General features: G+C 36.2%; 1 long non-coding RNA gene across 1 annotated transcript; it reads left to right on the forward strand.

Moving 5' to 3' along the window:
* Positions 1 to 26702: 26702 nt before the first annotated feature.
* On the forward strand, positions 26703 to 93689 carry LOC308355989. The gene is made up of 5 exons (XR_013968030.1): positions 26703 to 27113; positions 63769 to 63917; positions 90216 to 90263; positions 91175 to 91282; positions 92848 to 93689. It is a non-coding gene; the product is annotated as an uncharacterized lncRNA (long non-coding RNA).
* The last annotated feature ends 50490 nt before the right edge of the window (positions 93690 to 144179 follow it).

Raw genomic sequence — 144179 nt, forward strand, 5'->3', positions numbered from 1 at the left:
AGTGAACGGTCATATTCCTTTCTAAGTTTGGATCAACTTCCAACGTTTTATCTTTTGCATTTTCAGAGTCATGAAATACCTCCAAGAATCCCTTTAATGTGAAGTTTTCCGCTTCCTCTGGGACACGTTTCCCACCCCTGACCCCCTTCTGGAACATCTTTATTCTTTTTGTCATCCTTCTCGTCCTTTCCGTTTATGTTGATACATTCATCCTATTAAGCTCCTCTGACTACGTGTGTAGAGTCTCTTCCCATAATGAGGTATTTCTCATCTACTTCCGTCTACTCAGATTTCACAGCAAGCATTAATATTTTTCATTGTTTTAAGTGAAATTTTGTCTTCGTTGTCTAATTCCCTCCTTTGATTATTTGCCATGTAGGTTTATCATGACGAGGCAAGGAGGCAACACTACTGCACACTTTCCTGTCTGTGTGTGAACGGAATAACAAATGAGTGACAGACCCTGGAAGAGGCAACATGTTTGGCCACTGACCGTGATTTGCATCCATGATTTATGTAGTGATTTGTGAACTAAAGAGCCAGCAGCAAAGGGTGTACTTTATGCAATCATTCACAGTTAATATGCTGTGGTAACTGAAATTTGAACCATGTCATTTGGAGGTGCGTGTTACATAACTAAACCATGGTAACTGAGACCAGTGCATATTGGAACCTTGATGAATGACTGCCTAGATCAGTTTGGATTTTAGTGGAAGACTCTTTGTCATTATTTAACATTGTTTAAGCCCCTAATATCTACTGGACACAGCTTAGTACAAAAGTCACAATGATTCGTGATTTCAAAGAGAATTTGTTTTGGAATGAAAACTAATTAATATATTTTTCCTTCTTCAAACCACATATCTTGGCAGGCTACACAATAGCTATTCCAACAAATATTATCAATACCAGAGCAAAACCCTGGCCTCATTTCCTCCATCACTTGTTTTGGACATTAATATAAATTTTATGTGAAAACTAGATTTAAAAATTGCAAGTAGTTTGGGGTCTACTCTCCAAGCCTACTTTATGCTGCTCCATAACAATAAACTCAGACTAAAGTTGGAATTCTCAAGTCACTTGTGAGAATACAGAGAACAATGGCTTTCTGAATTCTGAATGGAGTAGAGAAATTTAGTAAGTTGTGAAATGAGAACCACATTCAGTCTAGAGTAAACAAATTAGTTATTCTTTATTGGTTGGACATAAATTGTGAAAAATAAAAGCAGATTTCTAAACCAATTAAAGTATAAATGTATTAATTATACTCCCAAACATAATTTAAAACCTAGAACAACACAAAAAAATAACTAAATCAAGTATCAAAAACATTAAAATCCAAGAACAGATGTTGTAATGACATTTTACTTATTGGAGTAGGACATTTACATTTTGTAGTTTCACACACTGCAGAGAGAAGCTGATTGCCTGAACCTTACTATTGTTGCTGGTGGCTTGTGTTCATGCACTAAAAAGCCAGATGTTAATGAGAACATTTCTTCCTTCATTTATTAATTCACTCACTTGCTCACTCATTCATTCATTTTGTTCATGTATTTATTCATTCCTTTATTAAATATTGCTAATGTTAATGTTCCATATGCTAAATACTGGGGATATAGTAATTTATTAAACATCCACAATTCTTGCCCTTAATGCAGTGACCAGTCTACAGAACAGGCAGACATCTAGCAAGCAAATACAGAGTAATAAATATATAATTTCGAGTTCGTGTGGGGAAAGAAAAGAATGGCATGAGCTGAGAGAATAGAAGAGGAGAATTCTTTTAAATAGGATATCTAGTAAGACCCCTCTGAGACACATGCTGAAACCTGAGGGTGAGATGGGACCTGCCTTAACAGTAGGGTGAGTGCATTCTGTGCAAGGAGAACTAAGTAAAATTACTGAGGTGAGACTTCAGCGCATCTAAGAGTAGGAAAGGCCAGTTGGCCAGAAGGTAATCAGTGAGGGTAGACTGCTGTAATAGGAGGAGGGAAAGTGGGTCAGGAATCTGAACATTAAGAACTCTTGGATTCACGGATTTAATTATATGATCAGAAGGAAGCCCTTGGAGGGGTCTCACGAGGAGAATTATATGAACTGATTTACATTTCAGTTACTAACTCGAGTGCTTTGTAGGGGTGATCAAGTATAACGAGCATGTCCACGGTGAGGAAAGAGGGGACAATGGGGCACAGGGGGACATGATGTTCACTTTGGCAAACGTTGAGCTTCCTGCCGGTGTGATTTTAGTAGGGAGAGCAGTAGTATTTATGATCATTGCATTCAAAACTGGTGACAGTGACCCTGTGCTGAGTTTCTGGGTACAGCTTACATTCTCGCTAGTAGGGAGGCTCCCTCAAGGTTTGGTTCCTCCTCTTCATCTCTAGATGTGCATGGACCATCAAATGTAACATTTTCTCACTGTGCTGTACTAATGACAAGCTATTACTGACTTCTGTTTGTAACATCCCTGACCCTGATTTGTTGGCCGGTTCTTGTTTGTGTGCATGGATGTGTGTGGCTCTTGGACTACACTTCTTGCTTCCTGCAGCTGTCATGACTCCCAGGGCTGAGTCCACTCCATGGACTATATTGCATTCCAGACTGGTCTTCTTAAGTCTGCAATCTGTCAGTCTTGCCAAGCTATGTCCTTAATATTAGAATTCACTTATTTTCCTGGATCCGTTCAGAAGTGTCTGGGTAGGGAGTTCAGCTCTTGCCATTGAATGCCTGGGCACATTTGATTAAATGCCTTTAGGAAAAACGAATATTAACCTTGTCTATCTACCTCTTCATAGGTCAACCTCCTTTTCTCTCTCTTTCTCTCTAAATCTCCTTGATGATCCTATACTTCTCTGTAGCTTTAAATAACATAAAAATACAGACTTTTCAATTTGTTATCTCCAGCTGAGATTATTCTTCTAAGTGCCAGACTCATGTATCTCACTTGACATACCATCATAAATGCCTCATAAGCATCGAAAACTTCACATGTTTATATTCGATCTTTCTCTCCCTCCAGTCTCCCACTCAAAAACCCAACTTGTTCCCTCCTGAATTTTCAGAAAATGACATCAACATAAGCTTAGATGTTCAGAAGTCAATTCTGACTCTTCCTCGCCTTCAGATCCATCAAAGAAAGATCTGAAAAGTCTTTTGATAGTATCATCAGAAATTATCTAGAATTGATCTATTTTCTCCTCTTCACACTGGTGTCCTCATAATCTTCCATGGCATCTTACTTTGTCACTACAATAACTTACTGATTGACTTACCCAGTTGCTTCCCTCCACTATATGCCAAAGAAGAGAGGGTACCTATGGTGCCTGATCTCCAGAGGTTCCAGCTATTAAACACAGCAGGATTTCTATTTACATGTAATGTTCTCTGGTAGTCAATTCAAAATGTATTCCATGCTACAATTAATTCAGAGAGAAGGAGCCACAAGGAGCCAAATCTGAAATTCCAACCATGTGGCCAGACATCCTGTGAGCCTATGAACATATAAACATTTTTACTTTTTTTTTTTTTTCTCTTGAGTCTATCCAATACTGGCTGAAAGAGCTTCAAGCCCAAGCATAAAAATATTCTTATAATTATTGCATTTCAATTCTCACATTTCTTACATTTTTGTGCGCTCTCAGAGAAGAAAGTGACAAAGTTGAGTATTTTTATTTCTTCTGTTCATAGTTTGAGTGAAGCAACGTGAATCTCTACATAAATAGCCAATGACCAAAAAAAAAAAAAAAAAAAAAAAGGAAAGAAAAAAGAGATATCTCTTTTTTGGAGGCATTATTTGTGAAGATGTAAAAATCCAGTTATTTATTCTTTACCTACTAAGTCACAATCTAAACTGAATAAACTTAAAACCTTGCCATCAAAGCCACATTACTATAAATAAGATTTTAAGGAACAAATTATAGTTGGTTAAAAAGTGGGATAGAAGTATTTTAAGAAGGTAGAAGAAACTGACATGAGTTCAAATTAGAATGACTAGATGTTATCTCCCTCATCCGGACACAATACAGGAAGTTGTTTTCTGTTTGTTTGTTTTTTTCTGGGGAAGAGGTTGTTTTATTATTTTAAAAGATAAGCAGTAATTCTCCAACTTCTGCTTAACTCCAAGTGACTGAGTAATCGTTACTCTCATAGCCCATTACATTTACATATAGCTCCAATTACTGGAAAATCTCTCATTCTTTTTCCCTCGCCAAAAGTTTGGCCAGTGATCCGCCCTCTGGAGCCGTGTTGCGATCTGAGTCCTCTTCCACAAGATCTCTTTGGGGGAAAGCTCTCACTCTGTGCCTTATTGGACAGCTTATCTATCTCAACTTAAATTTTTAAACTTCTTTTCGATCATTCCTTGTATGATCCTTCATCGCTCTGTTCAACTTTTGTTAGGTATTTACTTTTGGCTACTATCAGGAGTTCACATCAAATTTGCAAGTCTGTAGTTTCCAGAATCATTTCATTATTTAACCTTCAAAAAATCTGTAGAATAACGTTTCTTTATTTGTATGGAAACATTTCTACTTTCTCTAAATTCTTCTAAAGTCCATGTTTGAAAGTTATTTCAAAGCTTTTGTGTATAATTCTTTTTTTATTTATAATTCTTTTGATCATAACAATTTGAACTCATTTAAAGCAAGAAATTCCTTATTTTGTCTTAATGCAATGTGAGTTCCAATTCTCCTTTAATGATACTCATCAGCCCTTTCCAGATTAAAAATGAATTTAGATGGATGAAAATCTGCAAGTACACTAAAACAAAACACACACACACATACCCCAAACCTTTCAACAAGATCACTGTTCTTGTGCCTCTTGCCCAGCTGAAATTTAAAATATCAGGGCAATCATTTTTTTTCTATTTGTTTATAAGATGTTTTGCTCATTGGTCCCATATAAAAATTATACAAGAATGCTGGAGTATTCCAGATAAAGCCGATCCCATTATAACACATTGTTTTCTCTCCAGAAACAAGTGTATGATTTCAAAAAATGCATAACCAGATTTTCAAGTAGTTTAAATTAATCCATATTTGCATGGCCTCAACTGTATCCCATTAACAGAGGAAAAGGGGAAAGGCTATGAAATACATATTAATCTGTAATTTATGACCCTTTCCCTTCCTCCATATAATGAAAACCTGAGATTTATTTTCTTACATAGTTGCACAAGGTAAGGAAAGTGGCACCCCCCAAGTGCAGGCTCCTAGTGAATGTTTCATATCACTGGTTAGTAATGCTACATATTAAATTTAACCACCTCATCTTCTTGGTGCAGTTACTACGTGATAGTTTCAACAGTTTCTTTTTTCTTCCCTGGGCTCATTATGGAACAGATATTACAAGGGCTAAAAGGGGTCATACATTAACTGGATGAGATCCAATTATGGGAAAAACCAGAGCAGTACTCTTGGGCAAACTGAAAGCTGTACTAAAGTGATCACATGACCACACATTAAAAAGCATGAAAATGTTCACTTTTTTTTCAAGATAATTTAATATATGTATGTCAGTAAAATTATGATTAAAGAATCTACTCATTCAGCGATAGATACCAGGTGACTAAAATTCCTAGAAAAAGGAATTCTTGCAATTAAAAAAAAATAGCCCTTTTCATATTCAGTATTTGCTATAGAAATATACATTTGGGAAATATGTAATTATTTGAAAATAATTGAAGGATGGTTTTGGCTTTCCACCTATATTTAAAATATTTTAAAATTGAAGTTATTATTGCTGGCTTTATAGGAGAACCACATTCTCATACAAACTGTTAGCCTGAATTCATAGAATTTGATTTTAAAAAATCATATATTGTTCTGGACAATTACCAATAGCTGAATAGTGTAGGAGATGCCCAAAAGTGTATTGATGTAAAGATATATCCACCTTGGGTAGCAGAAAGCAAACATTGTTTATATTTTAGCTTGGAAGATAATATATGTAGAATATATTATTTCAAGTATATCATTTTTGAAGTAAAATATTATTTGAAAAAAATCCCAACAAGAGGTGAGTTATGCTTTACAAACACTGTTGGAATCCTTTATCTTTGACATTTCAGAATTTTTTTCCAGAGTTTTATATTGAAATAAATAAAACAAGTAGACATTTTCTGGCAGCTAAAAAATAACACCTTTATTTTCAGTACTGATTTTGTTATATATCAGAGTACTATACATAATACCAAAAAGTGTCATAAAATTTACCTCCAAATTATTTCATTATGCAAGGAAATGAGAAAGTATTAAGTTGCAACTCCCAAACTGTTGGAAATCCTGCCTGATGTGATAAGTGAACACCCACAGCCAGATGCACCAAAGCACTTAAAGAAAACATCTTCTCAGAAGATGGACCTGGAAAATAGCCAAATAACAAGTCGAATTCTCAGGCAACAATAAGGAAATGGACACTGAACTAAACATGGGAAACTAAACAAGTCTGGATAGACTTGGTAACCACAAATTCATCCAACGCTAGCCGGAGAAATAAAGATATTTGATTGCAAACAAAAATCAGGTTGGATAGATCAGTGTACTCAGCTCAGCTAGGTATTCTGGCAGAGCCACACGAGCTCGTTGGTAGCATCTCTATTCTTGGAGAAAGCAAAACCTGGTTCTGAGTCTGCTGGTTAACCTGAATCACTGCGCATGGAGAAGAGCTCTTCTGGGTCTGAAGGGTTTCTCACATTCTTCAGTGGGATGGACATGGGGTGGGGGAGGACACCTGCTTAGCCATTCAGTTTTAGTGAAATCACTTGTGACAACATACAGTGACATTTCCCCCACATCTGTCGTTTTAGCTAAAATGAAACATGAGTACCTGAAGAACATTGCAATATGCTTCAAATTAGAGCAATATCATGATTTCTAGATAAGAGTGGTCCCACTTGGGCAGTATCCTCACCTGGGTCATTGGCTTCCTCCCCAGGGGCCATTGTCATCACCTTTTAAAGTTTGGATTTAAGATCCAAAGATGGGGATGAGGTGATGAGGGCAGTAGATCCCGATTTTTCCCCTCTTCATTTCCTCTTGGTTTTTCCTAATGGGGATGTCTGTGGGTTTAAGGTTAATTTCAGCTTTCTGAACTCATGTTTTAAAAGCCAGATAATTCTAAACCCTTCCTCTTGTGCTTTGCTATATTCTCACCATTCTTTTTTGGTGATGAATGAGCTTGAGTCCCTGGGGTCTGCCCTGTGTTCCTCCTTCAGGTATCTTTGTTTTGTTACTGTGATAAATTAAATCCACCAAATCTTTTTAGATGTTATTCAGAGTTTTCAAGAACACCTTTACATGGGGGTTCTGTAATACAGGAACCCCAATGGTTTCTCATTTACACGAGTGCCTGTCACAACAAAGTGGAGCAAAGGGACTGTCGGGCCAACATATTTACCTCCTTTATAAATTCTGTGCCACTGAGCCCCTTGCCACTGCTGTGTGTGACCTTCTGGTTTCTGGTCCTGCATGTGAGGAGCTTGGGAGTCACTACTCTATCCAAGCAAAGAGCAAAAAGCCAAAGAGACCGAAAAATCAACTCTTCTTAGCCCCGTAAGAGCAGGGTGACCCTCTGCCTCAGAGTTTGAAAAGACAGGTGAATACAGGGAGTTGTAGCTCCTGGAAGCAGCCACTCACCCCCCCCCCCCCGGAAACCACCCGAAACTAGAGCCGGGGTAGGAAACCTCGAACTGTAATTGATGAATTGCTGGAGGCTCAGCGCATACGACTCTGAGAATCAAAAACTCCAGGGGGATCTGCTCATGGGCAGGGTCCTCATAATATTATGTGATTTAACTCCTGGAGTTCCACCAGGTTCCCATAGTGAATCTGGAACAAACATCCCCTTGGACTTCTGGCAGAGGGAAAGGGAGAGGGAACCATTTGAAATACACATCAGTATGCCCTGTTCTTAACAAGGGCTGCCTTAGGGGAGACTACTTAACTAGAGCGTAACCTGCTGGGGATTATAAGTGCCTAACCTACCTAGGAAGTGAAATAAGCAACTCTAGTCCACTCTAGCCATCCTGTTTTACCTAAGGTGTGTGTGTGGGGGGGTGGGAGCAGGGAACATGAGAAACTCTTGTGAAGCTCAGTCCAGAAGTTCAGGTTCACTAAAAGGCTGAGACCTAATCATAGGGCTACAGAAAGCTTTCTCTCCTCTCATACCTCACCACCACATTACTGTGGGCCTATTTACAGCAGTTCTTTTTGCCCTGTATATTATGGCTGGCTATTAAGAAAAAAGAAATTACAAGGCATACAAAAGGCAAAAAGCACTATTTGTTTTTTTTTGTCGTTGTTGTTTTTTCTTTAAGATTTTATTTATTTATTTGACAGACAGAGATTACAAGTAGACAGAGAAGGCAGAGAGAGGAAGGGAAGCAGGCTCCCTGCTGAGCAGAGAGCCTGATGTGGGGCTCGATCCCAGGACCCTGCGATCATGACCTGAGCCGAAGGCAGAGGCTTTAACCCACTGAGCCACCCAGGCGCCCCAAGAAGCACTATTTGAAGAAGACAGAGCAAGCATCAGAAAAAGGCATGGTGGGGATGTTAAAATCAGAGAAAACAACTATGATTAACATGCCAAGGGTTCTAATGGGTAAGGGTTCTAATGCATGCAAAAACAGATGGCTGATGTAGGCAGAGAGGTGGGAATCCTAAGAAAGAGCCAAAAAGAAATGCAAGAGACACAAACTCTGTCACACAAATGAAGAATGCTTCTGATGGGTTCAGTAGTAGATTGGACGCAGGTGAGGAAAGAATTGCTGTGTTTGAAGACGTATCAATAAAAAACACCAAAATTAAGAAACAAAGAGAACAATTGAAGAAAACAGAACAGAATGCTCGAGGACTGTGAGACAACGACCAAAGGTGTAACATATGCATAAGGGGGACACCAGGAGGTGGAGAAAGACGGAAAAGAACAGAAGAAATATTTGAAACAATAACAACTGAGAATTTCCTCAAATTAATGTCAGGCACCAAACCACAGATGTAGAAAGCACACGGAACATGAAGCCCGATTATTGCAAAAACCAAACCAAAACAAAACCAAACTCTACCTCAGCATATTATTTGAGAGTTACAGAATATTAAAGATGCAGAAAAAATAAAACCTGAAAGAAAGCAGAGGGGGGAAAAAAACCCACCTCACTTCTAGAGGAATAAAGCTGAGAATTACATCTAACGTCTACTCAAATCTTGCAGTCAAGAAAAGAGTACAGTGAAATATTTAAAGCTTTGAGGGAACAAACTCATCCAATTAGAATTCTGTATGCTGCAGAATTATCTTTCAAGGTGAAGGAAAAATAAAGACTTACTCAGACAAACAAAAATGGAGAATTTGTTGTCAGTAGATCTGCTGTATGAGAAACGGTAAAAGAAGTTCTTTGGACAAAGGAAAATAAAATGAGCCCAGAAACTTAGATCTACAAAAAGAAAAGAAGAAGGAACAAGTGAAAGTAAAATAAACCTTCATTTTTCTTATTTTTAAGTAATCTAGCCTTCATTTTTCTTATTTTTAAGTAATCTAGCATATAACAGTGTGTTCAGAATATTGCAACAATGTGTTCAATTGTGTATGCTTACGTATATATCTTCTACATCTGTATATGTCCATGCTTATGTATACTTACATATGAGCGGAATGGATGAAGGCAATGGTACAAGGGGAAAGGAGTAAAGCACTAGGATTGCTTTGTTGTTACAAGGTACTCACACTATCCGGTAAAGTAGTACAGTGTTATTTGGAAGTGGATTTGGATTAGTTGTAAATGCATATCGAAGGCACTAAGGTAACTACTAAAAAAAAGATTTAAAAAAAGTATTACAGATATGCTAAGAAAGGAGAAAAAAAAAAGGAAACATATAAAATGCCCAATTAAAGCCACAAAAGAGAAAGAGTTGAGAGAAGCGATGATGTTGGCGGTGTTTGGTTATTCCTCAGCCATCAGAAATACACAGATTTTGTGGGCTCAGGTGACTATCAAATGTATCTGGAAGTAATGAGTGTAAGGGGGAACCCAACTTACAAAACTCTCGTGGGTGTACCTCTTCTGTCTTTCCTGTCTACATCCTCCGTAGCCCAGTGGTGAGGGGTACTTCTGCTTGTTGGAAGTACTGTTCCTAAAACTGGCCCAACCCCTTTTCCTTAGTGAATCTGCAACTTCTGTCTCTACTGCAGGATGACCGGACTGTCTGTGTGGATGGACTTCTGCTTCACTGTGGAATGGACCCCTCCCACCTCCTCCCTTACGTGAGGAGGGTTGGGCCCCCTACCTGGATGGAAGAGGGACATGTGACTCCTTCCCCTTAGATACATGTGACTAGGACTTTACCTTAGAAAGAGGGAGTAGCTTCACAAGTAGCTTCATCCCTTTCTTGTTAGTATAGTTTTCTTTCCCAATTTTTCTTTCCCAATTTTTCCCTAGAATGGCTCACATATCTCTACTCAGGGACTTGGGCCTTCTTCCCATCATCTTTAGGACACTTGAGAGTGTCTCCAGTGCCTTTCTCACTCTGGTTCTATACCATCACCCTCTTCCTCAGGCAAAGAATTTCCTCTGCTACCTTCTCGATTGGAGTAAACAAAAGTCAGACTTCTACCATTCCCTCCCGTTCTCTATTCTCCTAATTCGCCGTTGATTCTCTTGATAATCCTGCTTTATTTCATGTATTCCCAAGTCTCCTACATCCCTGTAAACCCCAGAGCAGAAAGTAACAGTTCCTATCTTTGCTTTTTCCTTACCCAGCCACTTTAACCTGGACTTTTTGCCCTACCAGTTCAAAGGACAGTCTGTAATATCACATCCTCACACTCACACTCTGTATTGACTTAGCACAGAAAAGAGATGAATTCAACCAGTTGAGGCAATGTATTCATCACACAAAAGCAAAGTTTCACGTGGGTTCATGCAAGCATTGGGGGGGGGGGTGTCTACCAGCTTAGAAGATCTCCAGATTTCCTTAACATTTTTATTTTAAACCAGTTCCAGGGGCCATTTAGTCAACATTTAATATATGAAATGTATACCATGTCACAATACATAAAAACTCTCCAATTTAAGGCTTCTCATCAAAAATAGAGTTTTCCAAGGAGGAGAGACTAGTGCTTTTCAAACTAAGCCTCACAATGTCTATAATGCCTTCTCAAGAACTCAGCTTAATACAAGGCTTCTCCCTACCCCAGTTTAATCCCCACATTGCCACCAGAGCTAACTCCCTAAAAATAAATCAGTAAATTTTGTTTGACTGTCTCAAAGCTCCACACCCTTCATGCTCTTTATAAACCTTTTATAACTTGTTATCACTTTTTCTCTCTTCTTCTCTTGTAGTTTTTTTATTCTATAGACCTATCTCAAAGATGCCACTTACATGAAGCCTTCTTCATGTAAGCCTGCCTGGAAACTAGTCATTTCTCCCTCTGTGGTGTTTTTTCAGAAAAAAAAAATTTTTTTTTAAATAATACAAAGTTTAGTTATTGAGTTGTTTTGACATTTAACTCTCTCTGCAAAGCTATATTTGGTCATATGCATTGCTGGAAATTTTTATAGCACATAGATAATTACTCATAAAAACAGATAACTTGTATGAAAATAAACCCTGAATGTAAGCAACCACAGTAAGCAACTTTGCAGAAATCTGTTTTGAAAGTCTAGTGTAAAAGTGAAAAATATCTCGTGGTTGGAAATGAAATCCAGCTGCATAGGCTTGCAAGACCCAATTGTGCACATCTTTTCCCCACGTGTTCAGTGATGTCACATCAGCCACGTTAGGTGTATTTACATCGTGGAAATCAGCGAATTTTCCAAATCAGGACTTTCTCCTACTTCCTCTTCACCATCTCCTAAAGTCAAACATTCACCAGCACTCCACTGAAAACTTTTTTTTTTTTTTTTAAACCAACCTGCATCTGTGGTTTGTAATTAAACCTTCTCTACTATCCTTATTTTAAAGTTCTTAGTCTTATCATCAGATTTTGTTTTCAAAGCATGTTTTTGCTTAGGAATACCTTTCAAGACAGTATTAATTTATCTTTTGGGGTTACTTCCACAAACACTTGATGAGTTCAGCCCTATACTTGATTCAGTCTGATTGGCAAAATAATTCTGAACTTGAAAATCAATATTTTATATCTTTATGATGTGGGAATATTATGTAAAAAATTACAAATGATGTTGTCACCAAACCTGAAAATTATTTCTAAGAATGAATGAATGATTTAAGTAAACTAGGAAATATAATGTAATTCTTCTATTATTTTTGACTTGTTTTAATTTTTCCTTAATACGTGCATTCTGTTTCCTTGCCTTTTCCTGACTCTGGTATCTGCTGGCATTCCTTGGTTTGTGGCCACATCACTCCTTCTCTACCTTCATCTTTATCTTGCCTTCTTCTCTCTCTCTCTCTCTGAGTGTTTGTCTTCTCCTCTTCTGTCTGTGTTAAATCTCCCTGCACCTCTGTCTTACCAGGTGGCTCATTTATGTGATAATATTTCACCCTCCTGGATAATCTCAAGAGATTCACCATCTCCAAATATTTAATTACATTTTTACCAGTTAAGGTAATGTTTATAGGTTCCAGAGATTAGAACTCAATATCAGCCCACTATTTCACTGATCCTATTTTTAAAAGAACTACTAAATATTGGCAAAAACATATTCCAAGGGAGTCTAGGTGTTTCAACCATTTTTCAAACGCTTGAACAAAGTTGTCTAGTATTGCTAAGCGTTCACTGAACACTCAGGAGTGGCTAAAATAAAGATACAAACTATCTACCTTATTTATATATGGATTATTTGGATTGTTTTTGAACTTCATCTTCTGCATCTGTCATCTTAAAATTTGTTATATGTGAAATACCTTGTCCTTTTCCTTTCAGTGGTATAATATAACCCCATATTCATTTTTAAAGTTTGGTTATTTATTCATGAAGAAATATTTTTCAGTACTCATCTTGTATTAAGTACTTTTTTATTTCTTACCTGAAGATTCTATAACAGGTGTTACCAATTATGTATTTTTTCATAAGTTCCAGTATACATAAATCAAATTGATTTGCCAAAATTCCTTATAATCATGATTTGAATTATAACATTCTCACTGAAAATGTTTTCACTGAATGCCAAGTATGTCTTCACTGTTTTATCATCTTCTCAGAAAAATAAAGAACCACAAACTACTGTTAAGGAATTACAGAGTTTTAAGGAAACAGAGAGAAGTGATCACCTTCAGAAAGATTCAGAACCTCAGCCAGCACAGTGGGTTTAAAACCAGATATGAGCTTATTGGTTCATACTATTTTACTCCTCCAGTGTATTTCACGTTTACTACCTCATTTAATACATGGAATTTAACAATGGAGAAACTATTCGTGTGATATAGACAGCTTCGTAGGGTGAGGGGGAGTGCTTTTGGATCCAGACATAGGTTGATTTCTTAATTCTGGCTCATACGTAAGAGTGGGAAAATCATTACCTTGCTGTACTCATTTTCTAAATGACTAGACCTAGTGAACCTCACAGTATATGATAATGGCTATTAGAATACATAAGATATAAAATGACCTATATCAGGTGGTTAGTGTGCTTGTATGTTCAGGAATTTTTTTTTAAGTGACAATTATTTTTAAGGGAGTAAAAGAAGGCTTTAGGAAGGAGGGTTTCCAGCCTTTAAAGACTGAAGAAAGGGATGGGAGAAAAGACATTACACACACACACACACACACACACATGCACACACGCACATACACACAGAGGCACTCACCCACACACAAAGGAGGAAGAAGAGGATCAGGAGGAAGAAGATAAAGTTATGGGGGATGAAACTAGCATGATATGTTTACATGACACTGAGAAGCAGCCTGGGTGCATTAGAAAGAATGTGGGTAATACTAGAAAATAATGTTGCACGGTTAGAAGGCACAGATACTGTAGATCTTGAAAATCAGGAAAAAAATGATTACATGTGATGAGACAAGAGATAGAGAACTATTGAAGGTTTTTGAGCAGAAGAGTGACATAATGGAAATTGTTGATAATTTGCATATATAGTGAAAGAGTTTAAAGAATACTAATCAAATGAAATTGGGAACTGAGAAAAATATTTCTTCTGAAATAGACAATTTAATGGAAAATAGTGACAGTATCCAAGTAAATAACATAACAAGAAAAAGACTTTGCAGAATATTGATTTAATGCATCACTTAAGCAAGAGAATATCTCAAACGTGCATTATCTATGCTCTATTTCCTTGTACCTTGGACAGCTTATCTATTTACCTCCCTCCAAAAAACAGGCACATTTTTCTACATGAATTGTTTGCTTATGATGTATAGTATTTAACAGTATGATAAACTGCATCTCAAAGAGAATTCAGCACTTTTAGAAGTTATGTATCTGTTAATATGCCATGGGTTAGACTATCATAATAAAAATGACTAAAATTAAATTCAGACCAGCAGAGGATAACTGCCATCATCATCATCTGTTGAAAACATATCACTGCCAAAGAAATCACTTTCAACATGCACAAAAGTTTGTAAATTGCAATTTGACCCCATTGTATAAATTTCAATAGTCATCTGAAACATCAAAAGAACCCATTTAAAATAATTATGTTGATTCTAAATTGTACATTCAAATGATATGTTCAGTTCACAGATTGGGGATATGACAAGAACATATGCCATAAAACCAAGATGAAAAGTTGAAGTTAGTTATCAAGCCTATTGTTAATTTTTAGATGCAGGTATGGAAAAACCTACCTCTTTAAATTAAGAGGACTGACCTGGAGAAAAAACCAACAAACAGAAATTGTGTGCTTATGTCTATGTAGTTACCATATTAGAGATAAAATTAGCCTTTATTACAAGGAAAGCTCTGTGGAATTCTTTTAGGATAGGAAAATAAATGTCATTCCCCATTAAAATGAAGTGAATGCCTTATTTGGTCAAGGCAGCATGCATAATTTAATTAGGTGCCTTAATATTCTGGAAAATGGCATGAAAGGGCAGCTCAAATATATTTAGCAGTTATGAATTTTAGAGATATTATAGCTAAAAGATGTGTATCCTTACGAATACTTTATGATAGCATACTTCTGCTCATGACTACAAAGGGGTCTTAGCAAATTTCTATTTCCCTGAAACAGCAGAGCACAGTAAGAACAGGAATGAATGGATGTGAAAGTTGAGAGGCAGAGAGCTTCATGAATTTCATAACAAGGATCTGAAGAGATCAAGGTTTGCAGCAATCTGGAACTGGTAAGAGCTGCAAAGGATGTGGCTTTAGGGAGGAGAGGGTAGAGAGCAAAAGGCCCTTGTAATTGAAATTCTTTGGCGGGAGGCGGGAAGAGAAGTTTGATCTCACTTTTGTTTTCATGAATATAAGCAAATAAGAAAAGTGATATCTTATTATTTATAAAACCCTGAGTATTTTGACAAACCCCTAATTTGGGGTTGGAAGTCAAAATCAAATGAAATACACCAGTGTCATTTGAGTTTCCCTTCCCAGGGAGTTGATTTGACTCTAGTTCAAGGAGAGAATTAGTAAATGTGAAGTGATGGAGATGAACTCAAAACATTGATAAAAAGCTCCCGCAAAGAACTTAATGAAAATCATACCCTTTACAGGCATCAGAGAACATCAAAAACCAAAAGGAAACAGTTGTAAGAGAGATTTGCAGAGCAATGTTCTCGACAACTCGAGAACATCAGTGTTAGTGTTGACTGGACTTGTACATCCTCAATGTTGAGATTATTTTCTTTTCAATGGTTCTCATTTTTAGATTATATATAGCATACATTATATGTAATTCAATAGATCAAAAGAAGCCTAAAATTCAATGTCATCTTTATTATTTTCGATGCATTTCAATGATTCTATATCTTATTAGCTCTCCTTGTGAGGTAATGTTCCTCACTTTCATTTTCTCAACTGATGACAGTGCTGGAAAATAGTACATTCTCAGTAAATTTTTATTGGCCAACGGAGTCAACCTTACTATACATATTATAAATGAAGAAAACCTTTAGGCCTCACGGGGTTCTTGAGGCAGACTTAGGGACCAGTTTGCTGTTGCTCCATGAGGCTGGAAGTGACTCTAATATTGACACATTATCTGGTGGTTGTGCTCAGAAGTTGCACAAAACCTGTGTAGAATGGATATCTGTTTCTGTCACCTGCCTGTGTCTGATTCGAGTCAAAGGAACATAGGTCCTTGGGAATTGAAGGAAAGATGTCAGGAAACCCAAGGGCCAGAACATAACCAACGGTTAAGACTGAGACCAGACTCTGGCATTGTAGAAAATTCAAGAAGGGTACCATCCACATCTGTAGGCTCTTCTGCAACACTCCTGTTTCTTGCTCAGGACTTTCCTTACTTTCTAGTCTACAGTCTTGCTGAACATGGACTGTGAGTCCTTCTCAGTCTATTGACTGGAGCTAAAAGCTTTCAGTCACAAGTTCATATTCCTAAGAAAAAGGACTGAAATTAACTGGGCGTGGATGAAATCCCAAATCTGGGCCAACACACTGTGGACCAGGTAATAGGACCCGACCGCTCCAGCTGCGGTGTGTAGAGAGAACGCCGCAACGGGACTTCTTAGAATTCTGGGGAAACTATGCACTAGGCATCCATGCGATTCCCGTCTACCTGTAGCTGCTGGCAGGAGTTCTGAGCTCAACAAGAAATACTTTAAATGCTTTTCCTCCCAGCCACACCTGCATATCCTCTCAGGTGCACTTGGCTAGATTTAGCCAGTGGATTTTTATTGGATCTAGTAATTGTCAACCTAAGAACCCGTCTACCATCATCTCTGTATGCTCCATCCATTCCTGCTTTTTTTGCCCTACCCAGACCAGCCACTCGGATTCTAGCATACTTCACGGGTGATCACACCCACTAGTTGGTCCTTTTAGTCCCCACTGACTAAGAAGCATATTTTTGTCACTCGCTTTTCATTCCCTGAGCCCATCTCTAGTGCTAAAACGTAACCTGGAAATTTCCAATATGGCAATCATCTCTTAAGACAGCCCACTGATGTTACTATTCCCCTCACTCCCCAAACCCGTATGAGTGGAAAAAAAATCTGTTTTGGGGGAGGAAGCAGAATGATTTCATTTTCTTTTTAACCTTTCTTTGCTTTATTTTATTACTCCCATCATAGACAAGTCCATTAGAAGGATTTTTTCCCTATTTTTTAATGTCCTTTAAAACAATATTTAAAAGAGTATGTCCAACAACCCATTTTTCTAGCTGATATTTTCACTGCTTATTCTGAAACTTTAAAATTTTAAGCTTCACTGGTAAAACTTTCAACATAAATTATTAATCCAATTTAATTTAAATTTTCATAAGTTATTAAAGAAGATTGCATGTGAGTAACCAGTTTTCAGATTTGGTAAGTTCTAATTCAAGACAGCACTAATGTGCAGCCTTTGGGTATTAACTTTCCTTAAGTAAAGCATGAAATAATTTCTTTCATCCAAGACAAAATGTGGATGGCAGATGCTTTTCAAAGGGTTTAATTAATTATCTCAATTTCAGACCACCCAAGAGTTGGAAGTAGACTTGGAATTGAATATATAGATACAGCTCAAAAGTAATGTGATGTCTGGTAGGCCTAACAATTTTCATAATTGAAGATCTTAATAGATAATTTGGTGTGTCTGTGTCTGTGAAAGCCATGTACTTACCTCTGTTAAGACACTAGAGTTGTGGAGTGAATTCTTCTTTGTGCCTTCTTTTTTTTTTTATTATTTTCTAAGGTCAATAAGGTAATTTCTTGAAGTTATTTGCCTATAAGATACTTGTTTTCATTAAAGTACCAACTCAGTCATTATCATGGTGTGAGAATTATTTTTGAAGACAAGTAAGAAATAACAGAAAAGAAACCATAAAAGAGTCCTAAAAGAACATTCCACAGAAGTTTCCATAAATATTTACAACTCCCTAAATAGGAGTAAAAGTACTTCAACCTTGACATTTCACTGTGTTACAACCATATGGACACTCAATTTATACCAAGGAAGCTAGAACAGCTTAACTTAAGTTAATCATATGTGTGATAGTAGAAAAAACAAATGCCAAACTGAGAATACAGTAGATAACACATCAATTAATGGTGTTATTTGAGGATCATGAAATAATCTCACCTTTTACCAAAATGTTTCCTTTCCAAGTAATCATTGTCTAAAATATTCACCACTGGACACCCAAATGGATAAATGTCTTACCTAATTCTACTTATTCACATTCATGCTGTCTAGTGGAACAATGCCATTGCGGAATGCTCTTTAACAAAATCAGTCTCGCAAAATGCTGAGCAAAGATTTCAGAAAAACAGTAGATTATCTTCACATTTACTTTGTCATAAAAACAGCAAACACTAGGCAAAAATTAGTTATCCTATTTCTAAGCCAAAAAAAAAATCCAATTGCTAAGTGAAATCATACCAAAGTTCAAGTTGTGGATGAAAGATGAATGTAATGGCTTGAGTGGATAAACGAGGTAGCGGGACTTTGAGTAGGAGCTGTGGCATGGTTCAACAGACTTTTTTTTTTTTTTTAAAGATTTTATTTATTTATTAGACAGAGAGACATCACAAGTAGGCAGAGAGGCAGGCAGAGAGAGAGAGAGGGAAGCAGGCTCCCCACTGAGCAGAGAGCCCGATGCAGGACTCGATACCAGGACCCCGAGATCATGACCTGAGCCGAAGGCAGTGGCTCAACCCACTGAGCCACCCAGGTGCCCCTCAACAGACTTTTTATAAATTCTGTTTTGCTGGCATGTGGCTGAGGATCAGAGGATTGCTGTGCCCCTTTGTAAAGTTATCACGTGCAGTTCCGCAACTGCCCAAGACATCATATGCCAACAAGTGATAGCAAGGTTTGATGAAATGCAGAGAGTTAGGGAGAGAATGGACAATAGAGGGGGAAAAGGGGGAAAGGGAAATGAGAGAAACTCCCATTGGAGATAATCAGTAAGTCCTACTGAGCAGCTGGTCTCTAATGCTATGTTCTAATATAGTGCTGCTAAGTGGTTTCTACAGCCTTGCTACTAAAAATGTCCTCAGCCAACCAGCACCATCAACATCACAAGGGAGATTGTTAGAAGGACAAACTAAATCTAGAACCATGCCTCCCACCCAGAATCAGCTCTGTATTTGAACCAAGTCTCGGATAATTCATATTCCTACTAATGTTAGAAAAACATCGTTGTTTGGTAGGTCGATATAAAGACTCAAAAGAGGTACTGATAAGTGAAATCAAAACTCTAATGAAATCATTGTTCTTCTACGTAAATGTAATTGTGTTATTTTAATCTGAGACAAGTAATAATGATACCCTGTTTTGGTGAATTTCATTTTAAAAATTAGTCTCCGAGCACAGATTGTATGACGTCTATGTAGCTTGTTTCCCTGGGATTGGAAGAAACAGAAAATACACTGCTTTTTATCATCGAAAGCATTAGACATTGGGAGACTTAAGAAAACAGTAGGTCAGCCTACTTCTCCTACTTGTTCACATGATGCCCAAACAGCCACATGAAAAATGACAAACCGAAATAGTGGGGTTTTTACTTTGTTCCACATTAATCACGTGCATATTTGGGAAATCCTCGATGTCTGAGTGTTAGTTTTTACTTACTTGTAGGAAATGCAAACATCACACTCGAAAGAGGATAATAAACTGAGACAAATCAAAAGACTTTCAGTCACTTAAAGGTAAACATCTCAAGTTCATAAAAGGTTTGTCTTTTACAGAGTTCAAAAAAGGAAAAGAAAAAAAGTAAGAAGCAACCTCTTCAGCATGTTTGTTTGGCCCAACTCCCTAAGATCTAACCACACATCCAAATGTGTGCTCATTATAAATTCAGAACAGTTGAGAAACTTCCTACTCAGATATCATTTTCATCTGATCCCAATTTTCCCACCCAAGTCTCAGACCACCCATGACAAACAAAATTACGACCAAGAGCTAATTTTATAACAAAAACAGTTTGTATGTAAATGTGTGAAGAGCAGAAATTTCTATGTATCCATTCTTTTAGAATACGAGTTTGAGGCCAAGTTAAGTCTTAACATAATCCAATAATTCAGTACTTGCATGTCTGAGCTATAGAACTCTCAACATTTTTCCTGTCATCATAGCTGTAAGTGTTGGGAGTGGAAAGACGTGGTGCTTTTTCTATGTTATGTTGTTTCTACAAATCAAGTAATTTCCCATATCTCAGTTTCTCTCTCTGTAGTAAAGGAGATAACAATACTTTAGCACCTGCCTCATTGAGTTATGGTAAATATCAAATATAACAGTGGAACTTTGAGATACAAGATAGGAGATGTGTCAAGTATTGTATAAATATAAAAGAGTTACTGGTAAGTGTGTTTCTTAAAGACATTATAGGATTTATAATATGGTATGTGTTGTGAGCTTATTTAAAAATATGCAATTTAGGGGCGCCTGGGTGGCTCAGTGGGTTAAAGCCTCTGCCTTCGGGTCAGGTCATGATCTCAGGGTCCTGGGATCGAGCCCCACATCGGGCTCTCTGCTCAGCAGGGAGCCTGCTTCCCCTCTGTCTCTGCCTGCTGCTCTGCCTACTTGTGATCTCTCTCTCTGTGTCAAATAAATAAATAAAATCTTTAAAAAAATAAATAAATAAATAGAAATATGCAATTTTGAAGGTCTAATTCTGCCATCAATGACATTCATTGATGATGGTGTTATTCATTCTTCAATAGATTTTCCTTTAGAAAGTTGAAAGTAGAAATTGACCTTTCTGATACAGAAAGAATATGTCTATGTGATAAAAACTTTATTGACTGGACTTGAATAATTACATATACAAATTTGAAAGAAGGAGCAAAATATATAACAAAACTAATTTATTGGTGTTATTTTTGTTTTATTTTCATCACCACTGCATTTGAGCATTTTATTCAATTTCATTTTCTCAATCAATGCTTTAGAACTGAATATACTGAATTTATACTATGTTTATACTATATTTAGAATTTTTATACTATATACTATTTATACTATACTCTGAGTTTTTTAGTTCAAATTTTGAACAATAAGCACAACAAATTTCAGAAAATGAAGCTTGTTTTCAGGCAGGGAGAGACATATAACAGACAAGTACATTTGAAAAATGAGATATTTTCTGATAGTAATAAGTTCAGTGGGCAAAACCAAAAACCAGACAACAAATTAGATAGGATGATAGGTGGGTGTCTTCCTAGAAGAAAAGGTGATGGAAAGGAGTCAGAAGGTGAAGATCTAGGACAAGGGTATTCTCAGCAATGGGCACAATTAATCAAAGACTTTGAAGAAATTCTGAGCCAAGGCAAGTGTGATTGCAGGGCAGAGAAAGAGGGTGGATACAAGATGAGATCCGGGTGTTAAGTAGGGACCACAATAAGATGACGTTGGGTCTTATAGTCATAGTAATGGAGGAGGAGGCTATTTTGAGTGTAGTGGGAAGCAATTACAGAAGTCTAAGCAAGAAAGTGGCATGGTATATTTTATATTTTAAAAGCTAGCTGCTCTGTGGAAAGCATACTGTGGTGTGAGTCCATGTGTAGAGGCAGACGGACCAGATACAAGATGATTAGAATAATGCACGTGAGAGATAATAGTGGTTTGGATGCACATAGCAGCAGAAGGCATCGTGAGAGGTAATTGCATTTACAGTCTATTTCCAAGATAAGCCCCACAATATTCACTTATCTGTGGGCACATAAAAAAGAAAAAGGGGACTCAAGAATGGTAGCTAGGTTTCAGACTCAGCAGTTTTTTTGATAGATGTGCTGCTGGCTGATTTAGAGAAAGCTGGAGAAGGAGCAGCATGTGAAAAAAAAATAGGAGGCTTCAAGAAAATTACAAAGCATGTGACTTGCCCAACCTCATAATTGCTATTAGTTCTTTTATGTTTAGGAAGCCCTTGCTTTTACAGACCCCCAGAGGAGGAGAGAGGTGTGTGATAGTACTTAAGATTTACTAAAACTCTGCTGGAGTTTCAAGACAGATTGTAGGCCAGGGGAAGGGAAACCAAGTCCTTCTGAGTGTGTGAGTGGGTTTTGAATCTCCTCTAAAAGGAAAGGTATTGAATCCACTCTGTCTTTATAATTTAGGAGTGGAATGTTAGTTTCCCCCTGGGAATTCTCCAAATCACTAAATAAATGTGGTACTTTGCTGATTGTATCAATTTTACTTGAAGATTTCAAGGGCTTGGGAGGCCAAGTTTAAGAGGCTTAATTCCATGTAACATATAATACCATTTATAAATTATGAAATAGAATAAACATTTCCATGCATTTTTCTAGATAAGACATGAGATTATAACAGCAGGAACCTAAGCGCCTTTTAGGTTTTGCCTTATGGACAATAGAGGTCACCCAAGGGTTTCAAGCAGAGGAGTGAAAGAATCAGCTTCCCTTTAGAAGACCCGTTTGGCTGCAAGTTTGAGGGAGGATCATTGCAGTAGTGAAGGTGGTGGAGTAGGGGTCAGCAAGACTGGAGACAAAGGAGACCCCTAACTTGAACTATCGTGCACACTGAAGCATATACACCAGGAATGAGATGGAGTGGAATGGACAGATTCATGATCTCTATGGGCATGACAATTAATTGGGTATGAAAGCCCAATAAAGGGAAGGAAGATTTCAATATCAGGTCCAAGTGTTCTGTCTTTGGTCCCTGGTGTACTCTTCAGTGAGACAGGCAACAAGGAAAGATGCACAGATTAGAGGAAGAGATGATGACTTTAGTGTTGCATGTATTGGGTTGAGGTATCAGTGAGACATCCAATGGAAAAGGTACAGAGGGATCTATAGTTCTGGTGCTCAGGAAAAAGGCCAGGGTTTCAGAGAGAAATCATCTGTGTTAAGTTGTCATTGAACTCAAAAAAAGGTGACTTAAAATCTGTTGAGTGAGAAGAGAATAGGTTCTGAAAAGGAATCCAAAAAATACAAATACATTAGAAACAAGAAGAGAAAAACCAGTTTTTATAAAAGAGAATGAGAGGCATAAGAAAGAGAAAGAAAACCAGGAATAAATGAAGCCAAAAGGAAAGAACACTCCAAGAATGAGAAAGTGATCAAATGTCTAAATATTTTAGAGAACACAAGTATTAAAAGGACTGAAAATTGTTCATGAGATTAAACAACACAAAGGCATTTAGTGGTCTTGCTAAAAATAAATTTATTAATTAAAAAAAGATGGCAAGGACACAAGCCAGATTATAACAGGTAGAGAAATGAGAGAAAAGAAAGTAGAAATAGTGAATGTCAAGAAATTATCAAAGGCAGGAATTTTTAAATATTGAAGAAACTTGAGCTTCTTAAAATGCTAATAAAAAGACTTTGTAGGCAAGGAGCTGCTGACAATTTGAGAAAGATAGAAACATCTAAGAAGAAAATTCTGAAAAGGCAGAAGTTATCATCTCTGCACTCTGTAATTGATTTACCCTAGACAGGTTGAAAAACTTTTCCATTGTAATGGGAAGGAATTAGAAAAGGATGAATCTGCATTTTGGCAAGTTTGTTTGTTCGCCGCTGAGAATGGGAAGGCAATGCAATCTAGAGAGAACAATAGAGTAGAGAGGGAAAAAAAATGGATAATGTGAAAAATGAGAAAAAACTAAGTGGGCAAACAGTTTTATACACCATTGAGTAGCTAGTCAAATTTGGAGACTATGAGCTTATAGTAACATCTTTTATAGACAGATTCAATGTTTATCTAGCCACTCTTAGAAGCCCAGAATAGCCTAGAGGAGATTATCAGTTGGATGAATCCAAAATTGGGTTTTGCCTGGTGGGGCTGATGGGACATCAGAAAGAAAACAGGACAAAAAAGGTACATATCTTGACTAGAGGCTGTATGACATCCTGAAGTACGGGTTCTAATAGGGCAGGAAGTATGAAAGGAAAGAGAATGGAACATGAACGAGGAGACAATGGAGGAGCCAAAGAACTGAAGTATCAAAAAGGTTGAAAAAGAGGTGTAATAATAGAGGTGGAAGGGTTGAAAATGGTAGATGGAGAGTAGGTGACCTGACTTTACAATATTAACAGTGAACTTTTCCAATGTACATTTTGGGTACAAGTGATTGTGGTAGGACTGGAGGTGGCCACATCATCAGAATTGATACCAGTAAAGAGTGTTGAGTGGATTGCCCTTGTGAGCATTGAACTAAACCAGGGTGATGGCAGAACTAGAGATGAAGGGGAAATCTGAGACCCAGATGCCTGGTGTCCAGCGAATGAGAAGAACTGAGGAAAAAGTTGGTAGGTGACAACAGGGAGGAGTTACATAAATGTGTGCCAATCCTGTGACCATTATTTTGGTCAGTGTAAGTGTCCTATATGATTAATTTACACCAATATTGGGGAGAATCTGTGGTCTCGCAGTAATTTCCCCACTTGTCCTCCAGTGTCTGATTCATTTGTTTGGACTCTATTTTACAATATTCTTTCTAATATGTTGGCATTATCTACCAGATTTTTTGTGATTTGTTGGCTACTAGTGAATAGGTCTCTGCAAGATGGGGAAAAAAATTCAGCAAAAATTAATCTCATCTCTTCTTATGAAAGGCATTATGAGGGATTAAAAATAGTGAAATACAATTCAGCCCTTGAAATATTTACACTCCAGTACAGAAATTTAATGAAAATAGGATAACATAATACCATCACATGGGTATTGTATGAGAAGGCAGAACTGGAAAAATTCTGGACAGCATGGGGTGATAACAATTTAGGGGAAACTAAGCACCACTCAATGAAGGAGAAATATTCAGAAAATGAGAGGACTAAAAAGTATCTTCTAATTCTACTTTGGATCTGTTTAACCTGTCCTAGCTACAGCATACTCTAAGAGATAGCAGTGTGTACTTTAGATTGGATCGGTGATGAAGATGCATTCATATTTCCTTCAGAAATTATCTCTAGTCTACAAAAAGACCACACAGAGGTAGGAGGAGTGAATGGGAGTTCCCTTTAATTTGTATGATTTAGGCTGCAGGAGGGACACATCCAGGAAACTCCATGAGGGCTCTTGATATTTCCCTAACAGAAATGGAATTTTTGATGCCATTTTGGAAAGGATCCATGACTTGTCTGATCCATTATTCCATGGGCTTCAAGCTCTGAACCAGTCATAGGGCTTCTTAAGCCCCAGCCTAATGTTCTGGGAAAAGCGCATTCCTTCAACGAATATGGAGGCTTCTATTGTTTCAAGATTCTGTGCAAGGGCTCTTGTGGGGCCCAGAGAAAAATATGGCTCCATGCCTGTTACTCTAATGCCTGTTTATAGTCACATGTGGGTCACTTTTAATGCTATGGTCTGGGTTTGAACCAAACACACTGACATGACTGAAGTGGATATTCTCTATTTATGCTGAAATATTCAAATATATTGTACCAGAAAGAAAGAAAGAAAGACAGACAGACAAACCTTATTCAGCACCATGATGAGAATGTATGTGGTGTGTAAAATGAGTGAGAGTTGGTTTGAATCAAGTACCATCAACTACCAACTCCATGGCACTGGGTAGTATCAGCCCCATTTTCTCATCTACAATACAGGGATAAAAGAATAACTAATTTATTAGTAGTTGTAAAGATTAAACAAGATGATGTGAAGTGCACATTACTTGGCATACACCATAAGAAGTTACCTGTATTAGTGATAACCATTATTTTAGAAGGCAACATATCTGATTGAAAAAAATGGACATGCACTCAGTCATGTATGGGTTAAAACCACGGTAGTAAATTATCCGTTTTGCCCACGAGAAACGAAAGTAGTACAGTGGACTCTATGGGTTGTTACAATGATTACATTAAACAAGACTGACGAGGTGTTAGCAGGTACACAACAAGAAAAAGCAAACTCCTACTCACTTAGAAATCCCTTCATTTATTTTGCGTAACTCTGTGGATCGGTATAAATGAATAGACTTCTCACTTGCCAGAGTCCACCTTCCCCATCTTTAATGCTGGAAACATGGGATTTGATGATCTCTAAGATAACTTGTACATCTAAATCATACGTATTCACCAGGGATTTTTAGGAATCAAGCGAATGAAATCATCCTGAAATAGCTGAACGATAACTTCTGGCTGCCAGTTTTATGAAATTTTTGCATTTACCAGAAGAGGCAAATTTAAAAAAGGACTTTGAAAAAATTATACTTCCTCTTCATCCCTGCTTAGCTGAAGCCCTTTCTTTGATTTCCTTGACATTGTTGCCTTTTCATGTTTTCCAGCGATATCCCCCCCTTTTCTCCAAAACCGAATAGCTCCTCAAAAAAAGTTAATTCTATTTCAGTGTCACGATTGACTAATTTAGCCTGCTAGTTGAGAACTGCAATAAAGCTGCTTTTTCAAAATAAAATCTGTGAACTCATCACTGGGAAAAAAAAAATGATTTATGCTTCAAAACATGATTGAGTTCCACAAAGGAATGAGATGATAATTTACTTTCTGTCACCTCCAAAGTTAACCGGGAAAACAAACAAATAAACAAACACGTTCTTCTGACAGGCAAACCAGGCAAATCACAGACAAAACTGCAGGGCAGGGGGATCAAAAGGAAAAAAAAAAAAAAAAATCTTGAAAAAGCCGAGCTTCCAATCTCCTCCCACTGGTCTCCGTGAAGGATGACTTCAGTCCCTTTCTTAACTAATTCTGTCACTGTAAAATCCTACAGTCATTCTTCCACACATAAACGACAAATAAGCTCAAGAGGAGGCTCTCGATGCTTTCAGTTTTAACTATTCACCAATGGTGGAAAAGGCAGAATGCCTGAGCTCTGTCCTGGCGGCCAATCGGATGGCGGTGTATCTCCCACATGACTCGCTGCCCCTGTCTTTCACATGGGCTGTAATTTAGTTCAATTCAGAACTGCAGATAGTACAGCTTTCACAGGAGCAAGGGATGCCTGAGCACAAGTGGCTGAGTTCCGCGTGACTTTATGAAGCCCTTTCCCACCTCCCTCCTTCAGGAAAACGGGGGATTCTGCACCTGCGTCAGGGACAGTCTGGCAAAAGCCTCTGCTCTGCCTCCGGGGACGAGGAACTAGCACAAATAACCGTTTTGAAATTGTGAGTATACATTTCTTTCCGTCAAGTGTGCCGATGAAAATAGTTTTATGTCATAAGCATCAACGATTTGGAGATTTTTTATTTTTTATTTATTTATTTTTTTATTTTTAGGGCACTTCTTTTAAATGTGTACGAAAAGGTCTTCGGCAGGCAGGAGGATGGTTCGGGGACAATTGTTGCATGCTTTGTTATGTTAAAGAATTAAAAAATAAAAGTCAGGCATTCCAAACAGTAGCTGCAGGAGGGCTGCACCCCGGAACCTTGCTCCTGTAGGCTGCTTTGTTCATAAGAAAAAAATGAAGGCACACTCATATGTACTTAGTTCACTTCTTCTCGTTCTTTATGTCTAATCAGATCTGATCTGTCCCCAAGAAAAATAAAAGACAAACTTTGCTGACTCCACTGACAAGGGTACCATAGACTTTCCAGACATCTGACAGTTATTATAATTAGCTATGAAAGACTGCTAAGACACTTGGGGGCAAATAGCTCTTAAATTCTGAACAATGGCTTCAAGCCAGAGCTTTCTTGTTATTTATTTTTTAAACCGCCACTTTTCATTTCATCATAATGATAGAAACAGAGCTGGTTTCGGTGTTTTCGTCCACAAAATGTGAAATAAAGTCCCAGCAGAAGTGAAAGGTGACTGGGTATAAAGTGGTCAGTGTAAAGATAGAAGGAAAAGACAGCTTTCTGTATCAGGATCCAGCCTTCCATGTATAAAGATTTTTTTTTTTTTTTTAATTCCTAATAGGGTGGAGTGAGGATGTGGGGGTGGGGAGGAAGCATGCGGAAGCTTCTTTATAGAATGCTTGAAGAATAAAAGAATTTGGGATTTCTTCTTACTAGAAGGCAAAAGATACACTGAGCATCTAACTTACATGCTTGGTAAGGTTTTTTGATGGAGTTTCAAACAGAAGCGACATACAAGCCAGGTTTTTTTTTTTTTTTTAATTTATAAAATAATTGGAAACAAATGGGGGAAGAATGATCCCGTATTATTGCTTTCTTTTTACATTGAGCTAGGCTAACCTAGCAATGCATTCTGCCTTTACTTCTAGAATCATCCAAATTCTTAAAAAGTTATAGGCTAAGTCTCATAAGAAATTAAAAGGCAAATCAAATCGATGTGATTGTGACTGATGAAGATTTTGAACGACAAAGCCTCCAACAGAAAGAGAGTTTGTAAGAAAACATTGCCCTCCTTATTTTTAAAAGAGAGTATCAACTCCATCAATTATTGAAAGGAATTATTCAAAGGCTCCAGACATAACTAATTATGGCTTAAAGAGATCTACCAGAGCAGGGCTTGTGTTCTCATTATAAAAGTCCAAGACGGTAGGATTCATTTTTTAAAGAGGACTTGGACACAAATTTTCGCATAATCTTTTTAAAATACACCATTTTTTTTTCTTTGTCTGCTCTCATGTTATCTACACCTCCCCCACCGCCGCCCACTGTGTGCTGAGACACCTGAAGGCTAGACATAATGATCAACAGAGCTCCAGCCTGTCTGGACTCCAGCCAGGTTTTTTTCCCCCGCTCCAATCAAGGCGCTTGCACGCAATGCACGCCGAGCCTATTCCACTGCTATGTGCAGATCCGGGATGGAAGTCTTACACATACTGCGGAAAGATTAAAGACAACAATATCCCCTTTCTTTTACCCCAGACAGCCTCAATTTTTAACCCTTTCATTACCTTTCAAACCAAGACGTCTTCTCCGTTCAAAGGCAGGGCTCAAGGGACCCTGAAACTCCTGCATCGTATCATGCAGCTACACATGCCTCATTGGGTATAGAAATCTCATCTCGACAGACCCATGGTGGGGGGGGGGATATTTTAGGATGAACAGCGTGCTAACGAAACAAAACACAATTTGCTCGTGCGGGAAATGCATTTTTGAAGGAACTTAAGCTGTGTGAAATTTGGAAAAAGTCAAAGGTCTGTGGAAAGATTCTTGCAAAGCTTGCAGAAGGTTATAGCGTTTCTGATGATGCTGTTCTTTAACCGTCTCGCGCTCTCTCTCTCTCTCTCTTTCTCTCTCTCTCTCTCTCTCTCACACACACACACACACACTCAAGAGACACATTCAGCTGGGCAATTATATCATTATATCACAGAGAAACCCTGGTTTGGTGGTGATGTCATCACATATAAAATTTTGCCTTTGTGGGCAACATTTGCAATCACCTAATCTCCAACGTCTGTTGGGTGTGTGCCCATAGGAAGTTCACATGTTTGTGGGATTAACCAACACCCACAGGAAAGGACTATTTTATTTGTAGCTATCTCTCTCTTGAAGATGTGTTTATGGGGCAGTATGGACATGTTTATTAAGGTATCTGTACTCAGGCAGAGTTTCTGGTTCTAGGAAGCCTTACTAAGATGCTGGTTGAACATTTTAGAGGTGGCTGAATTTCTATGCTATGAATAGGATGTAGAAACGGTGAACATTTTGCAATCACGTGGATAAAAATGCTACAGTACTGAAAGGTGTTATGACTTGGTGATTCTTATTTGGCATTTACATTTTTGCAAACATTAAATCATTTCACTCTTAACTTACTAGTTAAAGAAAGAATATATACAAATGACTTAAAAGTAATGCTTCTTTCATGTGCTCTGGGTTAGAGGATAATTGGGTTAAAATTTTATGGGCTGGTGCAGTGTTTGTATTTATTTTCAAGTTTATTTTGTGGGTGTTACACTAAGCAGTTGTCCACCAAACAAGTTGTCTAGATTTTTAATAATGTGTGTATTTAAGTGTACTGTTTTATTTTACTTAACTCAAATAGAACAAAGTTTAATAATTTTATGGAAACAGATTGCCATATCTGAGACATAAATATAGAGCAACCGTGCATACATAATGTCTCTTAGTTACTAAGTTTTGATTTGCAATTTATTCTTCATTAATATAGAACGGCCAGGTATACTTACCAGTTCTTATATACCAAGTATTTGATACATTATTTTTTTTGAATTTTGCAATTTGCTCTAAATACTTCTTTCTTGCATACTTAGAAAAGGATTAATTCTGAAAGGATTTGCAACACATACGTATATGAACAGCACGATTTATACACCAACATACAAAATAATGAGATTAATTTTACTGAAGCATTTATTGTATGATTCTTTTAAAACGAGAAAAAGTGTTTGTTCTGTTTTGCTTTCGTGTTACTTTTGTTGAGAAAAGCATATAGCTCATAGAACAGACACATTTTGTACTTAGAAAAAACAAGCTACACAAGTTAGGTGACATTCTGTGGGGTAAGACTCCAGTGCGAACTAATAAATAACTTTTTTGAGAAATTTTTGGGCTTGACTCCATAATTTTTACATAAATAGTTCTTCCAGCATATACTGGAGTTTTTGCCTGAGGATGAATTATATAATTGTTTTGTCAAACATAAAAAAATGAACAAGTAGTTGTTGGATTTAAATTTCACCTACTTTCTAAAAACAAAACATGACATTGCCCACTGGGGATACAGGTTACTAAAAAGGCATCTTTCAAAGAATAGAAGATAATGGACTTGATTGAAATAGTTGAACTACGTAACGCCAATTCAAGAACAAATGGTTTTTCAGAGCATAAAGGAGAAAGAACAATTTACTATAGTACAGTTTATTCTTCTTACACAATAGTAATGATTTATTTGAAATGGCAGAACAAACAGTAAATATACAAAAACAACCAATGATATCTTATGTCAGAGATATGTCAAGATTCTTGTTTCATAGCTTAGAATATCCTCAATTCAATTATTTATCTGAAGACTTTAGTGAAAACCTATACTCTTGCTTGCTTAATTGATATAATAATCATGTGTTCTTGCACATGTGTATAGATTGGGTATATATAAAATATATTTGAATGTAGTTTTACGATGAAAAGTAAGTGTTGGTATTTTACTATAACCAAAGTTTTGTTTTTTTTTTTAATGATCTTGAGTTAGAATATTAACATATTTTAACACAATGTAATTTCAATGGGGAGGTCCACATAGCTATGTCTATGTTAGCAGGGGGACATACTCAGATAATGGCTAAATTGATGTATTGAGGATGTAATTATTGCAAATGCCTCATATCAAAACATATTTCAGTCATTTCAAAAGATATGACTCTAATGTGGCAAACAGGATAAAATGCTATTTTTTAGAAAAACTTTGTTTCTTGACATTAGGAAGATGACTTCTAAAAGTCGGCTGACACTCCTAATTTCTCCTCATGAAAGGACAGATTGGGTTTAAAAAAAAAAACTTGCCTTTACGCTTGAGACTTGAAATTATTTTTAGTTGATGCCCTAGCAGTGCACGGAGAATGCACAAGAACCTCAAGTCACAATGAGAAAAGAAGGAAAATTGGTTTGGTTGTTTGATGCCTCAGACTTTATTCTTTCAAGCCTACATGTAGACAGAACTCAAAATTAATTTGAGTGAAAACTATCCGAGTTATTTTCACAATTTTCAAAAGACCCACAGTCCTGTTGATATCCCATTAAGGAGTAGTGTTCTAAGAGTGATTGAATGTTCCCCTGCCTGAAACTCAGTCAAGCTCAGTGAGGCGCTGGGGTCAGATGGGCTCATGAATCACAGATAGGAAATGAACTGTGTATTGCATATTTGGAGGTTGAAAAAGAAACATTTGGGATATTTTACCGTAAACAGATTTTGGGTTGAGTTTTGGCACATCTTTTTAAACATCAAGCCTGCAGTTCAGCTGAAATAACTTTTTATATGTATAGCTAAGACCAGATGGCCACGTGCTCCTTTCTTATTTAGATGAGACTTTTCCTTTCAATAACATCTTTCTTCCTGACCTGCTTAAAAATTCCAGCGAATGAAATCAGCACAGGATTTTCAATTCTAATTGACCATGTGCAGAGGAAGGGCCAGTGGAGAAATCAGTGCAGGCATTGTAGGGCTTTACTGCCTCCGTTTTGTCTTTGTGTTTTTCCCTTACTAGCCAATCTAAACTAATTGCAAACATTTAATTTTTATTAAAATTAATATAGCTGCGAGATTAATCCTCTATACAAATTACGTGCGTTGGCTGTTTCTACCATTTCATCTTAAGTAATCCAAAGAAAGTTATCATGCACCTGCATAGTCTCTCGACTAACTGGTAAGCAAGTGATTGGTTTAAAAAAAAAAAAACAAAAAAACATATAAAATACTGGCATAATGATTGAGTTAAGACGAAAAAATGACGATATGAAGTGTATTTGGAATAAATCATCGTTATTGGAACATACATGTATTTTAAAATTTACCTTGAAAATATCCGCTGTATAAAGTTCTTGGTCCATTATGTGTGTAGTCATTATATAAAAAAGAAAAAAAAATAATCTGGAGATTTCATTTGGATTTAGGTTAGTAAAAGATAACAAACATTGAAGATGATCTGTGTAGTCAGTGGCTCACTTAGCAAATCATACACGCAGTGAAAGTGGGCATGTGAGTTTTCAGGTTCTGTTTCTTCTGGACGAGTTCATGACTCAAATAATTTTCTTCATAGTTGATTTATTACTTCGAAGAATCAAAGATGTTCTCTTTTTAAAAATGTAATTCTCAAATGGTAAAAGTGTTAGATGAAAACAAATTATCCCTCTGATCCTAACATTATTTTGGCCAAGCAAGATAGAAACATGCACCAGAGGTGCATATTTTTAAAATATATAATTGAGTTTAGAAAAACCCTAAATTAAACATCAGTGTCATTGAAAAATATGAGCCTCACAGTAACACTGTCTCTGATTTGGAATTCTTTGCTCATTCTTCTGCAGGTAACTTTTTACCTCCAGCAAATCTACTAGTTGTCAAAAGTGGGATGCCTCATCAAAAGCCACACTAGTGAAATTGTTTGAAAAATGCATCTTATGACTGATCAGATCAATTAGGATTTCTTTACATCAAAATTTCACAAAAACTGATATGCGATTGCCCATGGGATTCACACCTATGATGGCACGTTCTAAGCCACCAACATATAAAGTCAATTCTTTATGAACCTTGCAAACAGTCAATTTGTATGACCAAAATATTTAAACTCTCATTATATCATTAAGTATATGCATTAATTACAGTATCTCATATTTGATCATTTTCCTCCTGATTCATGTATTTAAAAAATGCATTATAAAAAATATGTATGGCAATGATTTAGCCCATTTTTGTTCTATTACCCCAAATGCATAAAATATAGTTAGAAAGTTGAGACATCAAAATATAAACAGAAAACCTAAGCTAAAACAAAGTCTAAAAAATTATACACATTTTAAGCTAAATTTTACTTTTAAAACAACAAATTCTAATTGACAGGGAATCTAGCCGTTTGTGTAGGAGATAATGGATAACAGGATCTTGGGAAAAATAATTCAAATTATATTGGTGCTGTAATTTCAGATGATTGAAGCTAAGATGTTCAAAACAGAGAGGTGTAAACAAGGTTTACAGCTCTGAGTTACTCCCACTTTCTTTTCTTCCATGTTATTGTGGAAAATAGATGGGTCTTGATTCTGTAGGATCACAGATAATCACAAGTACTAAGGGAATTTTAGTCTTTATATTTATATGGGGTCATGGTTGAGATTTGCTAGTCTGTTTTCCTGTATATCCTAATTCTTTAGATGAACAACACAGGAGAAATTGTGATCAGTTTGGGGAGCTTTGCAGCTATGTAAAATGTCTGCCTCTCACTCTATCCCCTTTCCTGTTCTGTAAGACTGGGATCATCAGTCAGAGACAGGGCTAGCTCCTCGAGAAACCCGGGCCCCCTTTAACCCTCCACGGAAACCATTCGTGTCTGTTTTCACGTTCCTTCTAAAGAACCTTTCCCCAGACTAGAGCACACTTGTGAACATTGGAGGCTTCTCCCCCAGTTTGCTTAAGTAAGACTTTGCCTCACCCAACTATGGTTCACACTCAGAGCTGTTTTTTTTCTGTTTTTGTTTTTGTTTTTTTAATTTTATATTTTATATTTTAGTGTGGAGGAAGTGGGGACAAACAGGGTATACGTGACATCAAAAGATGTTGCAGATGTCTTTGGCATTCTGAAAATCTGCAGGGTTGTAAACAGAATAACAGGGTGACACTGAATGTGATTGGACAGCTCTCACTTCCCGCACGTGGACTATACCCATGCTGGAGTGGAAGTTTTCTCTCCAGGAATGCCCTTGAGGTGGACTCTTCATTCCTGTAGTTCATACTTGATTTGGTATATTTCCTGCAGGGAAATTTGCTTTTTTAACTTAAAAGGCCTAACCTCTCCTTCAGCAGATGTGGACTAGAACAAAGGTATGAGAAGAGATTTATGTCCATAAGAATATGAGAATGGGAACGGTACCAGAGAAACCAAAATGAGGCAAATATGTCAAAAAGTTTATTCTAGTTGATTATATTTTTATCATCCATATGGATTGTCTAGAAATCTGTATGGAGATGTCACCTCTGTGTGATGGGAAACCAGAACTAAACCAAAATTCCTTGTACGGTTTTAAGTATCCTGTTTATTGCTTAGAAACATTCATGAAAGAGACATATTTCACGGAATCGTAGAGTCGTCTGATCCTTGTTGCCATTAGCCATCTCTGGGATATCCGTCAATGTTTAAGGGGAGAAAATGAAACACTCACCACTGCCCCGGTTGTTGTAAGCCCTTCACAGAGTGCCCCCCGCCCCAAGCCCTGAAAGGACGGAAAGATTTAAGCTGACAACAGTGACCAGGAAGAAATTCATTCTTTGGTTAGTCTGAGGACAGAAAAGGGTTAATTTTTCAGATCTCTGTGAAGGGGAAGGGGGGACCCCTGGAAGATAAAAACCAAACCAAAGCCTAAGCTGCTAGTGATTTGGTTGTATTTATGGATTATACTACATCTTGAAAAGAAGAAAATCAGAGCTGTAAGATGACGCTGCAGGGGTCGTCTGGACTTTTCGCTGAGTCTAAAGTCTGTTTAGTCAATGCTTATTAAGGCCTGGATTTGACCTTTGCTCTCCTTACTCCTCCCTGTTCCAGGTGCAACATTTTTGCAAGTGCTTTACCATTATTGGACACTATGTACAAGCTTCGAATTGTGAATGAATAGAGTGTCCTTATCATAAAAAGCAATCTAGTAGTTATGATGCCCGCATTAAAAGAGAGAGAGAGAGAAAGGTTACGAAAATCTGTAAACTTACGTACACTTTCCTTTATAATTAATACCCGGCAACTATAGGCGTTCTTCAAGATATAATTAAGGTGATTCCATTGCAGCTTACATTAAAACCAGTTTGGTACGATATGGTGAGTTTTTGTAAGAATATTTAAGGTAGTGATTTTTGTCTAAACAAATTATCCTTGAAGTTAACAGAGAAAATCATCTATAATGATTTTGTTTAAATTTTTACATATACACTCTTGGTGATACCTGAAGCTCTTATGTTCTAGGTTTTGTTTTTGTTTTCTAGAGGATTAATCTTCTAAAAATTGTATCCACTGAGAGAAGAAAACACAAAATTCCCTAGTATTTGCTCCTGGAATATAGTCACACTTGTTTACTTCAACAATTCTACAAAGTATGCTTCTTATTTACAGAGTGTTTGGTAACTCTAAGTGAAAGTCCATTTATACATATGCATTAATTGATATTTTGAACAAAATAGCCATGTTTATGCCTCTGAAATGTTAGATAATATGCATAAAGCATATATTATGACTTAAAAGTAATTATATATATGTAAAAGGGGATAATAAATCTATTATGTATAGAATACATTAAGAGCTTTAAAAATTCATCTTTCTGCTGAAAGTTTTGTTCAATTGACAGTTCTCTAAATTACATAAATTTACTCATTTTAAATATATAGCTTTGAACTTTGAAGAAAAGGAAATCTCTAACTTATAAAGAAAATGAAGGTTTTAGAATTCCACAAATGAAGTCATATATAAACATCTTTGTAAGATAGAATACAAAAAGTAGGGAAAAAATCATTTTTAATTTAGAAATATTTCAAACTACACAAAAGGTATAAGCAATGTCAATATATTTTCATGCTTCTACACCAAGATTGACGATTTTTAATATTTTTCTTCATTTACTCCAAGCCATTAAGAAATAAACTATATCTAGTTGAAGATCCCAACCCCCTTTCTATTTCCTGACGTCCCTTTGGCTTTAGGAGTAATCATTACCTTTTACTTGCTATATCACCCTTCATATCTTCATTTTTAATCACCTAGTTATGTATCATAAACAGTAAGAAATGAACAAAGTATCAAGTATGAAGTCTTATATTCGCTGCTTCTTAATTTACCTTAAAATTATTGGAAAGTTTTCAAGTGAACATATTCATTGGAAACTGTATTTATTCATTTCAAGTTAAAATACCATAATGATGATTTAATATAAAGATTGAGGTTAAAAGATCTCTTTGCCCTACCTCCACTAACTCCTTTGGTTGCAGAAATTGAGAAAATGTCTCCTGTCTCCCTTTTATTCAAATTTTTAGAATTGAGCCTTTTACATTTTACTGTTTTCATGTTACATAAGGGATTGGTGATATGATTAAAGCTTTATACTTTAACATGATCTCCATTGCCCTCATTTTATTGTTTTTATAAAGGAGCAAGTATTATAGGTAGCTTCATGGATATTAGTTTTCATATTTTTACACTCATGGTATCTCCTATGGACCCTTATTTTAAAATATTCTGAGGAGCCATAGAGTTATGTTTGGTTTGGTTTGATGAGAAAATGCCAACAATATCATAGTTCAAGAAACGAGCATTGACTTTAGGACTGTTTTTTGCCACTTCATGCGGAGTCAGATTTCCGTTTAAAGAGGACCGAATGCATTTCTGAAAAAATGTATTGAAACCAAGATCCTTATTTGAACACAGTATTGCCACGGATTTGCATAAGCTATGTGGTAATTCATTGCCATATAGACCTCTTAATGCTACGTATCCTCTGTGAATGCATCAGAGTAGAAATCTGCATCAGAACATTCACTGTGACAGGTTATCTTTAACATCTTCAGAGAGGAAATTTTAGAATTACCTGAAGGTGAGTCTGAATTTATTTTTCCCTATAAATCCCTTAAAAATTATTTGGGCAGCAATCTATCAGGAGATATCTGAAGTCAATTTAAAACGGAAGATCTTAATGCCTCAGAAAAGACGCTAACTAAAATACCTAGGTCAGATACTTGAGCTCGCCCTCCAGCAAAACTGTACTTTCAGGTTTCCTTTATGGACTACGTGTTATTTCCAGACTGGACAATAGTAACCACTAGTAAATATTTACTCCAGGCATTATGTGTGCTGACATAGTTTAAAGATGACAACTGACAAGTATGCAAGACTCCGTCTTTCTTTCAGGTTCAAACCAGGGTATGTTGTAGCCCTCAATAATGTGACCCCTGATCTTTTAGACTAGGTGAAAATAATAATAATAATAATAATAATAATAATAATACTACAATGATCTTGACTGTACCATTCTTTTTTTTTTAAAGATTTTATTTATTTATTTGACAGACAGATCACAAGTAGGTAGAGAAGCAGGCAGAGAGAGAGGGGGAAGCAGGCTCCCCGCTGAGCAGAGAGCCCGATGCGGGGCTCGATCCCAGGACCCTGGGATTATGACCTGAGCTGAAGGCAGAGGCTTTAACCCACTGAGCCACCCAGGCGCCCCTTGACTGTACCATTCTTAAAAGAATAAATTGCTATACAACATATTTAAAATTTATCTCATCTATAATTTTTGTATACCAAATCATTTATTCAAAGATATCACCTTTTTACTATAAAATGAGTTCAAGAGTATGGAAAACTGGTCTTTAAAGGCCCTTCTCTTATAACATGGCCCAAAGAACTGCAAACATATTTGCTAAATATTTATGGAACTTTTTCTTTCTTTTCTTTTTCTCAGCCACCTATCATCTTCCTTACCCTTTAACTACCAATATGCTTCCCCTTCAGATAATTTCATAGTCGGTGTCACTCATTGGGGGTTTTTAAATTCTCGTTTCTCCAAAACTCTGGTCAATTCACTAACATCTCTCAGTATTTTTATGTCTGTTTCTCATTATAGTCACACAGCAAATAAGAAGAACACTGGGTAAAGAATAAGAAGATATGTTACTAGGTAACTGGGTGACTCCTTTGGGACCTCAATCTCCCTGTCAGTAGTTTAGGGAATTAGGGCTACTGGATCTTCAAGGTCCCGGGACATAGCTTTGCATTATTAGCTGAAATTGAGACTATTAACAGATTAATGAATTCTGTGCTTTCAGAATAATCTCAATATGTTACACATGTGCCAAGTGGTCCAGCCTATTGGAAATCTAGTCATATTTATAATTTTTCTAAACAATTCCTTTTAAATGTCTAATTTTTACTGGTTAAATCCCTTTGTCCATAAACTTTGATTCCTAGGTGTGCCTTCTGAAGGATGTTCTTTATCTGAATCTGCTGATTTCCTGCATGAAATATCATATGTAAAACCATTAGTTTAAGGAGAAGTTAGATAACTCAGACAATTCATTTTACTGATGAACTAAGTCAAATCAGGAAACAACATGGTCACTTATTTGTAAAGATTGTGTGTGTGTGCGTGTGTGTGTGCACGCGCGTCTTTGTGTGTGTGTGTTGTGTGTGTGTGTGTGTGTGTATGTGTAGGATATTCTTTGCAAACCCCATAATAATCTGAAACCACTGGGTTGTGCAATAGAAGAAGGGTTTCACTAAATCTTAACTGTTATTATTGCAATGATATGATATGGCTGCGGGGCTTTCCCAGATGCTGATCTGGACATTAATACTAAGAGTTACAAAATAGACATCTTCAAGGTATTACCAAAGTTGTATTTCAAGTTAGCACTACCCTTATTTTTATTATTGGGAAGTTGATCATTGAAACACTGTTGAGGAACTCTGAGAACGTTTTTACCCGGAATTTTAGCAATGCAAATTTACTCAGATTTCTTGTTTATGAGCAACTTGGGAAAGTTATAAATTCTCTTGCTAATTCAGGCTATGCTTTAGGTTTAAATTAGTTTATAACTGCGGTATATGTAGATACAACTTCCACAGGGAAGAAATGCAAGGAGTTGAATTTTTCAGTTTCAGATGTCAGAAGCAGGGCTCATACTAAAAGTCCAAAACGGGAGTGCAGCATGAGTGATGGGAATCCATGGAGGAAACTATCATGTCAAGTGAGTTAAATAATAAATGTAAAATGAATTATAAAAATACACTTGAAATATGAAGAGTTAAAACTATACTGAGATTTTTTTTCTACTAAAGTCGATATAAGATACTTAATTTATCCTTTAAGAAAATTGTGATCAACAATTTAACAACTATTCCGATTATGTCATAAATCAGACAATTAAAGTGATTTCTTATGACTGTTTGTCCACCAAGATTATCTTTGCCTCCAAATTATGATAGAAACACAGAATAGATCCAAATTAAATTGCCTTTGTAGATATTCACAGCATACCAAAATCAAGTGTTATAAAATTATCTGTAATATGAAATTGTGGAAATGTCTATGATTTTCTTTATCCCTCTTTTGTAAAAAAGTCACTTTATTCAAATAATTATATAAACCTAATCTTTAGAAAGGGAGAATGAAGAAGAAAAATAAAATATCATATTTAGTCTAGAAAGTAGTTTCTTAACTGAAAATGTGAATTATTCAATGAAATCATGTAGCCTTTCAGAAATATTTACCTATATCAGATTTTAATTTTGTCTGTCATTCTGTAAAGCTGTGATACATTATACCATAAGCCACAGGGTAACAAACAATAGATTATTAATGGTCACATTTGAACTTGGTAGGGAAAACTTTAATTGCATAATTGCTGTCAATGCTAAGTTGAATTTTTGCATCTGAATTTCCATTATAACTTTTTTTTTTAATGGGATGCAAACCAGAGGAAGTCCTGAGCTAGAAAATATCAGTGCCTAAATAATATGCATAAAATGAAATGCAACATTTTTCGTGGTCACAATGTGGATTTCTTTTCTTTTAAGTTAGGAAACTTATTTCTTTGAGTCAAACTTCAGCATTCAAGAGTTTGATGATCTACTTTGTGAAATAATATTATTTTCACACAGAAAAGGGCCTTAGAGGTTACTTGTAGACAAAGAAACTGAGCCCTGAAAAGAGAAGTGAGCCATCCAAATTCATGGAGTAAATGATCTAGCATGATAAGAGAGAATTCTTTCCATTTCTAAGGTGTCTCTCTAAAAATGACTGGATAAAAGAAAACATAGAGATGAAAGCACAACATTTCCATTTGCTTAATAACATTCATTCTGATAAAAGCCCTGCTACAGATAAAGCTGAGTCCATTTGTTTTAATAAGAAGCATCAAACCTCCTACAGAAGCACTTAACCCCTTTGTTATGCAGCTTCTCATTTGTGAACCGTCTCACACAAACCCTGTATATCCCACGACACTAGGGATGTTTATTAAGTGCTTACTGCCAGTAAATCATAGCGCTATGTACAATGCATCTAATTCTCATTAAAACTTCTGTGATGTAATTCCCATTATTCCTTTTTTGGAAATGAAGAAATTTAGAAAGAGGGTGGCCAAGTGTTAAGTCCATGCTGCCACAATGCCTGTATGGTAGACCAGCACTTGGACCCAAAGACCAGACACTTCACCTGTGCATCTAACTGCTTTTCTTCATGGCTTTTCTTCTATTACTGTCCTAAAATATGGGATAATAGGTGGTGGTGGGGGCATCAGAGTAATAAAGCCCTTTATAAATGCAAGATGGTATTAATTCGAGAAAGGATGCCTGCCCAATCTCACATTATCATGGGTAATCAATTCTTAGATGTGCAGGTCAAATCTTTCTAATGAGTTCCATTACAAGGAAGATGGAGAGAGAACATACATGAGCACCACGGAAAAGCCCATTTATTTTACTTGTTTATTTAAAATTCCTATATACTGAGTTCTCTTGAAAATCACTATAATAAGGTTTGATCTATGTGGATAATACACCTTTTATTGTCACACCAATTATATTTGTTTTATGAAATCAATTTGTTCTCAGTCATATTTCCCCATGGCTCATCAGTTTCCTGTTTTTATCTCCTTTACTTCATCAACATATTATATTGTGCTATTCCATCTAAATAGCAGTAATGCTGCAAAAAAGTGTATATTAGTATTGGTTGCAAATTTAAAAAATTAATCCCATAGCATTTTAGTAAATGCACTGAACTCGGCTTTAAGATAATTTACAGTAACACTGAAGTCCACCTGTAATGGCCTCTATCCAAATGAATGCAGCCACCAGTAATCCTTATGAAAGAACAAAATTATAGCCACAGACGTGCTATCAAGTTGTTATAATGTGGCCATTTCATAATCAATCTATAATGTTTACTGAATGTTAGCTCTAGAGAAGATATTGGACATCAACGTAGTTAATGTTCTCATGGTTTTAAAAAGAAAATTTGTAAACAATCTCAATCTTGGACCAGGGTTAATGGAGTCTGTCAAGAAATAAAAATATGTACTAAGAAATTCTAAAACCTCACACCTCTCAATTTTTTTCTGGCATTTTCTAAAATTTATATAAACAACTAAAATCTGATTTGGTTGTTGGACTCACAAGACTTTCTCTCTCGTGATTTCTTAAGTGTTATTCAACTGGATGTTTCTAGATGTGAAACTCTGACTCAAATCAACTTCTCTTCTTGGAGAAGAAATGTCAGTCATTGCCCGAAAATTTTCTTTTTGCTTCTCAGCTTTCTAAAAAAAAAAAAAAAACAAAAAACACAGTTCTTGATTTCATGGCAGGTAGTGAAACTCATTACAGAAACTCATTCATTCCACAAACAACAGTAAAACATTTTTTAAATATACCTAAAAGAATTCTTGCACTATGTAGTTTTCATTCACTGAAAATATCTTTGATGGTATTCACTATTTTTTTTATTTCTTTTCAGTGTAACAGTATTTATTGTTTTTGCACCACACCCAGTGCTCCATGCAATACGTGCCCTCCCCAATACCCATCACCTGGTTCCCCCCAACCTCCCAACCCCCCCCCCCTTCAAAACCCTCAGGTTGTTTTTCAGTGTCCATAGTCTCTCATGGTTCTCCTCTCCTTCCAATTTCCCTCAACTCCCTCTCCTCTCCATCTCCCCATGTCCTCCATGTTATTTGTTATGCTCCACAAATAAGTGAAACCATATGATAATTGGCTCTCTTTGCTTGACTTATTTCACTCAGCATAATCTCTTCCAGTCCCGTCCATGTTGCTACAAAAGTTGGGTATTCATCCTTTCTGATGGAGGCATAATACTCCATAGTGTATATGGACCACATCTTCCTTATCCATTCGTCCGTTGAAGGGCATCCTGGTTCTTTCTACAGTTTGGCGACCGTGGCCATTGCTGCTATAAACATTGGGGTACAGATGGCCCTTCTTTTCACTACATCTGTATCTTTGGGGTAAATACCCAGTAATGCAGTTGCAGGGTCATAGGGAAGCTCTATTTTTAATTTCTTGAGGAATCTCCACACTGTTCTCCAAAGTGGCTGCACCAACTTGCATTCCCACCAACAGTGTAAGAGGGTTCCCCTTTCTCCACATCCTCTCCAGCACATGTTGTTTCCTGTCTTGCTAATTTTGGCCATTCTAACTGGTGTAAGGTGGTATCTCAATGTGGTTTTAATTTGAATCTCCCTAATGGCTAGTGATGATGAACATTTTTTCATGTGTCTGATAGCCATTTGTATGTCTTCATTGGAGAACTTTCTGTTCGTGTCTTCGGCCCAGTTTTTGATATGGTTATCAGTTTTGTGTGTGTTGAGTTTGAGAAGTTCTTTATCGATCCTGGATATCAACCAAAGGAAACAGTCAACAAAGCAAAGAGACAACCCACGGAATGGGTATTCACTATTTTAAAACATGTATCTAGTGTGCCTATGTACAATCTCAGCCTGCTGGAGTAAAACTTGTTAGAGGTCAAGCATAATAGCATGGGACTGGAAGCTAGTTTGGCAGTTTCCTATCTGCAGTGTTGCTCTTAATTCTGAGAAATTCTATAATAAACTTGAAACTGTCTTCTAAATCTATGTTGACCATTCTAAAGAAGTTCCATTATTTATCTCTGAAAAGTAACTGCTCTAACCAGTCTTTCAAATGTTATTGCAAAAGTCATTTTAAAAAACCCTTATTAGAAAGCTTTATATTTAAATACTTGTTCATAATTTGCATATAGTTTTCTCTTAAACCTTCATAAGTGATTTTGAAATCATTCAATAAGACATTCATGTATTATCATGAATTTGTTACCATATATATGAAGAGAAGTTAAACTAACATGGTATCCCTAAAGGGACAAAAGAGATGTTCACCAAATTATATAGATTCTGGTCACAGGGAAAAAAAGGTAGAGAATTAAAGTAGTGCTAATTTAATTCAATGCCTATTTATGGAGCTCTTGTTTATTCTAAATACTGGCCTATGCAGGTGGGAAGATATCAAAAACTTATTCTCCATCCTCAAAGTGTTCATAACCATGTTGATTCAAAATAAAATAAAAGCAATCAAAGTAATTAATTAACTGTTATTCAAAATACAGGGTGAACTTAAAAGGCAACCCTCTTTCTACCTGGTTGTAGAAGAATTTACAACAGAAATCTTAGATTTGAGGATAGCAACTCCTAAGTATGCAGAATCCAAAGTAAGCAGAAATGTCAAGGAATTATATTTTCAAAATTATCTTAATTTCAATAATTTTCAAATAATTGATCCTCATAATAAAGCCCAGCGGAAATATAAGCTCAGAATTATAAAAGTAAACATTGGATTATATACCATATAATTTTTGGATAGTCTGTTCTTTGATTCCTGTAATATCTTAAAATGGGAATTCATGGATTAGTCAAATGTATCAGTTCATTTTAAGAAAAAATAGATCTGTATTAATGTTTCTTGTTTCATGTAATTTGAAGGAGTATTTTTAATCAAATAATTACCACTTGTTTCAATACTGCATAAAAAAGTGCTATCAAGTCATTATTAGTTGACTATAATCACATTCTCCCCAATCTGAGGGCATGTACATGAAAGGAAACACTAAGCATGATACCTTCAGTGTGATCAAACAAGTAGCCACTGCTGTAGGACATTTGTTCCAATAAATCTACAGGCATTTGGAAGAACTCGGATACATTTCAGAAAACACCTGGGATCTTATATTCATTCCTGTCATTCTCTTAGTTCCAGGGTTCATATCCATCAAACCAACAATATCATTGAGAATGTAGATGGCACAGCATTAGCACAGTGAGCATAAGCATTGACCGCACGTTCTGGGTCAACTCAGTCCTACCAGTCACTGCCTCGAGAATCTTCAGAATTAAAGCTGCCCTATTCTTGGGTCTTCAATGTGTGATTCCAATATAATCTTTTCAGCAGACCTGGGAACCAAAAAAGTACTGGTCTCAAAATCATTTCAAAGCAGTAGAATTGAGGGGATACCCTCATGCTTGTGGAGTTAGATGGAAACAAAATACTCCAATTAAACTGCAGTTTCTGGAATAATTTGGAGTCTCATAGCAAGAGTAGCTCATGGGATCATTGATTTTACAGCCATAGGTCCAATTGACAGGTGAGTTCTTGCCACTTGTCACCTTGAAATTTGGGCCTATGTTTCTTAGATCCTTTATCTTACCAGTGAATTCTCATTTAATTCTGTCCCATTCATCAGTGTCACCATGATGATCTTTCTACTCCTTTCTTTGTGCAGGGCAAATGAAAAGAGGCTTATTTTGACTTTGACTCATTCACAATTAACCTTAAGGATATTTGAGCCAGATGACAGAAGCATACTTCCTAGAAATTGCTGTAATATCATCAGGGATTTCATTCGTTCTGGAGATGATCTGGAGGGATACGTGCCAAATGGAACTGCTAAAAAGAGTTTCAAAGTTATGATAATTTGCAAGACAACATAGAATAGTTTTATGAAGAAGACAAAATTTCAGGGGCATAATAAGGGGAACATACCGTGAAGACTAAAAAGGGGCCAAGGGACACCATGACCAGGGAATCAAGATGAACCTTGCGAGGCATTCAGAAACAATAGCCATGTTTCTAGTTTGGTCATAGAGACTCAGGTGTGCAGTGCTACCTCCAAAGAGACTTCAGGTGTCCTGAATGGTAGCCCCTGGCATTCTGTTCCTCTCATTTTTGTGGAAGCCACACCTCCTTGTAGGATTCCCAGCAGCTATGAAAACAGCTACCATGGTGCTCCCTCAGGAGTGCCCTTTCTTTCTGCTGACTCAGCTCATTATCTGAGTGAGCCTGTCGGGATGAACATTGTTCGTTATAAGCCACCCCTGAAGTGTTGACTGTGACACACATGTAGTCTCAGATTATGTCCTTTAGAATATTACTGTATCTCTTTGTCCCCAATACAGCCAGTTTCAAGAGTTTTGACTAATTTGTCATAGTTTTTGGTTAAACATTATGATGCTAGAGTAACATCCAACTGCTATTGAAACCCCTATGGTTCCAGTTGCTAAGAAAGTAACTGAAAAGAGAAATTTTTACTTAGCTCTTGGTTTTAATAGGTTTTCTCATCGGAGAGAAATGCCACCTCTAAATTAACAGGAACACCCAAGGAAAGAATAAAGAAATCATAATACAGTAGCAGGGCAGTCATCAACCTCTATGTTGGCTCCTTGTAATGTCTAAAAGGAATAAAGAATTAAAAGATTTGTAATGGCAGTGCATGTCAGTTCTACAAAATAGCGCAATCTATGGTAAAACATTAAAAAAAGAAAATTTATTAAAGCTATTGCTTTGTTTTGGGTCAAATTTATATACTCTAATAGAGTGAAGGGAGTTATAATACAGGTGTTTGCCATTAAAAGTCTTCATCTGTTTTCATTTCCTTTGACTTATCCTAATATAGGTACAAAATATCATTTCACCTTAGAGAAAATTAAGTGTCAGGACAACTAATTGAAGAAACTGAGTTAAGTTTTCGAAGAGAAAAATAAGAATATCAAATTAGGTTCTATTACCCACACACAATTCTGAGTCACAATTAAAAACACAAAGGAGTTAAAGTAACAGTATGAAATATAGGTAAATATTTGTTGGTGCTGCTTCATTTTCATGCAGAAGACAATGATTTGTTTGTTTCAAACAGTGTTTTCATCATTTGGACTCTTGAGGCACTCAATAAATAGCACCCATCTTCCTTGCTCAAGTTCTGAAATAAAAAATAAGACAGATGGAGACAGGATATCGCCTTTATTTCTGCTGCAGCTTATCGTTTTGAAATATATGGCTTACACTTTTGAGTGTGCAGGCTGAAAATCGTGGTATGGAGGTCATCCACGAGTATACCCATTCCGCAGGCGGGCCAGTTCTTCAGGGAGAGAATGAAAGAGAGACACACACACACACACACACACACACACACACACACAAATGGGTATATACTAGCTCACATGCACAGTTTTCCCTTCCAAACTTTCCAGTTAAATGCCTGTCTGGAGTAGAATGAAGAAGAGTGAAGAGTATTTTGCTAGTTTACTGGTGGAGTCACTTCACGTGAAAAGTCAGGAGCAAGAGAGGGAACTTTTCCCCGTAAAGATATGCATAAAAGAAATAAAAGGCAGTAGAATATACAGTAGAAAAAATAGCAAAATACAGCTTTAGAGTGAAAAAAAAATCCCATCTTTGATTCTTTATCTAAGTTAATATTCTTATTTATCTAAGTTAATATTCTTAAAGACCACTAACAAGTTATATATATATATATAAAATATATATATAAATATATATAATATATATATACTAAAAAGGAGAGTTCTCCACAAGGAACAGTCATGACCAAAGGTTGTAGTGATTGCCAGAAGTTTCCATTCAGAGCCTTGGGTAGAGAGCCCTTGGAGGTTTGTACCAGAGGCAAATTCCCTTTGTTCTCCCCAGGGCTGAGATACAGGTTCCAAATTGTAGAGAGCAAAGCAAAATGATCCTTCACCCAAGCCATCCCCCCCAAAATTGCTTCTCAACCTCTGCCCACCCTTCTACCAACCATTCAACTCTGGTTTCGCCAACAAATTGAACATGTCCTTTTAAATGAAGGACAGTGTTTCTAAATGTTTCTAAAATGACTCCTTCTAAAACCACCTCACTGCCTAATACTTAAAATAACAGGGCATGGCAAATATCTAGAAAAAAAAAACATTTCATCATATGAAAAGTTTTGTTATCTGAGATTCATATTTGACGAAATCCTTCCACGAATACTTAAAATTGTAATGGGGGAAGAAGACATCTCTAGACAAGTCATTTCACCATGTAGTATTAATTAATTTTTGCGGATATTGGAAACAATTTTGCCCAAAATGTTGATGGAGGTGTGGAATTCTCTCCTATTTCTCCCCCACTGTCTTCTATTCTCAGCCCTTCCACTGCTATCAACCCTTTGCCTCCCGGGGCAGCTAACAGCAGGATGTGGCATAGCAGAAAAAACCTTCAAAGTTGCTTCTTTTCATCACAGACATTCTAGAGATGTAATAGTGACTGCTGGGGTAGTCAGTCCTGCGTATGGGAATAATTCAAGTACAAAGGTGAAGCCAATGCATCCAACAGATCTCTACTGACCTAGTTCTAAAATAATTCTAAGAGGGAGTCTGTGACAGGATTTGACAAGGAATTACATGGCAAAACCTACCTGAAGAGGCTGGTTGGTATTCAGGTAGTCATCTTTAAGACACCCAACCTCCCTGTAGCCGTCGACGTTCTCCGTGAAAACAGAACCAATAGGTTGTGCCTGTGCACTTGCGTGCGTGTGTATGCGTGTGAGTGTGTGTGTAGACATTAAAAAAAAAGAGAGAGAGAGAGAGACAGAGAAAGATTGATTTTAAACAAGTTGCTCATGCAACTGAGGAGGCTGACAAGTCCGAACTCTAATACAGGCCAGGAGGCTGGAGACCCAGGGGAGAGCTGTCGTTTGGGTCTGAAGGCAGTCAGCTCTAGCATTCCCACAGAACACCTTGGGTTTACAGAAGCATTTACTCAATATACCGGTTGGGAGTACTCTATTCTGGGAATCCCATGTAGCTCATTCGTAAACACATGGTTCCTTCCCACAGCCATGAAGTGCTTGCTACGTATCAGGTAATCAGGGGTCATTTGGTCATTGGAGGGCTACAAACAGAAAGAATGGCAGGTTCACATTTGCATGTTAGAGGGATAACTCAGGTATCCGTTCAGATGAGGTAACATTGTATTTGCCAAAAAATTAAATCATGATCCAAGCATGAACTTGGGTTTTTTCCCAGACGGTTTACTCTCGAAACAAAACACTAAAACGTGGAGCCATTTATTTCCCCCTTTATTTCGTCCTCATTCACACATTTGGAGCACATGCTTAAGTCAGTGTAGGTAGTTTCAGGCTAAATATAATTTTATTCTTGAAAGTGTAAAAAGCGAATGCAGCCCCATAAAGAAGAACTCTAGGTGGTTAATCCTAAGAACGTGTGCCTGGACACTAAGGGGCTGATGGTGGCTTGGCTCTATCCACTTTGTATAGGAACAGTAACATTTTTCATTCGAAAATGATGCTATATAAAGTGTAAGATGCTTTCAGATGTGGAAAATGCACAATGCTGACATTCTAACTGAAAGTAATATTCCCTTCCTTTGCCACGTATTTGCTAGTAATGCAACAGATCTTGAAAGCTATAGTGAAATTATAAATTGCACATAGAAGATAAAACGTTCACTCTCACTAGAAGTACAAAAATGGAAGAACAGTATTACCCTAAGGTTTCTCAGGAGGTTTGCCATGTTTATATTCACTGCTTGCACAAAACATGAAAACCGTCTCAATGTGCCTATGTAGGCATGCATCGTGCCACATAAGCAAAGATCTGATCGTGTTAACACACTTACAATGTGACCTAACGTATATGGCACATTTCCCAATTACACTGCGTATAAAGAATGGTTTAAACATTTATGTAATTTTTTTTCAAGTGCTCAAAGCTGGATATGAGTACATTACCTGTGATAATATGGGATTATGACTTATGAATTTTCTAATCCATTGAGGTCATTGAAAATTTCTTTTTTGTTTCAAAATACAAAGCTAGGGAAAACAATGGAAATTTTTAGTTTTTTTAAATGCATATTTTCAAGTGTATACACAAGTGCATTTAAATGTAGGCCTTACTATGTTTTAGAGTTAGTATATTCTTAGACAGAGAACTTAAGTGTATAAACAGTCATAGCCCAAGGTTTCCCATTATTATGTGAACCTATTGTTTTGTTTTCCATATACCTCCCTAGTTTGCCTATGCTATTTCCTCCTATTGAAATGATTTTTCCCTACTCTCCTCCAAATGTCCAAATGTAGCCCAACTCACCACCTTCTCCAATACACCTCCCTATCTATCACTGCTGGGCTTAATCTCTTCTTTAAACCCTGACAGCCTTTCAGCTCTATCCATTTCAGGGTATGTAACACTTTGTTCCTTGTGTTATTGTCTTTGCATCCTTAGAAGACCAGTCCTTGAAGGCAGGATCCCAATCACTCAGCAGAGTGCCCTTAATGTAATACATGCAAAGTGAGTATTTGTTGAAATACTGAATGGATGGGTAAGGACTTAGAAAAACCCCTGCGAAAATCCAAGAATTGGCTGTAAGAATGCAATAGCTCTAGCAATTTTAAGAGTCCTAAATTTTCTCTGTCCAAATTGTAATAAGCAGATGGTCCCAATTTTCGTTATAAGTTGAATACAAAAACCTTGGGAATTGAGGGAGTCAGATAGGAGTTGTAGGATTTTATCATATAAATCGCATTTCCTTTAGTTCCCATGACTTTACGAATCTGTGACCAATAAATGGCCAGCACTGAAGACAATGGTTACTTTTACAGATTTTAATGAGACCGTAAGTATTAATCATTATAAATACAGATAAAGAGCTCATCAAAGAATAAACCTGGAGAAATAAATGAACCACATAGAGAGATATCTTTGTTAAGATTAGAAGAGGTGACTGGAATACAAGAAAAAGATGGAATCTTAAGAGATTTAATGGCTTAGATACCTCTAAGACTGATTGCTCTCCATTCATTCTGTTACTCAACACATATTTATTACCTATATTTTAAGGCTGACACTCTTCTAATTACTGAAAATACCAGAGTAAACACATTCTCAGCTTACAGTAAATACTTCTATAAAATCAGTAAGGTGACAGGCAGTAAGTGGGGTATGAAATTTTATATAAGGCTGTCAGGGAAGACCGCTATGATAAGGTAGTACTTGAGCTAACTTGTTGAATGAAAGGGTGGCGGGAGCAAAACGAATATTCAAAGAAAGCTTTGCAGACCCTGGCACCGCAAGAGCGAATGCCCTGGGGAAAGAATGTGATTAAGGTGCTTCAGGAAGGATAAGGAGACCATTAGAGTTAAGACAGAGTGAACAAGGAAACAGTTGCAGGAGAGATACTGTGTGGGTGTGGGATAGGGAGACCTCGAAGGGCTCTTGCAGGACCTGGTTACCATTTGGGATTTTACTCTGAGCGAAAAGGGAATTTATTGGAGAGTATGAGCTTAATCACTTAATGTGATTTGGCTCTAACCCTAAAAGGACCACTCTGTCTTCTGGGTGACGAGCATGTTAGGCTAGGTTGGTGGTAATGTCTAAGGGTGAAGCATGGAGACCAGTTGGGACATGATGGCCATAATCCAGGCAAGAGAGGCAGGCGCCTTGTATTAGGATGGTAGCAGTGGAGGTAATGAGGATTTTGGATGTATTTTAAGATAGAACCTATATCAAATTATTCGTTGAGATTTATACTGAGTAGGGTTCTACCACATGTCAATGAAAGAAAAGTCTCTATTCCAAGAGACCCCATGGTATCATGTTTATTGTGGCCATTATTTTCCCGCTTACTCTTTGGGGAGAGCTCATCTGTTAGACTTAATCCCAGTCCTCAAAGAAGCCTGGATGACATGCTTTGTGTCAGAAGTGAAGCCAGGGGCACCGGGGTGGCTCGGTGGATTAAGCCTCTGCCTTCGGCTCAGGTCATGATCTCAGCGTCCTGGGATTGAGTCCCGCATCGGGGTTTCTGCTTGGCAGGGAGCCTACTTCCTCCTCTTCTCTCTATCCACCTGCCTCTCTGCCTCCTTGTGATCTCTCTCTCTGACAAACAAATAAATAAATAAATTCTTAAAAAAAAAGAAAGAAAGAAAGAAAAGAAGTGAAGCCTGGTCCCAGCGCTCCAAAGCTATTGTTCCCTCCGACTGTATTTCTGATTTTCCCAGTTTTTTTCTGCATACTCAAGAAGAGTTTTGATCTAAAGGGCCATGTGTAAAGTATCTTTAGCAGTAGGAAATATTCTGAATATTGACTGCATGGTTCGCTTCATAAAAAAACAGTAGCATTTTCTTTTCAAGAGATTATTGTATTGGATTTTTTATCAGCGCTTTGCATTTCGTAGGCTCAAAACCATGATGCAATAATTCATATTTGAGTGATTTTTAACAGGCACTCAATGTGGAGGAATGCTTACATTTGATTAGTGATATTTTCTTTGTTGTCTTGTTTTCAAACACGTGTGTTTAAAATTTAAATGTTATTGAAAGCAGACCTAAAGATCTCACATAGCAAACTATTTTTTAAATAAAGGAGAAGTGTAAGTTTCTTTCTGGTCTTGACTATACGTAGCTTTTATTGTGTGATGTTAGCCAACCACCTATTTATTTTAATTCTGAGAAACTTCTCAATTATTTCTGCATTTACTTTAAAATATTAACTAATCAGATAACAGGTTTTATTGTAATGATAGTATTGTGCTAGACAATACTTTTTACTGGACCATTAGGGTTCTACTTCATTCTTTTTTTCCTGTTCTTGAATAGGAGTTGAAGTATTCTTAGAGAGTCTTAGCTGCTATTATATTTAGACTGCTAGAGCATGATGCAAATGTCCATATTTTAATCAGGAAATATGGACATTGACATTTTTAAAAAAGTCTTCCCCCTCACATTCTTGTGAGTCATTTTTCCTCCACAAGATTCTTCTCTGCATATTTCTACTAGACCCACACCTGACTCAAATAAACTCTCAGCCTCTTGAGTCAAGCATTCATTTCTCTCTTTTCTCCATCTTCCTCCTCTGAAAACTCAAATAGAATTTAATGCGTTGTGTATCTGTTGATGGTCCCTAAAACACTTGATATTCGGCCCAAAAGATGGGAAGAATAACAGAGAATTGGACACAGCCCTTGCTTTCTGAAGACTTGACTCCTAAATAATCATTTTAAATGATCTAAGGAAAATGTTGCTATTTGCCTTCAGAAGTTAGGTAATTGATATCTAGTGACTCCTAACAGTTGCTTATTCTTAAAGAAAAAGAAAAAAAAAAAAAGGAGCATTTTGTCCAGTGTCCAAAGAGAATTTTTAACATTCTTCTGTCCCATCAAAGAGAAGTTTCAACATCTCTTTTGAGATATTTTCCCTTTGGATCCCTCTTTTTATTTTATTCCCCAATGTTGTGCTAACCCTTGATCATAGGAGAATTTGCAGATGTAAGTAAGATAGCTGAAGAGCTTAAGAAACAGGAAACATCAACCATCTTCTACCAGGGTTACACATTCCATGCAGAGTTACTGGACTAAGGATATATTAAAATACAGAAAGAAACAGAGTTTGTTTAAGCATGGAGAGTCACCAGGGGCATTCAAGATGGCACTATATATTGGTTGCATTAGAGTATCTTGGTCAGATGGTGTCTAAAGCCCCTTCCAATGAAAATCTTTCACGTTCCCATACAGATCTTAAGGGGAACAAGTGATTTTTCCTGGCTTAGAAGATGCTATAATGGTTGCATGTGGATACACTATAAGTAGGATAGAATAATTTATCTTCTCAGAGTCACTGATGCTCAACCCTATCTTTCTAAAAATTAGATTGATTGAAAGCAAGGCATGCTTAAACCCTGATTGCATATTTTAGATATTTTCAAAAGATTATGTAAGAGTAGAAATTGGAGTGTATTATCCTCTGTGCCTTCTATTTAATGTTCTGTTCTGTTTTCAATGAGCATACTAAATATGATGAAAGAGTATAATGAAATAGCTATTTGGTAGTTTTGTTAGGTTCCAGGGCCCCAAATTTTCTAATCCCATTAACAAAAAAATACATTGCCCCTCAAAGCCACAAATATCTCAAATATTTAAGTTTATGAAACTAATAATTAGCATTAGAAATATTTTCTCATAGAGACTTACAACATAACAAGGTCATTTTTCTTGAAATTATGCATGGAAATTTAGTAACATAATATAAAAAATAAAGAAGTTCTCTTTTTATACTATGTTGACAATAAATTTCATAATCTACAGTGTTAACTTTGTAAGAGCTAATTATAAAAAATACTGTTGCATTATATATAACTAACAGTGTGTTTTGCTGAAAGAAAAATAAAAGATGAATGGTTTTGCTTAAAAAACATTGTTAAAGGAAGAATTTTTATTATCTGAAATTATAATTTAAAGTCATGTAGCAAGTTTGGCTTGATCGGTATATGCTGTCATAGAATTTACAAGAGAAAGTGCAAGACTTACCAAAAAGAAAAGAAAATCTGTGGTTTTCCTGTTCAATACATTTTTTCCCGAGACGTGTAAATGGCTTTGATTCTTTTCCCACCTTGTGAAATGGGGAAACCAATGAAAAAAATAGAGGCTGCCAAATAAAAGGGTGCACACCCTGTTTATATGAGCAATAAATACTTATTTAGGGAATGAAAAAAAACCAGAAACAAGCAGAGCTGATTTGTGTCCCATTCTCTATGTACAATTTGACATGCCTATTTATCACACTTCAATAAAAGTGACCTGAAAACTTAAGGGATATTGTATCCTATGCAGAATGGAAATGTAGACTTGAACAACATCGGTCCCTAAAAGTTGCGCACACATTGTTCTAGTTCCCTTTCATGGAGTATTTATGTACCATGTTTTAAAAGTTTCAATAAACCTTTTATCTGGAAACAAATAAAATTCAAAAAAATTCATGATGCATACTTAGGCTTTCTAAGTAACCTATAAGAAAATTCACAGGTTCTTAAAACATCAGGAATTCTCTTTAAGCAGTATCAGTCGAATTTTTTATTTAAATTTTTTTAAAATGCAAATTACACTTTAAAGTTATTTTTGTTCTTAAATATCCACAGATGTTGTAAAGCAGAACTAAATCAGTTTCTGAATGTATTATGGATGAAATATATTCTACCTGTTAAGCTACCAAGATAAACTTTATGCTTTTTTTTTAACTTTTTACCTTTTTTTTTTTTTACTCTAAATTAAAATTTATACACATAATTTCCTCTCTAGCAAAACAAATTTGGTTTTCCTTGAAGGAGTACTATGTGTAACTGGTAGAAAAAGAAAAAGAAAGAAGAGTAATATCAATTAAATGGCATAATAGTTCACCATCCGCTCTATCGTAAAGCAAAAAATTAAAAAGCTTGATTTTATATTTTAAGCATGTTCTATTGTTTATTACAGAAGAATCAGCATTCCTCATATTTATAGACCATGTACACGTCCAGTCCTGACCTGTATTTATACTACAAATAAAATTTTAATTGTTGCTTCAATGTAAGTGCCATCACAACCATCATTTTATTCATGCTCTGACTTTTAAAAACAGCTCTTCAATCTTAATAGTTTCTGCTGCTAGCACATTATTAACAAAATAACATGTTTCCCTTCCATAGGTTTGGCGTATATTGCAGGGTGCATGTTTAGAAAGACAACAGCAATAGGAAATATGTCGAGGTGTGCTCCCTCAAGCACACAAAAATGCAAGACAAAAAGAGATCCAGAAACCTGGCTGAAGCTTGGAAGAATTTTCTTGTTTGAGAAGTATAGAATAGTTTGAGAGTTTTGTTTGATGATAACAATGAGTCTGAAGAGGGAACAGCGAGGGGGGGGGGTGTTGAAACTGCTAAATCCTCTGTTAGAGAACTGTACCAACACCTCAACTGTTCCCTATCTCTTCAGCCAACAGTGTGAATAGAAATTGCCCAGCTCACACCTGACAGTCACAGCAGAAATTTCCTAGCTCCTATTGGAAACTTGCTGGGTACCAGGTGGACCACAGGAGATACTAAAGCTGTTAGAAGGCCAGAGTCACCAAGCAGTCAAGAAATATTTTTGACACCTTCCATCATATCCATGTCTTATCTCTTTGAAATACCTTTTAGAGAAAATTTACAAAGGACTACATATATAAATAAATACATACATAAGTAAAAAGAAAAAGGGGGAAAGACTGAAGTCAGGAGGTAGATTTTCAGTGTTTCCTGAGGCAGGTTCCTAAAAAGCAAATAAAGCTAGAAAACAGTGCAACAGAGAAGCCATCAAATGTACATTTATATGATGAACAATCAGAAGAGGGCAATTCACATACCATGCACAAGCCACTTGGACCAAAAGATGTTACTATTAGAACATTTACACAAGTCTATCTTTGCTTTATCTACTTTAGCTCTTTGATCAAAATATTGCTCCAAGCCCAGTATAATATTGAGGTTCATATCCATAATATTTTTTTTCCCTCTAAATCGCCATTTCCAGGAAATGAAATTTTAGTTAGTCCTTTCCTATATAAGCAAGATGATTTACTGACTGTGGCAATTATGTGCTGAGCTCATTCTTGTTCTCTTATTAAATACAAATTTTCCCCATCAGCTTCATCTAAAAACTAGGACATAGTACTCTGATGGAGTCAAAGAAAGGAAGGGAAAGTTATTCTTGTCAGGCACTGGTAATTCTATTCAACCTAACCAACCTGAGAAATAGGTGTAACCAAATCTTGGGTGGCTCTGGGATCATTTCTTTGAACAATGTGACTCATATCATCTATATGATCTTTAGGAAGAACCATTTCCAAGAACAACTTTAAATGTTGTGACATGAATGTGTACAATAATGAATTTGCCTGTGAACATGATTATTTTTATCTTCATTGTATCCATAAAAATTTATGGTTAATAATTAGAATTTTGTAGTTTATACTTAAAAGTCTTCCACGATGATCTTTAACTAAGAATTTTGGGAAAATATTTTATATTTTTCAAAGCATCAATTTGCAAATGGCATAACCTAGTACTAAACCTGCTTGGCTTTACTTTTCTTTCTCTAAGGATCCAACGAAAGAGAACAGCAGTGGCATGTCTTGTAATTTAGGATTTTTAAAATTTATGTTTTTGTTTTTGTTTTTTTTTTTTACAAAAAATATCCTAAATGACTGGCATACTTCTAATAATTAACGTGTTAGTCCGCCCTATACATAACAGAAATCCAAATAAATATGCTTTAAATTTAATCATTTTAAATTTGTGCCCACTTTTCTTGCTCCTCTACAAACTTATTACATTTTATAGCTTAGAAATATCTTACTTGCCCTTGCAATTGACAGTGCTTTGATAACTGTTTCAATTCACTTTTTCTTTAAATTCAAGATATTCATTTTGTGAGTTTCAAATTCCACAATGAATATAAAATTGTGGAGACAGAATGTGGTATACTTACTTTTCGTCATCCTTGTATTTATAAAATATGAAAATTCACATTTATTTTTAATTGACCCAATCAACTCTGAGTATAACACCTCTGCTTTAAATTTCTATTTACTGCAGATTTTGCTAAGAAAAAATTAATTTTAGTTCCTAGTCCAGTTACATGGGTGTGCATTACACATGGGGAAACACCTCTGATCCTGGTACTCAGGGCACTTTCCATTCTCATTTTTCTAGTGTTAAAATGTCACTCACTGGGTGCTTACCAGGAAAGCACATAACTCTGGCTATGTAACACAGTTTAGGTTTCTTTTTATTACACTAGAATAGTCAAGATACATCCTTTAATTTGTATTATAGTAATCATAAAAACACTTCCTTACTTTTGCCATCATTCTTTATTTTCCTATTTATCTTGCAAAATCAGATAATAAACATTTAATAAAGCTAAATTTTGCATTCAACAGCTCTTGGATGGATAATTCCCTTTAAAATGTGATAAAACATTGTCACTTAAAGGATCTCCATCTATACCTAAAAATTAACTGCAAACTAAGTGGCTAATGCTGTTAAAAAAAGAAAAAAAGAAACTCAAAGTGATTTCAATGTTTCTAAGAAGCAGGGAAACGACATATCACATCAGTTTGTTGCTCTCAAGGTCAGTACTAAGATCAGAGAGTCCCCACTGTATGATACAATTGGAAGATAAAGACACATTACTTCCCTGGGAAGCTTTGTCTGAAGCTTCAAGCACAAGTGGGTCAAGTTCCCAGTGATCCTTTGCGCCTGTCTAATTAACGACTGTTGCATTTGGTTTGCCTGGGACTTTATGATGATATCCTCCCTCCCACCCCAAATAAAACAACCTCGCACACACCAAAATTATCCTGTTAGGTGTTCTCATTTCCAGAAGTTTGCAGAGAGAAGAGCCTTTAAAAATCTCATAACAGTGTTTTGTTGTTTTTTTTTAATTATCTTTCTTCACATGTACTTGATCACCTAGAAAATCTGTGTTCCAAGAAATGATGTTTTTTCTGCCTAAATGGTAAACATACAAATAACATGAGATCACTTCAAATACTAATGAGTGGGAGAAAGGATTACACTCTACAAGCATGTGTTTTAAATGGTCAGAATTTGCCTTGAAATGTAAAATTAATGATCATTTACTCTGGAGTTTTATGTGAGTATTGCATAAGTATGTGGAAATGGAGCCACTCAACTGTACAATGCTGCATTGTTTCATTTCCCATGTTTCTGTGTATATGTTACTGTTTCAGTTTCATTTGTCAGCAAGTGTCTGTTTACCCTGCTTCCTGTTATTAATTATGGGAAACAGGTTTTCTTGAAATATATTAGAGACTCTTTTAACTCTTGTCCAGACACTTCAAGGCAAGATATTGATGATTCCTTTAATGTCTGTACAAAGCCGGAAACTGAGTTAAAATACATTGTTGTCTCACACAGCTTACAAGTTCTTATCTCTCACGGGGGGGGGGGGGGGGAAGAAGGAGGCAGAAATAATTAAAAAAAAAAATCACAGCAGCTTCTATTTCTATTACTAGACACCGAAATAATAGAGTTGGATACTTTCTTCATCGGCCACAGCAATTAACTAACATATCACAATGTAAATTCTGAACTCAAAAATGTTTCAAAGATCAACTCAAATAGTAAAGTGCTAGAAGACAATGAGATATATTCTAATGTAAGTGTATCCACAAAGAGTCAAAAATACCAACCTTATTACTGGTGCATTACAAAGCTTTTTATATAGAAACATATGGTCAGTGCATCCAGCTCTCTGTCTTTGAAATAGGAGGAAATATACTTGCATGCATTAAAATCATAAAGGAGCCAAAACATCTGGAAGTTTTAGAAGAAAAGCAAAATAGTTATGGGAGGAAAGTCCAGATTAAAAAATGCAGATGTTTAATTGGGCTGTCAGTTATGTTATGAGGAAATAAGGGCAGAAATAACCAGAAGCCACTGGTGGAAAATTAAAATAGTTTCGTGAACCCTTGCCAAGCTAAAAGCAATGAAATCGGTAACATAATATGGACAGGGGCATTCTCAACTGAGATCTGAAAATGTTACCATGTGCAATTTTATAAATTAGCCATTTCCAAAAAATCTTTTTCATTTAAAGCACAATAAAAAGTTTTTCAGCCTCTCCTCTCTCTTTTCGGTCATTAACATCGGGCAGTTATTCGGAGTTTGGCTTTCATCAATGACAAGCTCTCCCCCCACCCTCCTCACCCGGTTTCTAAGACCCTCTAATACTGCTGAGTGGCCAGAAATTACAGATGCAAGGAAAGCTGACAAATGCCTGCCAGGCCCCTCCCCCATTGCCTCGATAGTCAAAGCCCCCGCCAGAACATGCCTGAGAGCAGCGCACCGAGAGACAAAGGCACAAAGATTCCATTTTCTCAGGGAAAATAGATTTCATGTGTAAAACACTAGTGAGAAAAAATTGAAAGCTGACACATATGTGCAATTTTAGAGAGGCAGGGCTGAATATTTCAAGAAGATTGAAATTGCATTTGATTGCATCAAAGCCCAACAAATGTTGTTTAACCTAAAAGTCTTTTCAGTCTGTAAAAAGACATTCAGTGGCAAGATATTTTATTTTTTTTTTAAGCACATGGTTAAAAAGAAAAAATCTTGAGCTCAGTGGAGAGATGTTGATTACATACTACTGTTGCATAAAGAATTAACACTGGCTCACATCACAGGGTCTACAAAATAAAGGGGGAAAGTTAAAAAAAAAAAAAACACAACCCTATTGAATCAAAGAGTTCAGAAAGATAATATTAAATCCTTATGAGTATGTTTCCTATAAAAAGAATCCCCTCCCAGCAGCCCCAGGGTATCATTACTGGAGAGGCAGCGAGTGGTTTATTAGAGATTCAAACCTTGGCATCTGAGCCTTGCCAAGCATGCAAGTTTTAGCTTGTGAGCTCCCTTCTGGCATCTAACAGTGAGGGCCGTCTGGTTGGTCTCCACACGCCAGGCAGTGTGTGGGTGCAAAGTCTCAGGCTAGGAGACAAAGGAAGATCATCATTTGCTCTGGAAGGTCATGCTTCATGCTTTTCTTCCTACCTAAATTCATATATGCCAGCAAAACATTTAGGGACGATAGGAGAAATATGGGAAAAAAGAAGACATAACAAAATGAATCAGGGAATTAATCTATAACATATCTTCAAGTGATATAAATAAATATACAGAGAGAAAGGAGGTGAAAGAAAGAAGGAGAGAGGGAGAAAGAGGGAGAGAGAAGGGAGAGAGAAAGTTCGAAATTTTGACTTAAAATGATCTTTTCATTGAAGGGAAGGAAGAAGCTTTTCCCCCCTGCCTTCTTAGATTTTTAACTTTGGTGGGTGGTTTTTTGTTTTTTAATTTTTAATTTTAATTATTTATTTGACAGAGACAGACACAGCGAGAGAAGGAACACAAGCAGGGGGAGTGGGAGAGGGAGAAGCAGGCTTCCTGCTGAGCAAGGAGCATGATGCAGGGCTCGATCCCAGGACCCTGGGATCATGACCTGAGCCGAAGGCAGATGCTGCACAACTGAGCCACCCAGGCACCCCATTTGGTGGGTGTTTATGTTTCTTTAACTTCATATACCATGCAAAGCTAATTCAGTTGTATATGAAAAGAAACTTTTTTTTATTTATTTAAAATTTTTTTTTTATTTATTTAAAAAAATTATTTAAATATAATTAACATACAATACCCTATTAGTTTCAGGTGTATGTCATAGTGGTTTGATATTTTTATGCATTATGAAATGATCCCCACAATAAGTTTAGTTACCATCTGTCACCACAGAAGATCATTACAATATTATTGACTATGTTCCTTATGCTGTACATCACATCCCCATGACTTATTTATTTTATAACTGTAAATTTGTATCTCTTAATCCCAGTCACCTCCTTTGCGAACCTCCTAAACCCTCCTTACTCTGCTAACCAACAGCTTATTTCCTGTATTAATGAGTCTGTTTCTGTTTTACTTTGTTTTGTTTTTTTTTGAGATTCCACATGTAAGTGAAATTATACAGTATTTGCCTTTCTCTGTCTGACTTATTTCACGTAGCATGATATCCTGAAGGTCCGTCCATGTTGTCTCAGATGCAAGATTTGATTCGTTTTCATGGCCACGTAATATTTCTTTGTAGATATATAGCCCATCTTTACCTGTTCATCTGTGGATGGGCACAGACTGCTTCCATATCTTGACTATTGTAAATAATGCTGCGATGAACAAAGGGGTACATCTCTTCGAATTGGTGCTTTTATTTCCTTCAATACTTTCCCAGGAATGGACTTGCTGGATCATATGTAATTCTGTTTTCCGTTTTTTGAGGAATCTCCATACTGTGGCTACACCAGTCGACATTCTCACCGGTGTGGATTTCCTTTACTCCACTCCTCGCCAACACTTGTTATCTTTTTCTTCTTCATCATAGCCATTCTGACAGGTGTGAGATGATATCTCATTGTGGTTTTGATTTGCATTTCCCTGATTATTAGTGATGGTGAGCATTTTTTTTTTTTTTATGTGTCTGTTGTGCATCTGTATGTCTTCTTTGGAAAAAATGTCTATTCAGGTCCTCTGGCCTTTTTAAAATCAGGTTGTAGAGTTTTTTTTGTTTTGTTTTTTTTTAATATTAAGTTGTACACATTCTTGATAATTTTGATATTAACCTTTTATCAGATGTATGTTTTTCTCCCATTCGGTAGGCTGCCTTTTGTTTTGTTGATGTTTTCCTTAGATTTGCAAAAAAAAAAATTTTAGTTTGATGTAATCTCATTTGTTTATTTTAGCTTTTGTGGCCCTTTCCTGAGGAGACTGCCCCCTCTCAAATTATTTCTGTGACCAAAGAGCTCACTATGTTTTCTTCTTTCTCAAATTGAGCCTGCTTACATTCCCTCCCAATCCTTTCAATAGGATGCTGTTCTTAATAGTTGGGTTCAATATTTGCAGAATATTTGGAAGGGGCTTAATATATGTTGAAATGTGTTGGACCATTAACAGGTTAAACTGTAATTAACAGTAGCTGTCAGGGGTTAGACACCAAGAAAATGCACTGGGAATATTTTAATTTAAAAAAATGACAATAAAATTTTTAAAAATTGAGAACACATTCTGTACTGTGCCACTCCCTTTCAAGCTCCCGCAGTTTTTAAATTCCTTTAGTCAATAGGAATAGCAGAGAGAGAAAGAGAAGAAACTAACAAAGTACTTCATAACCTTATAAGAGATGACTGAGAAGAAAAATGAGAATCTTAGGTGAATCCTATGACCACTCAAATGTTTTACACAAACTCTATTTCCACAACGATATTCATGTCAGGAAACATTCTAGCTGTCCCTCCCAATCTAATCAAAATACTATCCAGCATTTTGAACAAGATAGTCGTACCTTTAATTAATAAAACTATTACTTCAATTAGGTTATTAAAAATAACCTAAATGTTCAAAGCCTTCATCTATTTGCTATCAAAAGGGAGTGTCCCACATATCTGAGAGTTGGGAGCATAATTACACATATTCAGCCGCCGTAAGTTAGTGAGTCTCAGAGCTTCAGTTTCCCTTCGTATAATACGAGGAATTTTGTCAATCATAGGAAATTTGGGGGGAGGGGATTAATCCACAAAGGCAGTGCTGGCTCCCAAAATGCTAACATACATGTGTGCACAGTGGGAAGAGAGCATAAAACTTCTGCTGTGTTTTCAAAGTTTAAAGTTTAGTATGAAGAGCAGCCCCATCTTATAAATGGAGAAAGGAAGTCTCTGATGAATTCAGTAAAATAAATCAAGCAAAAGCTACGTAATCACCACACCACGGACCGGTTCATTGATGTATTTGTACACATTTTAGAATGTTTCTGTAACTTTGATTCTGATGCTCTGCGATCTCAAATTTCTTCAAGTGTATGTGACATATTGACATTAACTGTCTCCCCCATTAGTCATGTGTCTGCTAAGCCAGTGTGTACAGGGTAGCGGAGTGAGCCCAAGTGAATCGGGGTCATGTCCCAAAGTCCACCCAGAAAATAAGTTCCCTTAGGCTCCACCCCTCACTGCCAAGTCCACTGCCTTGGCCTCGGAGGACTTGAGAACAGCCGTGGAGGATGTGTGAGGTTTTTCCGTACACTTCCTACCGTGCCAGCCAACAGGGTCGTTCATGCCTCTTCAGTCATACTGCCTCTGTAGCCCCTAGAGCATCACCTCAGGTGCTGAAGCACAGAGAAGAAAATTCTGAAATGAAAGCTTTTTGTTATGTGGACGATATTGAGGAAAATATTGATAATCTTTTAAAATATATGTATCCTTGAAGAGAGAACATGTATGTCTGACCTAAGAAGATCAACAAACTTACACAGTCTAAAAAGTGTTTCTTACAGTAATTTTTTAACCAAATACCAAGATTCCCTAATTTAAGGGTAAAAAGGAAAATAATACTGTGCTTGTCTTCATTTAACCTAATTGAAAGGGAGAAAGCCACCTCGATTAGTCACATTCAATATTTTCTTTTTTGAAAATTCAACTGCTGTCATAGAGTGGGATAATGATACAGAGATAACGTTGTGTTATTTGGATAAATGAGCCTCTATAGAGAAATTAGATGATGAAAAACAAAGCAAATATATTTAATATGTTTGGTAATAAAATCTATTTATCTATCAACTGTAGTAATGGTAGGTAGTATTTTAAAACCTTCTTAAACACGGGAAGTACGTCCAAAGGAAAATGAATCCTTATAACTAATTAACATTGCAAAGGTAGCCAAAGCTATCTGTTTTATCTTTTCAGGAGTTTCTGGTTGTTACTTGACAAGACATTTTATGGTGGGGAAACCCAGACAATGTTTTCTATGGCCAAATTTGTAGCCCTAGAAAAGGAAAAAATTAGGACACGAGATGTGGCAGATCTCTACAGAGTGTTGGATTGGAAAAAATCCCTGTAAGAGGACAAAAATCAGTTGTAGCTAATTTGCTTAGCATGGCCCGAGTTTCATTTAATATCTTTTTGTTTCGTACAGGGATCTTGGCAAAATTTGCAACGAATCCGTAAAGGAAACTGAAAGCAGTTTGATCTTCATCTTCAGTGACAGTCCCACAAAAGTTGAAGAAATATGTTATGTTTCCAAAGAAGAGTACAGTTGTGCCCTAAAATTAAAACATGATTAAGGTATGACATTTCTTTTAATTCAGTTGCAATGCTTTGTTCTTTCCATTACAGATAATTTCTTCTTTTTTTCCCCTCAGTCTCTCTCTTCCTTTTCTTCCTCTCATTAGCAGATTGTCTTTTGTAATTGATGTTGTTTACTGTCCTTTCATCAAATATATGCCACATCACTTAGGCGAGCCATCCGACAGGGCACCTAAATACACATTAGAAGGTACCGGGAGCCATGAGTCGCTTTGACCGCCTCATCAGGGAAGTTATAATAAGCATCTTGATGCCACTGAGTGCAATGCCGTATTCAAATAATAGCCTTCATCTGCACCCTCTTTAAATATAAAAGTAAACCTTGAAGTCTTTGAAGGACCCAACCAAACAACACACACATGAAAATAGACCAGTGAGCCTTTGGGGGAAAAATCCTTACGTAAAATCTGTAAAGAATCTTAGCAGTTTTTGAAGAAAGCCCTCTAGGTAAATGATGGCTGTGAAGGAGACACACGTCCATCTCAATTTTATGAGGATCCTTATTGTGGGCGCTCTGTGCCATTTTTGCTCCCAGCAGGATTTTTCTTTCCTCATCAAGTTTTCAGGGCTATCTACTGTTCTCTGTGTGTAGAGCATATTTAGGGGTCCCACAAAGCTGCACTAACTAAACAAAAAAAACAAAACACACCACACACACACACACACACACACACACACACCCCAACAACAACAACAATAAAAAACAACCAAAAAACTTTGTCAAGTGGTCAGACAGACTGGAACTAGAGGATTATAGGTAAGAGGGATAAAATGAAGGGTTGAAAGCTATAATTTCTATTTCTGTGGTGGCAACCGCATCAGCTGTTGGAGTCAGGCAGTTTCAAGAATATGGCTACTTAAGCATAGAGTCTGGGAAGAAGACACTTCAAAATATAACAGTAAGTCAGGCCTCTAGTCGTAAAGATACACTAAATGATGGGCATCCCTTGCTGGGTCCCTTTCCTGATTGTCCCAGCGTCCCTCTTTCTCACCCGGATGTTTTCCACTTCCATTTGATTCCATCGTTGTCTTTGACAAAGCCATCTATTACTATATATATATATATATATATATATATATATATATATATATATATAAATAGCCATCTATTACTATATATATATATATATATATATTTAAACCTTATATTTTAACCCTAGTTGCTTGGCCTCTGACTACCAGCACATGCTCTGTGCTCCTAGCAAACAGAAAACATGTTTTAAAAGGAGACACTGTGGGGCACCTATGTGGCTCAGTGGGTTAAAGCCTCTGCCTTCAGCTCAGGTCATGATCTCAGGGTCCTGGGATCCAGCGCCGCATCGGGTCCTCTGCTCAGCAGGGAGTCTGCTTCTCTTCTCTGTCTCTCTGCCTGCCTCTCTGCCTACTTGTGATCTCTGTCAAATACATAAATAAAACCTTTAAAAAAAAAATAAAAGGAGACACTGCATCTCAAAGGGTTTCGCATTTGGCAGAGAATAGTTTGTTCTTGAACAAGATCTGTCGATTTTCAGAAATAGCCCCTCCCTGGAAATGGTTTTAAAGAATGTGTATGTACATATGGGTGTCAGGCAATCAAATTTGTAGATGGAGTAATTTGAAGAATGAACTATTATAGTGACAGGATTGCTTATAAAATGATAAGAAATATAGATGTCTGTCTAGCCTATGTAATATTCACTACCATCTTGGGAATTTCATTCCATAATTTGGCCTTATATTTTTATTAGAATTAACAGAATCAGAGGGTTGGTAGAAAGCATAGAAATTTTATAATACAGTTCTCATATTGAAATGAAGAAAATGAAGCCCAGAAAATAATCTGTTCCAAGTCATTCTGCTTGTCTATAAATGCTGTTGGTTTAATTTTAGTTTTGCATATATTTAGGCAAAGAAAATATTTTCCCAGAAACTAGTTACAAATGTTTGAGAAGAGATATAATCATTAAAATATGCGTGTAGTAAAATATAACTATTATTCAATAGTGGATAATATATATTGAAGTTGCCTGGGGATTTTATTCATCAAGAAAACTTACTTTCATTGTTAATATATCCTCTGATCTTTATATATGTATAATATGTAAAACAGCTCAAATTATCTATATAAATGCACTTTATTTTTGTATACAAATACAACCCACATTTGACTTTTTTGTGTTATGATTATATATTACTCACAGTTCTGTAGTTTTAACCAGAACAAAAAGGATTGCCCAGAAGAAAAGAAGGTAAGTTATTTTATAAGTTGGGTTGGAAAGTCAGAAATTCTTTTTCCATTACCAACATTGTGTTCTTTAAAAAAATAAGACAAATTCTTATTTTTTCATTTATGAGTATTTCCATAAGAACTGACAGAAATGGGGGTGGGGAGGAAATCCACAGTAGATACACAGTTAGACCCTATTATTAGAGGCAATTGGGTGGCATCCTATGGGAAATATATTTTGCTCTTGAAGATGGAATAGGCTTAACGTTAAAAAAAAAAAAAAAAAAAAAAAAGATCGGGGCGCCTGGGTGGCTCAGTGGGTTAAAGCCTCTGCCTTCGGCTCAGGTCATGATCCCAGAGTCCTGGGATCAAGCCCCCGCATTGGGCTCTCTGCTCCACAAGCAAGGAGCCTGCTTCTCCATCTCTCTCTGCCTGCCTTTCTGCCTACTTGTGATCTCTGTCTGCCAAATAAATAAATAAAATCTTTAAAAAAAAAAAAAGATATTATACATACCAAAAAATATGTTTATAACACAAAGCTTTTAAATTTTTAATTATATCCCTAAGTTGGCTTTCTAGTTTTTCTAGGATATGAAGGCATTCAAAAAAAAAAAAAAAAAAAAGAAAGAAAGAATGAAAGAAAGAAGAAGAAAAAGAAAGAAATATTTACTCAGATTAGTGTTGGGAACATCACATAGAAATATTTGTGGTGATGTTACTGGAAATGAGTATTTTTGTAAAGTAAACAAGTAGAATGGCTGAGCTTTAAAAAGTCTGCCACACTGCCTTAAGGTTAAAAATGCAAGTCTAGATATATCTAAGAAATTGTAATTTGTTTAACTTTTTAGTTCTAAGCATTTTCTGATGCAAATATTTAAAAGATGGCTATGTCTTCAGTTAAAAATGAACATTATGATGAAGTAGTAATACTTAGGTTGTTTTCACTTTCCATAATTAAAAGCTACTTGCTACTTATTCAGGGCATACGTTTCAGTCCCAAATCATTGAGGACACATCTAAGTAATATAATATTGTTTTTCTTTAATTAAACAACAATTTTGTGGCAGTTTTCAGGTTTGATTTCAATTTGTGTTTTAGGGACTTCAAATTTAGTTAAATAGCATCAGGATGTTAATTGTCTCTATGATCGTTATAATTTAAATAACAACATGTAAAATACAGAACATGATAATACAATGAATGCAGACTTATGGAAAAATTGCATCCCTTAGTAAAAAAGTGGGGGAAATCAGGACAAATGAGGATGAACATGATTATTTTTCCTGGTACTTTTATAGACTGATCTATGAAAGTTGGGTTTGATATACCTTGTCTTAATGGTATATGAAGAAACCTATGGCTGACATCAGAGTTCCTAGGTGTATACCACACACCTACGAACTCTGATGTCAGCCATGGTATATTCTTTTCTTTTTTTTTAAGATTTTATTTATTTATTTGACAGACAGGGATCACAAGTAGGCAGAGAGGCAGGCAGAGAGAGAGGGGGAAGTAGGACCCTCGCTGAGCCTCGAGCCCGATGTGGGGCTTGATCCCAGGACCCTGGGATCATGACCTGAGCTGAAGGCAGAGGCTTTAACCCCCTGAACCACCCAGGTGCCCCTGGTATGTATATTCTTAATAAAGATATCTATGATCCAACATTGCAGAGATAATTAGGCTTCACATTGAACTACCTCTTCTAGAATCTTCAGGGACAAGGAAATGCAGCTATGTATCATCTGCCACTTCTACAGATAGTGCCAAAGGATCTAACTCAATGAAAATTCAAATCAAAATGCACAAAAATACAGTATTCCCAACCTGCTGTTGTATTGCCAGATAAATTATATATGCACAACAATATTTGCCCATTCTTAATCTTTATGTTGCACAATTATACTGAATTTTGAGTGGCATCTTTAACAAAAGAAGCCTAGAAACATCCTTTGGTAACAAAGGAAAAAGTCATCACGTATGCTTGAAAAAACATATTCAGAGTTATTGTGGGGATTGCTGAAAGACACATTGAAAGATGTTTATGGCTCAAGAATATATTTCATGTAGAAACTGGGCTGTGCTTTTGTATTTTATCAACTTCATAATCATAAAGGAAACTTAGAAGGAGAAGAAATGTAAGTGAAAATCTTGTTAGGAACAGTAATTATACAGTTAGCAAAGTGACTGCTTATTTTTTCAAGATGAAGTTTGATTTTAAGTAAATAACATTTTCGGGAAAAGAAGTTGATTAACAAAACTGAGCATTCACACAAGGCAGTGTGCCACATAACTCAAAACGCCAGGGCAAAAACGTCAACTGGTGGAAGGGGATTCAATGCTGGTCTATAATAATTAGCCATATTTTCTCCACTGAGAAGAAGAGCTCTCTTCAGATCTTGAGCGCTAGTGTGGATATGGACATTTTGAATATCAGAAAAGGGAATTTGATTCATGTTCCATAGTTATACACCCATGATGGAGGCTTTGATTTCTCCAGTGGGTATCATGGAAATCACAATAACTATGACCAACTTGTGTTGACTAAATAGGACTTAATTTTTCTCTGGGCCAGGTTTCCTCAACAGAGCTCCTATTGATATTTTGGACCAGATAATTCTTTGGCATAAGAGATTGTACATTGTAGCATTGTGCTTTGTAACACTTTTAGTCAGTATCCTTGGCCTCTACTCACCACATGTCAGTAGCATTCCTCTCTCACCACGTTGATATTATCAGACATTGCCTTTGGTTGAGAACCACATGTCTAGACATTTTTCATTTCTTCTCTTATCTCAATGGAAAATGAGTTATGTTGATTTTTTGCATTATCTTTAATAGACATTTTCTATAAAGTACTTATATGTACTAAGTGAAGAAGTGGTTTGTAATGTAAATGTCTCTGCAGGATACAAAAAATAGGAATCTTAATGGTATATTCATTACTTGAAACATTGAATATTGGATTAAAAATACACAGATTATAAGGGATACTGAATGTGAACTCACACCTTGTGCCATACCTGAAAACTTGCAGTGTAAGCCAGGTAAATTAGTGCATGTTTGCCTCTGATTGGACATGAAAAATTTCTTCTTGTGTATTATAGTTAAATATAGCAATACATTTTCAGAGGTAACTTTCTGTAGCAGAGAACAAATTAAGACCCTAGCAGATAATATTTCATGGAGTCCTGATTATAGCAAGAGAGTGGCCCTCATTGCACTTTCCATAAATGTTGGCTTTCTCCATCTACTAAAGCACAATTTCCCTGGAATGGCTCACAAAATACTGAAAACGAAAGCAAAAAATCTGCAGAGAACTTGGGAAATCATCATCAAAATGGGCTGATAGCCATGTGTTTAAAATGCAGATTATCAACTATTTTTTTAACTAACAACAATGAGATGGTAGAGAATTATTAACTTGATACATTTTTGGGACTTGAAGGGTTTTTGGTGGAAATCTATTGATAGGAAAGAAAAAAAAAAAGCTACGTAGAAATCTAAGAAGCAAGCCATCAAAAGAGAAATATGCAGGAAATAAGGAATCCCAAGTTTTTAGAGCATAGGGGAAGAAATGTGTTGATAGTATTGATCCACTGGTCTTCTAAAAACTGTGAAAGTCATTAAGCCAATATGTCTTAGCTTGGTTTAGCTTTAACAAAAAAAAAAGCTATATGAATGATTTCAATGTATTAAATGATGTTTTATTAACTTTTGTACACAATTATAAGTGTATGTGGCTTCCCCAGTGAGCACCTGGAAAACTGAGCCGATTTGCCTTTCCTTCTTGATGGCATTCTTGTACTTTCTCCAAGCTTTTTAAGATCACCTACTTAAAGACCCTCTACTAATGATATGGAGGCGTTAAAATTTAAATACAACTAATATTTATTTTTTATTATATTTTTCAGACTTGAGATTTAAAAAAAAATTCTCTGGATTCATGAAAGATAAAATAATAGGTTTGCCTTTTACAGACCTTGAGTCCTACACTAAGAATAGATACAGGCTGAGTTCCTTTCTAGCATGAATTGGATTATCACTGAACATATAGCCATGAATCTATAATGCCAAGAGTTAGACATAACACTTGGAAGGCTTATAACTCCAACTTGTAGTAATGAAATTGTAAGATAGAGTTATGCTTATAACTTTTTCTTTCTTTAAAAGAACTCAGAGTAACGGTACTTTTTTTTTTTTTTTTAATCTGCAGTGAAGTCTTTCCCTGGTAACACATAAACAGAAAAGTGGATATGAGGACTTATCATTGTTACTGAATTTTAAAAGTAATAAAGCATTTTTATAGAAAATACATAGGAAATTGAAAATATAATTTCCTTTACCAATGCATTATGTCACTATTTCTTGCAACTTAATTACTAAAGGATGATTTTAATATCACACATTTTCTAGGGCAAATTTTCCCAAGCTTTTGCATACCAGAATTACGTGGAAGACATATTAAAATACAGATTGCTGGGTTTCAAGGCCAGCAATATGCAAGGCCTGAGAACTGCATTTCTTGCAAGTGCTCAGGTAATCCAGGCCCCAAAAGGCCCATGGCTTTAGACACATACTTATTTCTGATCTAGCTTCTTACTGTGCTTATTAACTTTCTCTTTATTGAAAATGGGAAGGCCTACTTAAATGTAAATATGTTAAAGAAGTTGTATATATTTCAGTTTATTCATCAGTAGTAGACCAAATCAGCTTTGTCACTGAGAGGAATGACAGTGGATGTTTTTAATAAAAGATTCTCCACACAGCACTGAAAGACAGGAAACCTTAAAAGGAAAAAGAAAACTGATAAAACTACACCCAAACAGGGCTTTTAATTGGCTAAAAACTTTTTTTTTTAAAATCCTGCCTGCTTACAAAGTAAAAGTTCATTTTCTCACACTTAGCAAACACTTAGTTATCAATATTTTGTTCATATTTTTCCTTAGTCATCCTTTTTCCACTTGCCAGAAAAGAATTAATCATTCTCACCATTTAGTGTCCCCCCTCCCATAGTATACAATTGTTCTTGCCCTTATATATTATATAGCTTAAAAATGTACAGCGTGACCCTACTAATTCAGTACTTTTATTTAAACTTTGGCAAGGCCCCATTAAATTTAAGATGTTATTACACTACAGGACATTAATTATACTGAATAAATTATTCAGGATTCAAAACAATCTTTTCAAAGGTATGCAGGCCTGTTACCTACAGTTGTGCAGGCTGTGCACTGCACAACTTCTGGAGGCACCATTGAACTAGATGATGATGTGAATGGTACTCTCTGGAATTGTGCGATCAGGTGTTCTTAGTCAGAAATAATAAGCCATGTTTGATAAGACAGACATAAAGTTCTTGTTTTAACTCCAAAATTCTTGGAGAATTGCAGAAGAATTGCACATGTGATTGTGTCTGATTTAGTTGACTGCTGTTAGTTCAATATGGGTCAGTAAAAATCTACACCTTCCCACAAAAACCGTGAAAAGCTTAGTGTTTCAGTGAGTTGGGTTTCTGGTGTGAGGGGAATGAGAAGTCTCTTAGCTTCGTAGCTGGTAGAATGAATCCAGAGCTGACCACTTCTCAGATACTATTTTCAATCCTGCTTTGTTTGGAGGTAAACCAAAGTACCAACTGCAAATGTTCATTTACAAAGAGCACTAAACAGATGTTCCACACTCAGCATAATAACTGAGAACCTTAGAAAAGCAAGAAATTGTTGAATTTTTTTCAGTTAACCTCAATGACCTATGAACAAATACATACCGGTTTTGCCAGTGAGGTATGCCAAAATAGCACCTTGATTCTGGCTTTGGAATAAAAGTTTATGGAGTTTTTGATAACTTCTAGCCTTTGACAACACAGCAGGGGAAGCTGAGAAGGGAGTTATTTTTAGCTGAATACTGGAAAATCATCATCCAGTTTCCTCTGCTCAGTCACTAATAACCACAGACAGCCTTAAAAAGAGTTGTTGATTAATCTGTGTCCAAACATTTTATTTTTTTTCTTAATGCTGTCATTCAGAAACACTTAACAGTTAAACCTTGTCGTCTGGTTCTTCTTAGAAGACCAACTTCTGCTGATAATACCTATTAACACTTTATCGACGCTTTATAAAACCAGCAATATAAGGCTTTGAGAGTGCCCACTTTTTGTTTCCCACCCATTTTAATAATCCTGGCCCATCCTTTTCCGCAGAAGCAAATGTACAAATGTGGAGACACTTCTGCATGACGACCGAGTTCATAATGTGCACATCCAAAGCATTGACATTGATGCCGTATCCATGGTTTTCAAAGGGGAGGGTAATCTGTGATAACAAAATTGTATCCCTTCCTTCCTGCAATTACCTCACTATCCTCACAGCCTTGACATCTGGAAACCCACAGCTACAGTAGCAGCTGTGATTCCTGTTCTACAACAGGAAGTTGACTACACATTCCAAAGCGCCCTCATTGTTTTGATATTTTTCTGGCTGCTTAAGAAGCTTGGATATTGGAGAACACACTATTGTGTCCCAATCGCAGTTTGGAACCATACACCAAAGTGTATCTTGTCACAATCTGAACCACTTATACGTATGGAAGCTTGTCTTTTTCTTCATGACAGATGACTTGTTCATTGTGGTCATGGTCCGAAGTTAACCATGTTAGACATTGCACACTTTATTAGGGAATTAACTGATTTTGCTCATAATTGCACTCTTTTCCAGAGTTTATTTGGTGGTTTCACCTCCGCCATAATTTTCTCAAGTAATCAGCATGGAAGGAGGCTTCTCCAAAGACATGCTTCTATCTAAATACTTGGAAGGGAATTGATTATTTGAAGTTAGAAATTGATTCTCATAGTATTGTGAGAATCACTACGCCTTGCATTTGCTTACAGAGGGTCCCACTTCACAGAGATTTTCAGATCCTTGTCAGTCTGCTAGAAATCAAGAGATCTCCAAAAGGAGGGCAGAATTATTAGTAATGGGCAAACACAATTGTGTTTTATCTTCACTAAATGTCTGAAACTGTTTTGTGTTTTTGAGCCAGTAAAATTATAATGTTGTTTATTCAGAATTCTTTTATTCCTAAAAAGAATCAAACGAAATAAGTATTGTGTTGTTTTACTGTTAATTTATCTTTAAAGTGGCTACAGATAATAGCTATCTTCATTATAAGAGCATTTGTGCTTTTTTTACTCATCAAATTAAGAATGAAATGGATTTTAGTAACACCCTACAATTGCCATATTAATCAAAATTATTACCAGTGATCTCCTTGAAGCTGAACTGGTTTGCTGTGGAACAGGTTGAGGATTGCTGTGATTCAGAGCATAACTCTGCAAAAATATACTGACACACGATTTTTATTTAATTTACAAATTTTACTAAGGTTTTCCTCTTTCCTATATTTCCCCCCAAATGTAATAATATCCCCCATTGTATATTTTTATTTGCCTTAATCTCCAGTTTAATTTAATTTTTCTTTTTGCTTAATTACTTCTTCTGAAATTTTATACTCATAAGTGATGAAATCTCAGTCTCTCTCTCTTTCATAATTAAATAGTTGATTTAAAATAATTCTTTATGTCCTCTATTCTAGTGACTATAATCTCTGGTATTGCCTTCTGGTTAGAAATATTTTTACACTGGGTTTATAATAAATTTCCTGTAATACTGATTCCGTGTATGCTTAAGAATTTTGTCAGTTTTATCCAAATATTCCTGTGATAACCAGAAGTTATTGTGTCTTCTCCTAGTATTTTAATACTCCAGTGTATACTGAGTGTTTAAATAACCATAAAAGCAATATTTGTTTGCATAGTTATTGGCTTGTTTACCATCAGTGCTCCAGAAAATCTTGCTAGGCAATCTGCCTGGGGCTGATACGTATAACCATTAGCAATTACGGATTCCAGAAAGCTGTTGACATGATTTAAAAAAAAAAAAAAATCTCAAAATCAGATACAAAATACACAGTGTATTCCTAGGGTAGTTTTTTGTTGCTATTCATGCTCTGGCCTTTACTTGTTATCTTAACTGTAATTCACTTTTCCTCAAAGTGCACTGAGTAATAGGAAATTCTATATCAAACTTGGGTTCTTCCTAGACATTCGTAGACAGATGCATTATTTTCAAAATTAGCAAAGCAGAATTATTTTTATATGATGGTGCTTTTACACATCATTTATGTTTTGCAGGGGTTGGGTAATATGCCAGTGATGTGCTTTTCACTGTCGAGCAATCCATCTACTACACAAAAGAGGCACGGGTGCACCGTCCAGCAGGGGGCGACTTCTGTCATCTGCCATATGTATTGAGCTCTGGGGGAGATAAAGAAGAATGCACAGGACACTGCTCTCAGGGAGGTTGCACTCTAGAGTCTGTACTAGTAATATGCCACCAATGGGCAACAACAAAAGCTAGGCAAAGACTTTTTCACAGTAACCCCTCCATTCGTCCCCACACTGGGACAGGCAACAAAAGAAGCCTCCGTTGCTCCTGAATACAAACCACTCTCTGAAATAGTTAGAAGAACAGCATTAATGAAGAGTTCAGTTACAAGCTTTGGTTGTGATTTTGTTTGCTTGTGGATGGGTGTTTTGTAGAAAAGCCTGAGGCATTTAAATTGTCCTTTGAGCATGACCTGCACTAGAAATAGTGCTGAATAAGCTTTTTTCTTTTTCTCTCATTTTTAAAATGACTTAATTTTCTAAAAATAAACTGTCAGAAAGTTGACTTTTAGAATTTTGTTATGTCATTATAGAACAAAATTATCAAGGAAGAAAAAATAAATACTATTTGTGCATATGACATTTCACTTTTAAACTATTTCCAACCTGACTTTGGTAGTTTATTATCAAAATTTTAGCAGATAGTAGGATTTGACAGAATAAAAATATGATTTTTGGCCTTTAAATATACTACTTCAATCATCCCCAAAATTTCACCTTGAAAAGAAACTGGAAATAGTTCTTATGTGTGAGACCAGAGAAAAGAAACAAATGATGTTTACATAATATTAGAATCAATCTTGGCAAAAATATTCTTAACTTGGGATCTGTTTTTTAAAATTACCTCTCATTTTTTAAAATTAAAAGAATCAAAATGTGAATGCTTAAGACCTAAGGTTTAATGGATTCTGGAAACTATCACTGGCATCCTGTAGTCTAAAAACAATATTTGTTTTTGACACGAATTTACAGTGAGCTATCACGACAACGTGCAAATCACAATGAGTGATTCTTACTGTCGGATTTTCCAAAGAACAAGACATAATGGATCTATTATGAACATCTCCCAGATTATGTTCCCCTTAAAATGTAATATATATACGTAGAATTTAAAGCTAAAAAAGTGTTAACTATCACAGGTTTTCAATAATTAAGAGACTTGCTCAGGAGAGAATTCACTGTGAATTCACTGATTTTGCAAATGATTTTATTACATGAATTTTATTACAAATTACTAGCTCGTGAGGTTTCTCACAGAGGTCAAACATATGTTTATGTTCTGCTGAGTCTTAAAAGCAAAATATGTCCTTATTCTTTAAGAAACATGTATAAAAGAAGAGAAGAAAACGACAGTGTTCTTAATTCCTGAGATACAAATGCCAGCAAACACATCAAGACATTTGGAATTAGAGTCTAGTCACTTTAAATCCAGATGTGTGTATTTTGAGCACATTTTTTTGAGCACTACATAGTCATAAAGTAACCTAAAATAACAATGAAAGAAAACTAAGCTCTGCTGATAAAATACACTTTACTTTTTATGTGGCGTTAACAAAATGACTTAGATGGAAAATGAAATCTGTCTTAGCTTAAGACAGAAGCACAAAGACATTTCCCTTCTGGACAACAGACTTTGGCATTGAAAGATCAAAGGAACAATTTTATCTGCATTGTGACTACAGACCAAAAAATTTTACAGTATTCCTGTCTCCATGCTAGAGCTTATGTGTCTTTAATGGCATTTAAATTATAGCCCTTCTGCAGTCAAGTAGTCAAAACACCACGTCATCTGATGAGACACCATATTATAATCTGTCAGTATGTCTCATTTAAAAATTCTCCTATACTGTACTTGCCCTCATTTTTCTCTTTTGCTGGAAAAATGGAGCAAATTGTTTTTTAAACTGGGTTTATGAGTTGACCTAATCAAGCTAGACAAAAGACATACTTTGGTTTATACTATTTTAACTTAATTAATTTAAACCAATTTGTATATTTTTCCCCCCTTTTTATTGTGATAACCCCTTTCCACATTTTTTTGCTTGTTTGTTTTTAGGGTTTTAATCTTCCTTAGATATGAAATGATACATGGTTTATTATAGACAAATATTAAGTGAAATTCAAGACTGTGTGTCCATTAAAGAATAATAGCTAAAATATTTTGTTCTTGAAGCAAAGTATTTTATGTTAAGCTAATATATAATAGAGGGATTATTATATATAAATGGAAGGAGCTGTTCTCTGCATTTTTGTGTATCACACAATATAGATGGTGTTTCAAATGTCAATGGAGAAACAAGTTTTGAATGTGTTCCTTTAAAGCAATGTTTATTGTAGTGATTTACCAATCAAAACTTTCTGAAAATGAGTATTTCACTTAGAATGGCCTTGCAGATGGGAAAATAAGATGTTACATTTTTTACAGAAACAGTTTTTTTTCTCAAAAATATAAAAATTTTGGGATGCCTAGGTGGCTTAGTCAATTAAGCAGCTGCCTTCAGCTCAGGTCATGATCCCAGGGTTCTGGAATTGAGCACCACATTGGGCTCCCTGCTCAGCAGAGAGCCTACTTCTCCCTCTCCCTCTGCCTGCCACTCTGCCTACTTGTGTGCATGCTCTCTCTCTGTCTCTGTCAAATAAATAAATAAAATCTTTAAAATATATATATATGTATATATATATATTTTAAGAATTTTATTAAAAAGATATCAGCAAGAATATGTAATCAATTATCTTATACCTTAACACTATCCAGTATTACCTATATTTATAAATGGTTATAACAGATATTTTAAAAAGCAAAATTTATTTTGTCTAAAAGCATGTCAGATTAGTAACTGACGGATAACTTTGTTTCCATGTTTCAAAAATATATCATAGGAATTTCATGAACTTTCAACTAGACTTACCTAAGTTTTTAAAATAATATTTTTAGGGGCGCCTGGGTGGCTCAGTGGGTTAAAGCCTCTGCCTTCGGCTCAGGTCATGATCCCAGGGTCCTGGGGTCAAGCCCTGCATCGGGCTCTCTGCTCAGCAGGTAGCCTGCTTCCTCCTCTCTCTGCCTGCCTCTCTGACTACTTGTAATCTGTCTGTCAAATAAATAAATAACAATCTTTAAAAAAATTAAAATAAAATAAAATTTTTAAATCAAATTAAGTTTGAGAAACAAGATGCTTGTTGCAATAAGTGAGTGACTTTAACGTCACCATGGGAGGCTTTTTTTTTTTTTTTAAGATTTTATTTGCCAGAGAGAGAGAGAGAGTACACACAAGCAGGCAGAGAGGCAGGCAGAGGCAGCGAGAGAAGCAGGCTCCTTGCCGAGCAAGGAGCCCGATGCAGGACTCGATCCCAAGACCCTGGGATCGTGACCTGAGCCAAAGGCAGTGGCTTAACCAACTGAGCCACCCAGGCATCCCTTTTTTTAATCAAAGTGACACTCACTACCTTAGGTCAGCTTCAACCGAAAATATTTATATTAGATTATGTCCATCTGTTTTGGAAAGAGCCAACCATTACAAGTAAATTGATTCTTAATTTTCAAACAATTTTAAACAAATTTTATTCCTAATAATTTTGTGTAGAAAAATCATAGTAGAGCATGCTGTGCACTACATATTGTGTAGGAATGATGGGAATCACCAGACATACAGTAGGTTTGAGAAGTTAGATCTTTTTCCCAATCTAGATGTGCCAGGGATTGTTCAACATATTTTACTTATCTGAGGAACTGCAGAAGATATTTACTGAGCTTGGGACAATTTAATATATCACTTTTTCATGGAATCAGGATTGGATGTCTCTATACTTAGTTAATATTTGACAAGAAATCATGACAAATATTTAATTTTCAGAATTTGATGTAGCTAAGTGGGGCCTTATAGTGCAATATTTTGATTTAGGATATGTAATTTTTTCTTAGGTAACCAAAAAAAAAAAATAGTGATTTTTAGGGTTGAAAGAATAGAGTAGAATAAAAAAATTCTCCATGTATGAAAAATAGTTGACTTTATATCCCCACTCTCTTCCATCCTAAAACCCAAGATATATCCTAGAATTATTTCTGGGAGTCTATTATTTGTTAAATACAAAAAATTATATGCAATGCAATGAATACTTATAAATCTCCTATCCAGTTTAAGAATTAGAACAGTAGAATTAGAATTAAGAATTAGAACGTATAGAAAGTGTTGCTTCTCCCCTTTCTCCTTTTTTTGCCAGAATTTATAGTTACTCAGTCCATTACATATGAAGTTGTGCAAAGTGTGTACTTTACAAATGCACAAGATGTATACTTTCATATCCAGCTGGGCCTGATACGAATGATGTCCTTTGAAGCGTGCAGTGTAACTTACACAGATTTTCACAATGGCTCTGCCACTTTTGAGATTTATTTTGGGATGATCGTTTTATGTATGTATGATAGTTTTGCTTGTTCAGAGCTTTGAAAAAATGACAGCATTTTCTAATAGCCTTACTAGCACTAGCTTTTTTCACTAAATATGTTGCTAAGGGTCATGGACATTGTTGAGTATAATTATAAGTTTGCTTACTTCACCGCTATATAGTATTCAATTGTGCAAATACCCTCAATTTATTTTTCTATTCTCTTCTTTGACATTTGAGTTATTGTCTGCTTTACAGTTAAACATGCTGTTGCTATAAATATCCTTGCATATGTCCTTTGGTACACATGGAAGAGAAATGTTCTAATGGACTAGAATAGGAATTTTGGAGTCTAAAATCTTATGGATGGAATAAGGGTGTATGTGAAAAGTAAAATTTTAAAGATCTGATGAGGGTATATAAAAAATATTATGATACTCAGTTACATAAGACTTTCCTTAAAGGACCCAATTGTAAATACTTGCAGCATTTGTATGAGTACTATTTGTGTACAGACCTCAGTTCCATTTATAGGGAGCTATTTGGGTGGTTCTATAAAATGCCTGCCTTGCTAAATCAATCAATCATTCTAGTCCAAACCCATTAGCTAGAAGAAGAAGCAAACCCAAAAGCCATTTTGGTTATCGTAACATAGATTAAATGAATTTATTTTAAACTCAGAAAATGGGGATTAAAATGAGATGATTCAGCCGAAGCAAAAATGATCAATTTTACCCCCCTTTCCACATCCCGTTCAGATTATTTTTGGACATACTGAATACACACCAAACACAAGATCGTGATTACGATTCTAAGGAGGCAGGAAAATGTACTGACAATTATTAGATAGGAAGATTTTTTTTTTATGATGTAAAAGATATGTATAACCTAAAACGTAGACCATTTTTAGTGTACAGTTCAGTGGCATCAAATACATTAAAATCATTGTACAGTCATCACCACCATTCATCTCTGGAACATTTTTTCATCTTCCTAAACCGAAACTCTATGTCCATTTAGCAATAACTCTGCATTCCATCCTTCCCTGCTCTAGTCCTGGAAACCACCATTCTACCTTCTGTCTCTATGAACCTGACTACTCTAGGTACCCCAAGTGGAATCATATGGTGTTTGTCCTCTTGGGATTGGCTTATTTTACTTAGCATCTTCAAGGTTCATCAATGCTGTCACAAAAGTTCCTCATCTTTTATGGGTGAATAATATTCCCTTGTATGTATATACCACTTTTCGTTAATTCCTTTGTCTATTGATGGACAGTGGGTTGCTTCCACTCTTTAGTTATTATCAATAGTGTTGCAATGAACAAGGGTGTACAAGCGTCTGTTTGAGTCGCTGCTTTCTCTTTTGTTTAGGTATGAAGATTCTTTTTTTTAAAGATTTTATTTATTTATTTGACAGACAGAGACCACAAGTAGGCAGAGAGGCAGAGAGGGGGAAGCAGGATCCCTGCTGAGCAGAGAGCCCGATGCGGGGCTCGATCCCAGGACCCTGAGATCATGACCTGAGCCGAAGGCAGAGGCTTAACCCACTGAGCCACCCAGGCGCCCCTAGGTATGAAGATTTTTAAGAACTCCTATAAGTCAGTCTCCCAAGCAGCTACTCCCCTAGGTGTCAAAAGAAAACCTAAAAATACTTTCTAAAGATTGATAGAAGGAGGAAGAATAGAGACGATATACTTTTCATACTTTTTCTTTTACGACGTTCCTGTTTTATTTGAATGCACTCATTTCTTTCAGTAACTATAATTAGATTGATATACTATCCTATTTGTTATTCTCTAACTTAAATAATATGTAATTGCTTCAGAATTTTAACTTTAGATGTAAAGTTTTAATTTAAAGAACACATTTGAGAAGTACAATTTTTTTCTCACACTACTTCCATTAATAATAGGTTATGTTTACGTGGAATATTAATCAGAAAAATACTTTCTTCTGCTTTATTAATATTTGCCAGCACTCACAATGGGTTGATTACCAGACAGTTGATAGAGAGATGGATAACTAGTCAGTCTGGCTCAACTTTCTTATACCCCTATTACAGAAGGGGAAACTGAGATTTTGAAAGGTTAAGTATATAAGGCCCTTCAGTTAGAAAGCGGCAGAAGCCCAAATTCAAACTTGGTCTTCCTGGTACCAAAACCCATTTTAACCATTATAGATTCTTTCCTCCCTTAGCTATGGTAATCCGCACCACAGCAACATGAAGTTGACTGGGAAGTTGAGAGCTATTCATTTTGTCTTGAGGAATGGAGTTCTGAGAGATTAAATCATTTGTTTAAGATTTCATAGCTGATAAGTGGTACATCAAAAACTTGGGTCTTCTGTTCCATTCTTTATACTCCTCCTCCACCCCATAACCTACGCAGCCATGACTGCCATTGGTTTTTGTTGAAGTTAACATATTATATCCCCAAAGTTAGAGTCTGAACTCTTAAGCATTCCATGCTCATGGACTGGAAGTACCGTAAATATATGTATTTTTTAAAAAATAGGCAAAGTATGCCACTTGTCCTATGTCATACTTCTTTTATCAACAGAATAAGCATCACATTTTAGATTTGTTGAGTTTAAAAATAGTTCTCCATCATCTGAACCTTAATCTCATTACTCTTAGGAAGAATTACTGTGAGAAATTTTCCTGAATATCAACTTAGAGTGCATTTGTGCTTCTGTAGTATTAAAAATACTTTGAAGCTTTGATGCAAATCATACTAATCCCGAGCTGATGTGACAGGAATTGTGCAGGTACTCCAGAACTGTATCCTTCAAAGGGTTCCCACCTAAGCTTGTCTTGACAGCTAATTGTGGATCACTAGCACCATGCAGTATCTTCCAATATGCTAGTTTTTTAATCCATAGAAAAATTCAGCAATCACTGCTAGAACTATTTGTTACCTAGCTGTCTTTGAATTTTAGTAAATACAGATGATATTTGTGCATTAACTTTTGGGGAAGAGGGTATCTCCTAAAGGTACTCATTATTTTTTGGATTAATCCAGTTCCATGTCAAAGAACTGAACTATAGTTTCCACACAACTCGAATGCAAATGAGTAAGTATAAATATCATGAATTTACCTTTTTTTTAAAATATAGCCTAAGAAAATGCACCCTCAAGTCACTTCATCGAAATATCTTTGCCCCTTTTATTGTAATGTCTTTTCAAAAAGAAGAGGGAGAAATGCATTATAAATGTTAAAATACGGAACTATATGAATGAAGTGCTTTTTAAAAATACAGACGCAAACCCTCTTAGGTTTCTATTAAGAAAACAGATATTACATCCTCTTATTACAAGTGTGTTTGTTCTCACCTCTCCCACTGCTGGGCTTGATTTCCACCTAGAGACATCTGTATGCCAATCCCAGTAGTGATGCCTGTGCTCTGGTAAGTCACAGCTCACATGACCCCTCTGTCCTGGAGAATGAATTATCAGGTAATCTCTACTTTTATCCAATTGATTTTACTTCCTTCACATTTCAATTTCATTAGCATAAAACAGAACAGTGCTTAATGATTACTTAAAACTAAACTCAAGGAAAGGAAAACAAATTTGTTGGTAAAAGATGGTTGGTAATAATATTAGAATAGTTTCAGATGCAAGCAAATAGTCTTCAAATATTTTTCACTAAAGAAAACTAGAAACATACCCATGTTTATACTTTTATTATAGACACTACTTTAAAAATGCAAACATTCTGAAATATTTGTATAACACAATTTCATTTCCAAAGGAGAATGGTTATTTGTCCTCGTTTTTCCCCATTTAAGTGAATAAACTTTGTTTTTCTTATGATAGATTAGCTAACTGAAGAGACTTTTTCCCCACACAAAGTATAAACAATTGTTTCCCAGACATCAACTTTGGAAAAAGCCTGCCATTGACAGCTGAAGTAGTCATGGATGTTTGGAAGAGTTGTGTTCTGATTCTCAGAAGATACCTTACCAGAGTCCATTTGTTTTCAAGTTTGTGAAGTGGCCCTTCTGCAGTGATACTTTCTCTGTCACTTCCAAATATTCCTGTACTAAGGTACACAAAGTGAGACCCAGAATGTTTTTTAAGACTCTGAATTGTTTGAAGGCAAGACATATTCTAAAATAATACATGGGGATCGATGAGTAAAAGAAGGTATTAACTAAAATAAAATAAAATAAAATATGGATGTATTCAATAAGGCAAAGAAAGAGAAATAATATGGAGAAATATAGGGGGGGTCTGTGGTTGTCTCTGCTTCAGAAATATGGGGGCTCTATTGGGAAGGGGAAAATAAAGTTTGAGATTGTCTATTAATTTACTTCTAAAAAACTCACTACTTAAAGCAAGGATATTATTTTTTAAAATATATATACATGTATGTTACTAAAATATAGATATATACATGATACACACACACATCAAAACCATCAGCGCAATAATTCCTTTGTTTCTTAGAAACAACCACTACGATACACATGAATTTTATTTTTTGAATGCAGTGTACTGGTAAACACTGTAGCAATTTCTAGAATTTGGTCACTCTTCTTTATGGTGGTAATTGGATTTGAATGTGTTAACTTGAATATTTAGACTTTAAAGGGGCTGGAATTTTCTAATATGATCAAAATCCAGAGTATCTACACTTTTTTTTTGCGTATGTGTTTTATATACATATATATATTTTTTTCCTTTTGACTTTTCTGTTCAAAAATGGATTTCTACTAAATTTTCTTAGGTGCATTTGACAAGCTATTGCTGAAAAATACTTATGACTTTTTTATTGGCCTATACTGTAGATGTACTAATGTGCTACTGGCCATGTGAATTATATACAACTCTAGGAGACAAACACAATCTCCAGTTACAAATGAAGGGCACACATGGGTTATCCAACATGTGAGTCATCAAGAAATGCAATACTGTGCAAAGACTGGTGACTCACACAGTCTGTAAAGCCAGCTTTTTGAGCTTTTCACACAAATGACTGTTGCAAAGCATAACAAGGAAGGAGGAAGAGGAGGTGGTAGGGAAAAGGAAGGGAGGGAAAAATAAGTGGTGGTTGGGGGGCTCTCTATAATCTGTTTTTATTATCCCTTACTTTCTTGACCAGTGAATCAACAACAGAAGGGAAACTTGCAACTCTTTTCTACAATGACCATTCTCACGTACCTAGTGCCAATTGAAAAATTCTAAAATTGATTATAATCGATTTAGAATTGTCCTTTAAGTCTTACACCCTATGCTCTGTGAAGTGACTTGAGGAGTAAGTTTCTATGTTGTTTATTTAATAATGTTGTCTTCCACTCTGTGGGAGCTACATGGGAGCACGGAGCACAGGCCTCACAGTTGACGACGACCTGGTGCAAGAAAGAAAGAAGGGAGAAAGGAAGGTCTTCCAATGTTATTTTAACATCTGTGAAATGTATTCACTTTTTAAAGCTCTGTCTCTTCCCTGTCCTCTTCATCTTGAAACAATTCATGTCAAAGAAAGCATCTTAGCACAAAAAACATTAATTCTTGCTCTAGCCTGTAATGTAGATGTACCGCTACCTATATGAAAAGTCAACAACAACCCTGGTGATTCTGTGTGGGAGCTGTTCATACACTCAATGACCCATCGAATAGTATCCAGACTCCTCACCACAGTGCTGAAAACTCTTCATAGTCTCACCTCAGAAACTAAGCCTCTTCCAACATCCTCTTTGCCTCTTTTCTCACCCTGTGTTCCAGCCATATCGGTCTAATAGTTGTATATTATTTCTCTGACACATGAATTGTTATGCCCCATTGCCTTCTCTTTAAAGCTCTTTCTTTACAGAGGATTGCCTCTGTATGTCCATTTTTCCTCACAGAAGATTTCTACTCATCTCGTAGTAGACAAGAATTGCTCAAAACTTTCCAGAGTATTTTCATGGACTTTGTATTTAGAGGAAAGAGAACATTAAAACAGAAAAGGATTTAGGGATTGTCTAGCCCAAACTTTCCATTTTGCATCTGAGGAAACTGAGGCACAGAGCGAGAATACTGCCCAAAGTCACACATGAATCAACGATGAGGCCAAGGCTAACTACCCATCCCTTGCTTTCTCTTCAGTGGTGATCACGTCTGCCTTCAATTCAGACAGTTCTGGAGTTAACCTTGGGAAATGTGTTAACATTTCTGAGTCTAAACCTAAAACTGGACATAAAAATAAGTAATCTAGAATAGTCTCTTTCCTTCCTTCTTCTCATAGTCTTTTGTGATTCCCAGTTCAGCCATTTAATCTACATACCATGTAGACTTCCTTACTTTCAGAAAGAACTGGGATATAGTAGCAGAAGGTAAGAGTTAGCACATAGACTACGGGGTTAGAATTTTTTGGTTCAAATCTTAATCTACCTGCGTGCTTTGGACAGGGCACTTAACTGCTTTGCCTCAGTTTTATTATTGGTAAACTGAGGATAATTAACTTATTAAATTCATTCACACATGCTTAGTCAGAACTTCCTGTTCTAGGCTTTGAGGATTTGGCAGTGAACCACACAGACAGAAGCTGTAATGGAAGTTCCATTCCAGAGGAGAGATAATCAACTGATAAACTATACCTCCCCTCCCCTTCCTCCAACCCCACAGGAAGTGCTCTTTCTTTTGCCCAGAAGTTTCCTTCCTGCAGCTGTCTAAAAGGCTAGCTTCCTCCCAGCATTCAGGTTCTTATAATCACCTTCACTGGGCACCTACTTTAAATTTCAGTCCCACCCTTGTCACAGTTCAATTCCCTTTTCTGCTCTATTTCTAAAAATAGTGATTGCTTATTGCTATCTAACACGCCATATGTTTTTATTAATTTGTCTAGTTTGTGTCGCATCTTCCTTACTCAAATGTAAACCCCATGAAGGCAGGGATGTTTGTCTGTTTTGTTTTCTGCTGTATCCAAAGAATCTAGGCCCACTTTATAGGCCTGGTATCTATCAGGTACTCATTTTCTATTTACTAAGTGACTGCATTAATATCTAGTGTAATGTCCTACGGTGATATTTGCAATTAAGCAAAATAAAATTAAACAAAATAAAATTAAACAAAATAAAACAGAATTAAGTGTGTAGAGAGAAAGATCTGACACTATTAGATTAAAGTGGTGAGGGAAGGCCTTACTAAGAAGGTGACCTTTGACTCGAAACGTGAATGCAGAGAGAAAAATAAGCCATGGGGATAACTGATGGTTGAATGTTCTAGATAGCGGGGACTGCCTGTGCAAAGGTCCTGGGGCTAATTCATATTTTACATGCTCTATTAATGGCAAGGAGACACAAGTGACTAGAGCAGAGTGTGTGAGAAGAGAGGTAAGAGAAAAAGTGAGAGAAACCATTCAGACCATTAGTATAAACCATGGTGAGGACTGTGGATTTGATAATAAGAGAGCCAATCAAATTGAGGTATACAGAGATGTCTAGAGAGTTGAAGTCAGATATCTGACATGTACACATATTCAATACAAGTTAGTTGCTGTATACCAGGGATTGAATCACAGTTACAAGTTACAAATGAAAGCAATGAAAAGAACAAATAAATGAACACTGACTTTCCTTCCCAATCTCTACCCTTTACGACAACAACAACAAAATGCACAGAAGGCAACTTAGGATAGAAAAGGACATGTGGAAAGTTTTACTGAAAAAAAATACATATACAAAGACTGGATATATATATAGTCTTATTTTTTAAAAGGCATATCACATGTAACAGTGACCCTCAGAACCTGAAGCATTTTAGTCGTAGTCTGTGTTATGGATTTTTCTGCACTTATTTTTACTCTTATCATATACAGCTGTATTTTATCAAATAATCAGTTAACGAAATGACAGTAGTTTCCTGTCACAGATTTGTTTATTCCAAACTACTGTTTGATCTCACAAACACACCAAAACATTACCAGCCAGACCATTTAGCCTCTTTAAAATGTCCCCCCTTGGAGGGAATGAGTTTTATTCTTGATAATGTCAGTCCAAATTCTGTATATGTTTATATTCATCCTAAAGCAAGAAAATATATGGTAACATTAAAGATTGTGCTTTACTCTATACCTTATTGATCAAGATTTTTTATTATTTTCTACCTTCAGCACAGTTTCTGGAATTTTCAATAAATATGACAACGTTTCTGAAGAGAAAAATTTCAAGTCACCTAGTAATTAATTCATTGTCAAAGTGGCAATAGATTCAGTGTAACACCGAAGCATGTTCTTTCAACCTTATCAGAGAAAAGAGAGAACTGCTTTCTTAAAAGACACAAAATAGGAGTCTTTGAGGGTTTTTAAAATTAAGGGCCATGTTTCTACTTTATTATTTAGTCCAATTCTTGTGTAATAGTGAGCATCTAATCCATTTAGCAGATTTTATTTGTCAAGCTAAAAAAGCATATGCTATATTTAGTTCCAGCAAAGGTTGTAGAAATCAGTTGAAAAAATTCACATAGAGTTGGTAGAACATGTAGGCTTTTAATTATTTTACTTGTCCAAAGGGCACACCAATTGGGCAGACTGCCTACTATACATTATAAATTAATTCCATTTGTCCTGAAAACTTGTTCATTATTTCAGTACTTTGAATTTTGGCTGCCCTAATTAATCTCTGTTTTACAATTCAGGCGCTTGAACCCCTGCAAAGGCTGCATTTTTCCAGCCTGTAATCACACTCTCAACAGACAGCCGAGCGCGGGGGACAATGGCTCCTTCACCCTCTCAGCTATACCTCGGCTTCCGTGGAGACAGACCTTCTGTCTCTGATTTATGTGCTGAGTCCTCCTTGAGGAGAAAGGCCTGAGTGGGGAAATGCACAGCCCTGAGGCAGATTACTTGCCTCAGTCTTTGGTCCCGTCACCCGAAGGCTGTCCCTTGAGCACTGATAGAGAGCCAAGAGGCACCTCGGAATAGTCCCTGGGAGATACGAAGCCACCCCACCATCAGCCTTTGCAGGTTACATCTGCTTTCTTTTCAATCCATGCACTGTGAAGGCTGCTGTACTCAGGGGTCTTGATGCTGCCCTTTCTCACCATGGCACGGGGGCCTGGAGCCAAGGGACACTGGTAGGCGCCCCCTGCCAACTCAGGCCTGGGCAGCGTAAAGGGTCACCATCTTGCCCTTCACTCTCAGAGTTCTGTTGCTACATGACTGCTCTTTTTGAATGAATGGAAAACTATTTTTAACTTCAGTTATTGTTCATTGAGAATGAAAAAAATATGTTTCATCTGACCTTTTCTGAGTATTTTCCATTTACTTCATATAATGATGCAGAGAAAGTCCTTACAATGAATTCTGTGTTCAGACAAACAAACAGACAAACAAACCCCGATTTACTTGTCACCTAGTTCTTCATTTATTTCTGGAAAATCTACTCCCTAAATCTTATCGAGGAATCATAGAGGAAAGCTAGCACATTGTTTTGCTTATTGATTCTTCTGGTAATTGTAGAGGTAAGAATGGGGCCGTGACTCTGTCACAGATAAGGACAGGGGTCCAGGATAGCTCCTGATGCCTGACGTTACAGAAGATTGCAGACCTCTGAAACGAGCTTTGTTCCTGCTCAGACAAGGCTTCAGATTTGTTTTTCTTATTTGTGTGGACTTCCCACTTCCTACTTCCTATTTTTCTAGATCTTTAGTATTAGTTTTATACTTTAAGAATTCAATTATCTATATTTTGGTATGTTTAGATTGGGTTGGGGGTAAAAGGCAAGAGACAAAGTCATAAATAGCAAAATTCAAACTAGTGTAGTAATTAATGCATAACCTAAACAACTGTATTAATAATACAGGTTGGTAAATGTCTCTTACAATGTATTTTTAAATTTAAACTATTTCTCATGTAGATTAGGTAAAAGTTGAGCTTTCTAATATTATTTTTGGAAAATCAATTCAGTCAATTCAATAATGAGAACGTATATTGAGAAAATTCTATTTTAAGGTCCGATGTATACTTCTGTAGGCAGTGCATTCTTTTGCTTGCAAGTTATGCTTTACCTTTCTTCATTTCAAATATTGAAAAATAAGGTGGCTATTTTTTTTTTAAAGATTTTATTTATTTATTTGACAGAGAGAAATCACAAGTAGGCAGAGAGGCAGGCAAAGAGACAGGGAGAAGCAGGCTGCCCGCTGAATAGAGAGCCCGATGCGGGGCTCCATCCCAGGACCCTGAGATCATGATCTAAGCCGAAGGCAGAGGCTTAACCTACTGAGCCACCCAGGCGCCCCAAGGTGGCTAATTTTGAAGAAGGAAGAGGAGGAGGTGGAGGAGGGGGGAGGCCGGGGGAGGGGGAGGGCGAAGACGAGGGAGAGGGGGAGAGGGAGGAGGAGGAAGGGAAGAAAAAGACAAAATATCCAGGGCTTTAAGAATTAGATAAAAAGTTTTTATTTATTGCAAAACAGAAAACATTCAACTTCTTGTCTCAAAGAAAAATAACAAAGCAAAAAATCTATTAAACGTCTTTGCTCTTCAAAAACAAAATGAATGGAAGTTTGCTTTATGACATTTTGAGATCAAACGTATTTCCTAGTGGCGTTTGGGGAGATGGGAGGGAAGGGTTGAGTGGAGAGATTGGCTGTCCATGTGGCACCAGTGTGAGGACACTAATGTGAAGAAACTGTGAAATTCTAGATTCTTACATGCATTTAAAAAAAAAAAAAAGGCAGAGAGGCACCCGGTGGCTCATTGGGTTAAAGCCTCTGCCTTCGACTCAGGTCATGATCTCAGGGTTCTGGGATCGAACCCCTCATCGGGCTCTCCACTCAGCAGGGAGCCTGCTTCCCCATCCCTCTCTCTCAGCCTGACTCCCTGCCTACTTGTGATCTCTGTCAAACAAATAAATAAAAAATCTTAAAAAAAAAAGTTTTTTTCCGTTTTCTTAAGATAAAGTTGTTGTTCAAGCATGCCAGTTAAAAAACTTCCCTTTTCTTCCCTCCTGCCTTCCTTCCTCTCCTTCTCTTTTTGCTTTTTGTGGTGCACTTACTAAGAAAAAAATGATGGTAGCTTTAGATGGAGAAATATTTTATTTATTTATATTTGAGGCTTTGACGCACGATTATTAAGTCAGCAATAGAAGTGGAGTGTTTGATTTTCATCTTTGTTTCTAGACATAAGAAAAAAATGGATTGTTCCTATTTGAAAGTTTGAAATTTAGGTTCCTGCAGGCTTTCCTTATGTTTGCAAGGTTTTGTGACAACTACCTGAACACAATCTACTGAGAATTCTGAAACAAACTTTATAAAGTCATAAAGTAAGAAAACTGGTGCAGCCTCCAAATTCAGCCTTATTCCTGTGGAAGGATATTTGAAAACAGCTCTGGCATACATTTTTGTGCACCAATCTCTGAAATTGTTAAAAATATAAAAAGAAAAGGAATGAGTACTGAGCAAATGTTTCATAGGGCGATGTACAAAAGCATGAAGATAAGTCAGCTTAGAGCAGATCACCAATCTTAATTCTTTCAAATATTCCTCCAGATGGAAATGTCCTGTTTCGCGTGGAATAATTGTAAAGACTCAACCTCAGTAAGTATAGAATTTTGAATAAAATATATTTTTCCTTTCTCACCCCCACCATCCAATAGACACACAAATTGTCCTAAAGAAGAAATGTCATGTTTTGGAAAATTATACTGTTTGTAAGTATGTAAATAAGTATGTAAATATGTAAATATACTGAATTTCAGGAGACATCTGTTACGAATTTCTCGGTGTGCTACATATATATATTTATTCCATTATTTTTTCTAAAGTATTCCAACTTTGTGATAATGGATGTACATCTAATTTTAAATTTTACTATCCACTCCAGTAAGATATCTTTAGAAACTATAGAAGCTTATGAAAATTGTACTTTCAATGTAATATTGGTTTTAACTGAAGTAAAAAGTTATATTTAAAGGCAATAGGAAAATTGAAGCCCTTGCCATTATTTCTGCCTTGTGCCTCAGGCTATGTCCCATAATAGAAGGGAAAGCTTATTTGTTGATATCTTTTGTCTCCAATAGATATTTTTATCTTTTTGATACTAATTTTGTATCCCCCCAAAAAAGATATTTCTCTGGAGTGCCTTCAAATGTTTCCCATATAGGATGGGAAAACTGTGGTAACTTAAAAGTGCTCTTTGAGAGATATTTCATGAAGCTAACGTTGCTTATTAGAGTTATAGTCTTGTAGTTTGTGTCCATAGAACTGTGAGTTTTTATGGTGGTTCTTAAATCAGTATAAATTAACAAAATTTTATATCATTCAGGTGACCGTAACAAAACTGAGCAGAGTGTAGAATTGAGAATGTGAAAGAAACTATTTTGAAATGAGCATTTAGGTCAAAAACTCTGTTTCATAAAAATATTTTTGTTACCCTAAAACAACAAAAAGAATTGAGGGGACTCTTTGAAAAGTCGTTGCCAAAATTATTTTTTTCCTTTTTTTGCCAGAAAATAAAAGCCGAAAATAGACTGAAGCATAATATATTTTTATAGCTCTCTCTCCAGAATGACAGAATTTTCTGTAAATCTCATTATGTAAAATATGCCTTCCCTGTGGTAAGTATGAGGTATGGGGAGAAACTAATTGGATTGCTCAGATTAGTCAATATGTCTGAAACTATTTTGGGGATGCTTAGCCTTTTGGGTAACTATATGGTATAATTTGTTGCTTTCTTGTGAGAGTTCTTCTTTTGAGCAACAAGCAGAAATCCAGCATAACATTAAGAAATGCAATTTTAGGCACAATACAAGGGCCACAGATGACCACAATGTGTATAGTCATCTCAAAGAGAATGAGGTACTGAAAAATTAAGAGTGATAGCATGACAGTGGAATGACTGCCAACTTTTTGGACATTGATGTAAGCTGAATTTAATAAAAGCAAAAGAGATGTTAGAGAAAGAAGACTCTAGAATAACTTATTTTGTGATTTTGTTAGGGTTTTTCTAATGGTATCTTCTGGGGAAAATACCTTCTAGCTGAAATGATTGTAATTAAAAAAATAAAATTGCAAAAGGCCAGAACATTTTTCCTTAAGAATATTATACTTGACAGTATCTTAACTATTAGTAAATATGTCCTTGTGTTTCTTTAAATCCGCTGTGGACTAAATATTCCACTTGCTGAGATTGTTTTATAAATATCAGTATTTATGTTGATTTGACTCTTTTTTTTTTTTTTTTTTGGATAAACATAGCCCAGTATACACATCTGAACTCCATTGGCTTCTTGGCGTTAATTGCCTCGGGAGGTGGCACCACAGGCCAGGGTATCTGCCATTGATCACATTTTGGGAATTGTCTTTAAATCCAACTCCATTTATTTTTAAATTCCATTTTAAATTCAATTAGCCAACCTGTAGTACATCATTATACTGAAAGAAGACAAATCTCTAGATCCTTTGAGGGTGGTTCAGTTTTCAAGAGTCGCTGGAAAACCCATGTTACAAAATTTGGTGCATAAAATTGTTGATTATTGATTCACGAGGACTGGAATAAAACAACAAATCTAATTTTCATTTGTGCTGAATGGAATACCTGAGAAGTTCATTTTGGATATTTGTTCTGAACACCCACCTAGAGGCAATACTAAAAAAGGAATGAGATGGGAAAATCATTTTTACTGGACCTCAAGGAGGGAACAGTATGTGGTTCATAAATTTGGATAGAGGGCATGAAACTCACTCCTAAAGATATGTTTGGGTAAGAACAGAAGTAGGTAAGGAAGAACTTTCATCTAACCAGCGCACATCACCGCCTCTCTATTCTCTTTTATATAGCTTTTTACCAAACAAAACTTGGGGACAGTTGAAGAATATAGTTTTGAATGGGTCCCCAAATTATTAGTTCCCACATGTCTTGTTCAATTGAGATAATATAGAAATGTTCTCAAAAATGAAAATGTCATAAGAAATATAAAATCTCTCAAGAGGTATTTTGGCGCCAGACACCTATTTATGATTGCAAGGGTTAAAAACATGATTATCTTTGTTCATGTCTTCTGAAAGAAAATACATGGTCCATTGCACAACAGAGTAAAATTCATAATCTAATAAGATGCTTTATTAAAGAAAAAAAGAATTATTTGTCTGTAATTTAACCCCGTGCATTGCTTTATGTCAGTCATTCGAATTGTGGCCAAGACCTCCGATGAGCATTGACGTGTTTGCACTTCCACACCAGAACCTCTGAAGATGATTAGCTTCTGTGATTTAGACTTAAGATTCCAGGCCATCCAGGTGTGTGGGACCCCAAAATGGAAGTTAGCTCTTTTTACACTGTTTTATATAAAGTCAGGAAAATGGGGGATAGATGGGACATTGACTGTGTCTGTTGAGCAGTTAGATGTAGACGTGTGCCAGAGAATTAAGGAGGAGACAACAAGAACACACTGAACACCTACCATGTTCAAGGAAATACATCAGTCCTCAGATGACGAAGAAACAATTCCTGACCTCAAGGATCTCACTGTCTAGTGGGGAGAATGGACAAGGAAAGAGAAGTATACAAAAAAGTACTTTCATGAAATTATTTGTGTATCTATTTTTCATTTTTAGAGTCCACAGAGAAACTATATATAATATTGACACTAGAATTCTATGTCTTCTTGGAGTACATGTTATTAATCTACTATATTTCCCTCTTCTCCCCTCATTTTAAAGTTCAACAGGCAACATTAAATGGCCTTTAAAAGTCTCAGAGTGTATACGGAACATTATGTTGTCTTCTTACACAATTAAAGATAATTCTTAGCTAATAATTATGCAACAAAAAAGTGTTAAAAATAGATGCTGAGTAATTACACAGAGAGAATTTGATAATGAGGTGAGGTGGGCAGTAACCATAAAATTCTGTCACTCTCTGATAGTTTGTCTCAAATTATCCAGCACTTTTAAGTCTCTGTGTCAATCGAGTATATAATTTAGTATTTTTTAGGAAATAAATATTTGTCTTTATTCTATGGCTATACGATATGTCTATTTGCACAATAATCATCATCACTTCCATAAGTTATTTAAGGCACTTGTGGGCATGTCTATCGTCTTATGCCTCAAATTCTTTGACATCTAAATATTTCCCCCCCAAATGTATGCTTTTGAGAACCTCTTGCTGAAGAAATGTAACAGTATTTGCATTTGTGTAATTTACTCATCGCTAGCATCATGGTTGGAATGTTGCAACTTCTTAACAGCTTTGAGGAAACACTAAAAACTAGTTTTAAGACAGGAAACTGGGAAGAGTAGTGTATTTAATTGGCATTTCAGAGGGGATATTTAAAAAAGCACCAAAATTGACTTTGATCCAAAATTATCTGATTCATGCCTTCACTGATTAAAAATTATAAGCTATAAAGCCACTTCATTATTTTTTTGTTGTTGTTAAAGATTTTATTTATTTATTTGACAGACAGAGATCACAAGTAGGCAGAGAGGCAGGCAGAGAGAGAGGAGGAAGCAGGCTCCCTGCTGAGCAGAGAGCCCGATGCAATGCGGGGCTCAATCCCAAGACTCTGGGATCATGACCTGAGCCGAAGGCAGAGGCTTTAACCCAATGAACCACCCAGGCACCCCTCTGTTATTAATAGTAAATAGTAACTAATTGTTAAAAAAAAGTTCCACAGATGTGTCATTATGTTAGTTTCCCTCAGTATTAGTCTCTAATAACCATTTATGATTAATACAGGAGAGAGGTTGCTCGTAAATTAAGTCCAAAAGGAATAATTTCAAAAAATCTAGTACAAATAATATCTATTTGCTGGGACTAAGAGTTTGCTAGCTGGATTAGTGGTGGGAGGGTGGTCTTTGCTGGGTTGCAAATATTAAATTCATAAAGATAGCTTAAATCAAATTACAGTTTCCCACTTTAACCTAAGAACATTAAAGATGGCGTACCTCCATGTCTGATAGACTTTCATATATTTCGTGGTACTTGTTGCAAATTTAAGCCATCCAATTTTCTGCAAATCTGTAAATATGAAAGGAAAGCAGCCAAACATGAAGATTTGAAGATTTGGATGGGAAGGAAACTTTCTTACTATGAAGTCATTTTCTTATTTCTGTCTCTCTCCCGATCTCAAAACATTTTAACATACAATAATTTCCATGTAACTTTTTTGGGGAGAATAAACAGTTATAAAGAATATAATTAGTCATATAAAATTGTTAGCATATCTGGATTATTGCTACACATTTAATAAGGAACATTCTTACATTGGTACAAACATAAAGTAACCTCTGAATGAGGTCTTTTGTCTTTCCTCTTTCCAATTATGATTTCAGTGATTGAGTTGCCACATGGTCTTATTGTTCAAGAAACAAACTGATCTATTAATATTTCTTAGAAGAGAAAAACACTGTGACATTTTTCACTAAATATTGGGTTTTGCCTGTTTTTTTTTTTTTTTTAAATGCAGAGTGGAGGAAATCTTAATAAAATCCTATAGGAATTATTCTCTTTGACTAAGAAAGATAAAAAATAGAATAAAAACTACACAAATCACAGAATCTTCAGTCTAGACAAGGCCATTTTTCAAATCAATGGATAAGTCCTTTAGACAATTAATCCAAATATGTCATATGGCATGTATTTGATGGATAACTTGTGCTACAGCATTTCGTTTTCATAAGGTTTATTGAGCAATATGATATTTAACTGTAATGGATTCTTGACTTGTGGCTGGAACCCTTTCTCAGCCTTGAAGTCACCTGTGGAGAGAACATAGCAGCCTGCTGGTTATCTTAGTAAAGTCCTTGCATGTCCAAGTTTGCTTAAGATTATTCATTCTTAAAGAGTGAATTCTTATACAGATGATTTTGATGGAGTAAAACAAAATCCATGTAATGCATATCTGAACTTAACATCAAAAATTTTTATAAACTTCCATATTTTCCAAATATAGTATTTTATATAATATTAGAACCATTAAAAAAAAACACCCTTTAATAGAGGAGCAGCTTTGTAGTTAAAATTGTCAAGTTCTGCTAATCTCATTAATTTTAAATTTCTATGTAGAATAGAAACCTAGAAAGGTATCATAGCTACTTTTATACCATAAATTCTCCTTTTTATTCTCTATTTTTAGTCTATTTATTTTAGTCTATTTATTATATTTTCTTTTTTAAATTTTTGTAGACCGTACTTTGTAATACATTTTTTGTTTATTCTTTTTCTTCCCCTTTCCACCACCCTAATCATTCAGACATTTTTTTACTACCAAGTCAGTGCTTACTAAAAGCTCATGGGAAATAAAATAGTATTATATACATTGTTTCACACAGATTGATGTAAAAAACATTTGGTATCCTGTTGATTGAAAGAACAGATGCCCGTATAATTTATGAAGCCAGAAATACCTTCACAATATCTTCCAAAAATAGTAAGGTATTTTAATAACATAGTTGTGGGGAATGAAGTCAAAAGCTTGGAAGAATTTAAATTGTAGACTGACTTTTGAATGGAACATAAACAATTTGAAAGATGTTATCAATATTCAAAAAATATTATTGTAATCATTCATGTGTAATGTAACATAATAAATCACAACTTAATATTTGATTGTTTCACATGAAAATTTTTTTTAAAAAGCATAGCTTTTTAAAAAAATTATGCATCTCTTATCTCCTCCACAGACAAATTTTAAGCAATCTATGTAAGCAAGGTCTGACTTTATTAAAAAACTGGTATGTTTTTTCTAGAAAAAAATACTTATTTTCTTTAATACATGTGTTACTCTTAATTTTTCACAATTAATTTACTTGTTTAAGAATATCAGCATAATAAGACAAGTTGTGTAACTGACATGATATGTTTACTGGGGCTTAATTCTCAAATTATTTTAAGTATCAGTCAACATGACTATTCTTTCCAAACTGAGGGATTAATCAACCATTCCTGCAAAGTCTCAGATCAAGGGCACTGTGTTTCCTTGCTAAAAATAAGCACAGCCAACTAGAGTTTGTGGAAGTCACAATGATTATACTATTGGCATGATGAATCTTCATTATGAAAAAAATAGTTTTTAGCTTCAGTTGTGACTTGAATTTTTCATTTTATTCAGCTCATTCCAAACTTCACACTAGCATTATGACTTATATATAAAAGGAGGTTTTATTCTAGTAAAAAAAATAATAATAATATTTTTTTGGTAAATTGGTTATTTACATGATTAATTATTCATAAAGGGATAGTTTATAAAAGCCCAATATAATTCAATTACAAAATATGCTTGTGGGTTTTGGAAAAATGTAACAAAGCATATATTTTCTTTTCTTTCTTTCTTTCTTTTTTTTTCTTTGCTTCAGGAAGAAGGTTAAATTTCAGAGCAAAGAAACACTGAAATATTTTCCAGTAGACAAACCTTTAAACATTAAAAACCATGAAGATTTGATGAATGTTTAAAAATACAATGATACTTAAACACTAATCTAATTCTATGCATAGTCAATTACGTACTTATTTGATTTAAAATAATTTGCGAATAACCTCAAAAACAAGAAACTATTTTAAAAGACGGAAAATTGTCCTAAATCCACTCTAGTCCCCACACTGTATTAATGGGGATTAAGACAGGGAGGCATTAGGTTAATCAAGGGCTCCTAACTTCGGAAGAGTTTAAGATTAATCGTAACTTTTAAAGTAGACATCAATCCTCTTTAAAACTGTCTGTCTTGGAAGAGCTCTCCCTGCCTGTCAGTCAGTACCACCTACCAGGTAAGGAAGAAACACAGCAGAGTGCTGATCTTACTGGGAACGTCACTGTCCTGTTTTTTGTTTCTGTTTTTTTCTATTTTTTTTTTCTTTTTTTAAGTGATATATCTCGAGGTTATTTAGAAAAGAAATCTAACATTTCTCTCTCTCTTCTTTTCTCATCATAGAATTGGGAAAGCAGCACTTTTTTTAAAGGGAAGAAACATTGTAATCCTGGAAGATCTAGATAAAAACCTCTATCCTTTAAAAAATAAGGAATATTATGCTCGCCTTTGCAGAATATCTATTCTAAAGGATTATTTGGAAATAAATTGAACTAGTGTAGTGAGGATGATTTTATTATCCAGATTTTATCTAGGAAATTAAAGCTCAGAGAAGTTATGTAACCAGGCAGTGCGCGGCAGATCCCAGTCCACTGACCCAGTTTTCCTGCTCGTTAGTTATCTTCCTGTGCCATCCAATAAAGAATACCTTTCAAATTGCCACAATACACACACTTGGAAAGCCTTTATGCATATAAACATGGTTTGTATACATTCTCTACCAAAAAAGAGTTTTAATCCAGTCAGTGATCATAAATGATTAATAGAAGGAAAGTAAGAAAAGCAAAAAAATATGACTAATTCTAGGCTTTTATTAAAAGTGACATTCATGTTGGAGTTATGGAGGTTCTTTTCTTTAACCTTCTCTATTAGATTAAACTTTGATTTGAGATAGTATATAGTTTTTAAACAAACACACCAATATTTATGTCTCTGAACATTTCCAAGAGCAAACAGCGCAAAGATGGCTAGTCTGTGGATTTCACAATCTTTCCAGAAAATGAAGTTTTCCTTTTAAAATTATAAGGGCTCAATAGGTGTCCGTTGGACTGATTTGTCTGTGAAAAGTATTTTAAAAGCATTCACAGTTTGTTTGGGAACATACACGCTATATGGGTTACTTATATATAAATCCAGTTAATATGTATATTAAAAGGTAATCATTTTTTTTTTTTTTACTCAATTGTTGGTAACATTGCCAAAGAGCACAAAGGTTGTGCTGGAAATGTGTCTCTTCTCCAAAGCAAATTCATAAGACATTTTACAAAGTGAATAGTGTGGAATTGTTTCTACAGTTTGGGGAGGGAAGGAAAACCAGAAATGTTCAGGCCCACTGCTGTCACCAGGGGTTAAGGGCTATCAGGAATTACAAAGCTGTCAGAAAACAAAATTATAGGCCCCTCTGGGGTGTCAGTATTTCAGTAGTAAAAGATGTCTAGTCTGTGCCAAGCTCTGGCATGACTCTCCCTGATTTTTCTGCTTTCTCGGTGAAGAACCAGGTCCAAGTATTCAACTTGGCTCTCTTTGAATCGAGTCCGTTTCTGACCTCTTTGATGCTTTCACTCTTTCTACTAAAGTAGCCAGAAGTCCCAATAATTGCAATGATAATTACCAAGAATGAGCATTTCTGTAATAGGCACTTTAACTGTATAATCGGCAAGGTGAAATGTTACTGCTGAAACATTTTAAGAGATTTCATGTCCTGAATAGAGGAAGAAATCTTCCAAGAAAATGGGTATGAACCTGAGAAAGGAATCTAGGGGCCCCCAAATACCACTTAAACTGGCATCTCATTTGTCCTGGGTTTCAGAGATTGTGTCACTTTCTTACAGGGGAACGGGGTGGGAAATGCAATGGCTATTTTTCTAACACAACATTGAATACTTTTAATGTTTTGAAACGAAGATTCATTTTCATAAACAGAAAATGAAACTGATTAAAATACAAATCTGTTCATGGATGTGTGCTGTCCCTAAAATATTCAAACCAACTAAAATTAATAAAACTCACGTGGTTGCAAAATCTCATTCTCTTTCGTTTGTCCAGATCAATGCCCACATGCTCAATTTAGGTCAAGGCATCAGGCAGAGGAAAGGACTGGAGACTGACATTGAGATGCTCTATTTCACACACTTGCCCTCTGGAAGGACTGGCAGAGGCAGTCACTTAAATTAAATACAGGTCATCAGACAAGATATATAATCTATTCTTAAAAGAGACAACTTCAGCATCCCAAATCCCTATGGCCTTTTACTGAGGCACATCACACTACTTCTTCATGTTCCTCTGTCAATTCATGTTAGAGTGTGCTGTGTTGAAAAGTGGTATTTCATGTGTTCTGTGACCCTCTTGCTCAAAGCAAAGAAATTGCTTTGGTTTATTTATGACCTACTAACCTTAAGCAAAACGAAATATTTAATGTTCTCGCAAGCCTAGAAATGAGAAATAAAGGCTAAAATAAATCTGGCCTTTTGCAAGTTGGTCTTACTCTGTCCACACAACCCTCCAAAGTTATGAGGAAGTGGAGAGAAAGATATTGATCCATAAATGACCCACTGCTGTGGGTCCTGTATGAGGCACTGCTAAGTCTCCTTTCATTCAAGGAAAAACACGCAAGTGTGCAGATTGCTACCATCAACTTAGAATTCTGGAATTAGGAACAATGTGTTTAAAAAAAAAAAAAGATACTGCAAATTTTGGTACTGGTGAATCTCAGTGTTTCCAAGATCAATGTTTTAGTTTCCAAGATCAATGTTTTATAGCCAAGGATTAAGTCATGAAAAAAATGGAAGAGAGAGATTTAGAAGATAGGAGATAATAATAATTGAAAGCACACATGAATTAGCAAAAAATTAAGCTGACCAGCAAGTGGAACACTTTTTCCATACGGAATAAAAATAATCTAAAGTTTATTCCCTTGTCTGACACAAGGGAACCTGCAAGTAAGAACACAGATATTTTATTTCCAGTTTGGGGACATTTACACTGCTCAGAGTTGAGATTTTTACCTTCAACAAACTATAACTATATGAAGCATGCACCTAGTTTATTCCAAGGAAAGAAGAAATTAATCACTGTATTTATCATTTGCTATTTTTATGTGTGTATGGCAAGATATCTAATGTAATTTCTTATTGTTGTAAGTGAATCATTTTTTATAGTTAGGAATTTTAAGTTAATTATATTCTATAAAGGACTTGTAGGAAAACATTTTGAAACACAAATAAGAACACGGTTATGCATTGCGATTAATTGTAACTGCCCTAGAGTTTTGCTTATTAATGAGCCCAAAGCATATTTTGTGTTAATGCAAAATATACCAGTTAGAGTCTTTTATCACAGCATCCCTATTATATAAATATTAACACATGTAGCAAGAGAAGAAGAGCCATGACTGAAAATGGTTGTGTATTGACCTGCCACTAATATCATGACATTCAGGCAACAGAGCATGAGTGACGTGCCTTGAGTTGTAATTGATAACACAAACAAAGGAACCCACAGTCCCTTGATAATACGCTTTCCAGCAGCAACCCAGAAATACCTACAGATAAAGCATTCTCCTAAAAAGTTTTATTTTGTAGGAAAAATTTGGTTATTTCTAAAGAATTAAACACTGCAAAATTCAGATTAATCATTATCTTGTAGTCTAAGATCGTCACCTCAGTATATACTCCCCATAGATTTCTAAAAAAAAAGTTTCCGCCTAAACATTTTATCTAGAAGGCATTAAACAAGCAGTGCCTTTAAAATATTCTGTGTGAGTGAAATATTAGATTATATTAGAATATATAACCATTTAGAGTATATATTTCACTATATTTCAAGGACAGTTGTCTTGGTTGAACAGATCATGGTCACCTTCAAAACACTATTCTGTGTTGTGGGTCGTCTCCCCGACAGATAATTGTAACCACACTGGGATCCACTTAAGTGTATGAAATAGTGACTTTCTATCCTGGTTTTGATACATACAAAGTGACTTTTTTTTTAAACTGGTGATTAAAAATTATCGAAAGTGGTTTTAAAAATATATTCAACAGAGTGCAGTAATTTAAAAAATAAGCATAAGTCACAAAGCACTCTTGGATAAAAGGAATATGAAAAGAACTCCCTAAAAGTGTTAGGGTTTTCATATTCAAAATAGAAATGAATGGTGTTGTAGCATACCTGGATTGTTTTTGCTTTTTTCCATTTTAATGAAATCTTGGTTTCATAAGCTAAGAAAAAATGTGTTGAGCTGGTTTCTTCACTTATTTGTTCAGTAGTTTCTAAATAAGAATTTTTTTTTAAATGTACTAATTTTTATAGCCTTTAAAAACTTTATTTTTCTATAACCTTATTTTAGAAAAAAAAACTAAATACAAAAGCATATAACATTAATATGATTTTAGGAAGTTTACAAAAATTCTGTTTAATTTGTATGATCTAAATACTTCATGTTTACCTACTATAAGCATAGCAATATTTAAATTATAAGATATTGTTTTGATTTGATACTTCAAGCTCATTTGAATAACAAATTCTCCCTGTCATTAAGAGTGAGATAATTTCATTTCTGGAACTAAGCCAAAATTGGCTTTTTTTTTTTTTTTTTTTTTTTAGATCAATGAAACAGATCCTTTCCTTTCACACAATGTGATGTGGAGTTTCACCAAACTCTTGGTTGGAAGAATCACATTCTTCTTTCATATTCTTTTGAAATGGCTTAAAATGCATAAATGTATGACTAAAGTTACTCTGTTGTTTCTGTTTCCTGCCCCCTTCCAATATTTACAGATACTATAAAGTCAGCAGAATTCTCAGTTTAGAGGTTGCTTCAGTGAACATTCAACGCTGTCGGTGAGTTTGGAATTAAAATCAAAACCATCGACCGTTGATTGTACCCTATGGCTAACCATCATCTACCATCATCTACTACTCCACGGCTTTCAGAATTTGCAGAAGATGGAAAACCAAACCAGGACACCCCAGGATGTTCTCTTCCTCACGCAGAGATTATTTTATAAAAGGTCACAATCAACATTCATTGCTGTCGGTGGGTTGAACTGTGTGGACAAGCTCACTGAACAATGAATGCAACTGTGGCCCCACTTTTTGCAGACACAATCAAGAGATATCCCATCTTTGAAAGATGTATTTGAATGTAGTAATACTGATCTTTAACGTTCCAATTGGCAGCATCTTCTGGTTTACTTAATTTTTATCATAATGACCAGATTTAGATGAAAAAGGCATTAGCTTAAGCAAGAGTAATACTTCTTTACATTTCTGAATGGTACAGAGCACTTAAAAAAAAGTAATCTGTTTTATTCATAGAATCTATAAGATAATCATTTAAGTTAGCTCACCTTCCTACTGTCTTGGCGTGGGTGGACGAGAAGACAGAAGGAAACACATCAGCACCCATGCCATCTGGCACCCATGCCCTTAATAACAACAGCACTTAAAAATCTCATTCTATCTTTTATTAGATTTCTTGGTCCAATTAAGACAGAAACATGCGGTAATTTTATATTTCTGTTGCTCTGGGTGGCGACTGACTCAAGTAATTCTTCCTCTTGCTATGGTATTTGCTAAGGAGAAAAAAATGTATAAATAACTACATAACTATCAGGACAGTTGTGAGAGTCGTATGGCAGATTGATTTCTCTAATTAAATCCAACTTTAAGATAAAACTTTTCCCACTTTCTTCGTGCTTTGCCTTCCAAGATGCCACTCTGTGTTATCAGACTTATAACCGTGGTCTATTAATTGCCTCATATTACTCATCTGACTTCTTCACAGAAAGGCTATGTATGTCATGGTTTTTCAGAACTAGTTTGGCTCTCTGTTTTTATATTGAACTATTGTCACTGCATTCTACTGTAGCAGTTTTAAGCTTATCACTTGAAATAATAATTATTGTATTGTTTTGTATAATAGTAATTATAATCACATAAATCCTTCAAGAATGTTTATGTTTGGAATATTTGGAAGACTTGGATATTCATATTTTAAAATCTGTCAAATACATTATTCTTTCCATTCTTTGACCTTTTCAATTTTATTTTCCTTCAAGTCCCATTGCAGAAACCCATTCCTGGGACCCGGCTCCAGATCTCTTCATGACCATTAGATATTTCACCACATCCAAGATCTAAACTGTGGTATCTCACTTTCTGCCTATCATTTCCTACCATTCTGGTTTCTCACTCTCTTATTCACAAGGTGACTGTCCTTTTAGTTTAGTTTTGCTGGGGAAAAAAAAAAAATTCACACAATCGTAAGGATGCATGTTAGTACATATCCGATATGGGCTTCCAAGTTCCTCATTTCCTCAACTCTGACCTAGCATTCTCCTACCCACTCCCCCATGGTTAGCCCAAATGTTTTCCTCCTGTCTCAGCTGCTTCATCATTCCATTTCCAATGGCTGAACTAAACTATGGTTTTCACTGAGTAGCTTTAGTCCATCAAATTGCTCCCTCAATATCCTCAGCTATACTGTACTTACAAGCTCCTGCCCCATAGTTACCTTCCTCTTGCTTTGCTCAGGGCATATATCCCTCTACTCATTCACTGTACTGATTCTTTCCATTTAACATAAGACAAGGTTGGAGTATCTAGGTGGCTCAGTTGGTTAAGCATTCGCCTCTTGATTTTGGCTCAGGTCATGATCTCAGGGTCATGAGATTGAGCCCCACATTGGGCTCCATGTTCAGTGGGGAGTCTGCTTCTTTCTCTGTCTTCCTCTTCCTCTGCCCCTCCCACTGCTCATTCATTCTCTCTCTAGCTCTCAAATAAATAAATCTTTAAAAAGAAACTTACAGCGTTTAGTTTTCTCTATTCTCAAGCAAAAAAAGGAAATTTAAGAAAAATCTCCTCTGTACTTGCTTCATCCCACTTGTTTCTCCTCTTTAAAGCTGAGACTTTGAAAATAGTATATAGCATTGTCTAAATTTAGTGGTTTCCTATTTTCACAACTACCTGTAATTTGTCTTCTTCTTCCATTCCTCTCTCCACCCCTGTATGCTATTGTTCTACTGAAACTGCTCTTGACCAATCACCAGCTCTCTATTGACAAATACAAATCATACTTTCCTGCTTGGACTCCCCTTGATGTCTGTCACTACTGACACTTCTTCCTTCTTTAAAGTCTATTCTCCATTGACTTTTGTTACCTTAATCTCATTTGAATTTTTCTGTCTTTATAGCAATGATGTCCTTTTTCTTTTTTTAGAAGCCTATCTGAATCTGTTTAATCTACCATTATGTTTTCTTGTGAGACACATTGTCGACTGAAATTTCAGAGTATCTTCTCTTCTCATGCTTCACAATCTTCACAATATCCTCACATGTATGATACTTATATCTACTTAGATTCTGCTGATATCTTTGTCTCCAGTCTAGATATCCCGAATCTGCATATCTAATTGTTTTCTGCTCTTCCCATAGACCCAAGTTCATCCATGACCACAGCAAACTCATCATCTTTTCCCCAAGGAATAACACTTTTCATCTACTTGACAGTCAAAGCCAGAAACCTTCATATCATTGCATCTCCTGTCTCTTGCTTTCTGTTCTCTTCTGCACATATAATCATATCCTAAAGATGTGTCCTTCTTGGAACACCTGCCTGGCTCAGTTGAAAGAGCATGTGACTCTTGATCTCAGGACCGGGAGTTCAAGCCCCATTTGGGCATAGAGATTACCTGAACAAATAAAACTTAAAAAAAAAAAAAAAAAAGATGCTCACTTCTTGTGAACTAAAATTCTAATTGTTCTGTGTACTTCTATTACCTAGTTTAGAAACTCATACTTCTTACTTGGACCATTCCAACAGTCTCCTAATTTATTCCTACCTACAATCAACCATCTGTTCAATTTTTTCTCAACAATATATATTTTTTTAATTAGAAACTTGATTATGTTGTAGAACTCTTTAATGCCCTCTGAATAAATCTTTCTATTATGTTTAACAGATGGATTGTTCTGGTGGGAAAAAATGTGAAATTAGCTAAGTAGGAAAAAAATGAAATTTTACCTGGAATTTCACATAATCCCTCCAAATTTACTTATAAGGAATTAATTGAAATTATAAAAAAATCTTCTGAAGTTAATGTAGTTGAAGATTTATTAATCTTGAAATAGTGAAGAACTTTTTCAATATTAACACAAAGCAAAAAAAAAATCATGGGAAGATCTTAATCTTCAATCTGTAGCATGTCAAAAAAATACAATAAAAAGACAAATGTCAAAATGGAAATGAATATGATCAATAAGAAAGACAAATGAAAAATTTAAAAATGTTCTTAATAGAGAAAAAGCAATGAGGGAAAAATTAACACCTCAAAAGATAAATGAACAACGGAACCAAACAGCAAAGTCACAGAAAAAATGCAAATGAGTGATACAAATTTTACATATTTTATGTAAAATTTTACTTCACTAATGAAAATTCAAACTTAAAACACTGAGAAGTAATTTATCTTTAGTAAAGCTAATTAATGAAGAAAATGACACATAAGCTATTAATGCTGAAATGAATGTTCTTATATACTAGGTATTATTATCTTTGGTTTCTCCTGATACTTACTTCCAAAATTGATCTTACTGCCTTTTTCAAACATGTGATCTCCCCAGCAGTGCCTGATTGGACCAGGTGTACACATACACCTGTCCCAAGGGGAACCAATTTATAGATTTGGTAGAACTTTTATATTTTTTTCTTAGGAATTTGAACTAAAATATACTAAATCAGTCAGGAGGTAGTAGGTGTGTACAAGATCTATAATGTCATAAAGATTAGGGGTGGATCGACATTTTACCCTGCTTATGTATCAGTAAGTCAGAAGTACAAGGTGGTCAATGAAGAGCGACAATAAGAAGCAGGTGTGAGATATTGTACAGTTCCCTGAGAGATGGCTGGGGCAACTTCAGTCTACAAAGTTCCAGGTCTGGAACTCATTTTCCCAGCTGTCTTTGCTGTTTTTTAGTGGCTTTTTGATGTCTAGAAAATGACTGAAGCCTTTAAATAATCCTTAGTTTATTTGTTAGCTAAGGCTGGTGTCTATCCTTTTGCCTTCAGAACCATATAATCATGAGTGTTTGAACTGATGCCAAATTTATGGTAACAATTTGGCATTATATCAAGAATTGTAAAATGTTCATAAACTTTGAATCAATAAGTATATTTCCAGGATTCTCTTTAATGTATGTACATATGAATATATTCAAAACAATATTATTTTTAGAAATTTAATAATGGAAGCAAGCTACATATTCAACAGTGGATAATAGGGCAATGAATTATGACAGGGATATGATAGAAAATAATTATAACCCCAAAATGTTTTAATGAATGGAGAACCTGCTTATAATTAAGAAAACTCAGGCTGAGGATTAAATCTCAAAGTCATGAAGAAATTAGTTAGCCTTCCGAAGCCTCAATTTTATCAGCTGTGTAGTTGGTATATTTCTTATCTGATAGTGTTGTTTTGAGGATAAATAAAATAATTCATGTAATGACTTGAGAATAATTTCTGATAATTAATAAATATTGAGTAGTTGCAATGAACTCTATCTTTCGTATGACATTTATTATTTTTATGTAATTCTTAGTGCTGAAATTTTGGTGATTTTTTCTTTTCAAATGCATTATATCTTTTCTTCTCTTTTTCCTGCTTTGTTATATTTTTGTTTTGTTTTGTTTCAAGCTAATAACACATATTTCTTTACTGTCCTAAAAGACAGCAGGTCTTGGGGCACCTGGGTGGCTCAGTTGGTTAAACATCTTGCTCTTGATTTGGCTCAGGGTAGTGAGATCAAGCCCCATTTTGGGTTCATGCTGAGCATGGACCCTGCTTAAGATTCTCTCTCTGCCTCTGCCGCAACCCCACCCCCACCCCTGCCACTCAAACGGACACACTCTCTCTCTTTCTAAAACAAAAACAAAAACATTTAAAAAAAAAAAAAAAAGTAGGTCTTGGTCAATTGCAAAACGAAATAAAGTTAAATAGAATTATCATTTACTTTATTGAATTTACACAATGATCTATGTGTCCTACTATCTTCACAAGAACCATTTGAGAAAGAAAATACTATTTTGAATACGGGGACAAGACAATAAGTAGTATACTGCTGTCACAGCACCAGCAGAGGGATGGCTCTAAACTATACCACCCACTTTAGGGACGCCTGGGTGGCTCAGTTGGTTAAGCCGCTGCCTTCAGCTCAGGTCATGATCCCAGCGTCTTGGGATCGAGTCCCGCATAGGGCTCCTTACTCAGCGGGGAGCCTGCTTCTCTCACTGCTTCTGTGTACTCTCTCTTTCTCTCTGGCAAATAAATAAAATCTTAAAAAAAAATAAAATAAAAAATAAACTATACCACCCACTTTAAATAGAAATTCTGAGAATCTAGCCTTCAGTGAATAACTGTTTCTGAGAAAAGATAGTGTATTCCTTTCAAAACAATAGCTAGGCAAAAATTAACTTTTGTTGGGATTTATGTAAAGCATAAAGGTATGATCTGAGGATAAGTTTTATACTCTCAGACTCCATATTTGGAAGAATGGTACTATAATTTAAGTGATTTAAGACTTGTTTTTTTCTTGTTCAACAGAGAAAATAATCTCCAAACGTCAGAGCCTTTACCCACTTTTTTTGTTGCTCCAACCTGGCATTAAGAGCAATGTCAAACACATGATAAGAGCTCATTAGTTATTAGTTGAATTAATGAATCATGAACACGGATACTCAGCAAGCAGTACTTCCAATGATTGACTCATATGATATAATACTTCAGACTGGCTGCTATGAATCAAAGTTGAGTCTCTTTGAAAAGTAGTTTTTTCTGAAAATTATATACAGAAGTGGAGTCCTAACATTTACTTATGTATTTACCACATATGAATTTAACTAGTATATTTCTTCCAATCTAATAGACAATTAATGACAAGACAAACCATTATTGTCTAAAGTAATGAGAAAAGGAAGAAAGAAAGAAAAAGAAAAGAGAAGAAAAAATCAAAGAAAAAAATACAGAAAGAAAAGAAAAGAGAAAAGATCTTCTAGAATGTCCTGAGCTGTTTTATAATATGAGGAAACAGTAAGAAGGTGCTGAGTTGAACCGGGGAGAGGGCTGTCATCAGAATGCAACCCTGCTGATGGCTTGATCTTAGACTTCCCAGCCTCCAGAATTATGAGAAAAAAATTTCTGTTGTTTATAAGCAACCCAGTATTTGCATTTTCTTACAGCAACCTAAATGAAGACAGATGATTCAAACTAGATTAATGAAGTAATGGGAGAGAGCCCAGTTATCAGGACATAAAATAGTAGGACCTAAAATTAAACTGGTTTATCAAAACTATTCCCTGATTCACATGAAAATTCAGAACACTGAGGATATAGAGAACATTCAGAAGTCTGCAAGAGAGAAAAATCAGCTGACCTCTAGGGATCTGGAATTTAAATGACACCACACTTCTTAACAACAATACTAAAAGTCAGAAAACGATGGAAAATTGTTTTCAAAATCTTGAAGGAAATGATCCATGGCCTAGAGGGTCCTGATGGTCCAGAGTGGAGCAAGAGGACAGAAGATTCTAGGAGAGAGAAGTCTGAGAAGGAAACAAAACTAATAGAATATCTGCTATATTTACTCAGCCAATAAGATTTAAGTGCCTTCTCTATACTAGAAACCATTCTAGACATTGGAGATACAACAGAAAACAAGTGTTTGTTCTCGGAAACCTGCATTTTGGTGGAGGGTAAGACATAACAAAGGAATAAATTAATAAATGTATAACTATATTTAAAAAAAGAAAGAAGGAAGGAACAAACCCTGATCAGTATAATCTTTAAAATGCCTTCAATTTTAAGACACATCTCAATTTCAGATATGTTAAAATGTAAAAAAAAAAAAAAAAAATTCATGTTAGAGTCAATGAAATACAGTAATTATCCTCAGACCCCCACAACTGATGGGTTGCATTCCTTATATTAAACAACAAATACAAATAAATCTGAAAAGATAATTCAAGTAAGAAAAAAAATGGTGAAGTTTTGGGAATGACGTCAATTTTTTCCCACCATTGACCACAAAGGAAACACGTTTTGAACTTCATGTGTGTTTTAAGGATTTTCAAGGGTTGCTTTAGTTATACATGATTTTTATTATAGATACTACGCTAATTTTAAAATCTAACATTCCCCTTGACCTTAAGGTAAAAATAAATCTTGGGTATATGAACAGTTTTTTTCTTAATTTCTAATGCTATAAATTATAGGCTTATAAGAAGAGACTGCATTTACTTAGCAGCCAAATTTATATTGCACAAATCCTTTCTTTTACTTTAGACAATGCCATCACAATTCAGTATAATTTTAACAGGTCTTAATCAATGTTTTCTAAGTCACTCCCCATCCTCTTTAGACAAATTCACTTATTGTTCTTGCTCCCTCTAAGAAAGCAATTGTGAGTTCCTTCAGACTCCTTTAAACCACCCCTCCCTATGCCAATTTTCCTGAAAAATCAACACCAAGTAATAAGAATAAAAGATTCCACTATATTCACTGCCTGAATTTCTCTCAACCCTGGACAGACAGATTGGACCCATGCACGCAATGCCTTAGCTAGTGGCGCCAAATCACACAAAGCCATTTTTAAGATGCTTGGTCTATGCTATCAATCCTCTTACCTTAGGCAACCCCCTCCTGCTGGTTAAGTGCTAACACATGCTTTACAACTGCAGGAAAGGATATGGTTTACAGATTAAAATTAGATGCAGAATTAAATTGCTTGAACACAGCAAAAACGAAAGAGGTAGTGTAAGGGTGGAGAAGACAATTTGGGCATGCCAATACTCACACACACTTAATTCCAAGACTTGTATTTCCATGAATTTCCATTAGAATTCTTGGGTTCAGGTTCTACTTTCATTACGGAGAGTAACTTTCAGAGCAATAATACATGGGATCTGTCAAAGAATATGCAGCCCCATGAAAGTGAATGTTCAAAATGTGGAATTTACAGTCATAAGAGATCTCTGAGTCAAATACCAGAGCTCCTTTTAGAAAGCCAAGTAGAGTAATTTAATGACTACTAATGGCATTTGTAACTTCTCAGGCTACTATAATAAGAGTAATCAGATCTCAGGCTTCAGGGTGTAACATGATCACCTGTGCTTTTCAGAAAGGAATTTCTGCACACACGGACAGTGCTGCACAGCTGGTCAAGCGCATTATTGGTAATGTCAGAAGGAAGGAGAAGAGAGAGCACCTCCTCCAAATCATTACATGCCTTTTACAACTGGTAAACACAAACTAACTAGCCGTTAAAATAGTCTTTTAATTTTTTTTTTTAAATGCCACTCATTGCCTGAAAACCTCAGACCTAACCACCACCACCAACAACAACAACCAAAAAAAAAAAAAAAAAAAAAAGGAAGAAGAAGAAAAGAAAAGAAACAAAGTTCACTATGTACTTTCTTGGTTTAGCATATAAGGCCATAAAATGAAAGCTATTTCCTCATCCACTAAATAAATATGTGTTGGGAGCCTATTTATTTACTGGCATTTTGCTAAGTGCTGGTGGATACCATGGTAAGAACAGTTATTACTTCCTGGGAACCTACAGTCTAGTGGCAGAGAAAGATATTCATCACATAGGTGCATAACTGAGAGCTCTGAAGTAAAGGACTAGAGAATAAAAGGAAGACCACCAGAACTTAAGAAAGAAAGAAAGAAAGAAAGAAAGAAAGAAAGACCAAAGTTGCATCTTACTTGACTTATGATGCAAGAGAAGATATACCAGTGAAGAAACTCACTGGGTCATTCACCAACATGGAAAAGTTATATATTTTTAAGTGCTACATAGGAGTATCCTTAATGATGTGCTAAGTAAGTCCTGAAAACTAGCTCTCTGGATAATAAGATGTCTTGTCTATACATGGTTGGGGAAAAAAAAAAATCTTGTAGTTTGTTGGTCAGTAATGGGTTTTCAGTTAGGTCAAGTAAGGGTTTGGTGTACCAAGATCATTCAAAGTTTCATCATTTTTATAAGTTTCAGCTGGTTTGAGCTAGTTATGATGAAATTTAATTTTTGTGTCATTCAGGCAAGTGCTGCTCTGGTAGAAAAATTTCCATTTACAGATGTAAAAGATAATCAGTAAAGGAGTTGGAGTAGGAGAGGTCAGGGAAGGAAGACAGAGCATCCTAGCAGACATGTGAGAATGACATGTGCAGACATCAATCATGGGATAAGAAAGACAGTTCAAGGAAAGGTTAGAGGCCCGTACTGTGTGGATGGAACAGAGCCTATAGGGAGACTACTGTCACTTGAGGTTGAAGAAGTGGGCTAGGGAAAGGCCATACAAAATATATAAGCCATGTTAGAAATTCTGGTGTACTGTCCTAAAAACAATAAGAGTCTACCGAAGAGTCTTTAAAACAAAGGAAGCTGGAGGGTAGTGGATGATCTGATTTGTGTTTCAAAAAAATCCCTAGTTACAGTGTGAAAGATGAACTGAAGGTTTCGCTAGTTGAGCTGCTTCTATAGCACATAGGAAGCAATCAACATTGTCTACAACAGAGAGGAAAGAATTTAAAACAGAGAGGGTTCTGGTAAATATGGATGATTTCAACGATGAAGGAGAGGGATAGTGTGAGGTGAAATGATAATCAGGACACCCAAGTTTCAAACTGTCCTATCATTCATCAACATAATACCTAATTCCTGATCCAACCATTTCCCTGTCTTAGAGACTGTGCTTGGCAGCTTCTCAAAATGGGCCCCAAAGATCCTCATCAACTGATTTATCCATTCTGATGTACAAACATACGCCTCTTCTTGAGTCAGGGTTGGACCTAGTGACTTAATTCTAACAAACTGAATGTGGGGAGGTGACAGCGTCACTTTCAAGATCAGGTTACCAAAAATCAATGTAGTTTCTGTCTTGGTTTCTCTCTTTTGCTTTCTCCTGGATCACACTGCGGGAAAAACCACTTGCCATATCATAAAACAGTCTGATGGAGAGGCTCCTGTGGCAGGGGACTGAGGCCTGCCAGTAGCCACTTGAGAGAGCTTGTCAGGGGGTCCTCCTGTAGTCAGATCTCCGGATGACTGAAGCAGTATGGACATCTTGATCACAGCCTTACAAAAGACCTCTAGCCAAGAGGAACCCAGCCAAACCGTGCCAGATTCCTGATTCCAGAAACTGTGAGATAATGTCTTTATTCTTTTAAGTTGTGAAGATTGGGGTGCTTTGTTATACAGCAATAGGTGACTAGCATTAAGCAAGGAATTTACCCTTTTTAAGTCACTTTCATTAAAAAAAAATAAAGCTCCTGGTGCACTACTTCACATTCCTTCACTATATTATTTCTTATTTCTTATCTTACTGAATCTTCTTAAAATGTTATTTTTACTGAAATCAGTGTGCAGACATGATAGAAAATTTAAATAATTTAAGTTTGAATGATTTCAAATATGAAAAAAGAGAAAAGAATGAGAATGTGATATATTTATAAACTCACCTCTATTATAAGGTTAGGAGGTATCCTGCCTCAGTAAATTTGGCACTCTCAAAGAATAGATAAACTGGAAGAACTCAAACTACATTTATCTTCTCTGTTTTAGTGAATTTTAGTTATGTTTAGTAAAACTCCAGTTGTACTAATTAAGCAAAAGTAACTGCCTTCCATTTTCTGCTGTAATTATATAATGATAGGAGAAAGACCTTTTCTGTATCTTGTTCATAATATTGGCTACTACAAAATAAGAATGAACTGGGCATTTAGGAAATATGAAATTAAGTTATTTCCATGAAAATTTTGCTCTCCGGATACTGCAGGGCTTTAGTCTTCAGCAGTTCCTTCCCCATCTCTAGCCCTACCTCAAAAGATTTCATGGAGGTTCTGGGAGATTTCACAAACCCAATCAAATCTTATGTTGTACTACCCACCTTCTTCCACTTCTCCTTTCTGTTGAATTATAACCATTCGTATTTAGCACCACTGTTCTTTTGGCTGCATGTAGTCACACCCAGCAGACACTGCTTTCTCCTGCTGACAGAGCAATCTCATTGGGTAACAACAACATGGCTGCCAAGTTCTGCCATTTCTGGGTACCACCTCTCCCCTGCAGTGCTGACTCAAGCTGCCAAAGCTTCACAATATGGAGAGCTAGAGAATTTCTTTCATTTTTCAGTGTCACACTCCAGTAAAATGCTACCAAAGAACTGCATTTTTTCCAGTTCCACACGAAGTTGTAATGGAGTAGCTCCTTCTGTTTATTCAGAGACTCAAGCATAATTCCATAAGGTGAAGCCAACAGACTCATTGACATACACAACAAGCACTTTGCTAAATTCAGAACTGTCTTTTGTGTTAAGGCTAAGACAGAGGCTAAGGATTTATGATTGGCCAACCCTAAAAATCCTTTCTTTTTTTTTTTTTTTTCTCTTCTTAGAATGAAGCTGTCTGTGAGGAAGTTCCTCAGCTCTTCATAAAATAGATTCCTGGGAAGGCATAGCGAGAATCACCTAAATCACAGCAAAGGCAACTACTTAGCCTCAAACTGGTCTGCAAAGGTGACTACCTGAACTCAGAGTGGTTCCATAAAACACCAGTTAAGTAATCCTTTACTCTTTAATTGTTCCTGTTAACAACAACAGCTACAATGATGATAGAAATAGTAAATACCTCACGTTTTCCCGGTATGAACACTGAATTAAGAAATTGGGAGAATTGCTTTAGCCCAATTCATGAACTACTTCTTTGATGTAAATAAGACTGACTATTCTTCCAGAATCTTCCATGCCAAATGATTTCCTCATCTTTAAATAATATTTCTGGAATAGTAGATATCAAAAGTCCCTTGCAACTCTAAATCTATAAGATTGAATTGAAAGAAAAAGAAAAATTTTAAAAAGTTATTTAGCCAAACAATTATATGTATCTCAGAAACTTTGTTTTACGTTTACCTTTACTGATATTAGAATTTTTTTACTTTCATCAATTTTAAACCATTTATTTATTTATTTATTTACTTACTTACTTATTTCCTTTGAGAGAGAAAGAGAGAGAGAGAGAATCGCCAACAATTCTTGGGGCTCTATCCCATGACCCGGAGATCATGGCCTGAGCCAAACTCAAGAGTTGGGTGCTTAACTTACTGAACAACCCAGGCACCCCTTATGTCATTTATTCAACAGAGACACAAAGAGAGGAGAAAGTATTTGTTGGTTTGCATCAATAATCAGACTGATCACTTTAAAATAAATAGAGATTTTTTTAAAATTATTTAATTTTTTATTTGACAGAGAGAGAAATCACAAGTAGGCAGAGAGGCAGGCAGATAGGAAGGGAGAAGCAGGCTCCCTGCTGAGCAGAGAGCCCGATGTGGGGCTCGATCCCAGAACCCTGGGATCATGACCTGAGCCGAAGGCAGAGGCTTAACCCACTGAGCCACCCAGGTGCCCCAATAAATAGAGATTTTTTTAAAGAGCAAAACTTCAAAGAAAATCAAATGAAAAATTTATATTAAAGCAGGACAAGTATAAGGAGGTATTAAAAACAATGACAGTAAGAGCAAAAGGAACAAAGATAATCCCCAAATTTCCATTTTGGGTTTCATTTCATTTCCACACTTTGAGGAAGTCAACAGCAGGTTACAGTTTTTGCTGTTTTCTTCACACTTCTAATTCCCAATGTGGTTGAAATCTCATTCCAAGCTAATTGAAATAGGAGGAATGATTCAGACTCCTGATTTCAAGCCTAAGCATCAAATGATTCACAATGCTTTTATTACTAACTAACCTGTATTCTACCAAGGCACCCCCAATGTAAGTAAAACATGCCAAATAATTTAACCTGTGAGTTATCATGAAGCACAATTTCATTGTTAAATATTTACTTGTTCTTTTATAGTATTTGCATGGGTATACAAACTCTGTTCTACTTGACTCAGTGCCATCAGAAGGAAATGTCAAGCACCAGGGGAAAATGTGGCACTTCGATTCCACAAGAGTAACTTGCTCCTCTTGCAAATCTTTGCTGAAATGTCCAAAAGGAACTAAGAGTGAAGCACAATTGAAAAAATAGGAAAAGGTGTTATTCATACTCCAAAGTTTTTTGAAAAATTCCTTCATTAAATTAGGAATATAGGCCAATGAGCTTAGACTAAGGGAAAGACTGGCACCCTCAAATATTGCAGATGCGAATGCAAAATAGTACAGCCCCAATGAAAAAGAATTGGGCAATATCTAGTAGAATGATATATACATTAAATATAATTAAAATACTAAAGAAACAGTTCACAAAATTAAAAATGAACTGAAATGGATCAAGCTAATTGCATATCCAGTTGGTAGAAAAAATAATTATTTCCTAGCGACTTGACATAATACATGATATTGTGACAGTACCACCTTTACGGAATATATTTCACAGAGAGACACAGAGCTATAAATTTCACTCAGTAGTTTAATTCTATAGTAATTTGGTATTAGAAAACTATTTTATATAAATTATAGAATAATATAAATAATTACATTAATACATTACATTAATATTATTAGAATGAAGATTTTCAGTATAGAAGTAAAGAAGTACAAATATAAAATCAAAGAATTTAATTAAAAATTAAGTAATGCTGTCTTTTAATTGGCGCTATTAGTATAAACACGTCTTAAAAGCCAAACAAACGTTCCCCTAAATTTTGTCCACAGCGAAGCCTAAAAATAACAACAATCTTGGTAAATTGCATTATTTGTTCAAACCATTATCTGCCTCTTTCTACTAGATCCAATCCTGCAGAACCTCTCTCAGACACCCCTTCCTATGGAAGAATCAAACTTTCCAGTAAGAACACAACCACAGCTTGGAGAAATGCCTACATAATGTTCAAGGTATTCAGCTCAAAAAGAGGAGGCAATGTCAGCAGACTGCCCCGGCAATTCAGGGACCCAATTTAAATGTGAAGGGACAGTTTGAGGTTCAAATATATAAAGGGGGAAAGACGAACTGGGAATTTTTAAAAATTTTTTAAATTTTATTTAAAAATTTTTTTTTTTAAATTTTAAATATTTTTAAATTTTTCCAGGAAAACACTGTTTTTTGTTTTGTATTATTTTTTCCAATTACAGTTTCTGAGCAGAGAGTGTATATATAGGATGGATTTACTCTCAAGTTGTGGGAATGATGGGAGTCATCATTCATCCCTTGATGGGAGAGTTTTCTTAGCTGAGCTTTATGATCATAACCGGTAAACTCTGATCAAAAGACATTGATTTTCTCTTTTCTGATTTTTCTCTCCTTTCCCATTTCTTTATATATAACACTAATTCTGTCCTGGGACTATGACTGAATTCAAGTTGTACTAAATGATGTACTGATATTATGTATAGCAGAGCAAAGCATGTTCACTTGAGCTCTGGGCATAGCATGTTTACTGGATAAATATTACTTAGGGAATTGGTAGTTAAATTTTCAATAGATGCCATGGGATCTTTGTCATGAGGATCTGACTGTGGTTTCAAAATGTTGGGCAAATAGGAAAGGTTCTGTGGATCTTTCTGTGGCTCTGGAATACAAGGGGTATCTGAGAGCTGAAAAGATGCTGAAGGAACAATGCCTGTCCCAGTGGAAAGTAATTGTGGACGTCTCTGCTGAATAAGAAACCAGAAATCACTTGGGAACCTCAGAGAAGATCCTTTTAATGAGGATAGAGCAGAGGAAGAATAAATTAATGAGAGAAGATGATTTTTCACATATTGTTGAATTTTTACATCTTGGCTATAAAAATCGGGATAAATTGATTTTTTTAGATATTTAGACTTTGTTAAAACAAGAGATATATCTCAAATAGAAGTTATTCTGAACCCCTGTTTGTTGGCAAAACAACCCTCAAGATGTATTTGAACTACCTTAAATATATAAAAAAAAATAAGTGACTAAAAAGAATCTATTAAAACATGTAATTTATTTTTGAAAATTACATATACTATGTTCTCAAGAAACACTTATTAACATTCTAAGATACAGATTTTCTGTAGACAAATTTGGGAAATGTCTCTCTAGAGGAATGTCTTTTGTCTGGGTAGACTATGTTCCAGTGAACTGTTAAGTGCCCATGAGATACACTGGCCTGGCCCCTTCACATGTATTTTTTTTTTTTTTTAAGATTTTATTTATTTATTTGACAGACAGAGATCACAAATAGGCAGAGAGGCAGGCAGAAAGAGAGGAGGAAGCAGGTTCTCGGCTGAGCAGGGAGCCCGATGTGGGGCTCGATCCCAGGACCTGGGATCATGACCTGAGCCAAAGGCAGAGGCTTTAATTCACTGAGCCACCCAGGCGCCCCCACATGTCTTTATTATTAAACTCCACAATTTACAAAATATAAAAGGATCATGGGGAAGCCTTGAAAGGAGACACAGCCTGCTTGGTAATTGTTTTTCACCATCTTAAAACATTTAATATTTTAAAGTAGGGTAGGATTTCAATATGGTAGAGTGAGCACAGATCCTAAATGGTATTAGGACAACTAGATTCACATGCAAAATAATGAATCCAGACACAGAACCTGCATCCCTCACAAAAATTAACTTAAAATGCATCACAGGCCTAAATGTAAAATAAAAAACTATTAAACTCCTAGAAGATAACATAGGAGAGAATCTAGATGAACTTGGGCTTGGTAATGACATTCTAGATATAACACCAGAGGTTTGATCCATGAAAGAAAGAATCGATAAGCTGGGCTTCATGAAAATCGAAAATTTCATGAAAATTAAAAATTTCTGCCCTGAAAATTTTGCTGTCACGTGAATGAAAAGATAAGCCACAGACTGGGATTAAATATTTGCCAAAAACATATCTAGTAAGAACTGTGATCCAAAATAAAGAAGAATTTAAAAATCAACTATAAGAAAAAAGACAAACATTAAACAATAGACCTCACAGAGGAGATTGATGGATGACAAATAGACAGATGAAAAGATGCTCCACAACATGTCATCAGAGAAATACAAATAAAACAGCAATGACATATCACATCATACACATCAGAGTGGCCAAATTCCAGAACACCAACAGCACCAAATGCTGGCAAGGATATGGAGGAACAGGAACTCCAATTCTTTGTTAGTATGAAACATGGTACAGCTGCTTTGGAAGACAGTTTGGCAGTTTCTTACAAAACTAAGCATAATTTCCCCCCTACAATCCAAAAATCAGTTTCCTTGGTCACTCAAAGAAATTAAAACTTTATACCAGACAAAAACCCTGCACATGGATTATAGCAGCTTTATTTATAATGGTCAATCAACCTCAAGTAAGCAAGTGAATATGAATAAACTGTGGCACATCCAAACAATGGAATATTATTCAGCACTGAAAATGAATGCGCTATCAAGCCATGAAAAGACACAGAGGAGCCTAAAATCCATATTAGTGAAAGAAGCCTATCTGGATGAATAGGTAGAGCACAGCAGATTTTTAGGGCAGTGAAAATACTCTGCATTATAATTATGGACACATACCATTACACACTTGTCCAAAGCCGTAGAATGTGTAACACCAAGAGTGAAATGTAATGTAAACTAGGGACTTTGATTGATAATGACGTTATCAATGTAACTTCATCAATTTAACAAATGCACTACTCCGGTGGGGGTTGTGGGTCATGAAGCAGGCTATGCATCTGTAGGGGCAGGGAGTATATGGGATAGCTCTGTATCTTCCTCTTGTTTTTGCTTTGAACCTAAAACTGATCCCCCCCGCAAAAAAAAGTCTTAAAAAGCATGAGAATTAATCTAGCACTCAATTCTTATCAACACAAGATACCAGAAAAGAATGGAAACAATACCTTCACGACATGAGAGGATAAATACATTTTTCAGTCTTAATTTCCAAACCCAGACAAATTTATCGACAATAAATTAAGTATGAAACTACATAAAAGACATTTTCAGGAGCTGAGGACCAGACATTTACCTCCCACATACTTTCTAAAATGATCTACAGGAATCATTGAACCCAAAACGGAACAACTATTCTAGATGGAGAAAGCAGATAGAGACTATAAGGAGAAGGAGGACCTGAATAACAACAACAAAAAAAGATGCAGGAGAGAATTCTGAGTATTCTAATTTTTAAATTGAATTCTGGGGGGGAAATCTGAGTTTGTAAAGACACAGAATAAAGTAAAGAAAGTTATTATAAAGGAGACACTCAAGTGTTTTTGTAATGCTCTAAATGTAATATAACCAGCTCCGAATGGAACAAGCATTCAAAAGTCTTCAGAACAAGATTTTACAAGAACATTCCATCAAGTGGGTAAAATTGACAAGATACTGGAAAATAATATGGATGTGGTAAAATGTGCATGTTCTCACACACACACATACACACACACATACACACAGAGTCTTCCAGCCTAAGAATAAATAAGAATAAAGACAAAAAAGGAAGGTGATCAGATTTTGTAGGAATAACAGAACCTGTAAAATAAAGACCTGTTGAAAAATTAAACATCTGTCTTGATTTGGAGCAATTAGTAGATGACAAGAATGGAGAATCCATATGGTTGTTTTCCTTAGAGAACACATTAGAGCAATAGAAGAGGCTCACTATAGACTATTATCCTGCTGGATTCCAACACAAATAATACTAATAGATTCATAGTAATGTAAATGTTATTTTCAGCTTTGGGGCAATGCATGTAAGAGTCAGCTGGGTTTCCAGAACTTTTAAAATATGTGTTTTACCATCCTTGATAATTTGAAAGTAGTAGTAAACCTGCTAGAATGTGGGAGGTATAAGAAAAGTTAGAGAATAGCAGTTTGGGAGGCATTTAGATCTTCATTTGAAGAAGTAGGGGGTTATGATATACTGTCAATAATGATGAAAAAAGAAACAGCAGTTTCAGTATATTTCTTAAAGTCACAAGATTACCAACAGAAGAGCCATACGCTAAAAGGGTGAGAAAGAAGGAGTTAGGGAGAATGATAGCAAGCCATCAATAAATTAGGCTAATGGTGGATACATCAATAAGTAACTGCATAAAGATACCACTTACAAATACAGGGGAGACAACAAAAATTTTTAAAAATAATTATTTCTGAGAAGTGAAACTTGGGGAGGTTAATACTATTTTATTTAAAAACCCTTCTATATAATTTAACCTTTTTAAAACCAGGATTTATGTCATTTTATGAGAAAATTTTTAAAAAAATATAAAATGAAATTGCACTAGCTTAATCTCTTTTTGACTCGTTCTAGATGGAGCTAACGTGTCACGTTTGTTTTAATAACTCATGCTCGCATGACTGTTCACGTTCACTAAAGGAGCTCTTACACCACCGAGGTCTTATTACTCCCCAGCCCGAAACTTCACAAAATTATTTCTGGGAGTCTCTGAGATATTTCACAGGATTCCAGTAACAGTTACGTTCTCATTCTCTCTGAGCCCTGCTGTCAGTTTCAACTATGAAGGTTGTGGTGTCCTTTCCAAGGGCGCTCTTGCCAAAGCCACTAATGACTTGACTGTGACTTAACAAATTGGTGCTAAACAGATGCTATATGGTTCTCAGGAGTAACTGGGGTGGCTGGCCCTCATTCTGGCCACTCATAACTGAAGGTTTCAGAATTTTCCCCATAAGAAGAAAATTCTTTCAGCTTCTGGCGACAGTTTCCCTCCACAGAAAACTCAGGGAGAGATGGATGTAGGGGGTCTAGCAGGGGAATCTCCTGGGCATGTATCACTCTGGCTGCCTTCTATCCTGCCTCTAACGTGTAGGATGACAAGGGTGTGGCTGGCTTCAGTCCCTTGAAAGATGCCAGAATCAACCAGTTCCCTCTTTGCAGATTCTCTTTTCAGACTGACTTTATTTTTTCAGACACAAGTTCTCTACACAGTAGGTGTTATGACCTCCTAGCTACCAAAACATATCTCTCCCAGTTCTGCAAACAGAATGAGACTAAGAGTGACTCATAATGTACTCAAATTCGAAAACCTTAGGGTAGGACTCTTGCTGAATCAGGCAATCTAGGCCACTCAACGATCATGATCTAAGGGGCTAAGGTCGCAGTCATGTAAGTCCACAACCGTTCCAACAGCAAGCCTCTAATGAACAGTGTGGGGAAGATCATTTTCCAGAAGGATGGGAGGGAGAGGGCAGTGTGAGTCCTCTGCAGACAAGAAGATACACTGAGGTACAGGAAACATCCCAGTTACAACGTCCTACAATGACCTATTAGGGAATACAAGTTGAGTGGTTTATAAAGTGAGTGCTTTTAGGATATGCCGTTCCTCATAGATAGCAGAAATATGTGTTCAGATGGTGTGATTTGGGATCAGCAAAATCAGAACTATATTCACTCTCGATCCTATCCTGGAGTCTAAATTTTCCACAGCTATTTCATGTTTGGTTTAGGTAAGGCTCTTTCCAACTGTAATAAAGGGTAGGTGCAAAGTAGGGGGATTGTACATTATCCCATTATAAATATTAATAACGTCCCTCATTGGTTTCTTAGATTAGCCATCTAGTCAAGGAAAGGCTTGGATGGAATGAGTTATATAGTGAGAGTTTTAATGCCTATTTTTGTGATGTGATGCTTAGGGAAAATATCAAAGCATGAAGTCCTATAAAAAATAAAACTATTATCCTTAGAAAGAAGTAACTCATAAAACATGAAGCATGTGGTAGGGCTCAGGAGGAACAGGACTGTTCCCACATGCACATACTGGTTAAATGTCAGTCTTTCGAATTAGAATATCAGATTTGAATTCCAGTGATGAGAGCTTGAGCAAGTTCCTTCACACTCTGCTTTGGTTTCCACACTTCCAAGCTACAAGTGCTTTTAAAACTAACCTCATGAGGCTGTGGTGAATTTAAAGAAAGAATATATAGAAAACACAGAGTGTGCCTCGCATATAATAAAACCTGAAAAGTATTAACTATTGCTATTAGCAGGAGTCAGGTGCTCTGAAGCAGCAATGGAAAAACTAAAAGGGAGGCAAAGAATTCAAGAATTGGAGAGGCACCAATGGTGACGTTTTCCTACAGTGTTCCATTACCATGAAAAGCCCTATAGTAACTATAGAATTGGCTTGGGTGTTATGGTGCCCAAAGCTTCCCACACAGGTTTTGAGATGGACTTCTGAGATTTTTGCCATGCAGTATCTTATTAAACAGCATAATGCAGAAGTCATAGTTTCATGTAAATTGGATGCTTTCCTGAGTTTACTCAATAGCTGCTTTTAACTAAAATCTAAACATGGATGTTACTTGGCTGGTCAGTGAGAATTTTGTGTGCCTCTTTTAAAGAAAAGAAAGGGTAGGGTTTCCCTACTCCCCCATCAAGTTGATAAGAAAGTAGACACACTCACACACACGTGCACGCGCACACACACACATACACTCACACCTGGATTTGGAATCCCAAGATTCAACTGGGCTTCAGCCCAACTATTAATAGCCGTGATATTGCATGAGTCACAGACTTTTTGGGTCCTCAATTTTTTTTTTTTAATTTATTGGTAAGTTGTTTTTGAGGCTCTTTAGGAAAAAGAAATCTTACCAGGCAGCCTGGTGTATAAAATAGATATCAGTGATGCTTCTTTGGTTAAAATGGAAAAGAACTCATGAAGATTCAGATCTCCTCAAGCCTTTTCTGTTTCTAGTCAAGTATTTCAACTAGATTGTCCACTTTTCTGAACTTGAGTACACTTAGTGTACCATAGAAGTTCCTCACCACCTTTCACCTTTTCTGTTCTCTACTATATATTCTGTCTCTTCTCCGCTTTACATCTTCTTAAAATATACTTTTAAATGTGTCTTAGTTAATTTTAAATAGAATAATCAGTAAGCCATGTAAGAAACTATTTTAAAGGATGAAAAAATTACACAAAGTGTTCATATTAAGTAATCATCAATGGGTCAGTCTCAATAATCAGTGAATTGCTCTCAGTTTTCTGGCCTAAATTTGGTTTGAGTTTCTTGGTGCAGACAAGAAAACACTTCTGTCTTGTAACTCATGTTTGTAGCTTTCTAAAATGGGTATAACAAATACAGCTTATACTCTAGATTTCTAGTGTTTGGAGAAAACCACCTGGATTTGAAGTCAAAGAGCTGGTTTTAAACCCCATTTCTACTTCCTACTAGTTCTATAAAATTTAATATAATTGTTAAACTTTTGTGCCACATGCATGATAAATAGGTTCTTCGTTCTTCGTTGCATTCAGGTTACTTTGAGAATATCATATACTTCCCTAGTCATCTTCATGGCTTAACCTCCTACCTCCTTCCAGCCCCCTTTGATGATCCCTCTCTTTTTCTCACCTCTTATCCATGTAGTCCCCCAGGGACAGATCTTGAACATAGGCTTTATTTGTGGGGTTCACTCAATGATCTCAACCAGACTGAAGACTTTGAATAATATCTATATCCGAGTGGTTCCCAGAATCCTTCTCTAGCCCAGCCCTCTTCCTCACTCCAGACTTGTACACCCAACTGCATCCATGGAATTTCCTATGTAATTTTCAGTACTTTTGACGTGTCCAAAACCAAAGTCCTTGATTTTCACCTCTAAACCTGTTCCTTGTACAAGTTTTCCCATCTCAATTCAAACAACTATGTCATGATAGTCGTTTATGTCAAAACTTTAGAGTCAGCCTTGATGCCACTTTTCACCCTTGAAATCAAGTCAGGCATGGAATTCCATTGGCTGTTATTCCCTACAAAGGCTACCATGCTGGTCAGGGCCACCCTCACTTCTGCATGAATCATTGTGATCGCTTCTAACCTCATCTCTCTGGCTCCCTGTTTCCTTTAGCTACTTGTCTATAGTCTTCTCTTTACAAGGTAATGAGAGGAATCTTTTTTTGAAATGTAAATCTGATTATGTCCACTCCTGTGCTTGAAAGCCAGCAATGGTGCCCCATTTTACCCAGAAAGTTCCTCTAATGACTGACAAGACCCTACATGGCATTCTGACTTCATCTCCCACCGCTCTTCACCTTGTTTACTTCCCTCCAGCCATACTCGGCATTGTGCTATTATGTGTACAGGTCAGTTATACTTTTGACTTAACATCTATTGTGAGCTATGGCCAGTGCCTATAGAACCTTCCCACAGGTAATCTTATAGCTGACTTCCTTGTCTTTTTCAAGATAATGTCTACTCTGATCATGCTATTTTATTAGGCAAACTATTTCCTACTCTATCTTCCAAATGCCCCTTATATTTTGCTTTGCTCCATACATTTGGCCTTTCTTAATATATTACATAATTTATGTGTATATTACATATACTTATTGAATATTTTTCCTCCTTCACGACTAGAACGTAAGCTCCTTGAGTGCAGAGATATGTGCTTTCTTCACATTCTACACACTAACTTGAGTACTGCTTGGTGCGTAGCAGGAAATAGATAAAATCTTGGTTGACTGGACAAATGAATGGATAAATACATAAATGCATATCTTGCTGTGATTTTGTGAGGCTCACATAAAATAATGTATCTCACAGCAACTATCACAGTCCCTGGCACAGAGAAAACACTAATAAATATTTTTGTTCTTAAGCAATTTGCTCAGAATAAATTCTGGGGTCATTGCAGCATTGAAACTACTATTTTTGGGTGCCTGGGTGGCTCAGATGGTTAAGTGACTGTCTTCGGCTCAGATCATGATCCTGGAGTTCCAGAATTGAGTCCCGCATTGGGATTCTCAATTCTCCCTTTGACTCGCCCCATGCTTATGCTCTCTCTCTCAAAAATAAATAAATAAAAATCTTTTAAAAAGAGAAGAAACTACTATTTTTGTCATGTAGAATAAATATTAACTATAACATATATGAACTGTATATATTTATGTGTATATAAATATATATAAAAACTAAATAATTATAAAACTATATGAATTTTTATATGAATCCTAAAAATGATTAGGTTTTAATGAAGAAATATAATTTGAGGATTTTTGTTTGTCAGATCTCATGCTTTTTTACACGATGATAAAATTTTTGTTGTAGAAAGATTTTTCATGAACATTTTCTCAAAGCAAGCCTGGTTGTACTATAATTTTTCTGCCTGGGGGTGAGTAGCACATCCTTTCAGTTGTCTTATAGGCTGTCTTTATCTGATATCAAAAACTAATGATGTATTGTATGGTGACTAACATAACAAAATAAAAAAAAAAGAAGAAAGGAAAAGAAAGGCAGAAAAAAGAGAGAGAGAAAAAGAGAGAGAGAGAGAGAGAGAGAATGTCTTTTAAAAAAATTACCATACTTTATTTTGAAGATTTTGAAGAATTAACTGTCACATTTCTTACATGTATCTCATTAGGAGACTAACAAAAGAGAGAATTTCACATGTTGCTGATTTGAAAAAAGAAAAGATTTTCTTCATGTCAAGCCAACTATTCAATTCCTCAGTGTTTGTGACAGGTGAGGCTTGTCAGAGCATAAGAATCATAACCAGCCCTTCTAGAATTTGCAGGTCTTTGGTTTCCCACTTGGGATAAAGGGGATAAAGAACAATTTGAAAATTCCTCTGAGTAGGTGATCCGGGAACAGGGATGGTCTGTGTCATTTGCAGCATCTCGGGAATGTCTGTAAGTGCTTGACAGGCTGCCACGTGCCCCTCTCCCAGGAGCTGGTTTACTAGAGGGACTGGGGAACCCTCATGGGTAGAAAAATATGGTCAGGGAAAGGCCACTCAACCAGAGCTTCTGCTGCAAGGACAGGATCCAATCTCATGTCTGTCAGTTTCTTTCTTCTCTCTGGCCAATGCAAGACTTCTCAGAAAGAATCCCATACCCATGTTTACTTTAGGTGTTAACATATTATGGACAGGGCAGAGGAAAGATGTAAATCTTTGCGGCTGCAATAAAAAGACACACACACAAAGCAACTCACTATGACTTTTCTATTGTTATCGAAATTAGAGCTGATAGCACCAATGGAATCAACATGTGGAAAACAAAATTTGGATCTAAAACGCCTTATTAAAAAGAAAAAGAGCATTTATCATCCATTTAAAGAGCAGTGAGTTAACAAGGCTCCAGTGTGAGCACCACCTGACCGTGGGGTAGAAGGTTTACAGCAGTGTCACTTCCAGCTGCCAGCAGGTGCTGGTCTGGATGTCAGTCGAAAGACCCGATTCATTAAGTCCTGCCACTCCAGTACTGTACTCTTTATGACAAGAAAAACAAGAGGGAACAGTGAGTCTCTTATATTTAACCCATAAAACTTAACATTCTGACCTCAACCATATAAACCAGAAGTGAAAGAGGCAATTGCAAATCTGACCAATAAAACTGGTAAAGCACTTACATGCTGGGATTAAAAGACTGTATGTCTAGGTACGTGGGGGAAAAAAACAATTTGCAAATTCCTCTGTGTAGGTGACCCCAGAACCAGCACAGTCTGTATTCTTTGCAGCATTTCAGGCATGTTTGTGAATTCTTGGTTGGCTGCCATGGGGCACCCCCAGGAACTGGTTCACATGAGGGACTGGGGAAATCTCTTGTGTAGAAAGACACGCTAAGGAAAAGGCCATCCCCCCAAGCCTCCATTGTGAGGAGAAGGTAGGATATCACGTCTGTCAGTTTCCTTCTCCATGTCAGGAGACCCATCTATGGGTCTGAAAGACCCACGTGTATTCTAGAAAGAAAGAGGCCACCAAGTAGAAATGAGAGAACTATTTAATAGTAAAGTGCAGACACAGGTCACAAGGTAGTGCTTCAGGGGACATGACAAGGCACCAAGGTACAGAGAGGAATTTTCTAGGTCTCTTACACACATGAGGCTTTGGTGCATGAGGTTTTCAGCTTATACTGCTCCACTAAGACACTGGTGGGACTGATCGTGAGGTTTTTTTTACATGGAAGAAAACAAACAAACCAAAAAATCTACTATTTCTAGTGTTTTGCTCTACATAGGGTTAGATTAAACGTTTTTGAAAAAGAAACCAAACCAAAACACAATAAAAAAAAAAAAAAAAACCCTTTCTATATTCTACTGGAAGTGAGGGCAGGGAAGAAGACCATTGATGAGAATGAGGACTGGCCTGATGCATCTTTTGCTGAAGAAAATTCCAGAATGTGTGTCTGGGTAACCTTGGATAATTTGGATAGGCGACAAACTCTGACCTTGTCTTCTAAAGAAGTCATAGATAACTAGAGCATGGGAGAAGGAAGAAAAGGTCTTTATGAAGAAGAACTGACCCTGAGAAGAGGCTCATGAATCAAGTACTAGGACTTGACCAGGAAGAAAGTTTAGTACTTTCTCATATTGGTTTATATTTCTTTTGTATTTATTATGCTTTGATAAAATCTCATATTAACACCCCTGCTGGGAGTAAAGTGCATTACATACATGAGTTTTTTATTTGCTATATTTCTGATGAATTTAGAAAAAAGTGTTCTGTATGGGACAAAGCTGAGGAAGAAGCGAGTGGAGCCAAGGGGCCCCGGAAAGGCAGGCAGCAAGAGCGGAAGTAAGCCTCCTCAAAGTCACTTCTGTGGTAAACAGCATTTTAGAATGACTCCCTGCGCATTTACTAACGTGTCACTATCCTGATTATAGTACATGGCAAAGTAATTTTAGAGACGCAAATAGGGTTATTAATCAGTGAACCTTAAGATAAGGAGATTCTCCAGATTGGCCCCATCTAATTACACGAGCCTTTTAAAAATAAAAAGTTTTCTCCAGCTGTTGGTAGAAGAGGGAGCCAGGGAGATTTGAAGTTGAAGATGGATTTGACAAAAGATCGATTCATTGCAGAACTGGGTTGAGGGGATGGTGACAGAAAGATCTGTAAGCAGACTTCTAGGAATTAACGTGACCCTGGGCTAATAGCTAGAAAGAAGGCTGGAACCTCTGTCCCACAACCACAAGGGACTAAATTCTGCCAGTAACCTAGAAGTGGATTCTTCACCAGGACTTCCAAATAAGGGCCTAATCTGGCCAATATTTTGATTTCAGTGTTGTGAGACCCCGTACAGAGAACCAAGTTGAGCCCTCCTAGGCATCTGACCTAATAAAAGTGAGACAATAAATGGTTATGACTTTAAGGTGTAAGGTTGTGGTAATCCATTATGCAGCCGTAGAAAACTAACCTCCCTGAGTGGACTTGAAAGAGAAAATATTGGCTTTCTTTAGTAAGTGGCAGATCCTACCACTGCAATGGTAGGATAAGGTTGACCCAAAGCCTCCCCAGCAATGCCAGAAGAGCAGGAATCAAAGAGAAAGACCAAGAGCAAGTGTCTACCTTCCTACTTAGAGCCCAGCTGGTGGTAACTCTGGTCTAGATGTTGGGTCAAAATGACAACTGCTCAGAAGAGAGAGAATGGCGGACTCTTTGGCTAGATGACCTCAGCTCCTAGTCTGGTTGGAGGGAAGGAGGAAAGAAATTCTGATGAGGAGGGCTTATATTTTTATTTTCTTTAAAATATCATCCCACAGAAAATGTAGCCCGATTTGAAGGCTAGAAACTGACCCGTCTATCAAGATTTCTCCTCCTTGGGGAGGTAGTCGGTGGAGAAAGGATCATAGAGAAGCCTTGAGATCTTTCCTCGGGGAGTCACTATCTAGCTTATGATCTCCAATGTAGCAGCAGTCTCAGCATGGATGTTTCTGGTGGTGGCATCAGAAGACAGGACTTAGGGACCTCAGTCTTTTTGTCTCCAAACAACAGCAGTATTAGGGCAAGAGGCAAGCAGCAGGATGTCGAGAAGATACCTCCCCACCACAGGGGACCCAGTCAGGAGAAGAGGAAATTGGCAAATAGGGGAGGATAAGGTAATGCTGGACACACACAACTCACCTTGGGAACACTTCAGCTAGGCTGAATGACAAGTTAAAGGGAACCCAAGGTTTTGAAGCAGCAGACAGGGGTTAAAACCAGGGTTACAGGAATTATACTTAATTTGAATAATCCTTGGTAGACATAAATGTGTTTATCTGCTCATAAATATATTTGAATTTCATGAATCTCACACTTGAAAACAAACTCGGTAAATACACTTTCAAGTACTTACTCCTCATTTCAACACAGGCACATTAATCAAGGCATTATCCTTGGAATGAGAAATGCAGCACAAACGTGGTGCTTCCTTCTTCCCTTCAGATTTAGTTGGAATTCAGTCCTCCCTCCTAAGATGGTAATTCCTATGTTTTCCAATAATATGTATGCATTAAAAACTGATTTGGCAACTGCTGTCATTTTATCAGTCACAAATGCACTTTATACAAATATTTCCAAGCGGTGAGTGTTTTTGAAGATGAGACTTTTTAGCTGAAATCTACGCCCAGTTCTGAGAAAAATGTACCACACTGAACCATTTTATTTCGCAGGATTTTTCTTTCTTGGCCACTGGCCCTAATTTCCTTATCTTGAGGAGAGAGGAAGAGTCAGAGGGATATAGTAGAGGGGAACCTGTGCCAAGATGTAGGATTGAGAACAAGTACCAGCAATTATGGGCTGTGTGAACTTGGAATTTTTCAATCGTTTTTGGCCTTGTTTTCCCGATTTGTAACTGGGAAGATGAAATATTATAATTTAAATGATGGCTTAGTACTACATAAATGTTAGTTTCTGTGATTTTTTAAAAAAAGCAGCCCTATAGTTAAGTGGCTATTTCATTATTCAACTATTATTTTCTGGGAAATGACAATATTATATTTAATTCTTTTCATAAAAATAGTTATGTTTTGACTTTCACAATCTACGAAGTTTTTTAATGAGAAGAAATGAGAATATGTTGAATTTATCCTAGAATTCATTTCTGAAAATCATGATCTGAAAATAGAGATACTATTGGTATCTCTAAAAATGTCTTTATTTTAACCTTAAAACAATAAATGAGGTTGAAATGTCATTATGAAAAAAAGTCAAATTTTATAAGTATCAACCAACTGTTAGTATCATGTCTTTGTATTAAAAGGACATTTCTCTTTACTCCAGGGGAAGGGAGGGGGTTTCATATACTACAATTAGCAAAACTAGTGAATTATAGATTAATAGGAGATCTATTGAAAATACACTGGCTGGCTCAGTCAGTTAAGCCTCCGACTCTTGATCTCAGCTCAGGTCACGATCTCGGTGTCATGGGACTGGCTCTGCAAGCATTAGGCTCTGCATTCAGCAGGGAGTCTGCTTGAGATTCTCTCTCCCTCTGCCTCTTTCCCTCAAACCCACCACTACCCCCCACCCTGCCATGCACACATGCATGCACACGTGCTCTCTCTCAGAATAATAAGTAAATCTTTAAGAAAAAATAAACAAAAACAAAGAAAATACACTTTTGATGAGAGACCCAAATTCACCCCCTAAATTCAAACTAGAAGTCACTTAATCTCCCAGAAACTCTTCTGCATATTATCTGACTAAACATTATTTGGAAAATAAAAGTTCACTATCAAAGACAGTTTTCTAGTATGTTCTTACAAACACATATTTGAAATACTATGTGAGGGGCACCTGGGTGGCTCAGTGGGTTGAGCCTCTGCCTTCGGCTCAGGTCATGATCCCAGGGTCCTGGGATTTTGAGCCCCGCATCGGGATCTCTGCTCAGCAGGGAGTCTGCTTCCCCCGCCCCCTCTCTCTGCCTGCCTCTCTACCTACTTGTGATCTCTCTCTCTGTCAAATAAATTAAAAAAAAAAAAATCTTGAAATACTATGTGAAAACACAATTATAACAATGGGGAGAAATAAACTTTGATTTGGAGACTAGATCTAGACTTCGGGACCTGAGAGATCAACGGAACCAAATTTGATATACATAGAGATCTTCAGACACATTACTAAACCTGATTTGATATTTACTGCTGTTGTTCACTTTCAGAAGAAATCAGCATGGAGGTGAGGAGAGAGAGCTGGCTTTGCATTAGAGTACAAATTACAGTTTGCCATTACTGATTGAACGCCATTCTAGAATTCAGTGTTGGTGTGCCTCACTTTGAAAACAAAGGAGGTGATACACATGAAAAAGTGTGACAATAAATTAAGGGTAACTAGTCCCCATGTTTCAGGGAATGCTATTTATTTCTGAGGCCATTCTGCCAGTTCTCCAGTCAACTCTCATTCATGGCAATGGGGTTCTGTTTGGAGACCAGGAAGACGGAGGGCACTCAGGAAAAACCTGACTAACCAGCATTGATTGGAACCTCAAGATTCTCTGGAGACTGCTTTAACTTAGGCTTTAATAAAGAAAAAAAAAAAAAAAATCCCAAACCGAAACATAAAAACAAAACAAAACCAAAAAAACTCCAAAAGCCTGTTTTTTTTTGTTTTATTTGTTTTTACTCCATTTCTGGAGACACCACAGCACAGTTAAGCCATCAGGCAAGAACAGAAACAAACAACAACAAAGACTAAGCGACAGGGATGGTATGAAGGGAGAAAAACATCAAAGTGCATATAATTCACAAACTGATTATTATTACTAGATGTTTGAAAGTTGACCACGTTTATATGATTAAAACGTGCCAGAGGCTGAGAGGGTTCCCCTAATGTAAAGCAAGAGCTATACATTTTGCCAATTTTTATGCTGAGCCAAGAGAGAGAATTCAACCGAATAATTTCCCTCCACAGTGTTAGGAATGTGATAGAGTTAATTGTAACACAGTAACATCATTTTATGGGGTTTGACTTCATGTTTGTATAAAAGCCAGTGTAGGGGCGCCTGGGTGGCTCAGTAGGTTAAAGCCTCTGCTTTCTGCTCGGGTCGTGGTCCCAGGGTCCTGGGATCGAGCCCCATATCGGGCTCTCTGCTCAGCAGGGAGCCTGCTTCCTCCTCCTCTCTCTCTGCCTGCCTCTCTGCCTACTTGTGATCTCTGTCTGTCAAATAAATAAATAAAATCTTTAAAATAAATAAATTAAATAAATAAATAAATAAATAAATGCCAGTGTACTCTGTAGCAATGACCAGGTATTACACATTCCACTACAGAAGAAACTATAAAGAAATTTAAACTCTTTCCCTTCTCATCCCTTTCTTAAGTGTGAAAAAAAATTTACTTGGAACTGAATGTGTTTGTGTTTTAGGGTTTTGTAATGGAGTTATGATAAAAGGCCCCTTGTCCCTTCCTTTCATGTATTTTTAAATGTTTGTATTTACAGTTTGACCAATTCCAGGAACAACTTACCTGTGGTTCATAGTATTGACAGGTCTTTAGAGTGCAGCACAATTTTCGGGGTGATTGTGAAGCTTTCATAATTTTCTGAGAGATCTTTGCTCTTGTGGTGGAAGGCTGCCCTGCTCTGTTTGATACTCGTAAAAGGAACCTGCCAATTGCAATATAACAGCAAGCACTCAAAAAGATGTGTGGAAATAAGAAGGAAAATATTTGCCCTAACAGATGTGTATGGAAATGATGCATAGGAGAGTTCAGCAGGATGGGTGGTTATGTGGTGTCCACCCAGAGGCTGCTTCTGATCCAGCCTGAGCCTAGAAAGCCATAAATCTCAGGTCAGACGACCGAATCTATTCTCACAAGAGCTGTCTTTCTCCCTCCCACAACTGCTGGGAGACCTGGTAATTATTGAACTCAGCACTCTTGTTGGTGAGCTCAAACAAGGACTAAGAAATTTTGGCAAACCACTACCAATCAATGCAATTGGAACTTTCAATAAATGATGAAAATGTAGTGCTCTTCTGAGATTAGGATAATCTTTATAATATAAACAATGGTTCTAGGCCATCTTTTATTTCATTCAGATATAATTAAAAGTAGATTTGGAGCAAATTTGAAGGTAGGACCAGATTTTGAAAAGAGCAGTGATAGGTCTTCCTCCCACAGTTTATTCTATCTACTTGGGCTATTAGGCAGACCGATATTGGTAGAGTTGAATCCTAATGTGCTGATATTTGAGGGTTTAAGCCATACATGCAGGGATTTAATCTACACTTATCTACTCCACTTGGTCTCTCTGGGCTTTCAAAAACTGGCAAAACGCATCTGGCACTTCCAGGGAACCAATGCACTGTGTTTTGTTTTGTTTTGTTTTTCAGTTGAGGTATAATTGACATATGATATTATATTAGTTAAAGATGTACTACACAGTGATTCAATATTTGTATATACTGCGAAATGATCACCACAAGAGACCTAGTTTCCCCTGTCCTAATTCCCCTGTATTATTAACTATAGTCCACCACGCTATATATTTCCTCCCCATGACTTACCTATTTTATGACCAGAGGCTTCTACGTCTTGACTGCCTTCTCCTGTTCCACCAGCCCCCAACAAGCTTCCCTTCTGGGAACAGCTTATCTGTTCTCTGCATCTGAGTTCTGTTTGTTCTATTTTGTTTGTTTTGTTTTTCAGATTCCACATATAAATGAAATCATACAGCATATGTCTTTGTCTAGCTTTTTTCACTTAGCATAATACAACTATGTTGTCCCAAATGGCAAGATTTCATTTATTTTTATGGCTAAGTAGTATTCCTCATTTTATATACATATACATATACATATATATATGTATACATATACATACATATATATACGTATACATATATATACATATACATATACATACACACACACACACACACACACACACACATATATATATATATATATTCCCTCATGGATATTTCCCTCATTTCCCTGTCTTGGCTACCACGAATAATGCTGCAATGAACATAAGGGTGCATACATCTTTTCAAATTCGTGTTTTTGTGTTCTTTGGCTAAATACTCAGGAGCAGAACTGCTGGACTATACAGTAGTCCTATTTTTAGCTTTTTGAGGAACCTCCATACTGTTTTCCATGGTGAGGCACCTAGGATGAAAACCTCAGGGCAGTCTGAGTCCTCCCTTACCTCTCACATGACATTTGTCGGCTGGTTCTGACATCCCCTCTCCACTTCTATCCCCTTTCTGACCATACGTCCTAGTTCACTGCGGATAATTGCTCGTGTACATGATGTGTTAGCCTACTCATGGAACCACCTGCATCTGGATTAATTCATTTGTTTAGCTGCTGTCTCCTCTATTAGTTGTGAACTGGTTCCATGGTAGAAACTGTGTTTTAGTCATATGTTCATGTTGGTTTTGTAACGGCTGATAAAACACACTGCTTAGCATCTGGATATATGCTTTCTGTTTCCGTATGTTTTTGTGGATATGTGTGTGTGTGTTTGTGGGTGTGTGTCCTTCGGTAAAATCCAGCATCACATAAACAGGACCAAGCTGTAAATCCAGGCAAGCCAGGAGACAGAGTGGATGATATAAGTACTATTTTGTGAATGCTGACATCGTACCAGGTAATTTTGTAAGATAAGTTTCACAACCTTCCGAGACAGCTGTTATTAGTCAAATCTTCCAGATCAGTAAATAGAACTCAATGAGGTTAAGAAACTGTCTAGATCCATGAGTCCAGAACCTTTATAGACCTAGAGACAAGCGCTGTGGAAGGAAAAAGAAGGTGCTATAAACCAGAAAAATAGAAAAGTCTTGATGATCAGGTTTGCTTGTTTTAAATTTTGGCGAGATTCCCAATTCCCAATCTGTCCACTAGACTCTAAATAAGATACAGTATCAGAATTCATTTTTAATCAGGAGAATTACGTTTGGATGAACAAGGAAAAAGAGTACAGAGTTAGAGTCCCTCTAGATATTTGCATATAAAATTATTTCCTGATTGTAGAGCTGCCGTTTCAGTTTGAATGTGCATAAGCACATACAGGCATATGTGTGTCTTTTAATGTTTGGAGACCCAGCATTTGGACTCCTTCAACTCATTTAACTCAAAAGTCCCCTGGCAGAGAAAATTCAGTCCTACGCACAGGAGAAGAGCCTTAACTTAGTGCAGTTTGCTCGCTGCATTTTGAGAATGCTGCAAATTCTTTCTACTCTTGACTTGATCTCCTAAGCTGGTGTCTAAAGCTGATTATATGATTATATCCCAGAATATTTAAAATAGCTTATTTATATCTAGTCAAATGTGGTAAATGTTGAGAGTGACAGTTTGATATTCTTTCTCAGATTGGGAATTCCTTTCAGAATCAAATCATGAACTCTCCTGTACAACATATGCTTGAAGAGGATTTGATCAAGTTACTTTGTATCACATGTTCTGGAAAAGTGTTAATGGCTGTTATATTTGCTCTGTTAGAATCTATTTTTAAAATAGAGTTTAATTCTATAGGCGTCCTCCTGTTGTGCTTTGGTGGTTCTATTTTTACTTACTTGGCTAACAAGAAAAAAATCCCAAGTCAATCAATTTGACAACACCGATTGTAGAATCACCCCATTTCCACAGAGGAGTTTGCTACAATTCACCCAACACTCCTTAAGAGCTTTCCATATATTAGAAACCATACTGTATGTTTTTATCTCATCGAATCCCCAACAACCCTGTAAGTTGGGTTCCATTATCTCTATTTTACAGATAAGGAAGCTGTGACCCGTACTCATGAGGGATCTGGCAAGGTCAGACATTGGGTAACAATATAAATCCTACCCTAGGCTTTTGAGAGCAGAGCAGAATTGTGTAGGTTGTTTCCCTAAGCCTCAAAGCCTATTAGCTATTCTATAGCTATTTTAGCACTTCCTTGTGGTGTCTCAGGCATAAAGACCATACTATCCAAAACACTTTGGGAACTAAATGAAGCCAGATTCCTAGCCAGCTAAATAGACCAGAGATTTGAGTAACACAGCATTGTGAGTACAAATTCAGGAAACTGAAGAAACACAGAGCTGGTTTAATAAGCCTCCTCAATCAATGATTAATATTAAACCTATCTTCCAGTAATATAAAAGGAAGCTTTTAACTGTGTAGTTCTCACTGATAAATAGCTCAAGCTGTAGAGCAGGAAGTTTAAGGGACCACCCTGTCTTCGATACTTTTTTAGCTTTGTGACGTTATGCAAGTTCCTTAACATCTCTGTTTCAATTTCCTTTTGTGTAATATGAAGATAATAACAGCACTTGTGCCACAGAATTGTTATAATGATTAACTGAAACTTCACTGAGAATTATTGTTATGGTGGTTATGAACATTCCTTTAAAACTTGGAAAATATAAGTTAGATGATAAAGCTTTTCCCAGGGCGATTACTACATTTCAAGATACGTGACTGTTAACTGAGGTATAAATAATCAATGTAATGCACTATTTCTCCCCTCTGCAATTTACATTGCCTGGGAGATAGAATTACTTCTTTACTTTCTATTTCTCACAATAAAACATTTATGGGGAAGTTAATGTAAAGTACTCTTCTTGTCTCTAAGAAGCATTTTATAAACTATCCTGAGAAGTCAGTAATTTCCTATAATTTACATAGCACTTTAAAATTTTTTGATGTGTTTTTACACATCTTACCTTATATTTACAACAACTCTGTGATGTCAGGAAGCTAAATATTACAACTCTTACTCACGAAAGAAGAAAGTGAGTTTGAAAGAGAAGTTTCAGCAAAGGAAGAATAAATACTCTGTCCTCTAATTCTCAGTCTCTTGTTTGACTCTAAGAGAATAGACAAAATAATTGTGCTTTGTTCATCCATGAACTGGAGTATCCCCTCTTAGCCCATCTCAGTGGAACATTTCCCCTCATGAGGAAAAGAGAACACAGAAAGAAAATACTTTAAAATAATCTCAAATCACCTTTAAAAGTACTGGAACTTTTCCTCTTTGATGCTAAAGCCTTCTGAAAGCTTCTAAGCCAACACGGAATTAATTATAAAAGTGAGGGCCCAATTTATTAACCAGTTCTTTTTTTTTAAGATTTTATTTATTCATTTGTCAGAAAGAAAGAGAGAGACAGAGAGCGAGCACAAGCAGGGAGAGCTGAAGGTAGAGGGAGAAGCAGACTCCCCGCTGAGCAAGGAGCCTGACGCGGGGCTCCATCCCAGAACCCTGGGATCGTGACCTGAGCTGAAGGCACAAGCTTAACTGACTGAGCCACCCAGGCGTCCCTGTAGATAAGTCCTTTTCTCCTCAAAATCATCATTCGCAATTCCTTCTCTTACTGATTAAAGATCATTGGAGAAACCAAGCTTACAAAGGAATTCTATAAGAAATCTTCTTGAGGAACATCATCCTAGAGTTATCTTAACGAGCAGCTTATATTTTTACACTATGATTCAGTGTCAAAATAGAAAGTTAAAATACCATAAAGTAAAATAACTTAGCAGGTTGCTAGTTTGAGAGATTGCTACATTCTCCTGTGGAGACTGGATGTTGCAAGTTAATGTGTTCAGCCTCAAATTTACAAATTAATTTAAAAATTAATAAGAAAATAAATAAACATTGACTATAATAGGTGACGGGGATTAAGCACTGTGATGAGCACCAGGTGACACGCGTGGAGGTTGTTGAATCACTGTATTGTACACCTGAAACTAACAGTACACTGTTTGTTAACTAACTGGAATTTTTGTAAAAAGATTTTATTTATTTATTTATTTTAATTTTTTAAGGTTTTATTTATTTATTTGACAGAGAGAGAGTGAGAGAGGGAGCACAAGCAGGGGGAGTGGGAGAGAGGGAGAAGAAGGCTTCCCTCTGAGCAGGGAGCCTGATGTGGGTCTCTATCCCAGGACCCTGGGACCTGAGCCAAAGGCAGATGCTTAACAAATGAGCCACCCAGGCGACCCTCCCAAAAAAGATTGAATTAAAAAATGTAAAATAGGGGCTCCTGGGTGGCTCAGTTGGTTGGCCATCTGCCTTCAGATTGGGTATTGATTTCAGGGTCTTTGGATCGAGCTTTGTGTTGGGCTCCCTGCTCTGCAGGGAATCTGTTTCTCTCTCCCTCTGTCCCTCCCATCCCCTACTCATGCACACACTCTCTCTCTCTCTCAAATAAAAATAAATAAAATCTTTTTAAAAAATGTAAAATAAAAAATAAACACACAACACCCCCCCCCCAAAAAAACCACAAAACATTAACAGGAACAATTCACAAGTGTTTCTCGCTTCTTTTGAAGCTAAGGGAAGCCATTATACTCTCACCGATAAGATATAAACAGAAGAATCTGAGTAGGTTTGCCAAGAAACTTTATTTACGTAAAGAAACTTTTTAAAGTTTCTTAAAGTAAAGAGAACCAACTCATGTTCTTTGCTTTCCCTTTCTCTTTGTCTGGAATGCTGGCAGGATGACTGGAGGTGCCGCAGAAATGAGGGAAAGGCCAAGGAAATACAAACATCTTCAGTCAGGATATCACTAAGCTCCCGCACCAGCCACAAGTTGCCTACCTCTTAGTTTCTTATTATCACCAAATGAATGAATGGATTTGTAAATGAGCGAGAGAATAAATAAACTCTGATTTTTATTAAAGTCATTATCATTTGGGATTTCTATTATGTAAGGCCACACCCCGTTGCCAAGTGAAATAACACCCATAGACAAAAGTAAGCTTTAACAGTAGCTTAAAGTCAGTGAGTCCATCCCCCCAACACATACCTACCATCTGTGCAAAGACATAACACAAATCAAGCTCTGCCATTTGTGGGCAATTTCCAAAGACATTCACAAATGTGGTTTCTCATAAACACACACACACACACACACACACACGCACACACTTTTTAAACATGTGTTTTCTATTCTTAAGAAAATTAGCTCTGTAATGACTATTTGGATTAAAACATAGCAATTAATAATTGTTTTTGTTGACTTTAAATAGGCTATGGCAGGAAAATGGTACAAAAAGCCTTTTCATTATATTAAAGTGGTACAAAGACAATATGTTCAAGAAACTCAGCCCAGAAGCCTGGATTCGCTTCTAATGTTTGGTAAGAGCAAAGGTTGGCCAGACCTGTGAGCAGGGAACATCCACTGGGGACCCGGATGCTGACGTCTCTCAGGTCAGCTCATGTTCAGTGTCCCGCTCCAGAACCTGTTCTCCAATCAGAGGTATTTCTCATTTCTCTAAGAGATAGAAAAACTTCAGAGGGTTCCTCAATTTTATCATGGCAAGACCTGGATTTTTTTTTTTTTTATCTCTTTTGAAATCTTGCCTCAGTAACAGATAGGTTCTACCCTGAAGGTCTTATAATAATGTTAAGCTTTATCAGAGATAAATAATAAACTCTGTAATGAATGACAGCAGATCGAATCTCTTGTCATTACTTTGATCTAAATAGATCTTACGAATGACCTATTTTGCATATACAATAAATGTAGAATATGGTTCTAGATGTGAAAAATTAGAAAACTGGAGGCTAAATTGGGGGGTGTTTGATAAAGAAGAATGAGGATAGGAAGATTATCTGGGTGGGCCCAATGTAATCTCAAAGGTTCTTATAAGTAGAACAAGGAAGTCAGAGCTGGGTAGAGAGCTTTGAAGATGTCATGCTTCTGACTTTAAGGATGAAGAAAGGAATCTGTCTATTCCATGAGCCAAGAAATGCAAGTGACCTCTAGAAGCTGGAAAAGGAAAGGAAACACATTGTCTCCTGGCGCCTTCAGAAGGAAGATAGCTTGATTTTAGCTGAGTAAATCCATTTTCTACTTCTTTCTTTCAGAACTGTAAGATAATATATTTGCATTGTTGAATGAAACTAATTTAAGGAAATTTGTTACAGCAATACTAGGAAAATAATAGAAGACTTAGGTTGGATTTGAATTTTTAATGAGGTAGAAGGACCAGAGATGGTGCATTTCCATCAAATGGAGCAATACATTCTAATGCATTAAGGCTAGAAGGAGGCAAGTTTACCGGAATGAAATGTAAGATACATGTGAGAAAGAGATACCTATGTGCAGAAGGTGAAATTAGGCTATAGGAGGTGCTCAGAGCCTCAAAGAATTTATCCGCCATTCTAAGGAATTTGAACAATAAGGAACCATGGAGAATGACTTCATTGGGTTTGCATTTGGGCAGATTTAAAAGAAAATAGCAGTCATGTGAAGTGAAACTAAAAAGCAATGATACCCTTTAAAACCCAACGTGCATGGGACCTAATGGAAACCCTTATAGGAACCGTTCCCAGGATAGAGCAAGAGTGGAGCCAAGGTGATGGTTAGCCACCAAGAGAAAACTCGCTTCCAGTTCTGATTTGTGTCTGTGGTAACTGAGAAGACCTGGCAAATCAGAGGAGCAACTGCTGTCCAAGGGCCTTAGAAAGTGCTCTCATCCCTCCTCCCCTGCCAATGAGGACACACATTAAGAATGTTTCACAACCTAGAGACCTCACTTTGCAAAATCAGCCTTAAAAGTACACAGTTTAATGACTATGGGCCAAGAAGGACAGTCCTATTTGTGATAAGAATTCATGAACATCCACAGGCAAAATTTTAAGTTTCTACTTATCTTAAATTTTAACTTGTTGGCATGCATAGGAGGTTAATCATATCAATTTTTAAACTAACATAAATAAATAAGATGTCATTTTGACAAGTTTTTAAGTACTAATTAGTCAACGTAACTATCACAACCACCCTCCCTAGGAGAGCTTTCTGTCTTCTGTACATCATAGGCATAATAATGGTAAGTCATTGACTTTGACGCCTAACAATTTGAATCTTTAGTAGATTTTCTTTCGTGAAAGAAATCATGAACGCGTGATACTAAACCACGCTTGATATCCATTCTTTGTTAAAAAGGAATTTCAAAGTATTTTACTGACCTTTTTGCTTTCCTGCTTCTGAAGCCCAAATCCTTACTTTCAGCCTTTTGCTGACTTCCAAAAATGCCTCGGCATAGAGCAAACATATGCTCAACTTCCCTGTCAGGACATAGCCCCATGAGTGAATGTATTTGTGACAATCTGTGTGAATCTTTGAAAATTGCTTATCAAATGCAACAAATTATCTAAATAATTTTGACCTTGTCTCTTCTCTACATAACTCATCAACTTGTCTTTTCACCCCGAACTCTGGAGCAGCAATCTGATAGACCTCAGGTGATTTGACATGTTTCTAAAACTTTGGAAGAACATGTCAATGGAAACACTATTTACTATGTCTGAAAAAAAATTTTTTTTGTTGCTCCACAGATCTCTGTAAACTATTAATAAATTTAATCCTTTTAGCATACTTATTTACTAAAAGAAATCATCATTATGTCCACTTTGCATAATGACAGAACTATAATAAAATGAATTAAGACTTACTACGATGATTTTAACCTCATGACAATGATATAAAAATGATTAGACAGAACAGAAAATTGAAATTGGAAACATGTGGGGACCATCTTTCTGGTCCTTGGATTAACTTCAAATTTTCTAGGAGTATTATTCAGCTGGTTGCCCTACTTTTAGTCCTATTAGACTGCTAAAATCAACAGACACATTTCTCCAAGCAGCCAGGCCAGGCTTAGCTCAGTCCCTATCTCAGAGGATTCGCAGATTAGAAATGAGCTGAATTTGCTTGAATTTGGCATCTAAGAGCTTTCTATGTGGTTTAAATAAAAATGAACAGTTGGATTAGACACTAAGTTAAGGCAGTATATGATGTGGATACATAGATAATTGGTAGATAGTTAGATACACGATAGATAGATGATAGGTGTGTAGATAGATCTATCAATGATCTGCCAGGTGCTATGCAGATCTGAGTTGATAAGGATAGGAGAACCCATGAAGAATGAACGCGAGTTGAGGTCACCAACTCCACTACGAAAAGAGATACTACTTTGGAACTGTTGTGGCTCTCATTACTGTCCAGTCTGTGTTATAATTATTTGTCATCTTATATTTGTCCCTCTCACTAGATGATTATCTCATAAGATAATAGATAAGAAAACAGGTTTTAACCGGTTGAGTCCTGGCCCCACCTCTTACCAGCTCAGCAACTTCGGCCACATTATCCTACATTTTTAAATCTTAGTTTTCTCATCTGTAATGGAATGGAATGATAATATGGTCCTCAAGGGTCATTGTGAGTTACCATTAGAGAACATGTAGAACAAGAGAGTTTGGGACCCAAATTTACATTCAGCTATAGCCTCAGCCTTTGGAGGACCATTAATACCCCCCAAGAAAGCCTACAGCATTGTCCTTAGAGGCATTGCTGTGCTTGTCTATGTATGATCAAAGATTGTGTGATCACAGAGGCTTCCATCGTAACTGCTAGATACCTCAACATTAGTAATATAAGCAAGGAATGCCTTAAGATTTGTCCTTAATACCTACTTCAATCCAAACATAAATAGATGAGCAATCTATACAAAATTTGAGTTGACAAAAAAAAACTCTTCATGCATAAATACATTGAAATTCTATTCATCAATAGAAAAATATATATTTATGATTAGTAAAATGATGTAGAAATTAATAATGATGGTGACAGCCATTGATCTCAAATACAAAACAGACTTTTGATTGTTTTAATAAATAGAGAATAAACTGACAGTTAATACAAATCAGAAGAAATTTGTTAGTAGGTATATTTACGAAGAACATTATATTCTTCAAGCCAAAAAATGGTATAAAGTTTCTTATAAAATAATGGTTCAGGGGCACTTGGGTGGCTCAGTCCCTAAGCATCTGCCTTCAGCTCAGGTCATGATCTCAGGGTCCTGGGATTGAGCCCCGCATCAGGCTTTCTGCTCAGCAGGAAGCCTGCTTCTCCCTCTCCGACTCCCCTTGATTGTGTTCCTTTTCTCACTTTGTCTCTCTCTGTCAAATAAATAAATAAATTAAATATTTTTTTTAAAAGATTTTATTTATTTGACGGACAGAGATCACAAGTAGGGAGAGAGGCAGGCAGAGAGAGAGGAGGAAGCAGGCTCACTGCTGAGCAGAGAGCCTGATGCGGGGCAGGACCCTGGGATCATGACCTGAGCTGAAGGCAGAGGCTTAACCCACTGAGCCACCCAGGCGCCCCAATAAATAAAATATTTTTAAAAAATAATGGCTCAAAGCAGAATAATAGGGATCAGATTAAACTCAGTTCTAACTATTGTAGTGTAATAGCATTCATGAATAAAGAAAATGCTTTCAAGAAGTCTATTTAATTTTATTTAAGTCAAGTTAGGCCTTGCCTCTTTTAAAGAAAAAAAAATACTATTTGGTAATTCCTATAAAAGAAAAATGTTTGTTTTGTTATCTTAAAATTTCATAAAGAAAAATTTCCAAAATTATGTAATAGTAATATTTATGATAAATAATCTTTTTGTTTTGTTTTTTTGTTTTTTTGTTTTTTCAAAAGATTTTATTTGTTTATTTGATAGAGAGAAAGAGATCACAAGTAGGCAGGGAGGCAGGCAGAGAGGGAGGAGGAAGCAGGCTCTCCGCAGAGCAGAGAGCCCGATGCGGGGCTCCATCCCAGGACCCTGGAATCATGACCTGAGCCGAAGGCAGAGGCTTTAACCCACTGAGCCACCCAGGTGCCCCGATAGATAATCTTTTTGAAACGTAATCCAGAATATAGAAAATTATAACAAATAATTATACATAATTTACTAATTTTGTTAATTTATTATTTTTATAATTATTAATACAATAAATCAAAAGCAGAAAGCATGCTTTGCTGTTTTAAAATTTTATAAGGAGGAAAAAGATTTCAAAATTATGTAACACCTATGATACACGATCCCCTATTGAAACATAACACAGAATAAAGAATATGAAGAACAGATAAAAGGTGGGTTTATGACTCTAGAGAGCATGAGAAGTTGACAGATCAGAGGATTTAGAAGTTGGATATAGAAGGGACAGGAGAAAGGTGACATTTACATCTGTGGCTTAAACAGCCAGGGACATGGTGGTATCATCTACAGAGAGACTGTTAAAGGACTACCAGATTCAATGGAAAGAACATGAGCGTAGACTGGGTCAGGCTAAGTTGAAAACACCCATAACTCATCAAAATAGGCAGAAAAGATAAGCAGTTACGTGTTAATACATGGATGCATGTATTTTGCATTTCTGTGTATACATAATAAGTTAAGTATACATGACATTGCTAAGAAAATTAGGCAGACCCTAGAGGAACTGTAATATTTTCAGAGTGCCATGAGTTGTGTCTACAC

This window comes from Martes martes (genome assembly GCF_963455335.1).
Source record: "Martes martes genome assembly, chromosome: 15".
Taxonomy (NCBI): Eukaryota; Metazoa; Chordata; class Mammalia; order Carnivora; family Mustelidae; genus Martes; species Martes martes.